At 44.7% G+C, this 143,677-nt stretch overlaps 2 protein-coding genes across 2 annotated transcripts in view; both read left to right on the forward strand.

Moving 5' to 3' along the window:
* The first annotated feature begins 13,466 nt into the window (after nt 1–13,466).
* On the forward strand, nt 13,467–82,619 carry ERCC6 (ERCC excision repair 6, chromatin remodeling factor). The gene is made up of 20 exons (XM_008696172.2): nt 13,467–14,471; nt 16,341–16,461; nt 18,367–18,478; nt 22,289–23,006; nt 37,577–37,702; nt 42,516–42,674; nt 49,505–49,640; nt 59,633–59,803; nt 60,260–60,436; nt 65,396–65,512; nt 69,143–69,238; nt 71,430–71,645; nt 72,084–72,194; nt 72,604–72,723; nt 73,149–73,243; nt 74,545–74,690; nt 74,777–75,478; nt 77,198–77,402; nt 77,990–78,068; nt 79,206–82,619. Exons 1-20 carry the CDS (start codon nt 14,050–14,052, stop codon nt 79,623–79,625), a joined length of 4,449 nt encoding a protein of 1,482 aa, XP_008694394.1. The 5' UTR covers nt 13,467–14,049; the 3' UTR covers nt 79,626–82,619.
* A 41,301-nt stretch (nt 82,620–123,920) lies between these two features.
* DRGX (dorsal root ganglia homeobox) overlaps nt 123,921–143,677 on the forward strand; it is a 29,059-nt gene continuing 9,302 nt past the window's right edge. Inside the window, exons 1-5 of the mRNA XM_040624624.1 lie at nt 123,921–123,954; nt 128,040–128,137; nt 129,041–129,142; nt 132,041–132,219; nt 132,304–132,416. Coding sequence (XP_040480558.1) covers nt 123,921–123,954; nt 128,040–128,137; nt 129,041–129,142; nt 132,041–132,219; nt 132,304–132,416 — 526 coding nt within the window. The remainder of the gene's footprint in view (nt 123,955–128,039; nt 128,138–129,040; nt 129,143–132,040; nt 132,220–132,303; nt 132,417–143,677) is intronic.

The following is a 143,677-nucleotide window of genomic DNA, read 5'->3' on the forward strand; positions in this document are numbered from 1 at the left end:
GCACACCTTTGCTTTGATGAAATTTTTGCTTTCATTTCTAATCATTTGTGTAAAAAGCTCTGGTTTGGGTTTGTTCAGACCATTTGGGCAGGGAATTGATCTCCAAACCATTTCCAAATTGCTTTCACTTTGGAATCTTGCTGAGCCTGGCATTTTCTCCCCTGGACCAAAGGCCTCAATGCCTCTATCAGTCAGAAAACAACACACACCACACTGGGTGTGATTCCCAACTCCCATCCCCAATAAGGATTTAAAATTTTTAAATTAAAGCTGTGATCCCAAGGCATTAATTGTGTGAAAGGGTTTTGCCTTCTTTTCTTGAATATTGTTTTGTTAAGTTGGGATTTATCCTGGGATCTTTGCCGATTTCTGTATCTTTGTTCCCCGATCCCCACCTGTATTGGTTCTGTACTGACTCAGGCTAGAACAGCCAGCTACAAACAAAACACCACATTTCTTGAGTGGGAAATGTGAGGCAGTAACTTTATGAAAAATATTACCCCTGCACTTCCCAGTAGTTATTCTGGTGTGATAGGAGGGAGATAACCAGGAGGTGGAGGGAAATGTATAGAAAGGAAATAGCCAAACATGGGAGGGTCACCTCCCACCTTCCCTGAGGGTGGTGGAGTCAGAAATGCCTCCTCTGGTCTGGAGCTCCGGAGGCTGCCACTCAGTATGCGGCAGGTGCCAAGGCTGGGAGACAGGCCTGTTCCCAGCCCACTCCTGGGGATCCCACTTCTGGTGATCTGAAGGGAGCCTGGGAATCTGCCTTTAATGACCACATCCGTGATACCGATGCAGGGGTACCTCATGCCGCACGTTGAGAACCACTGCTTCAATCTCAGACAAGTGTGCTAGAGCCAGGAGGTAGAAGGAAACCCTGGCAGACCCCTTCAGGACCCTACGTGCCAGCCTCCCATCCATCTATCTCATAAACACCAAACAGAATCATGTCGGAGGCATTTTGTTCGGCAGGGAGGTTATGGAGGTACAATGGGTTTCTTCTATCCCTGCCTTCAGGGCCTTATAACACAGAGTGATCCGTGCTCACACTGATAAAGCATCATGCTGTATTTTTAAAGTATTATTTATGGAGCAAGGGAGAAGGTATTAATCAAATGAAAAAAAAAAAGTGCCATGCTCATCTGCTCTTTCTTAAAATCCAGTCTTTAAAGTAACTGAAGCGTCAGTGGCAGAGAGGAATGTGGTTTGGAGACTTTGGCAGGTCCCTGTAGGTGAATTGAAATGCAGGCCCTTGGGATTTGGGGGCAAAGCCCTGCCATCCTCCACAGATAACTACTCTCCTTTTGAGAAACAGCTCTTTGCCTGTTACTAGGTCGTAGTAGAGACAGAACACTTAACCACGGGCCACCAAGTTAGCATGCGATCTGAGCACCTAGTAAGAGCCAATTTCATTGCTCTTATGACCATTACCTCTCTTGAACTTCTCAGAAGCCCGAGACATTGCACCTGTGATATCCTTTTCCCACTGCCCCATTCCAGTGCATGGCAGGTGTAAGTTTTAAAAATTGTACTGCTTTGGGGGCGCCTGAGTGGCTCAGTTGGTTAAGCGGCTGCCTTTAGCTCAGGTCATGATCCCAGGGTCCTGGGATCAAGCCCCCCATCGGGCTCCTTGCTAAACGGGGAGGCTGCTTCTCCCTCTCCCTCTGCCTGTCGCTCCCCCTGCTTGTGCTCTCTCTCTCTTTCATAGCTCTCTCTCTCTCTCTGTCAAATAAATAAATAAAATCTTTTTTAAAAACTTGCACGGCTTTAGCATGCTAGAAGTTGTCTACTCCTCCTAACCCAGGTGTGGGGCCCTCCTTGTCAGGCTGTGGGTGATACAATCCTAAGATCCCATTTTAGAGTCTGCTTCCTTGAACCACTCCTGAATCTGACTGTTTTAGGTCATGATCCCTGAGGACCCACCTCTCAGGCAGAGGACATTTATTGGGAAGTGCTCTGGGTAACTCCACAGTGTGGAAGTGAGGGAAGTGGGACTGGGCAGGTGGAGGCAGTTAACTGGAAATGCAGTTGCAAGAAAGGCAGAACTAGGGGCGCCTAGGTGGCTCAGATTGTTAAGCGTCTGCCTTCGGCTCAGGTCATGATCTCCAGGTCCTGGGGTCGAGCCCTGCATCAGGTTCCCAGCTCAGCGGGGAGCCTGCTTCTCTCTCCCTCTGCTTCTCCCCCTGCTTGTGCTCTCTCTCTCTCTCTCAAATGAATAAATAAAATCTTTAAAAAAAGAAAGGCAGAATGAATTCCTTGAGAGTCCTGGGGCTGGGCTGGCCCTGTGTACTTGGAGCTGTGGCATGGAGGCTGCTCTCTGTGCCCCTATATGAACTGGTCATTAGACATTGGACAAAGTAGCTCCCATCCAATGAGCTAACAATTTTTGTGGGAGGACTCACAGACCCACCCTGTGGTTATTGCCCCAGCCCCCAAATGGATCATTGGGAGGCACATACTTGGTGGTTGATGAAATGCCCACGGTGGTCTCTTGGGCTGTGGGGTAAGAGCTACTGCAACCGGGGAGGCCAAGTAGGAGTTTCTGAAACTGTGGCCCCCCATCTCCAGGCAAGAGAGCGAATCACACGTAGTGTTGCATCCTGGGGGACAAGGCAAAAGGTAGTGGCCCCTGTGGCTCAAACTGGAGGGCTATCCCAACTCCAAGGCCTGTGTTGACGTTACACGGCGGTCCAGTTTTTCCCTCGGCTCAATCTTACTTCCCCGGCCCCATAAATCTCCCACACACAAATCTCTGCTTTAGCACCTATTTCTGGCGGGAGTCAACTTAGGATACCGAGAAGAGCAGTTTGTAAAATCGCATCCGTCTTAAAATCCTGTTCACACGAGGCAGTAGAGAGCCAACAGTCAAGAGTACAGCTTCGGGAGTCCAACTGCCCGAGTTCTAGTCCAGGCTTACAGCGGGGGGACCATGGGAAAACGATTCCGTTTCTCTGGGCCTCAGTGAATGTGCTGTAAAAGGGGGATGAGAACTGTACTTACCTCAGCAGGACATGTGAATACATAAGTACTCCTAAGTGCTGTGAGGATTAAATGTTAGCACGTGTAACCACTTTGCATGGTACTGACCCGTGGCGAGCCACCGATGAAAATTAGTTGTAATTATTGTGTCAAATGATTTGCCTCCAAAAGGCCTACATACCTGCAGGGTGTAAACCAAAGTTGACAATGGTCGTCTGGCAGGGTTGGGATTTCTGGGGTTTTCTTACTACTTTTTGATGGCGAATTTTCTGTAATAAGGCTGATTTTATATATATATATATATATATATATATATGCACTATATATACATAATATATAATGTTTATTATATATAGTATAAGTAATATATATATAAATGACTCTTATATATATATATATATATATATATATATATATAAACATTTTAAAGAGAACTGACCACGGTTCAGCTCTTGTCCCCTGTCAATGCAGTACACACTAAGCTGGCCCTCCCCCCTCCCCCACCACCACTTAGACCTTCCATCTTCCTGGCCTCTGGTCTCTGTCTGTACCTCTGTGCTGTCCGTCCTTTTCTTTCTCTGCCAGGCCTTGTCTTGAGCTCCTCATGGGTACTACTTCTCAGTTTCCTCTCCAAATCTCTCTCTCTGTTGCCCTCAGGAAAACAGTGCCTGTCTGCATTAATTTCCCATCGCTACACAACCAATTACTGAATTTCCAGCAGCTTCAACAACATCTGTCAGCACCCAGTTCTGTAGGTCAGAAGTCTGGCCCGGCACGACCAAGAGAGCACGACTCTGTGCAGAGAATGATGGGCTGAAATCAAGGTGTCAGCAGGACTGAGCTCTTGTCTGGAGGCGCTGGGCCAAACACCCACTTCCATGCACATTCTTATTGTTGGCAGAGTTCAGATCCTTGTGGTCGTAGGACCATAGTCCCTGTTTCCTTGCTGAAAGTCAGCTGGGGGTAGCTCCCAGCTCCGAGAGGTCACCTGCATTCCTTGCCACGTGGCCCCGTCCATCCTTAATAGAGCAGTGGCACGTTAGGAATCTCTGATTTCCCCTTCTGCCACCAGCCAAAGAAAATGCTCTGTCTTTTAAGGGTTCAGGTGATCATATCTGGCCTATATAGAAAATCTCCCTACCTTAATGTCAGCTGTGCCATGTAACATAACCTGCTCAGACGGGTAAAATCCAGCATACTCACAGCCCTGGGGACTATGCAGGATGTGTCCGGCAGTGTGTGTGGGGAATTATGGGGGCCATCTCAGAATCCTGCCTATCACATTGTCCCAGTGTCCAGGTCTGGACCCTTACCTTCATAACCTCAAACCCCTGGACATAATAGTGAGTGGAAAAATAAGGAAAACCAAGTAAGGAACACTCCTGGACTTCTTCAAGAGTCACAGGAACTGGAGTGGGTGTAGGGTGTGTGGGGAGAGAGCGGGGAAAGAACTGAGCATGGCAGCCCGCCAGATGGAGGGTTTAGACCTGGCACAACTTGTCCAGGCTGACGTGCTGCTCCAGGGGCTTGGAAATGGTTTCTGAAAGTCCCCTTTAACTTAAATCAGAGCTGACGAGGTGGTGAGGACAGGGAACAGAAGGAGCAGTGGGAGAGTTCGTTCTCCAAAACCCTTTCAACACTCTTGATATTCACATGTTGGCATGAGCAGTGGTTTTCAAAATCATCTGATCCAGCCCACCCATTTCTATAACAAATATTTCTTCACCCCCCCCACACAGTTATTAAAAAATCAGTATAATGCCCTAGCTGAATGAAATAAAAGGGAAGTGATTCGTAAAAAAATCATATTCATTTCAACATGTAAATACCCAGGCAGACCCAATCCTCCCTTTTATGCCCTACACATTGAGAATGTCAGAATTCCAGATCCCTGCCCAAGAAATGCCCCCTGCTCATCGTTGTGTCCCCTGCTCCCCTCCAAGAGAGCCAAGATATTGAGGAGTGCCCCGTGAAAGCATGCCAAGGATATGTAGAGAATGGGCATCCTGAGTGCTATTTCGTTCTTCCTTTTTTTTGAAAGGCCAGAACGCTGGAGCAGTTTCTGCAGAATTGGTTAATAAGACACACTAAAATGAGGATTCCACCAGTTCGCAAATTGCACCCGGGTGGAGGAGCTCTCTGTGGCCTCGTTTCTGCTGGCCCTACACTTCTGCTAAAACCTATCACTCGCGGTGTGACACTTTCATTATTTACTGCTCCGAGGCTCAGAGAGCAAAGCGGCCAGGCTGGTCTCCGCTCCCTCATTCATTAGTTTTAATTAAACCCTCCAATTTTATTTATGCTGCCACAAACTGATTAACAATTTGCCAGCAAAGAGCAGGAAGTCTTAAAAAGCATCTTGAGGAATCTGTAGGCCTCTAAACACAGACCTCACAGAAATGAGGTGGGTTGTGGGTAGGGGCTCTGCCAGGCGGGAGGAGGCACGTTTCTGAAGCTTCGCCACTTCGTACAACCTGAGAACAGCTGTTGGCTCTGAGATCTGCGGTCCCCAAGGGGCTGATGCACTTCGAGGGAGTGGCCGTGTCTCTATCTGCAGCACCTGACAGTCCTTGTGGCTCTGGGAGAGAGGACGAGGCTGGGATTGGCGTCCTGTGTCTCTGGAGGGAAAGGGTCAAGTCTGTGGGAACAGCGGAGATCTTGGGAAATGAACATTGACCCAGCCAATTACAAAGCTGTCTGGGTAGTGCTGTGCTGGAATTGAGGACAAAGAACAAGGAGAATTTCCTGCAGACTGAAGTCAGGTGTCAGGAAAGCTTTATAAAAGGGCTGAATTGAGCTAAACCATGGAGGACGGAGAATATCCATCACCATAGAGGAGAAGGACACGAGCTAAGATTCAGACGTTTATTCCTTTGCTTCCCAAGGATCAGGCACATGGCTAGCACCAAATATTAGGCAGAGAAAAATGAGTGAAAAAAGGTCACAGGCTGAATTGTGCAGTTTTAACCTAGCAATGTACAAATGTGATTTCCCCCCCGCTCTGATAAGCATTACTATTGACTTTGCTTTCTCGGGTTCTTTTTCCGTTCCTGAAACTGGGGAGAAACAAAAGTTGGTCTCTTGCCAGACAAGATCAGCCAGGTCACACCTAGCCAGTATTCTAACGTGGGGCTAAAACCTTTGTGTCCTTTCAGGTAAATATTCAGGTTCTTTGAGTGTTAGGATTCTCTGCCCAGGTCTTCAGAAGCAGTGGGCTGCTGGCAGAGAAAAGCACATGGCCTCCCTCCCTCCCACCCTCCAAGCCCCAGGTGTCTCTGCTCTTCGGGCAGTGCCCAGAAGGGTCCCACTTAAGGACCACCTGCTCTTGGTGTGAGGAGTGGCTCTATTTTTGCTCTCTCATTCCCGTATCTTCTTTGAATGTCAGCCATCTGTGCAGGCTTTGGAGTCCCTGTAGATGTGCTTGCTCTGTAGACAACAGTGCAGTGACCTGTGACCTGGCAGGTCCTCTCTGGTATGGTGACCCCTAAGAAGGGAGCCCCCTTGTTGTCTTCCACATCTCTGGCACTGAGCATTGTGACAACCTTGTGGGTCACCTTCCATATCCGTTAGCTTTTGCTACATAACACGGTACTTCAAAACACAGTGCTTAACACAGTCAATATTCATTGGTTCTCACAATTCTATGGGTGAGTGAGGAATTTCTCTGGTCTGGGCCAGCTCTGCTGATCCTTGAGGTCAGCTAAAGGTCTGGGTGTCAGGTGCGACTGAATGGCTGAGGGCGACCTCACTCACGCATCTCGAGTTCATTTAATGTCCCTTTGGCTTGTTTAAATGGTAGCTGTCACAAGAGTTCCAAGACAAGAATTCAAGCCCTAATGTACTACAACGTATTTAAAAATCGTTTTATTGAGATATCATCACATACCATAAAATTCACTTTTAAAGGTAAATAAGGTCTTAAGAGTGGGGTGGGTCTTAATCTGGTGGAACTGGTGTCCTTATAAGAAAAGGAAGAGACAAGAGCACCTGGATGGCTCAGTCAGTTAATCGTTTGCCTTTGGCTCAGGTCATGATCTCAGGGTTCTGGGATCGAGCCCCACATTGAGATCTCTGCTCAGTAGGGAGTCTGCTTGCCCCTCTTCCTCTGTCCCTTCCCCCCACCCCACCCATGCTCTGTCTCTCTCTCAAATAAATAAATAAATAAATCTTAAAAAAAAAGAAAAGGAAGAGACACCAGAATTGAATTGGACTTCCCAGCCTCTAGAACAGTGAGAAAATAAATATCTGTTGTTTAAGCCACCCAGGTATGGCAGCCTGAGAAAACTAAGACAGTTGGAAAGAGGTACACACAATAGACTTGCTGGCCAGTCCAAGCCGACTGCAGCACATCACAAATAGAGTAGTAAATAGTTCCTTAAATCTTGAGCACAGGCATGCAGAGAGTGCAGAAACATCAGATTGGGCAGGATAATAAAATGGCTTGGACAACATGTTAAATAGCTTGGATTTTTATCCTGCAGGGGTGGGTCTGAGGCAGAAGAGAGACATGATCAGAAGGGTCTGAAATCCCCATCCAATTGTATGGTTAGGGAGCAAGACTGGGCTAGGAGACTGGTTGCAACAGTTAAGAAAATTGAACAGAGTATCTCTGTCGAATAAATAAATAAAATCTTAAAAAAAAAAAGAAAATTGAACAGAGGGGATGGAGAAGATGCGATAAGTGTGAAATCTATGGGGGAGGCACAGTCAATGGAACTTGGGGGCTGAATGGATGTAGGGGGAAAGGAGAGAGGTTTTGGCTGACAGACACTTAAGATCGTAAATGAGTGTTAAAGTAAGTTACTAAAACCCGCACCACTTCTTGTATTCTATCTTAACCCATTCAGGCTGCTAACAAACCACCACAGACCTGGCAGCTTCGAAACAATAGAAATTTATTTCTCATAGCTCTGGAGGCTGGGAAGTCTGAAATCAAGATGCTGACAGATTCGGTGTCTGGTAAGAGCTGACTTCCTGGTTCATGGACAGCCATCTTTTTGCTGTGTCCTCGCATGGCAGAAGGGACGAAGGATCTCTCTGGGGCCTCTTTCATAAGGACACTAAATCCCATTCATAAGGGCATGAGTGAAAAGAAGGATCCTGAGTATTCAAGTGGGCACAGGAATCATCAAAATCTGAGTTGTTGCTGCTAATGTGACCTTACTACTACTCTCAGGCAACAGAAGTCAGGAGAAACTTGGCTTAGAGAAAGTACATAGATCCTTTAATTAACTAAATACAAATTCATCTAAAAAGCTTTACTGAATTAATAGTGACGGTTTCATTACACCTTTCCTAAATTAAAGGGACACTAAAAGGATAATTACAATTGTGTGGGGTAATGATGCATCTTTCCAGTTTGATCCTCCAAACCTACTCTCCAGCTCTCTCAACCCTGCCCTGTGCTTGAAGAGGCTGATCTATACAGAATGGCATCAACGGTCTCCATTGCCCTCTGGCCATCAGTAGGTTTTGATCAATGGGAGGCAGTGGTAGATGAAATAATGAAAGGGTAGTGAGTTCAGGGTATTTATTTCCCCAGTTCCCTCCCACTGAGTGACCATGGGTTGGTACATTTCAACTGGTCTTTTCAACTATTCTCTTCTGAACCTAGTCTTCCCATTACCTTTTCATGCCCAGGGATGGTGTATTCGTTTTTAATGCTGCCATAACATATTACTACAGACTGAGTGGCTTAAAAAGGAGAAATTTATTTTCTCACAGTGTGGAGGCTGTAAGTCTGAGATCAAGGGCTGGCAGGGGTGGTCTCTTCTGAGGCCTTTCTTCTTCAATTGTAGATGGCTGTTGTTTCCGTGTCTTCACATGGTCTTTCCTCGGTGCATGTCCATGCCCTAATCTCTTCTTCTTATAAGGACACCAGTTATATTGGATTAGAGCTTACCCCAATAACCTCATTTTAACTTAATAAAAGGTTTTTAGGGTCTTCAGAGATCCTGTCTTCAAATACAATCACATTTGAGTTACTGCGGGTTAGGATTTCATCCAATACAGTCACATTTGAGGTACTGGGTTTAAATTTGGAAGGATGCAATCCAGCTCATAATATATGGCAATAGCTCCTAAAGTCTTGCTAGCCCCAGGAGTACTGTGCCATCTGAGTTGTTTTCCTGATCCTTTCCACACCTTTGTAAAAGTTATTAATTCTCAACTACCTAGTTTGAGTTTACCATCTGCTTCCTGTCCAAATTCTGATTGATACATGGGGGCTCACCAAAATAGTGCACATTAAAAAGGGGACCTCATTCTCAAAATGGTCAGGAACCACTGTGTATTGGGGAGAAACAATTTTCATATTCAAGCATTGAAACTAATATCTTACCAACGCCTTTCTATTCTCAATTATTGTATTCAGGAGATCACTAGAATTCTTCATTCCTTTTTAAAAAAACAAGTTACATTTTTATGTGGGATGACTTGAGGCAAAGGCTGTGGATAAGACAGATATGGTAGTATTACTGAGTAGCTTCCCAGCCCCCTTTTCCTATGGTCCAACTTCAGGCTTCAAAGTGAGGAAGGCACTTCCTAGGACCAAATATCCTTTCCAGAAAAACAAACCAAAGCACCCCCCCTCCCTAAACCCCCCACAAAGATCCTTCCCTTAGTCACTGCTACTCCCAGAGGACTTTCTGGCGCTGGCCCCAGAAAATCCACCCTCTTCCAGTGCTGGAATCCCTGGGCTGAGAAGGTGCCTTGTTGATAAGGCTGACACCCATCCTGGGCTACTCCTTCCTCAAGTAAAGCTGTTTACTTCCCTTCATTCTGAACCTAGGTGTGGATATTTTGTTTCTTAAAAAGCTCCGAGCAAAAATTCTCATTTGGCTCAGAATCCTTCTTACCTCTTTGATATGAGGACAGATATTAAATAATTGACTCACTAATGCAATCGAGACATTCATGTAGGCCCACTACACACACATACCATTCCCGCCCAGATATGTGTGTAGGAGGCGGAGGGGCAACAGAGATAAATAAGGCCTCTCCCTATTCTTTGCGTGCTAACAGCCGTACCAGATGACCAAGAGGGAGCAACAACGTCTACCGCGCATGGCTACTGAAATGTGACATTAAAGCCGGCTCCCTTCCTCAAGCCTATTTTCTTTGGGGTTCACTGCACACGGGTACCTCTCTCCCCCTCTCTTTCTTCCTGGAAAATGTCTTTTAATCCTTTTGATCGCCTCACTAAAGAGGTATTTTTTGACCAGGACTGAAGCGCTGGACCCAAGGCACAGACATGGTCACCAGCCCATACAACATTCACACACAGGTCGCAGATAAAAAGGCGGGGCTACACGCCTCCCTCCAATCACGTGGCCGTACACTCTCGTCCAGGGCAGCCCGGCGCATGCGCTGTGGTCGTGTCACGCTTGGGGGCGGTGCTTACGGCGGACAAAAGACGCATGCGCCGCGGCCGGTCCTAGTCCGGCTTCCACGGCTGCTGGCGGAGGTGTCGTCTTCATTTCCGTTCGGGTGGCCGCGCGGCCCTGGGGTGAGTGTTCGGGCCGCCGGGCTGAACGTCGAGCAGGGCATGTTTGGGCCCCGCTCGGACTCCCAGGCGCCCATGGCCTCGCCTCGGGCATCTGGCCGCCTTGAGGGAGCCCATCCGCAGGGCCTACCGGGAGCTGGCCCTCCAATCGGGCGCGCGCCTTCCGTGCCGGCGCACCTGCGGCCGGAAGTGACGAAGCAGAGCGCTCTCACCTGGGGCGGCGGTCGGTCCCAGCCTCGGGCCGGCGGCAGGCTAGCGGGCCCGCCCGGAAACTTGAACTTCTGGGCTTTGTGTCGGCCCCGGCGCGCAGGATCAACGGGGCCCTTTTTGATTTCGATTAAAATATTGGAGTTGTTTGTTACTTGAAAGAGTGAATCGGGGTAAATACAAGTCAGGCGCTTTGGGCATTGATATTGTCAAGTGGGAGCGTGTGAAGGAGGATTGAGCCGTCCGTATACGAATGCTGTAACATTGATTTCCTACGTAGCATCCAACCTCACTGCTCTCACTCTGTTCCAAGCAAGCTGCCGTCATTTTTCACCCGTATGTCGCCCATCATTTCCTTGTTGTACTGTTTCCGCCAGTCCGTTATCCATACGGTAGCCCAGGTGGTCTCTTAGGAACTTGAAATAGGTCATGCCATCACCATCCTGTTTAAAACTCTTAAAAATCATTCCATTGCAATTGGAATAAAATCCAGGTTCATGTTTTCCCACGTTCTTTGTGACCTTGCCTACGCCTCCATCTTCACTTATGCCTCACTCCCTCCCCAGCTAGATGTGTTTACAACCAAATCTGCAAACCAGTATCCAGCTCCGCCCACAGAAGTCCCAGTGCTCAAGGGCAGGACAATGAAGATACTGTTTTTCCAGATGATTACTACTTGCAGAGTGTTAGGAGACAATTCTGTAAGAGTTATACAATGAATGGAGTCCTTATCAGCAACTTTAACTCAGTTATTCATGTAGGATAAAGTAAAAAATTATCACTGTGTTCCATCCTTCTTTCATTTTCCCAAGTGCACCAGCTCTTACCAGCCTTAGAAAATACACGTTTCTTTGCAAAATGTTCATTCCACTTTTGGCCTGATTAATCCTTTTCATCCTTCAGATACCGGCTCAAGTATCACTTGATCAGAGAGGTCTCCCTTCTCACACCTACCTCTGCACTGTCAAGTAGGTCCCTCTGTTACTTTGTCCTAAAGAATCCTGTATTTTTATAGCAGTTAGCATAATTACATTTGTGGGTATAATTTATATATGAACATACATATTTAAATGTGTAAATATGTATATGTGTATATAATTCTTAAAATGTATGTCTTCCCCAAGAGACTGTAAGCTCTATGGTGACAGAAACTAGCTAACCTAGTACACTGTCTGGTATAATTGACTATCAACATCAAGTATTTGTTGAGTGGATGATTTATTTCACTTCTGAAACTGTTTAGTGTCTGATGAGAACCTCCTGGTTTTCAGCTCTCATTCCCAGGGGACTTGCCCTTTGGACCACAGTCATTCTCCAAGTGGCTTCTTGATGTCTCCCTTTCTCCTTCCCTCCCTTCCTATCCCATTCCCATCTGGCTTGTTTTTTTAATCTCTCCAGCTTGGACCCCAAGTTCAGTTACTTGAACTACTCGTCTCAGCATCTGTATCCATGCCCTTTTGCCCTTCTGCTACTTCTACTCTGAAAACTCCCAACAGTGACATTTCCCCTGGGACTGCTGATTACTGAAGGAGGGAATTTTACAGCCTTGGGGATTGTTGGCAGTCTGTGGTTTTGGGGGGGCCTCCACACCTGTCACCAGTGTTTGTTCCCCATCAGCTTTTCCCTTCTATAGGACATTTATTCCAGATTCTGATTCTTCTCCAGTCCCTCCTTCTGCTTCCCATTTGCTTCCTTTCTGAGATTCTCATTTTTATGAGTGAATTCACCAGTGGCGTAGTTGTCCACATCAAACTTGTTATTTTAGACTCCTTTCAGAACGTTGCTTCCCTTCAGCATATATGGAGTATCTTCTGTGTATCAGGCCCGGGGCCAGGGGTTCAAATCTTAGCTTGTAAATGTTTCTTTAGCTCCAGACCCAATGCATTGTCCCTCCCTCTGTTTCCAGGTGGCCTCTTGTTGGTGCCTCTTCTACAGACCTGCCCTCCTGTGTTGTTACTGACATGTTTCTCTTCCCCTAGAGAATGAGCTACTCTGGAAGGGATAGCGCTAAGTTCCTGGCATCTTTGTATCCTCGTGCTTAGGCTGCCAGGATGGTTTTATTTAATGAGAAATCAGTGGGGCTTATTGGGAGAACATCTGGTATCTTTATATAAATAAAGTTTTGGTGGTGAAAGAAACCTTAGCTTATTCAGTTAAATGAAAACCAAGGCTGTCTCTTGGTTATTGCTTTCCTTTTTAATGTATTTATTTGAGTTGCACAGGCAATATAGTGAATACATTTTCACTCAAGGATCTCCTAAATATGTGGAGTGAAATGTGAAAGCTTCCTTTATTCCTCCCTATTCCTTCTGCTTCCTCCATCCCAACAGTTGCAGGTTTAGTGTTTATCTCCAGATCACATTGAATGCATTCCAAACATGCAGATGCAAACATCCATTTTTTTATCCAACATAAATGTGTTTATACTCCGTGATTTTTTTTCAGTTCACTAGACTTATATCAGTGTCACTGAAAATACTTAATGCCTATATTAAATTAGTGACATGCTACAGTGAATATCTTTGTATGTATGTGATTATTTCTGTGGAATAAATACCTGGTCACGTGCATTTTAAATCTTGATGGATATTGTTAAATTGACTTCCACAAAAGCTTCAGTAATTTATATTGCCACCAGCACTATGTGAGAGTGGATCTTCCTTGTCTGTACTGGGTATTACCAGGCCCAACCTGTTTTGCCAACCTGACTGGCAGAAATTGTATTGCACATTGAAATGGGGTTATTTTTGATAGTATTTAATCTTTCTCAGATTGAGATTTTGGTGGTGATATTATGTCTCGCTCAGAGTTTTTGTTTATTAGAGTAAATGTTCAACCTTAAAGTTTCTAGAGATTAGTTTCATAGAGAAGCTTGTTCCATACTTCGCTAAATTTGTATATCTCAGTTGATCATGCCACTATATTGTGAATCTTTTGTGCCACAATGCAGTGAAGATGCTAACTTGGAAAGTGGCAGTCAGATGACTTCAGTTGATTTGGAGAAGACTCTTAGGGTGTCAGTCAGGATTTTGGTTGCCAGTTTTCTTAGCTGGCTCTCCAAATGTCCTTTGTTGTTGATACTGTGGTTTTTTTTCTTCTTGTTTGTTGTTTTTTTGTTTTTTTTAGGTTAATTTTTCTTAATTATTATCAGAACTCAAGAAGATATATAGCTTGTACCCTTTTAAGAAAAGTAATACTTGGAAACTCAAATTTATCTAACTGGAGGATTATTACTTGATCTTTTGAGAAATCAATCTCCTTTAGTTATAAAAATTTTAAGAAACTATATAAATATCAATTCTTTATAACCAAAAGGCTTATTACATTTTTTTTTCCTTTCAGATAGTCAGTAGAGGATGCAAAATGCGAGAATCCCCCACTCAAGTCAAACTCAGGAGCAAGACTGTTTGCGAAGTCAGTATGTCAGTGATAAACAAGAAATGACAATCAAGCAAGAGAATGATGGCAACGTGGCGGTGGAGGAAAGTCTCCCCTCTTGTTCCTCTGCTAATGCACCATCCACTTCTGCCGAGGGGTGTTCATCAGAAGTTCCGAGGAGAGGGCCGGCCCTGCTGCACATCGACAGACATCAGATACAGACAGTGGAGCCGAGTGCGCAGGCCCTTGAACTTCAGGGGTTGGGTGTGGATGTGTATGACCAGGACGTGCTGGAACAGGGTGTGCTTCGGCAGGTGGACAGCGCCATTCATGAGGCCAGCCGTGCGGCCCAACTTGCCGATGCAGAGAAGGAGTATCGGTCAGTCCTGGATGACCTCACGTGAGTGTGGACCATCTTCTCTGATTGCAGAATTTGTGTTTACATGTGATGGAGAAATTCAGATAATAGCTGTGGTATTCCAGAAATTTAGGAGATTTATAGAACCTCTTATTTGGTGGATGGAGTCAATCAGGGCAGTCCTTGACCTTGTGTATGAACTCCAGCCCTTTCCCTCAGGAGCAGCATTGAACGAGATAGTCAGGGTCTCAGGCCAGCTCACAACAACCTGTTTATGCATAATGTCTTAGAGAGAAATACTGTTCTGAGTACCCCAGAACTCACAAGCATGTGCCCAAAATGGTTTTCCGGAGAAGTGTACCTAAGGTGATGTGTGCTACTTGAGATACCAGGAACACATCACCCCCCCCCCCCATTTTTCTCTTGTCTTATAGTTTCTTTCCAGTTTCCTGTGTCTAAACCAAGTGTCAGTCTTTTGGTAATTTTTCAGATTTGTATTTCTAGAAGTATTGTGAAACAACTCCTTGCTTTTCCTTTCTTCCTCCTACTTGTGACTCTATAGGAAAGATGAAGTTCCATGAAAACTTCATTTGTGTGTTAGAGGAGAAGCAGGCTCTGGACCTGGGCTAGAAGGGTGGGGCAGGTGAAGATTGAACTCCTTTCCTATAGCCAGTCTTCCCTGTCTTGACCAGTGTTCTAGGCTGTGTCAGGCAAGCACGAAAGAGTAAAGGAATGGGTGGAGGAATGGTGCAGTCTCAGATGGGGATGGCTAGGGGAGGGGAGAGAAGGGAAGAATGAGGAGTTATTGGCTACCCTCAGCCAGGGAGACTGTGGTACAGAATTCTGTTGGAACTAAAGGACTTGTTTTCTGCCAGCAGCTTCCTGGTGTGTTCTTTTGGCCTCTTGAGTAGCAGGTATTCTGGAATACTTGTAGTATTCCAGGTGTGAGGTGCTCGACTCCTGATAAGGAACACACTTTTGCATTTGACCTTGGAAATGTGCCTACTGCTTGCATAGGTGACATCAGAGTGCTGCAGAATTACCACGCAGATGAATACTAGCTCCATGGTGACACGTGGTTAGACTGCCAGTAACTTGAATTGATAATATCTTTTGTCCTGAAATCCGCAAAGGATACAAGTAGCAAATTATACAAGTGTCAAGATTGAATTTATGTTTTGAAAATTGGGGATTACCATTCTATGGTGTCTGTTTTAGGAACACTGTATTAGGGATTGTTTTTTGTTTTTTTTTTCCTTCACACTATAAAATATTACGCTACAGCAAATAAGTCTTCCAGTATTGTGAAAGAAAAATATTGTCACAGATATCTGACTTATATAAAAAAATGCGTGAGCATTTTTAGTACTTTTCCAAACTTTGGGTGTGACTTCGAAAATGGGTTTTAAAAAGCCATGTATAGGTGGTTGATAATGGGGGAGGTTGTGTGTGTTTGGGGAAGGGATATATGGGAGTCTCTATACCTTCCTCTCAATTTTGCCGTGAACCTAAAACTGCTCTAAAAAAATAAAATCTTTAAAAAAACCCCAAACCACGTATATGCATGTTTTTTTCATCTGAAAGGATAACTTATTGCACATTGTTTTAGCACAGTCTCTTGAATCGTGTAGACACTTAAAATGCTTGTAGAATGAATGAACTGCTTACAAATGGGAATGTGCTGATTTCAGTCAGCCAGATCAAAGAAAACCCTAGCAGTTTCTTTAAACTTCTAATAACCCTTCAAGTTCTTTATGTGGCCAACATGTACATGCATTCTGGTTTAGTTTCTTTCGTCTTTTAGTTAATAAGAAGTAAAAGGACATCTTTGTAGCATTTCTGTCTTCACATTACACTATAAAAAAAAAATGTTACCAGAGTGGAAAATAGACATTTTATTTTATTTTTCAGGTCATGTACAACATCCCTAAGGCAAATCAATAAAATTATTGAACAACTTAGCCCTCAAGCTGCCACCAACAGAGACATCAACAGGAAACTAGATTCTGTAAAACGACAGAAGTATAATAAGGTGATTCCAAATAACACATAAGTATTGCATTTTTGAAAAAGTCATTTCTGTTCATTTAATATTTGGGCAGTATTCTGAAAAGTAGTTAAGACGTGAAGGAAATAGCTATAATAGAAAATTTTGAGTTCCTTTTTTATGTTTAATATTTCAGCTGTTTCCCTTTCATATCTTCTGTTAAAGAATATCTTTTAAAATACACACATACATACACACATATTTGAGGAAAGGTTCCCTTGTTGGCTGTGCATGCTGCCTTATTGATGTTTATGATTATAGTCTCCCTTGCTGTGCCAGCTTAGGCTCCTGTTTGGCGTGCAGGCCTCTCATCAGTCTCCTTGTGTGTGTGAACTTTTTTTTTTTTGCTTGGCTCCTGCTTGTCCTGATTACGTACACTGTGTTTCCTGTTGCTGCAGCCATCACCCCTCACACACTCGTGCTCACTGTTCTTAGGTATTATGGTCTTCACCCAGACACACTGATGGGTGTGCACTTAGGTTTGTACAACTTCAGGGTAGGGAATATCTGTTACTTAGGACACTGTTTTTATGAGGTCTGAAACGTTTTTTAGAATTTATGCTTTATGAAAATATATCAGAGTAGATAGGAATGACTAGTTTTGATCATTTGATTTCTGCCATCCAAAATGACGAGCAGATATCGTTGTGCTGGCCCACGGCAGTGAGTGAAGTCCTCGCATCTCTTATTTAAGCTTTACTAGTGATGTCTATAGACTCAGTGCCTCCTTTTGCTTTCCACTCACCAGTCCGTTATTCTCACCATCCCATCTTCTGTCACCTCCCTCCAGAATAGCAGCCCAAAGGTTAGAGCTAGCAGTGGCTTCAGGGAGTCGGAGTCTCACCAAAGCAGAGAGGACATCTGCTTCTTGTGGGAACCTGCGAATGGACGTTCAGAGACCTCTGACCTCGGGCTTCTGGTGGGCTGAGGTTTCAAGGAGCAGTGAGGACCAGACTTTGGGCCATTTTAGATACGAGTCCAAGTCAATTGTATATTCCTATCTTTCTAAAATAGCCCTTTGATGGTTTGAGATAGACTGTTCAAAGAGAAAGGCTGTGTTTTGTTTGTTTGTTTTTAGAAAGGCTGTTTAAATGAGATTAAGTGAGAGAAAACTGAAAGAAAAGGCATTGCATGTATATGTATAAAAGTATAACATGGCATTTATATTCAGCGTTTCTCCTCATCCCACTCTCATATTTGATGTTTAAATATTCTCGACCTTGGAAAGAAGAACCAGGTATCACAGGCCTAGTTAATTGGAGAGGCCCTAGAAATGGCTGCATAGCTTAGCACTGGTGATGTAGAGGGAGAGAAGACAAAGAGGGGTCTGGGGTGGGTAGGGTAAAAGGGTATATCTAAATGTATATTCCTTTTAAAGTCTAGTGATTGGATAGAATACTATTACAAAAGACTGTAAAGGACAATCGTAAATATGGTACATTATCAAAGGAGGCTGACTTTTTCAAGTGTTCGAACATTTGTATTTGTTTCTTATCCTACAGCTTATTGACCCCATAGTCTGTCGGTTGCTAAGGTCGGAAACAAAAGTTTAATACTGTACGCAGTGTGCAATGGAGAAAACCAAGTAGAGCAGTTCCACTTCCTCAGTGGAGAGTCAGTACATGTGAACTTAAGTGCTCAGGCACGTAGAAAGCTGGGCCGCCCAGCCAGGGAGTGGGTGGGGACAGGGATGCCTGCCTGATGGAAATGCTTTTAGGCCTACATCCCGCTAGAGAGTGGCAGTTGCTCAAATAAGGTTCTCTATAATAATAGTAACATGGAATTCGTTCTGTTCTGCTTTTGACTAAAGCTTTTAAATTTATCTTTTGTATTTAACAATAAATCACTCACTTTGTTGCCATTTTCTGTATTCAATATTTACCATTCAAGGAACAACAGCTAAAGAAGATCACAGCAAAACAAAAACGTCTCCAGGCCGTCCTTGGAGGAGCGGAGGTACAAGTTGAACTAGATCATGCCAGTCTGGAGGAGGAGGATATAGGTGAGGGTACTGGGAACAGTGTCTTTTTTTCTTGAATTGGTGCCTAATGCCTGTAGTGGTGGAGGGTATCTCCGCAGTCCTGAAAAATCCGTGGCTTTGCCTTATGTTCAAACAGATTTAGGAAGATTTTATTTTCTACACTTGTAGAACCAAATCTTTTAAGTTATAAGGGGGTTTTTGGAGAATAAGTAAATAGTTTAACTCCATCTGCTAGAGGCTACTGGTGCACATTTGGTATTATGTTTAATAAATTAGGGAGCTTAGCATTCTTATGTGGTTAGTTTTGTAGAGACAACTAACATCTTGATCAAATTACTTTTTTTTTTTAAGATTTTATTTATTTGACAGAGAGAGGCAGCGAGAGAGGGAACACAAGCAGGGGGAGCGGGAGAGGGAGAAGCAGGCTTCCCACTGAGCAGGGAGCCCGATGTGGGGCTCGATCCCAGGACCTTGGGATCATGACCGGAGCCAAAGGCAGATGCTTAACGACTGAGCCTCCCAGGCGCCCCTCAAATTACATTTTTAAGTCTAGCATCATCAGTCAGCATTCACAGAATTGCTTTTACATATGTTTTCGGGACATATTTGGCAGGCTTTCCAAGCATTACATCTTTTGTTCAAGAAAAGCTGTCTTCATTCAGGTTATACTATGGCTCTGATTTTGTTTTTTGTTTTTTGTTTTTTTTTTTAATTTTGTTTTTATTACTGCCTAGGATGGGTGTCTTTTGGAAAACATTTTGAGAAAATGCATAAGCTCTGAAACGAAGTATCTTTGTAGTTTGGGTGTGTGTATGTGCAGATGTGTGTTTAGAAGTTATTGGTAGCTGTGCAGTCATTTAATACTTGAAATATAGATTAAGGCTTCTTAGCACGTAAGCTTTCCAAGCAAATATTTTCTACTAGCTCCTGAAGCTTATTCAGTAACACAGAATTATTATGAAGAATTAATTGAGGCAATAAAAAAAATATTAGAGAGATGCACTTTTAAATTTCAGTCTCTCAGAATTCGCTGGGCCTACGATCAAGGCTTTCTGCTGCTGAGGTGCCGTGTTTCTCGTTCCTGTCTGGCTGCCTAAAACCTGCTACTGCGCTTTACCTCCTCTTGCTTGTTTGGTAAAACTTTGCCCAGGATTAATAGTTACTTCCCCAAAATCAGAAGCCCCTTTTTGTCCTTGCCGTACTTGGCATGTCTGTAGCAGCTGATACTTCTGTACCTTCCAGGATCCCAGTCTCACCTGGTTTTCCTTTTGGCCCTCTGACCACTTCAGTGGGTTGTTTTGTTTGTTTGTTTTCTTTTTGGAGGGAGAAAGTCTGGGGTGGGAAGTATAGGGTGAGGATGGGGACATTAACAAGATGATTCTAAAATTGATATACAAATGTATTGGGCCAAGAAAAGTTAATCTTGAAGAACAAAATATCAAGACCCGTTATCAAGCTACAGTAATTAAGACAGTGAGGTATCGGCACAGGGAAAGACAGATAGACCAATGGGACAGAATATAGGGTCCAGCAAACAGACCCACCCATATGTGGTCACTTGGCTTATGACAGGTACGGCAGTGCAGTGCTGTGAAGAAGTACCATCTTTTGAGTAAGTGGTGCTGAGTTATTCAGTAAGTGGTGCTGGGTTGATTCACACGGAGGTAAAATGAATCTTGGCCTGTTACATCATGTACAAAAATAAATGACAGAGATTTTAAATATAAATGTGAGTGGTAAAACAAAGCTTTTAGAATATAGCATGGTAAAGTATTTTCATGATCTTGGGGCAAAGACTTAATGAGACACAAAAATGCTCACAGTAAAGGAAAAGGTTTGATAAGTGAGCTATATCACAACTAAACTTCTGTTCAAAATACAGCATTAAGAGAGTGGAAAGGCAGGCTAAAGAGTGGGAGAAGATATTTGCAACACATGTATTAATTGAAGGACAGGAATCCGGAGTGTATTAAAGAACTCTCGAGAAAGGGCTAAAGACTCGAACATTTTCTTCAAAAGAGGCTATTCAGAAGGTCAGTAAATCTATGAAGAGGTGCCCTAGTTCATTAGTTTGTAGGGAAATACCAATTACAACCACAAAGTGGTACCATTACACACATCCCAGAATAGCTAAAATGGCAAGAATGTAGACCAGTTGACACTCTGAAACACTGTTGGTGGAACTTAAAATTAATAGGACCATTTTTAAAAACTATTTGGAAGTGTCTGCTAAAGCTTAACATACCCGAAGAATTATGTATAAATGTATTACCGAAGGATGTGTACTGGAGTAGTCATAGCAGTATAATTCATAGTAACTAAAACCTGGAAGCTACCCAAATGTCCATGAACAGTGGAATGGAAAAATCATAGTGTAGCTATATGATAGAATACTAACAGCAATGAAAATTAACAACTGCAACTATATTCAACGATAAGGATGAATCTCAAGCATAATGTTGAGCAAAATAAGCTAAGTGTACAAACATTTCCATTTACATAAAGCTCAAAGCCAGAAACAGCTTGCTTATAGTGTTAACAGTGTGGGCAGTCATTATTTTGGGGTGGAGTAGAGACTGGAAGGTGCCATGAAGGGTGCATCTAGCGGTGCTAGTAATTTCTGTTTCTTGATCTGGATGTTGCTGTACAGGTATGTTTTTTTCTGAAAATTCACTGAGCTGTGCACTTAGTATTTGTACACTTTCTGATGCGTATTTTTCTTCACTGCAAGTTTAGTGAAAAACTGGCTGCGGTATTACTGGACTATAAGAAATGTAGATTTTAGAATATGGATTCCTTGTGTTCAGCCTTACTTACCTTGGTGTTTGGCTATGGGTAATGTTGCCAGAGATTAAGTTCAGAGATTTCTGGGTGACTTTATATTATTATGACCTACCTTCCAATATATGTCCTCTGTTCTGTCCCTTTGCACATCTAACACAGTGCTGTCCAGTAGACCTGTTTGCAGTGATGGAAATGCTGTCTGTTGTCCATTGTGGTAGACCTTAGCCCCATACAGCTCACTGAGCACTTGAAATATGGCAAGTGCATCTGAGGAACTGAATTTTCAGCTTAAATTTGGATAGCCACATGGTGACTGTTATATTGGGCAGTGCAGAGCAGACATTTATGTTTTACCTATTTAGGTACATGTTGATTCTTTATACATTTGCAGTTTTACTGTCTCTTGAATGTTAAGTCTGTGTGGATGCTGGTATTCAAAGTGACATAGAAACTTGGGAGATTGCTTCCTCGGGGGCTACTCTTTGATAAGGAAACAGACACATTTGTCTATATGTTACATGTGAGTAGGTGTTTCTTTGGCTGCACAGAGAGTATATTTATAATGCATTATTTTAGAAAAAGTTATTCAGAATTCACCTTCTGGAATAGAAGTATATTGAGTTTGGCATGATGAATGCTATAATAAATTTTATTCCCTTCTCTCTATATAATATGCTTTAATACATCCATGGTATATTTTAATTTTTAAAAAATTTTTATTATTTTTTTTTAGAGAGAGAGCCCATGTGAGTGGGGGGCGGAGCAGAGGGGGAGGGGGAGGAAGGGGGAGAGATTCTTAAGCAGACTCCGCACTGAGTGCGGAGCCCTCCATGGAGCTCAGTCTCACAACCCTGAGATTATTATGACCTGAGCCGAAACCAAGAATTGCAGGCCCAAGACTAAGCCACCCAGGTGCCCCCATCCGTGGTATGTTTTTAAAATGTGAGTTAATCGTGGGTGCTGTTCGTTGAAGAAGTGACTTTTTGTGTTGTACTCTTGGAAAGGTTTAAGCTAGTGCCCAGTGCATTATTGTCCTCCCTCTTTCAGAACCGGGGCCGTCCTGTCTCGGCAGCATGCTCATGCCTGTCCAGGAGACAGCTTGGGAAGAGCTCATCCGCACTGGCCAGATGACACCTTTTGGAACCCAGATCCCTCAGAAACAGGAGAAAAAGCCTAGAAAGCTAATGCTCAATGAAGCATCAGGCTTTGAAAAGTATTTGGCAGATCAAGCAAAATTGTCTTTTGAAAGGAAGAAGCAAGCTTGTAATAAAAGAGCAGCTAGAAAAACCACGGCCTCGGTCACTTCTGAACTGAGCGCAACACTCAATGAAAACAAACCAAATGAGCCAAGCAAAGTTCTCTCGAAAACAGATAAGCGCTTGAAAAAGCACCTCAAGAAGCTCCGGAAGAGGGCTCTTCATTTCCAGGGGAAGGTGGGCTTGCCAAAAGGAAAGAAATCTTTGGAGTCTGACACAAGGGCAAAGGCGGAGGGGAACTCTGAGGGTGACGAGTCCGAGTATTTGCCCACGGAGGAGGAGCTGGAGGAGGCAGAGGGGGCCGAACTGCCGGGAGAGGGCGCGGACTATGAACTGAAGCCTGGGCTCAAGCACCGGAAACGGCAGAAAAAAGTCATGGTGCAGGAGATCGAGGATGACTTTTTTCCGAGTTCTGGGGAAGAAGCAGAAGCCGCCTGTGGAGGAGGAGGTCGAAAAGTAGTGAGATGCCGAGATGATGGAGATGAAGATTATTATAAGCAGCGGTTAAGGTCAGTCTGCACTTTGTAAACAGGTTGCCCTGCTTGTTAAATAAGAGTTCTATTCAGCCTAGTGTATTAGGCCCCCATTTATCCAAGGGTTGGACTTCCTGCAGCCTTAGCCTCCTAGAACCAGCAGAGCCCCTGAGTCCCCAGTGGAACTAATTCCTAATGCTTCTAACTTCTCTATCTTCATTCAGATTTGGCGCAAGTCTCAGAAGAAAAGATTAGGGGAAGGGCCGGGGCAAGAGGCATGCCAGGGACCGAAGTGTGAGCCGTATGCCTTTACGCTCAGAGAGCTCACCTGTAGCCAGGGTCAGGAAGAGGAAAAGGCTGGCCTGTGTGGTGTATGCTGCATGGTTGGTTTTTTTCTATTGAAGCAGGAAAGTAATTGTCCAGGACTCTCCTCCAAAAAGCTGAAATTTTAAGCTTTATGTATGAAAGAATAAGCTTGTTTTTCTTAAATACCTCTTTCCTTGTCCTGAGAAAGTAGCCCCCTACAGAATTGCAAACTTCTGTCATGCTGCCAGAAAGACCTTTCACATGCAGAGCCCACCCTTCCTTTTCACTCTCATCTTTGATGCTGCACACTGACTTTGGCTTTTTTTTTTTTTTTAAAGGTCTATTTATTTATTTATTTGACAGAGAGAGAGACAGCCAGCGAGAGAGGGAACACAAGCAGGGGGAGTAGGAGACGAAGAAGCAGGCTCCCAGCGGGGCAGGGAGCCCGATGTGGTGGTGCTCGATCCCAGAACCCTGGGATCACGCCCTGAGCCGAAGGCAGATGCTTAATGACTGAGCCACCCAGGCGCCCCAGACTTTGCCTTTTCTTTCCATGACTTTCTCACTAGATTTTGCAAATAAGATGAAAGGGAAGGTGATCGTGTTCCTTCGGGAAGTCGGTTGCCACATATTTTTTGTGAGCCCTAAAAAACAGTCTGAACGCTGCAGGTACCCGGTGTGCCCACCGAGCACGACCCTGCCACATCTCCGGCCTCCCATGTGAGCTTATGCAGCACTAAGAAAGTCCAAGGGAAAGGGAATCTGTTTAACAGATTAGTTTTTAAGTATTTGTTCCCGGGATGGCTTTTTCCCAGTCCTCAACAGTTTTTTCTTGTTTTCTACGTAGGGAGACCTCATTTATTGTGTTTCTTTTAGCTTTCCACTGACCTTCGTGAATGCAGATTGTCCTGATATGTTTTCCTTCTGTTATTTAGAACTGATGACCCACATCCAGACTGTCACATACATTACCATACTTTAAAAGCAGATGTGGCATAGTTCTTTTCACACAGAGCTTGAGGACCTGTGACCTAAATCCAGTTCTTGAGAGCTGTTACACTCAGGCCGTGGTAGAGCTCATGTAGCATAGTGGAGGAGTGGCTTACATTTGTTACTTCTCATTGCAACTTTAACTTTATTTTGCACATTTAATATCTGTAGAGCTATTGGAGGGATATGGCTGGATACTGTTGAACCCTGAGCAGTGTCCATCTCTTTCTTAGCTAACTGTAGGGAATTAATAAAAATGTTAATCTCAACATATTGATTGTAAATGGAACAATATTTTCTTCTCATTCAATATTAAATTTATTTTAAATGTATTAGTATCTTGATCGGAAACAGTTTATTTTGATGGAGTTTTAAATATGGGTGTAGTTTAAATTCATGGCAACACGTTTTTCTTAATAATCTCAAGACTGTAGAACAGTTATTTCCAAAGCCATATCAAAGCTAGTTTTTGCTGAAGTTACATTAAAATCTCAAATGAATTTCAGAAATATCAATAACTCTAATTGCCACCAAAATACTATAGCTCTTAAAATTTTATGGCCACAGTTATTAAGGCTGTTAAACTGCAGATAGCACATTGAAATGTTTATATTACATCCCCCTTGGTATTCTTTGGTTTGGGGGATGGTAAAAGAAAAGGCTCGGGACTGAGAAGCATTATTAAGAACATTTTAGAACTGCCATTTGCTTTTTTTATTTTGTTACTTCTTGTTGCTGATATTTGTATACATATTGAAATTATAATCGTATTTCCTTGAGTGAACAACAAAAAAAACAACAACTTTAGGCTCCCTTATCTTAGCAGTGGTTTGATGACGGGTGATCAGAATAAAGCGCCGTAGAGTTTGCAACATAGAAAATGAGTTTTTCTTTATGGTTAGAGTTTAGGAATATGTACCTAGGCCGGGCGCCTTTTACTGAACTTGTACTGGATATAGCCTTGTTAATTGTAATGCTCATTTAGACTCGGAAGTGAAAGTGAGTCACTCCTAGAGATCTCAGCCCCTTTACTCTCTCAGCTGGAGCATCGGAGGTCTTTCCTTAGCTCTAGCTTAGTCCCAACTAGGTATCTTTGTTTTTAGCTGTTGCCAAGTGCTAATTTCCTATCAACCCTTTTCTATAGCTTCACCTTTTCTGGATAAGGATAATGGCACTTAGGATCCTACTTTCTCTGACTTAGCCCAAGACCTCAGATCAGTCTCGGAAGTGTTACCCATTTTTTAAACTGCCCATATATTTTTTTGCCTTTTTCACATTTGTATCCTGCTTCTGTCTCTGTACTAATTTGCATTTGGAGGCTATCTCCTCATTGATGTTCCCTGATTTTCATACCTTTGATAATGTCCCAGGATGGATGAGGCAGTTCTTAGAAGTACATATTCCGTCGGTTCTTACTCATGTCTTTAGTATGCAAATCCTAGAAAATATCCATTATTTTTTAATTTTCATTTTGTAGCAGCAGAGTTTCTATTAGGGTATTGCTGTTAGCTGTGAAGTTCAGCTTTTCTTAAAATACATTGCTGCTTTAGAAAGCTAGGGTCTGGGAGCTCCGGGAGCCAAATGAAGACTTAATAGGAATGATACACGTTCAGTGTTTGAGCAATAGGTGTCCCTGGTGAACACTTAGCTGTTCCTTATCTTATCCAGTCTGTACAGCCAGGAGAGGTCAGGGCGGCCTAGAAGATCAGACATTTCATATGTGCGCCTTTCCCCTCAAGGTGATCAAAGATCAGCAGTCCTTGTTACCTCAGTGTTTCTGGCTGATTTCCAGATGAGGTAAGAGGCAACTCCCATTGCTTCCACTTTGCTCTCGATGCATGGATGCTTGTGTGCACTCTAGGACCAGGACTAGGGTTTCTGGCAAGGAATTTGCAGTCTTTTAGGGGACATGGGCACCAATAGGCCCTAACCAGTGTGAAGGGAAGAACGAATCAGACCGATATTCAGGGAAGACTGTGGAGGAGATCCGTACCAGCATCGGGCCTTGTCTGTTGAGTAGTTCAGATATGTTGAAATAGACCTTAGGGTGCAGATTATTGAGGGAAAATACTTGCTTTGCTTTGGAGGCACATTATTTCTCATATGGATTGCCTTGGACAGTGGTGTGATGGACAAGTGGTCTGCAGAGATGCCTGGTTTCTAAGCCATCTGCTATAGGACAGGCAGGGCACAGGCCCTCGTCTTGCCGGACAACTCCCATCTTGGGCAGCAGCATTCTGTTCAGGGGGCACTGCATTAGTGATGTCTGCCATGGGCATGGGGGCCCCGGGGAAACAGCAGCTTCATGCCAGCTGTTTGCCAACCTTGATTTACAGCACAAACAAACAAAAAATGTCACCAGCTCTGGCCTCCTTCTCCGGCAGCGGTCAGCAGTGCTTGGGTCAGGCTTGGGCTGCAGGTCAGGTTACGTCCTGAGGAGGTTGCACTTCCAAATAAGTGTTGTCTCCTGCTGGCACAACTAGGGCTAGTGCTTAGACTTTGACTTAAACCCATACCCTGAAGCTCTTTTTTCTATTTCTGTTTGCCAGACATTATTGTTTAAGTTGCTAACCTGACAGGCTGTATTTCCTTGGCAGTGAGCATAGACTAAAGCAGACGTTCCCAGCCTCTGGTCTGGTACTGCAGGATCACCTGGGAGCCCTGCCGTTGGAGGTGCTGATTCAAGAAGTCTAGCGTGGGGCTACCAAGCAGTAATTTTTGAAAAGCTTTCTAGGTGGTTCTGATGCACTGTCAAGTTTGGGAACTACTTGGTGTGTATAAATAGGTTTTTATACACTGTTTTCCTTCTTGAGGTTGTGGCTTTTGGCAGATTCAGTTTGTATTTGTTTCTCTGAAATCCTCTTTATATATATCCTGCACAGTGTGTTTATGTAGGGAGGGCTTGAAGAGGAAATTTGAGGTTAGTTCATTCCGCTGATTGCTGTACATAATAGATCATCTGCTTCTTATCAGAGCATATGCTTTAGAATCACCTGGAAAGCATCTTGAGAACTCAGCCAGGAGTGTCTGAGGCAGCAGGTCAGGGGTGGGAGGAGCTGGGCACTGCGTGAGTGCTTTGACCGAGCTCCCGCTGATTCTGAGGCGAGGTTGGTGGCGTTCTTCATTATTACAGGCCCTTGCTGTGTTCCCACTTAGGAAGCCCTTGAGGCTGTTGGAAGGAACTGTGGGTAAGGATGTTGGGGTTTGAAAATGAAATGCTTTTTTTCTCTCCTCTAGCCCAGAGTCAGCTTGGTATTGCTGCCGCAGTAAATCTGCCCCGTCCCGCATTCCACTCCCACCTCAGTGAGTGAAGCCCAGTAGTGTCAGAGACAGACTCCTGAGTGGGTGGTGCCTGAGTCTCCTCAGATTATCAGGTACTTGAGGCCAAGCTGCTGAGATCACAGCCTGAAACCCATTTGAGTTGTTACCTGCGAATGGATTGAAGGCTTTCCACACTCCCCACCTTGCACTTTTGGTGATTCCTTGTTTTTTTTTTATAGTGAATTTATGATAACATTAAGATGAAAAAAAACTACCTCTGCCTCTGTTTTTCACGTTACTCGTCTACATCTCATTCCAGGCTTTGATCCTGTGCATACATATCTTTCAGTTATTAGAGTTATAGTAAGCTGTTCAAACGTTTGTTCATGCCCTATTAAAGTTGATCAACTTGCTTATAATCTCACCGTTAAGAGGTAGAGCTGGGATTTGAAGCCAGGACAGGGTTATGTAAATGTCATTTTCCTTTCATTTGTGGAGTTGGGTGGAATGGACTATATCTAGATGTGACCACAAGGTGGCGCCAAGAATCAGCATGTAGCTGCCTCCACCTCCCAGTGATGGAAACCAAACCAAAAACCTAATGGGGACTTGGGGAGATTATAGGGAGTCTAGAAGACTCGACAGGTATGGTGTGGATGGGGATAGATTTTTGCCTCATGTCTTGTATAACCTGCATCTGTAGTCACGAGGCCTATTGGTGTAACTGGTTTCTAGTCCATTTAATAAAATACCTTTAAACCTTAAAGATTTTTCTTTTCTGCCCCCCCCTTTTACTTTATTTTACATGACTAACTTTGAATGACTCCATTCATTATTTTAATCTTACACAGTGTCTTCACACTGCAAGGCTTAATCATCTGAGTAAACAGTATCTCCGTCGTCCTTCCTCCTGAGCCCTGGGGCTGCTGTGGCCAGGGGCGAGTTGGATCCTGGTTTGGAGGGCTTGACTGTATACATGAAGAGAAAAAGAGAAAGAGACTGAGAAGAGAAAGGCTGTCAGCATTTTCAGATGCTTAGAGGGGTCAAGCCAAGTAGGATAAATGTTGAAAAAAGTCTCTTGGGTTTGGAAATTTGGAGGGTTTGATGACCCGAGCAAGGGTGGCATGTGGGGGATGGAAAGAGGTTCTCCGAGAACAACTGTAGCTAGCAGCACTGAATGTGCACTACTTGGCAGTGCTTCATGTCAAGTGGACTCCTTGGTTTAATCCTCACAACCCCTGAGGAGACAGGAACCTGTCAGAAAGCTGACATAATTTGCCCGAGATAGCATACATGGAGAAGGCTGGGGAAGGGACCTGAAGGTGAATGGGGGCAGGTGGGAGTGATCTACCAGCTTGGTCAGTGCAGTGGACTGAGAAGAGCATTGCTTCAGCAGCAGGTTTCTGCCGTCACTTGATGGGGACCACCTCCACACTTTTTGTGGGTCCCATTCCTTGCCTGAAATGCTGCTGAAGACCATGCTTCCTAGAACCACTCTCCTAGCTGCCTGTCTCCGTCTTACTGTCCGCACAGAGCCTCTTTCTCTTGTTTCGCCCGGAGCCGGCTCCCTTTGCACTGGGATTGTCTCATTTATTCCTCAGTCGGGTCTTTGTTTGCCCTGGTCGGCCATTTAGCACATTTGGGAAGGTCGCACAGAGCAAAGGCCAAATTACATTGTAGAGCTTGTAACTTTTTTTGAAAAAACCATTTGCTCTCTAAATTTTGAATTTATTAGAAGTTTAATTTAGATTTGATCAAGAAACCTAAACCTAATTTGATGAAGAAACCTAATGCTTTGAACATTGTTCTTACCATCAGTGTCTGGGAGTTAATGTCTCAAGAAATAAACCTATGTGTCCCCCCCCACCCAGGAGTCTATATTTTAAAGAGAAGAAAAAGTTACTCCCTTAAAGAGTTTTCTTAGAATCTTGGCTTCTTTTAAATGACGAAGCTGAGACACAAATGAAGACTAATTCTGCTTCGTGCTCTGCACACACCTCTCATTCCCAGCTCCAGTGCATAATTGTCTGCATCAGTCTTAATTTACTCTGTGAGATCTGGACTCCTAACTGAGGGTATTTCATCTGCTCAGATGTGCCAATTAAGTCCACCCAGATAGACCATAAAAAGGCAGATAAGAAAAGTAAAACACTGAGTATCTCAATTTAGCAAATTAGACTAATCTGTAAGGGATTCTTAGCTGTCTGAAATAGAAGACCTATCGCACTACAGAAATGCAAACTATATTAAATACCCAGCTTGGTGCCTTGAATATATTTTTAAAAATCAAGTTGTACTCATTGTGCTTCTGTTGTAGAATTTCTTTCGTGGTTATTGCAATAAGTGGAGAATGAGCCTGAGATTGAAATTTCACCCTGTATTGAGAATGATTTAACTATGTGGTGTGTGACTTTTTCCTCACAGTGCGGATCCGAACTCTGGGCTTGGTGGACCTTGCAATGTGAAAATGAAGGCAGAGCAGTTAGGTCACTTTTGAATTTCAGGCAGCTGAATATAGGGCTTCCTTGGAGTTTGGGAGCAGGCATGTTCGTTTTATTACTATATGACCTGAAGCTACTAATAATTGACAATTTCTGTTGATCGGTATATTTTGTCTGTTTTGTGAGTTGGCATAGGCATTGGTTTGTCTGTTTATTAAATGTATCCTATGTGTTTGTTAAGCCCAGATTATTTGTAGTGAAAAGAATTGCTAAGGTGTTTTTACTGTTACTTGAAAAAGTTGGCAGCTGTACAGTGAAGAATGAGTTTTGACTCACTTTGTGCAGTATTGAGGTGGGGGAAGGAAATCTTTTGAGACAAATTTGAATCGAAGCTTTAGAATTTGGTTTGCTCTTATAAAATTGTTTTCATTTTTTAGTGATTAAAGAGGTGATTATTGACTCTTTGGCTTATACTATGAGAAAAGGGGGTTTTAGGTAGTTTGAAAGATATTTTTGAGAGACAAGATTATGTAACAGGAGTACAGACTCTGTGGGCTGATTATCTGGGTTTGAATCTTTATGTTAGTGATCTTGGGTATCTGCCTCATAGGGTTTCTAAGGATTAAATGAATTAATACAGGTAAATTACTTAAAACAGTGCCCAGGACACTGTGAACATCAGTAACTATTCTTGTTGTTATTACTTAGTATTTGTTTTCTGACTCTAAATTTAAAAAAACATATACCTAGTGTGGATGTTTGTATGTATAATTTCAAAATACAGCTGGTCTAGAGCTAGCAAATGTTACTCGAGGAGGTGATATGTGACATAGGGGTTAGAAATCACAGGCCACAGAACTCAATGCCAGAGTGTCACGTAGTAGCTGTGAGATCTGCCACATCTCTTCATCTGTAACATGGGGATCATAGGAGTACTTTCTTCAGGGGTGGTATGAGGATTACAAAAGATAATATATCTAAGCTATTAGGCATATGTCAGGCACTCAGTAAATATTAACTATTCCTGTTTGCATGCCCGCTAGGTTAAACATTTACTACAAAGATTTCATTGAGCCAGTAGGAGGGTCTGTGAGAATCATGAAGAGCCTATAAATATTGATCTATATGAAAAGGTGTCCTCTTTCCAAAGTAAAAGGCAGTTTTAAAGTTGGTATTGATATGCACAGCCAGATCATTATCTATTATAATACTTAGTTTTGTTGATGTCAGGCTTTTCTTACCTCTCATACATTTTTTTATTAATACGATAAGGTCCACCTAGTGATAAAATATCTGTACAAATAGGAGCACATTATCAGTAGTTGTTTGGGGAGAAATAAACATTATTTCTCCTTTGAATGCACTAGGGGGCACTAGACCTCTGCCCAGGGGGCATTCTTCAAGCTTCCATAGCCTGCTCGTGGGTTCTAAGTGTGTGTAGGTCAGGATTACACTTTGGTTCCTCACGGTTTTCTCTGTTCTCAGGTCAGTGTTCAAGATTATTCTGTAGTGTCTTGTAAGGCTTGATTTCCACATTCCTTGCTAACCTAGATGTGTAGGACATCATTCCCCAAGTGGACTGTGATAATCTTACTCTGGGCTGGTGGCATGGATGGACTAGCATGAAGGCCTTCTAGACTTGGGGGCTACGTCTAACTCCTTTCTGCGCAAGATTGCAGTAGGTGTTTTCACAGTTGTTATTTTTTATTCATATTTAACCTACAATTAACGAAAATGTCTCAATTTTACTTTTTTGTATAATTTCCTGCCAGTAATTAATTGTGAGATAGCATTTGACATGTATGCAGTATAAAAAAATAGTTTCCAAAGGGTGTAGTATATATATTATCATGTACTGCTGTGAGAACCCTTTATTTGGCTCCTTCGGTGGCCGAGGAGACAAATGCAGTGATGTTGGATGATGTTTCTAAAGTTCAGATCTCCCCTTGCTAGTTATAGACCTGAAATGTAGCTCTCTGCCCACATCTGGTTTGCACTTCTCGGTGGGATCTGAAATCTGTTTTTTTTACTGGGTTCTCCTCTAGTGGCTGCCACCGAAGTCTGAGGAGCTGTTGGAGTTAGAAAGTCTCCCCAGTGACTGACGTCCTTCGTTTTATTTGGTTGCAGCTGTGACTATTACATGTGTGGATTAAAGAAAAAGATGAAGCATCCAAAGCATTATTTCCTTTCTAGTAATGTCAGTGTAGTTTAGGGCTAGTTAAGCTTTTTTTTCCCATGTGTCAGAAGATGAATTCTTTCATTTAAAAAAGTTGAATATTTGCCCACCCTTTCCACCTGGTCCTAGGGAAGCGTGGACCCAAACTCAGGGCTCCTGATTCTTCCCAAGGACTGGTGTGTAGAAACCAGTTTTGTTGCAAAGTAAATCCACTGGAAAACCCATAAAACAGAACTCAGGACTTGAAAATTACTTACAAAATTTTTATTACTCAATATAATGAGCTTCATCTCCTGTCCTTTTTTTTTTCTCCTTATAAAAGTAAGAATTTCTCTGATTTCGTCCTTGCCATGCCTTGTTCTTTGTTGTGGACCTTAACCATGTTTGTCCAGTGGATGGATCTTGTAGTACCTTCACATCATACGTGTGGAAAGAGGAGGAATGCAGCAGGAGGTAGGCTGTAAATGAGATAGAACAGGACGGTTCTTGAACCCATTTTTCAATGACCTACTTTGACCATTCTCAAGCCACGCTTCTGTCCCTGGTGTCTTCCTTACCCCTAGCCTAAATCTAAACCTCATTCATTCATTCGTATAGCATTTACTGAGTATCTGTGTTAAGGTGGGCCATTGTCTGGTCTCTAGAGGTATGAAAATGGCTAAAACAGTCTCTGGCCTCAGGTGGCTCCCAGTCTAATGGTGGAGACAGATACGGTTTTCAAATGTTGCTGAACACTTGGTGAGTGTTCTAGTAAAAACACCAGGTGTGCCCATGGTGCCATGGGGTTGGGAAGGTAACTGGAGGACAGGACAACTCTGGTTCGTCAGAGAGGGCTTCCTCCTCCCGAGGCACTGCTTGAACAGAGCTCTGATAGGTCCATGGGGGTTGTTGATGTGTTTGCGGGAGGGAGGTTGGGACACTACAGGAATGCAAAATGGCACAGGAAGGAGGAAACCACAAGGTAGTGGCATAATGACAGCTAGCCGTGTTTGCCCACTTATATATTTTGAACATCCTTGGTGTTCTGGAAATTTTCCGTTGAAAGTAAACTAAGTTTAAATGGTGGCCGCTAGCTCTCAGGTGTATTCTTAGGATTCCATTGACAAGGTGCCTTAGCAACTGGAGGAGGTGGTGTTCCTCGTATAGTTCAACTGGTTATGCTGTGCATTGTTGCTAGCCACCCGGCCCTGGGTCCGAGTCGCTTCTGACAGATCGTTATTGTGGTCTCAGCCCCAGGCCCCACAGCCTGGGCCAGGTTCTCATTCTTGCACGAACGTAGCAAAGCCAGGGAGCAGTTTCTCTGCCTGCATCTGATTGGAATTGTAAGTTTATGTTTATTGCTGGGTTCTTTTCTAAGTGGCTGCCAGTGGAGTCGCTAGCAGGCTGACGATGGGAGGCGTGTGAAGAGTTAGAAACCCTGCCAGGGAACACTGGGCCCGCTTGCTTTTATGTGGCTGCAGCTGTGACTATGACATGTGCGGAGGTTTTTAAATGAGAGCATAGAAAATATGAGAAAGTTCTTTCTTTTCCAAAAATGTAAATATTGGACTATTTACTGCCCCCTTCCACTTTTAAAATCCATTATGTAGCTTCTTTTGTTGAAATAACAGAATTTAGACATTTTGGGACCATACATGATTTTTATGATTTTAAATCACTGGGGCCTGAATCTTCATCTCAACCCACCCCCAACCAATTTTAAGTCATTCTGTATCTGTTTTTTTCTTACTGCCATATAAAAAGCAGCCATACTTCATGACAGCTCCCTGTTTACACATCTATTACAGAATTTTAAAAGTGAGGTATTCCAGCAGGTACCTTCTAATGGGTAGGTGTGTTTACTCATGGTGATCACGTTATTCGTAATAATTTTCTGAGCATCTGTTTGATTCCCAAACATGGGTTTTGTTCAGACGTACGTGTTCAGGTAGTTCTGTGAAGCCCTTGTGGTGCCTCGCACTATCGCAGCAGATTGCCTTGTACTATATATTGCCTCCACTTCCTTCTCCGTATGTGAACAGAGTGGCAGTACCAGCCTGTGAGGATCACGTCTGAGTTGGTGTGAGGGTTTCGGTAGGCAGACGTGATTATGTAGAACAGTGTATTTATTTGTTGAGTACTTACATTCTAGGCTCATGCTAAGTGCTTTACATGTGACACCTCATTTAATCCTCCCTAAATCTAGGGAAGTACGTGCCATTGTTCTCTCCACCTCCCACTTGAGGAAAGGTAGGTGCTGTCAAGGCTGAGTGACTTGCTGAGGGTTAAAGAACTGATAAAAGCAGTCAGGATTTGATTCTAGACCGTCTGGGTGCAGACTTTTCGTGTTTTGGCCTGTGCTTGCTCCGTGCGTCAAACCCAGTTTATTCATAGCACAGAGATCCCTTTACACCTGCTGGCCAGACAGATTGCTCAGCCTGCCAGGCTGCAGGACAGGCAGGTTAAGCACACAAAAGAGAGCAACTTCAAGACCCTTAATGGCATCTAGGTTGGGAAAGACTTCTGTTTCTCTCAATTCAGGTGAATCTGGCCCTCCTCCACCTCCCTAGTCTGCCATGGCGTCCTTCTTGTCCGTCGGCACTTGGTGCTGCACTGCCTCAGTGGGCATTGGTTAGATGGTCGGAGGTCTGTTTTGGCTACAAGCCACATGGGGAATTACTGCTTTATATAACAGAAGGATGTCTTAGCCTGAGCCGCATATGCATGTGGTTTTATAACCCTGGTATTTTCTGTCTTTAATATGTGTATATGATTCTACTGGGGCGATTTGTCTTCACAATGGTACAAATGCTTGTAGGCAATAATGATTTTTCCCTACCACCTTTAGTCATCCTTTAGCCAAACTGTATAAACGTTCAGCTCGCTTCATCTTTATGAAGCGGAAGGCACTGGAATGCAATCATTTCTGTAGTGGCTTATGTGGTTTCCTAGGTGCTGTGTTCTGTGGTGACATGATGCCTGTACCTTTTAGGAGGGAGGAGAAGGAGGAAGCTGAAACCCTGTTGACTCAGAGTGATGCAGTGGGAAATTGAACGGCCACAAAGACTTGCTGGCTGAGTCTGAGGAAATAGCTATCATCTGTCAATGGAGTTTAGTATGTGATACTCTTTATGTAAAGTATTTAATGACTTTATGCCAAACTTCTAAAACCAGTATCTTCTGGTGTTTTTCTTTTTCTTCCTGTAAAATTATCTTTGCATAATTGCAAAATGGAGTGTTTTTAAGTGGATTGGTAGTTTTTGTGATGCTTCTGAGTTTTGTATTATTCATAAATTTGGTAAATACAAGTATCTTTTGTTTTGCAGATGTTTGGTTTTGAGTTCTGATAGTAAGGAATTTGGATACTGAGGAATATCTTGTTATGTGAAATTGCTTGCTCACTAAATTTCAGATAGTAGGTAGCGAGAATCCAGATATATATACCAGGAAAATGGATGTATGTCATTTGGTTTCTAAGTTTCAGTAGCGCGTCTACTTAGCTACCAGGAATTTTCAGCCTTGGCACTATTGACATTTGAGACCAGATAACATTTTGTTGTGGAGGCCTGGCTTGTACATTGTAGGGTGTTTATCAGCAGTGTCCCTGGCCTCCACCTGCTAGATGTTAGTAGTGTACCTCCCTCCCCACAGCAGTTGGAACAACTAAATATGTCTCTAGACATTGTCAAATTACCCTGGGGGGCAGGGAGGATGGCCAAATTGCCCCTGGTTGAGAACCACTGCTGTGCACCATTGCACTTAACTAAATTTGTTCGTAATATGAAACTCAGAAGAATAGCAAAGACGATTATAGGCACCGAGAGGTACTTCATTTCATCAATTGCACGGAGATAATTTTTAAGGAAGAAAAATAAAAGAGAGGAAGAGATTGCCTTTAGAAGTTAAGCACAAAAAGGTCATTAAATATTTTATATAAAAAGACTATCTCATGGTTATATGACAGCAGTTTTCTTAGGCTTGGCTATGTACTGCCTCTTAAATTTCCTGTTCTTCTCTGGAAATTACCAACAGTGCTTATTTATAGCTCCTCTTAGTACCCCGAGAAGCAGCTTCAGATCACCAGCTACTTCTTCCTTATTGATTGCAGTTATATCTCAGGTAGCCCTTCCTTTTGTTACTTTGAAGAGTGAACATTCTCAACAAGGCAAGACTTTGTATCAGAGGGCGTGCTTTAAGGTCCTCCAGCGGCTACCTCGATGGGGTTGCCTGTTGCTCTTGTATTTGGCCTCCTGTGCTGGTGTGGTAATTGATACTGGAAAACACCATTGGTTAAACTGAGCAGTGTATATGATATTATCCTTCCATTTTCTCATTTACTTTCCTCCACACATTCTCTTAATATTCTTACATAATCAGTGGCGGTTAAATATCTTATACATGTTGCTGTTCTCATTCCCTTCCTGTGAGCTTTTTACTTTGAAGGCATTTATCTGTATTGCTTTATTCCATTCCCACCATTTTGTGAAATTCACATTGTGAGATGCATGCATACTGAGAAAGAAAGGTCATCCTTTTATTTTGGAAGTAAATAGAATGTGAGGCTATTGAGTTGTGTGTGTGTGTGTGTGTGTGTGTGTGTGTGTATTTTTTAAACTCATGATACCGGTGTCCATTATATAGTTACTTGGATGCAGAATTAGTCTGGTTAAATGACTACACCTTCCCAACAACCTCAGTGTGTTGTTAAGACTTTCAAATCTTTAGACATTTCTTCTGGTATACATACATGGCATCACCCCTCTGAAATATAAACACTCATCTTATTTTATATCTGAAAAGCATCATATTACTAAATTTATAACTTAGATTTTATTTAATGAACACTTTTTTTCCTGAGTTAGATTTTATTTAGTGAACACCTTTTTTTCTAAGTTGTTTACTTATCAGTCCTTTGATATTGCTGATGGCCCTCCATTAAGTAAATAATATGTTAATCTGATATATAGCAATTTTGACCTAACCTTTGCTTTTTGTTCAAGATACTGTGTTGTTTTATGCTATGACCGTCATATCTTTAGCACAGAAATAGTAATGATAAATAAAATCTATTTTTTGTTATATTGCCATTTTGGAAATAGTTATATTGAAATTTTCACTGAGTCTTTTCTAGAATTAAGTTCATATATCTTAGGAAGTAGAAGAGAAATTTCCCCTTAGGGTATGCCAGAAGAGGCACAAGTAGTTTTGATAATGAAATGGGACCTTACAGAAATATTTCTAAAGTAGCTGTAATAATTCAAATAAGAATTGAATTGAAAAGGAAGGAAAAGAGAATTTTTTTTCTTTGAATATCAGTGTTTTGGGTAATGACGGTGGCAGAAAGCTAAAAGACCATTTTAATTTCCGTCTTTTTCCTGTGCATTATCTAGAACTGTGCTTTAATCTGTCTTGTAACCAAAATAATGAAAATATGATTTTTCTTTTCATGGTAGGAGATGGAATAAGCTGAGGCTGCAGGACAAAGAGAAGTGTCTGAAGCTCGAAGACAATTCTGAGGAGAGCGATGCGGAGTTTGATGATTTTAAAATGCCAAGTTTTCTGTTCAGAAAGCTTTTTAAGTATGTGCCGTGTGTTCTTTCCTTTATATCTGTCATCAAGCCATTGTGTACAAATTAATATTTTAGATATGATACAGTAGTTACCTGTGGGCCCTCAAGGTACTTGCAGCAATTTATTGCAAATACAGATATCGTCAAATGAAATTTTAGCCACGTGCTGCTCATTAAAAGTAGATGATAATAAATGGCCTAAAGTGCGCATGGGGCACGTTTGTAAGCTGGTGAATCTATGTGGACCTGTCTCAGCCAGCTAAAAGCAACACATTTAAAAGCCATCTACGTCGAATTATTTTTTTGTTCTTAGTAATTCTAAGGGACCAAACCTCTAATTTCTTAAGTCAGATGAATTAAGTAAGAAGAGTTGTATATTAAAATCAATATTGGGGTGGTTTTTTTTTTTTTAACTTCTGTGTAGAAATAAAAACTATTGAGAGTAGTTTGAGTGTTTTATATTGTACCTAAGGGTATAATACTTTTGAGCTGACCAAATGTGCATCTAAATATTTTATGTAGATGTTCTAATGTCAAAAGAGAAGATCTAGGCAAACACCTTTGGCATTAAGTTGCTATTTCAAACTGTGTTTCCTTTGTGAAGTGGCCGAGTGTTCCAGATAACCGGGAGCTGTGTAATAGATGCTGTAGCCTACATGGCCTGGGCCAGTCTCCCGTGATGAATGTAAATACGGAAGCGCATTTTCCGTCTCATCACTCCTGGGATTTACTTAACAAGATACTTTAGGAAGGCTTCTTCAGTGCATATAGGAAGTTAAACCATTATATAGTTACTTTCTGTTCAGTAGCATCATTTGGTAGTTGGGTGTGGGATAGAAACTTCTTTCTTTGAGACAATTATGCTTAATCTCCTTCTAGATTCAGTTGTCTGCCATGCCTTAAACTTGTGCAAGATGTCTATTTAAAAATAACATGCTTTTTATATTTCCTCTCAAAGGGCTTATATTATAGTTTTAATTTTTACCTCAATGAGGGGAGGGTGGGCAAAAGGCGTTGGGAACAGTTATTTTACCTCACTAAATATATAGGAAAGCTTAAATCCTAAAAATGTGAAGTGTGTTGGTTGGGTTGCCATAACTGGACAGAAGCCGACTTATGTAGAAATTCAAATCTGAATCGCTCTAATAATTTTTGCAGACAAATCATTTTGTAGCCCAGAGAGGTGGCTACTTTGTTTATTGCTTCTCCCAAACGAAAATTAACTGTGGAAGGGTATGTAAACAACATTTATTGACAACTCTTTTTATCTTCTCTAAAGCGATTGCTTATTAAGGAACAGTCCAGATAGTACCAGTGTTGTACTAGCAAAAGAAATACCCAAATTATAAATTTAAATTGATTTAACGAAGAAGGATACTTCTGCATGTGTAGTAAGTTGGTATATAGCCTCAAGAGTCAAGTTGAATGTGCACTTTTGTATAAGTGTGAGAATTTGTGCTAACGGAATTTCACAGTTACTAGAACCAGACTTTGCTTACTAAGGGTATATAGGTTTCAGTGTATTGACTTATTAACCCTGTAGTAGTTAATGTAAATACATGTCATGTTTGTTTGTTTTAATTTGTCTTAATTACACATTTCTGCAAAGTATTTTGTGTTCATTTCTAAAAAACATATTCTCAAAATAATTGTTATTAGACTTGTTCCTTTTCTTCTGCTGTATGAAAAAAATTAATAGGATTGATAAGTTTTCATTTTGCCTTTATGATTAAGTTTTAGCCAGGCCAGTTTAATTTTCAGCCGTAGATATATTTTTGCTGTATTTATTGCACTCTGTGGAATTAAATTAACAGGGTATAGTTGTACACAAGGGAGTCAGAAGCTACAGTTATCCATTTAAGCGCTATTTTCTCTAAGATCATGTTTAACTTTTAAATTTCTGTTTTGAAAGTTTGCCCAGCAAATGCATTCATCTGTATAATTTAGCAATCAAATGACAAACTTCAATCTTTTGATCTTACTTTTAGCCACACTAGCAAATGGAATCTTGGGTTAGTGTGACAATGCCAAGATATATACCAATTATTTGTGGTTATTTTGTGATACTTCATTCTCATGGGGAAAGCAGAGTATGGTCCTTTTTTTTTTTTTTTTTAACTATTGTACAATAGTTTGTAAAATATCTTTATAAGGAGTAATTTTTTATATGCCTTTCAAAGGTTCTGAAAGCTATTCTGTAACCTTTCATTTGAAGTATGTCATTGTTTATAGTGTTTATTAGGAAATTAAAGCAACAAAACCTAAGTCACTTAGTGGCACTACTGAAACCAGAACCCAGGCTCCCTAACTCCTCCTCATCCAGCGACACACACCTGCCAACCAATGTGCTGGTGCGGTCTTAGGGCCTTTGTAGAAAGAAAGAGCCACTCTGCCATCTTTGTACAATGTCTCAGTTGTTGGGGATTTCCATGTAGTGGTGTGACTTACAGGGCCACCTAGTAGATATTTTTCCTTAAACCATTTCTTTAGTGTTAATCATTTTATAAACACGAAATCGTATGCCCTTGGAGATTACATTTGTAAATGAGGAGAAATCACACTATTATTGCCTCTCCTGGGTCACATAGGATGCAGCTGTCTTAATGCCCTCCTAAACTCCCTTTGGGATACCGTGCAGGTTGCCATTCTTTATTCCTTTCATGGTTTCTGGAGTGCTCCTCTAGATTTTCCCCGCTTAAATTGATTGGCCCCAAACAAAAAGAGATGTTGGACCCGTGTTAGGAGAGGTGGTGTGGTGTAGTGGTGAAACACTAGAATGATCACTGGGAGATTTTCGTCCTTACTCAGCCTGGAGGAGCTGGTCCCATAGTTGTTCTCCACCTCGGTAAAAGGAGGTTGATTAACTAGTATTTAGTGCTTCTGATCATACATCAGGTTTTTTTGCACTATATCTTTATCCACAGCTGAGATTGGTTCATTGTTGTGGTTCACAGTCAGCTTTTAGCCTACATCAGGGGTTCTCATCCTCAGCACACCTGACGTTCTGGACAGAATAATTCTTTTGTTTAAGGACTCTTCTGTGCATTGTAGGATGTTGAACAGCATCTCTGGATTCTACCTACTAGATAACAATTGTACTTTACCAGTTTGAATGACCAAAAATGACTCCAGGGATTGCCAGATGTCCCCTAGGGTGCAAAATAATTCCCCATTGAGAACCGCTGGTCAAGATTATCTCCTAAGTGGAGTCACTTTGGAAGGAGAGGTTCTGGATTTCAGTTCTGGCTTGCTCGTTTTTTCCCTAGCAGTGTGACCTTTGGCAAGTTACTTAACCTCTGTGTGCTTTCACATCCTAACTATAAAATGGGTTGCTTTCTTTATGCAGGGTGGTTGTGAGGCTATATCCAAACCACGTGGCCTTCTGCCTCCCCGGCATTGGCTTCTTAAGGAGTTAGTAGCCATTATTCTCTGATTATGTACCATGTGTTAATAGAACTTGTTGTTCTTCAGTTTACTGATCTTTTATCCATACTAGACTTTACTGTGTTTTGATTTTTAATCTTCTTCCTCAGGGTGCATATTCAGTGTGTATAATAGCAAACTTAATAAGCAGCAACATTCTCATTCGAAGTTTTAGATAGATAGTAATAGCAACAGCTAGAGGTAAACTTTTGGAATTGATTCTGGGGGAAACTACTGGGGGAAGTTAATTATAACATATGATTAAGAGATGAAACTAGTTCAACAAGGAGTAGAGTTCACAGTGAGATTTTAGGTAGACATACCACACATATTGGAGTAGATATCAGGCCAGTAAACCAACAACAAAAATGCCTGTGTTTAAGATGGGAAGCTCATCAGCCTTGGTATTTTTTTTGGAAAAAAAAAATCTTTAGATTTCATGGTCTTTTAAATATTTTTTGCCTTAGATTTGTTTTTAAACTTGGCATATATTTTTCATATCATTCTATGATGTCTTTCTTCACTCTCAAAAATGCTTCTTGCGTTATCCCCTTTTTAGCTTCATTTTTAGATTATAGATTAAATATGCCATTGATGGAGAAAAGAAAATACCAACTTTGTTTTTATAGGAGAACATATTATTTTTCTTTGTCTTGTACTCCTTATTTAAAATTTTAATAGCTCTGATCTTTCTGTATCTATGATAAAGCCCCTGAATCAAGTTCTGCTTTAAAATATTAAAAAGACTTTTTGTATTGTTGAGTCTTTAAAGTGTTCTTTTTTTCATCTGCTAATAATATGAGAGAATCATCTGTCATGTACTAATTTTGTGAGCAGCCCTTTTATTCAGACTTGTTTATGGCCTTAAAATTCAATTAAATTTTTCCTATAAAAGATAATATAATTGTCAAGTGACTTTTCAAAAGTATGTGCTGTAAATTGTAGTGTTCTGTCTCTTGCTTTTTGATGCTGTTGAGATAGAAAAAGTAAATGTTAATGCCTCTTTTTCATAGAAAAAATATTGGAACTTTATATAAGTAAAAATATTTGAGATTTTTTTCTGGAAAGATACTGAATAAAAGATAATAAATTTGTGCTTGTTTACCAAGCTATTTCTAATGTTGAAAAAGAAATGAAATAGTCCCTAATTACCCCATCTATCAGTTTAATTAGAAATGTGTTAACATGTTCTATAAAGAAAAATTTGTGATTTTATGCCTAGGTAATCAAAAATGTATGACCTTATAAATATAATGCTCATGTAAAACACACATCCGGCATGTTTCTCTGACTGGTACTAGAACCTAGCCAAATGATTAATTCATGAGTACTTTCTGTTATGATCTGTATTATCCACCATTTGCCATTTTCTCTTTCTTGTTGGTGTTTGTTGTTGTAGGTACCAGCAGACAGGTGTTAGGTGGCTGTGGGAATTGCACTGCCAGCAGGCAGGAGGAATTCTGGGAGACGAAATGGGATTGGGCAAGACCATCCAGATAATTGCCTTCTTGGCAGGTCTGAGCTACAGCAAGATCAGGACTCGTGGTTCAAATTACAGGCAAGTGCTCCTCTGCAGACTGTCAGTCTGTGGAGCTCAATTAATATTTCATCAGATGTATTGCTGTGGAGGAGGGTCTTGTGAATTATTGATGACATTTCAATTACAATATTCCTTTAATTCTTTTAGTGGGGGACATCAAAGGAAAATTTTTACGAGACAATGGAGCTGTAGGGCAGGAGAAATTAAACATGTAACACTTTTAATGAATTCCAGGCATTGATGCTTCATTTTGCAGATGAGCCCCACTAGATATTTTGGGTCAATACAGTGTCTAAGGTTAGCTTCTACAAATGGATTGTTTACAAACTCAATTATGTTAATATCGATAGTTTACACAATATGGAATTTTAAATTGGGTATAATACCTTTAGTCCCATTTATTAAATTTTACATTAAAATATTTGTTCTGGCAGGAGACCAGGTGAGCATTACAGTAAGTACAAAGTCTATTCATGGGGAAAGTTGGAGCTTTGGAGAAGCCATTCTCCCGAATTTCTTTTATAATCAGTATGTGCGATAGCATTTGTAGATAGTAATAGTGGTTGGATTGGTTTTTTTTTACATGAAATTGTCTGCTCACTATGCTTTCTTCTCCCTCTCCCAATCTTCAAGAATTTTATATCGACTCTAAAGCCAAAGCCTAAATGATTGCCTAAAATGATGGAAAATTATGTTTGGATTGTGATCTTTATTCTCTTTAGGAATTTAAATGAACTATTAAAGCTGTGGTATTCAGAAAGAATCAACATTTAAATTGTGTTAGTTCAGTATGTTGGGACTGAAATATTTCTCTCGAAATACAGTGAGCATTTATTTCCATACTAAAGCTGTAAATTGGCTTTATGTAAATCAGTATTGGTAAAAATAATACGAGGTGAATTATGTAGGATAGTTCATCTCTAACCCAGATAATCTGAGAGCTCCTTGGATTCCAGTAGGTTTATCTAATGAGTAACAGCAAGATATTTACTAGACGGTTATGTTGTAGCAACCTCAGACACTCACTGAATAGGGTTTAGAGGCACCTTCAACACAGTTCCAATGTGCCTGAAGTCAGCAACTGCAGAGAGTGACTGTCCTGCGCTCGGGTTTGGCCCCAGAGAAACGTTTAGTATGGAGCCAAATGCAAACCATAAACTATTGAGTAAAGAACTTTTTTTTTTTTTTTAATCGTTAGTAGTGCTTTGTTTTTATTCCTTTTCCATTAATTTAACAGATCACACTTCTCATGAGAAGTATTCGTTTTAGGAATATTTTATATGATGTAGGAAAGGGAAAAAACATTTGGAGATTTTAAAATACTAAATACTTTGTTATTACAGGGAAGTTGTACTGAAGCAGAGGTTTTCCTTCAAATATTAGAGTTCTATTACATATTTTACTTGGAACCATGAAAACATTGCAGCCCAAGGGAAAAGTCAAAGTTGAAAATGAGCATTTAGTGTTTTCTTATCTATGAGTGTCATTAGTTTAGTGTTTTAGAAAGTGCTTTCTCTGTTCTAAATAAACTCTTTGATTGGCGTGGCTCTGCATCTCTACCTGGATGTTTTTTTGTTTGTTTTTTTCTTTTTGGATAACTGGAATGCCCCAGGCTGCCCCAGATGGTTTCTAGGACAGTCTTTCTTTCCTTAAATGATTTCTGGGATTTTCTTATTTCCCATCTCTTATCTTCCCTTCCCTTCCTATTGTCATGAAACTTGTGTGGAGTCTAATACTCTGGGCCTACGAAAACTCAAGTCCTCCCTGCAGTGTAGTTTTGATCTAAAAATTAAAACATGCTCTCCAGAGTGGTGGCAATCCTACTAGGAGTGAAGGCAGGGCTAATAATGAGCAGCAGCTGTAATCAATTAACTATCAATGCTCATATCCTCTTTTCCATAATGAAATAGTGTGGCATGTTGGATGATAGCCCAGATTGTCTTTATTAAAATAGTATTGGTGGAAGTGGCTTCCCAGAATGCAGTTATGTATCAGCCAAACAGCCGGGCTCTTTATGAATAGAGGTGTGTTGGGGAGCGTGGTCCCCTCGACTTCCATGTGCCAGAGCAAATTGTATCACATTTTTCTCACAATTTTATAACCTGTCCACCTCTGCAACTCGATGAACTTGGAGTTCTTCGCTGTGTTTATGTCCTAAAGAAAAATAGATGAATGGTTAGATGAAGTTCTCAGTGAGCTGACATGGTTCATTTTGGCTATTTACATTTTCTCTGAACCCCTGTGAACTGTGTAGATTTGGGGGCCCTAACTTGAGATGGTCTTCGTGTTGCAGTTTTATGGCCCATGGTCTTTGAAAGTTGTAAGTCTCTGGGATACCAAGAAGAAACTTCATGGTAAAGAAGTTTTTTTTGGTTTTGTTTTTTAATGTGTTTTGCATGTGTGTTTGTTTTTAAAAGAGGGAGAAGCTTATTACGTGCAGTTGTAAAAATCTGTACTGGTTTTTGTGCTCCCAGTTCATCATGTGCATACTACCTTCTTTTCCCTTGGCCATTCATATTATAACGATAGGTCCCCTGAATTTCATGATGAGGAAATAAATAATTTACCTTTCAAACTTCAGTTAATACTTTAAGGTCTTGGATATCATTTAGTAAATTCCTGGTTACAAATAAAATGGCCTGAAAAAGTTAATGAACTTTCAAAGGTAAATATTTTACTTTGTAATTCCTGGTAAGTTCTAGCCTGTGGATAGCAGGGTTTCCATCCTGTAGGTTGAAGTATTTGACCATTGGAGCTATTGGCTTGTCCTAAACTCATTAGATAATCAATGCTAATCAAAGATGAAAGGAATTTTAGCCAGTTTGGTAATTGATGCTAATTACTCTAGTACATTTAGCCATTTCTTACGCTCATCTCACTGGTTTTGAGGGTTGGAAAAGGGTGGTTCAGTTGATGTGACAGTTAATGGATTTGATTGCCCCTCCTGTGGTTCAGCAACAATCTAGGTCTGCTCCTAGATTTCCACTCAGTGTGAAAACCTCCATAGTCTTCTAATAGAGGGAGAATGGCAGAAATGAAAGGGCATCATAATGCCAGATATGTGTTCAGCTAGAATAAAATATTGGTCCTAAATGACACTGTGAGTCATCAGTGTAGCCGTTTGCAGAAAGCATGTGATAAAAAGAAATAAGTGCATGTAGCTGAATAAAGCATGTGTATGTATTTATGCTTATTTGAAAGTGACTTTGTTTGTAAATATTTTAAACAGGTTTTGATTGGTTGTTTCCTAATCCCTGCTAAGCGCATATTGATAATAACTCATGTTCCCCATGGAGGATATAAAGAAGCTGGTGCATTTAATCCATTTAGAAGGAAATATTGTCATGAAGGGGGCCAGAACAGAGTCATGCCATCCCCAGGGAGCTTGAGGGGGTGCCTGCCCTTAGTGAGGAGCAGAACCTGGCTTGGGTATTTGGGAAGTGTCAAAGTCTGTTGTAGCCTCTACTTCTTGAGCCCTTAATATGGAGCAGAGGGGCAGGGGGCAGTAGCTGTAGCTGAAGGATGAGAGGATTTAGAAGTGGATGGAGGCATTTTGTCACATTGGAATATAACTGAGCCTCATTTCAGTTACGGCTTGTTTCTGTAATAGAACTGCAGGTATTTTTGAGCTGTGCAGAAGATTACTTTTAATATTTCAAGCACTGTGTGATTTACTCTGAGTAACTTACAAAAAAATTAAGCTCAGAAATTATTTACTGAGCTGTAGCAAAAAAATAAAAATTACCCACGATTCCCTAACTCAGAAATAATCTCTTTTAACGTTTCAATGTATTTTCTACAACCTTTAAGAAAATGTTTTCATTTAATAAATCCAGTATTCATTAATTACATCCTGTGGTCTAGGCATTTGAAGAAGAGGCCATTCCTACCTTCAAGGGGCTTAGGAAGGATCTAACACACAATAAAAATATGAGTGATACCTGTTATGGTAGGGTTAGTATGGGGTCCTAACTAGTGTGGATATACCAAGGAAGAATCCTTAACCCATCCAAAGAGAAAAAGGAAGACTCTGTAAAAGAACCTCAGGGCTAAAACACAAGTAGATGGCAGCTAGGATAAGGGGAACGTCGAGAGATCAGAGGAATATGTGCTTTGTAGGAACTGAAGACAGTGCTGGCAGGTGGCGTGCTGAACCACAGAGGCAGATGTTGGGGTGGGAGCCGTGAGAGAGGTGGGGGTGAAGAGGTGAGCAGAGGTCAGTCCTTGTGGTCTCATAGGCCAGCTTAAGGTGTGTAGATTATTCAAGAGCAGTAGGCAAACATTAAAGCTTTTCAGACAAAGGGATGAGACATTCAGATTTTTGCTTTTTTGAAATGTCTGTGCTAAAGAGTGTAGTAACCTAGGTAAGAGGTGATAGTGGCCAGACCTGGAGTATCAACAGTGTAGAAGGAGAGACAGGTGCCTTTCTTGGAGATAGACATGACATGAACTCAGTGTACGTTGAGTAGGTAGAGAACAAGAGGGACAGATCAGTGATGAAACATGGATTTTGAATTTGGGCACCTGGATAGTGGATGACAGTTCTTTCCATTGGGTTTGGAAACATGGGAGGAGGGCGAGGTGGGGGAGGATTGTGTGTGGTGCTGTGGGGACATTTAACTGGAGAGCCAGCAATTAGACATCCAAGCATATGGTACTTTGGAGTTCAGGAAAGAGATCTGGGCTGGGGACCTAGATTTGGTGTCACCCGTGTAGAGGGAGTAATTGCAGCTATGGGAATTAATGAGGTAGCATGGGGAAGTATACGTAGTGTGCATTTAGCTTCAGATATTCAACATCCTTGTTGGGCAGAAAAAGGTGGGGGAGGGGGAGAGTGGCAGTGATTCTGCCCCAGAATGAGTGAAATGTAGGCCACGTGACCTCAGCGTCCTCAGTCAGTCTTGGCTCCCAGTTGTCTCCTGTAGCATGAGCTGAGCGTGAGTCTAGTGCTGAAGAGATTCCCATAGTCTGACTTTTGCTTAATTTTCATCTTATGTACCAACTGGCGCCCAGCTCCCAGCAGGACTGAGGATGAAGTGTGGCCACAGTAATGGGAGTATGGATTTCTAGGCACAGGCAAAGGGATTGGTCAGACATGAAGAGGGACACTTGTTCCAGTGTAATGGGGGGAAGGAGTGCAGGATGGTGCACATTCAGTTAGTTACCTGTGGTGTGCAACGTATCAGGATATTTTGGTTACAAGTAGGCAAAACCTTACATTGAGTCAGATGTTCACAGTATATGTGATACCCCTAGGAACCTACAGAGAAGGTGGGCAGTAGACACAGCATGATCCGCAGCTCAGTGATGTCATCAGGGTCCCAGGGACTTCAGTTTTCTCCTAAGGTCAGTTCTCCTTGTAGTCATCAGATCTCCTTGCACTGTAGCCCAACTGCCCAGCAGCCACTGGGCTGTGTTTCCTTGTTCACATGTGCTAGGAGAGACCGAGAGAGAAAAGTCTCCCCCAGCCTGGAATGGGAGTCCTTCCTTCCTTATGCTGAGTGAACCAGTCTTACCAGGCCCTGAGTCGAAGAGTGAGTGGCGCCGGGGAGGGGGCCGGGTACTGTGTGCTGACAGCTGTGGATGAACCCAGGTTTCTGCTTCTCCCACAGCCAGGCAGTGGTCAGATCCCCATCAAGTACAGTGTGGGAAGAAAGAGGGAACACCCGCACAAAATCGTGGTTCTATTGGGAAGGAGAGGGAGGGATGAATGTTGAGATAGTGCCCATCACAACCAATCTGCCAGTTCTCTATGTGAAAGTGAGTTGGAGTGATTCCATAAATAGTTTTGTTTTATAAAAGACTTCTTATGAGCATTTTTCCAGGTTTTTAAATATTCTTCAAAAGTGATTTTAATGGTTCTGTGATATTCGATCTTATTTAACAAGCCCTTATAATATTTGCTATATGGCACTGTTCTGAACACTTTACAGGTATTAACTGAATTAATCTTCATTTAACCCTATGTGATCAGTACTATTATTATTCCCATTTAAGATGTGAAACTGAGGTTCAGAGAGGTGAAGTAATGTGCCCAAGATCATGCAGTTAATGTGTGCAGAGCTGGATAGACCCAGGCAGCACTCCTAACGACTAGCTTGTGCTGAATTAAAGAAATGGAATGGTTTGTTCAGCACTTGTCTTTATGGACGTTTAGGTGGCACCCACTTTTTCCACGGTGTAGATAGTGCTACCGTGGATATCCCGGTACATGAGTGTGTGTTTGGGACTGCGGGGTCAGTGGGTGACTGCTAAGACTCTTGCTGTGTCGTGCTCCGCTGCTTTCCCCAAGAACAGTGCAGCTGCACGCTTGGTGTAGGCTTGCCAGATCACTGTGATGCCCCCACACACATGGAGAAGCGAGCAGCACAGTGTCATGAAAGCAGGCCGCGGTGGTCAGGAGACTGACCGTAGGAATTGCTGCGTCTGCTGGTAACCACGTCGCCTTGGGCATGCCAACCTTCGGATCCCCCGAGCACGGCAGCATTTCTGTCCTGCTTACTTCCCCACGGCTGGGAGGTTGAATGAGATCCTGTCGGTGAAAACTCCTACGATTCTCTGTTTGAAGAGATACATAACACCTTCCCTCACCTGGAATAGAAGAGGAAAGGAAAGTATTTTTGTTATGTAATTTTTGTTTCATTTTCTTTTACTTTACACTAGATCTCACTTACTGGGTGTTAACCTCAACAGCTTTTTCTTTAGAGAAAATATCAATAAATTTCCATAGCTAGGCTTTTCTTTTTCAAACTGTTAACCTATTTGTTTCCTTTTTTGTTTTTTGGCGGTTAATCGTCCATATGCTGTCATTCACGGTTGTGTTTTCTTCTTGAACGTTTTGGATGCAGGTTCAAGGGGTTGGGTCCGACTATAATTGTCTGTCCAACGACAGTGATGCATCAGTGGGTGAAGGAGTTTCACACGTGGTGGCCTCCGTTCAGAGTGGCAATTCTACATGAAACCGGCTCCTATACTCAAAAAAAGGTAACACTACAGTACTTCAGTACCTGTTGGTTTGCTTGGTTTTAAACTTCTCCATTTTACATATTTGTTTCACCTTTGATCCCTGTATTTTTTTTTTTATTAATGATTTTTTATTATGTTAGTTACCATACAGTACATCCCCGGTTTCCGATGTAAAGCTCGATGATTCATTAGTTGTGTATAACACCCAGTGCACCATGCAATATGTGCCCTCCTTACTACCCGTCACCGGTCTATCCCATTCCCCCACCCCCCCTCCCCTCTGAGGCCCTCAGTTTGTTTCTCATAGTCCATAGTCTCTCATGTTTCATTCCCCCTTCTGATTAGCCCCCCTTTCTTTATCCCTTTCTTCCCCTACTGATCTTCCTAGTTCTTAAGAAGTTCCATAGATGAGAGAAATCATATGATAGTTGTCTTTCTCTGCTTGACTGATCCCTGTATTTCTTAAATGTATGTTCCTGTGTTTCTTTTATGCATTAACTTACTGATTTAATTTAGAGCTCTGTTATTTTCACAGTAGTTGTGAATTTAGACGTTATCATTCTCACAGTTCATAGTGGCCTTGAGACGTGTTTGTTGTCCAGCAAAACACAACTGGGCCTGCTAGCGTGAGTTGGGCCATACATTGGGGGCTTACAGAACAGTTAACTAGTCGGATTTGGGCCATTAGCAGCTGTCCACAGTTTTAGGAAAGTGTAATGTAACTCCTCATCGGTAAATGCATCTAACATGCTCTTCAACATTTTTAATGAACAAAAGAACAACCTGCCATTTTGGGAATTTCCTGATTTGTTGCTTTTCCTATTGTTGTTTTTTAGTTAAATTGCTTTGTGTTCTCTGAATCCCTGGTCATCATGTAAGCATAACCATTGTATTTTGAAAGTTGGATTTCTTCACTTATTTGTAGTTTTAGTTACTTTATTAAAAAGGAGGTTGGTTTGTGCTCAAATGGGTAGCATAGAGAGGTTGTATTATGCTTTTTTAATTCTCAGCTCTGACCATCCAGACTGTAAGCTGTGTAAAGTGCCCTTAAGCGTTTGCTGAATAGCTGATAATTACATTTCTTCACCGTGGGTTTACAGGTTACTTTATTGACACGAAGTGGCAGTTTGTTATGAGTTCTTTCTTTCCCAAGTCTTTGGAGCTCTTGAGTGAGCTCTCCTGTGCCCCCACGCAGCGTGCCTGAAAGAGCTGCTGCATGTTTGCCTCACTGAGTTCGACACACGCGAGCCCCTGAACTCCATGGTTCTTGCAGTTTCGCCCAGTACCCCTTTCCTCCAAACTCGCATTTTGTTCAGGATCCTGAGTAGTGAATCATAGCATTCATAGAAGTGGATCAGGAGTATCTATAATCTGGTAGCTCAAGTTTGATGAAATAGAATCTTGCTTATACTAACTGCTGTTAAAACCAACTGACTTTGCCCTGAATTTTAAATGGTATATGGAAAACGAACTGAGTTAAAATAATTAATGAGGTAGGGTTAATGCTGTGATCAAAACAAAACAGTGATTTTTAACAGCATGATAACCATTTGGATTGTTTTTCTAGTAAGACTAAATTGTTGTAACTATCTTTTTGTCACCCTTGTAAAACATTTTTGATACCTTTTTCACTTCCATCGTCTGTTGACATTTTGTAATGTTCTGTATTGCAAAATCCAGCAGCATTCATTACTTGATGTTTCTCTTTAAAAGGCACGTTTTCCATATGTTCCTCTTTATCCTTTTATTTTCTTTTAGGCTACTGAAGGGCATCTATTCACTTTCACCTTTATCATAGCTTACCTGCATTTCCTCTTTTATTATAACCTGAAGAACTATCTTCATATAAATGAAATGTCTGCATTGGTGCCTTGCTTCCATATTTGGAGGGCAGAACTTGAGAGAGTAGATCATTCACTTTGCAGTGATTCCATCTTCTGAAGTGGTTTTGCACACACAAACACATGCATGCATGTGATTGTTCATAAATTTTTTTGGTGCTTTACAGTTTGCTAAGGACCTTAACTTGAAGTTTCTTATTTAACTTTTTTTTGAAGATTTTATTTACTTATTAGAGAGAGAGATAGGTAGTGACAGAGATAGTGAGAGAGCACAAGCGGGGAGGAGAGGGAGAAGCAGGCTCCCCGCTTAACAAGGAGCCTGATGCGGGGCTGATCCCAGGACCCTTGAATCGTGACTGGAGCCAAAGGCAGATGCTTAACTGCCTGCGCCACTCAGGTGCCCTCTTATTTAACTTTTGAGGAAAAGCAGTAGATGTATGTTTTTCCTCTGACCCTTAATTAACTCTACTGTTTCTTTTCCATTATAAAGTATCCCAGATCTCTAAAGATGTAAGTTGTTATACAAAAGACCAAAAAGGTGTTCGTTTGCATCTTACAGACCATACTCTTGACTTAGAAACAGAGTTTATTATTTATTATTGTTAATATCAGTTTATTATTTGTGATGAAGACACATTGAATATACTTTAAATCCTTTGCACAGACCTTGTTAGTAACACTTCCAAGATCAGAAATCCAGCTGCTAGGGGGCGCCTGGGTGGCTCAGTCGTTAAGCGTCTGCCTTCGGCTCAGGGCGTGATCCCGGCGTTCTGGGATCGAGCCCCACATCAGGCTTCTCCGCTGGGAGCCTGCTTCTTCCTCTCCCATTCCCCCTGCTTGTGTTCCCGCTCTCGCTGGCTGTCTCTATCTCTGTCAAATGAATAAATAAAATCTTAAAAAAAAAAAAAAAAAGAAATCCAGCTGCTAGATTCAAACACCAAAGTGACATTTGATACCTTTGCTCCTTCCTTTTTATATTTGTTCATGAAGATCTTTGTCACCACCCCATGCACACCTGTTGGCTTGCAGATAATGTGTTAGATTGCAGTTATTTAACTGTTTTTTAATCATATTTCAAATATTATGTCAGTGTTGGTCTGACCTCTAACCCAGCATCTAATGCCTGACTTCCTTTCTATTCTTATCAGCTAAGATTCTTTTTCTGCATGGGGGAGCTTTCTGTGCCCACGGGCCTGTCCAGATAATGGCACTCTGAGATAGGGACATTCCGTGCTGGAGAAAATACGAAAGAGAAGAGAATTTCTCTTTGGAAAATGTAAAAGTACTAATTCAGGAATTGTTCTGCTTATCACTCAAGTAGATTGTCTTTATTTTCCTAATGATTTGTTGTAGCAGATATGACATAAAATTTTGAAAATTAAAAATTAAAAATTTCATTTAGAGCACAGACATCAGATCAATTTCTGAATGGAATGCATCCATCATTCTTCTTCCTTACATTGCCTTTTAGCTTCCCACCTCTCTCACCATGTGACCCTGTATTATCTTTGTTAACACTCTCTTTGACTGACAGTGTAATTTAGAATTACCAAATGTAAACCCAGCAACCATGCAGAAGAATATGTGGCTAGTGTTTTCACCCAAACAATCAAATCAGATAAAGACATCTTCAGTCTTCTAGATCTTCTTTTAATGGTCAGTTGAAATCTCATTTCATAGGAATCTAAGATTTTCCTTTTCTCATTATGTTTTGTGATCCCTTTTTTTCTAACATAGAGAAACTTGATACATGAGTTGATTAACAGACATTTGTTGAGTAACTATAAACATGGCATTGCAGGTAGTTGAGGCTGTTAGGGCTCCGAAAAACGGATATGATGTTTTTAACTGACCTTGAAAAGCTAGCCATTTTCTTGGGGAGAGAAAATGTACTTATGCCATAACTCACCGTGGGTGGTGGCATCTTTAGCACTGTGTTATGAACTTTATTTAATTGTTAAGGACCCTTTTTTTCAATTTGTTGGAAGACGCTTAATGAGAAATTTCTTGCTTATATTCTGAAACAGTTGTCACTTTGTCTCTTCCACCTTTTCCTGCTGTCTCCTACAGATATGGTAATTCTGTGGAATATTTTTGATAAATCGAAGAGTTTTATCTCATTTTGACAAGCTCGTGGCACTTAGAGGCATAAGGGTAGGAAATGCAACAATTGCATAAAGGTTCCAAAGTGTAGTTTTTGTCATTACCAGACCAGGGTTTGAATCTTGGATTTGCCATTTTATAGCTTTCTGAACTTGGGCAAGTCACTTAGCTTCTGGGGGCCTAGTTTGATCTCCAACACAGTGAGTATTTTTTGGTAATTTCGTGAAGAGTTGTTGAGGTGATAGAGATGCACGAGCAGCTTAGTGTTGTCCTTGGTGTGTAACATTTACTCAGGGAATTCTTACTGTTAGAAACAAAGAATGTTGCAGACCCATTCTTCTTGGTAGTCAAAAGAAAAGATGCTCTGCTGTTTCTGACTGATTCAATATAAATAGTTGGCTAGATTGAAGGTTAACACTTGCTTTATCACACGTGTTCGTGGGCATTCACGTCTAGACCTTTTTTTCTCACATCCAGATGCATTCGGCCCCAAAAGGAAACAATGAAAGAGCGTGTTAAAATTCTTTTTGTGGAACACAAGTTGTGATTAAAGAACAAACCACGGGAAAACATGGCTGTTTGATGAAACTGCCATCACGTGTTCTTTAAAAAGGCCCGTTTTCTGGAACACTAGAGTCAAAGGACTTGGCTTTTTAAAGAGCTGGAAGGGAGTCAGGCAAAAACATAACAAATAAAAGTAGAAAAGGGCCACATGGTCCCTCAAGCATCCTAAATATTTCAGACCCATTCCAAGTACACAAATTATAACACAAAGTGATGTAATTCCTATTAACTTCAGAGACGGTGTATACACCTGATACAAGAAATGATAGATGCTATGCTTGTTCTGTGAGGTATATTGTAAAATTATGTTGCTGGAGCCCTTTTTTTCTTCATTGTCAGCACAAATCCTTGTTTATTAAAGATTTAGCTTGAAGGAAATTTTAATTAATTACAGGTGCAGTAAATCCTGCCTGGGAAGCTGCCGTGCTGTGTTTACCGTGAATGGCCTTCATGTGCCTGTGCTCCACTCCGCTCTCCCCGCTGCCTGACAGTGTGATTTATGGCTGTTGTTTTCTACCAGTCCACTGTTTGCCCTCTAGGAGGGATTGGTCTCCTGAGCCTCCATAATAACAGCAGCACTTTCACAGACATCTTTTAATGACAACAGCACTGCATTCAGTAAGTCAGGCTAATTGCAGATGTACCCTATTAATTGCAAAAACTAGGAGAGGTTACATATTTTACAAGCTTTTAATTTGAAACCGCCCGAGATGATTTGTCTTTAAGTGTTTGGATAGAGACGTCCATAATATTCAACAATTCGCCATTATTGAAACTCCAGACTAGGCCATTATAGAATTCTGAGATTGAATCAGGTGAAAACAAATAGTCTTAGATGGTGTTTTTACCTAGTGACTGTTAAGTGGAAGTTACATTTTCAATAGGGACATTAAAAAAAAAATTCTTATGCTTCCTACAAAAGTGTCTTTTTGATTCTTACTCATCATCATACATCTTTCTGAATATGTTAGAAATTGTTTATTTCTATGGCTTAACATTACGGAATTTTCCAAATAAACTTCAGTCCTCATTAAACATGCAAAAGAAGCTGAACATGGTGCCAGTGGTGTGTATTTGAGAGGCTTGGCATCTCATTTGTTCAGCTGTGGTGAAGTGACATCCAGAATCCAGCTCGGGGTGGCATTCCCTGGGGGGGTGGTTAAGGGAATGGCCATGGTGAGTCTTTGCATCCAGCAGTTATAAGAGTTCCAGGGTCCTGAGCAAGTGGACCCACAGTTGCAGGGCTTGGCTGCGACCCAGGGGACATTTTATAAACGTGGGTGGTAATTTGACATCTGTTGGTTTTGAAGCCCCAAACATTTGTAGTTGTTTTTATCCCCCTCTTGTCTCTCCGCAGCCACAGAGATCCAGGCCTGGAGGAGAGTTGGGCAGGGACATTCTCTGTTTGTGTGCTGCCTTCTTGGGGCCTAGCTGCTTCATGACTTCTAGCAGCCACTGCTCTCCTGGCGGGGGAGACGGGGGTAGGGTTGTAGCAGTGGCCTGTCCATAGTCTCAGTGGAAGGTTTAGATGCAGAGCAGCTATTAGCATCAGCTCCGGCTTCTGAAAGTCACAGGGCTGGAGGGAGGAGGCGTTCGAGCGGGAGCAGCGCCTCTTTGGACAGCCCGCTTTCCTTCATGGGCGCTGGTAGCTGTGGCGGCCCGTGGTGGTGGATTAGCAGTGCAGTCAGGCGAGTCCCGGGAGAAACCTGTCTGTGTGTTTGTAAGGCTGTGAATGCTGAGGTTTTTCCTGTGCATTCACCGAAGGTACGGAGTTGGGAAATGGTGAATCAGGTGTGGTCTTCAATGTAGGACTGTGTAGGCATTGAAAACCGTGACTAGGAGGATGGCAAAGTAGTAGTCACGATAATATAGCTCTCCCTGTTGAACGTTTAAAGTGTATCCAGTTAGCATCCTTGTTCTCTAAAGCGGTTTTACAAACTCGGGAGTTTTGAGTGTGTTATGAGATGAGAAAGTCATTTCTCCCTCGTTTTTCTCTTTCAAAATTTTTTGGCTCTTACTGCACCGTTTTATACTCTGTTAAGTTAAAAATACTCCAATCCTAGTTCATTAACATAATACTAAAATCATTTTTGAAGATGCTGAGTTTTATAAAATTTGTATAATTGTGATTACACGAATATTGCATTAGGTTTCCTGATATTTTGCTCTTCTTATATTCCTGTGATGAGTCTTATTAGGTTAATATACGGCTAGATATTATTTATAAGTAGTGAATTTCTAGTAGGGAGTATACGTGTAAGTGTGTTGTGTCTGTCAGTTTTGAAAACAGATTTTTGCTAGCCTTGTAGTAATGAATTAAAACGCGTCCTGTCTTTTTCTGCATTTTGGAATAGTTAAACAACAGGGTGGATTCCTACTTTGCTCGTGAAACCCTTTGGGTCTGATTGACTTTTGGTGTGAAGAGCATACCATCTTTTTCAAGTTCTTCAGTAATTGGTCTGATCGGTTTGTCTCATTTTTCTTGGGTCCATTTTGGGACTTCACTTTTTTTAACAGTTGTCCTCTGTCAAAGTGTTCAGGGTTTTGGCATGAGCTCACTAGTGGTAGTGGTGAGAAGACTCATTTGTGTACAAGTGTCTACATCTGGGTTGTGCTCTTTTGACACTCTCACGCTGTGCGTCTGACTCTGCTCCATGGGCTGACCTGACAGAGCTTTGTCTGTTTGTTTTTTTCAGTGAGCTGTTTTGTTTTATGCTTTTTCAGTTCTTCCAGTTTTGTTTTTTTATGGTCCACTAAGTTTTGTTTTTATCTTATTCTCTCATTTTCCCTTTTTAGCAGATTGCGTTGGCTGACTGCTCAGCTTGGCTTTAGCCTCAGTGGCGTGTAAAGAATGAGTATTCTTTGTGTGGTCAGAAACTCTGCTGATAGCTATTAGAAGGAGCTCACGGATGCTGGTGCTCAGATCATTTGTGCTTTAATATTTGACCTCTTGTTTTCTTTAATCTTACTTTCTCTCTTCGGGTCTGTCGGGTCCCCTGCAGGCTGTGGCTGTCCTGCTTCGTCAGTGCAGCTCTGGGGCTTTGCGCCCCGGTTTGCTGCGGGTCTTGCTGGTAGGTGAAGGTGCGTGGCTCCTCCTGTGCGCACTGTCTCCTTTAAAATATCAAATATCCCTCTTTGTTTCCTGTTAGTTTTTTTTGTCTGCTATTTGTATTTCTAGTCCTGCCCTGTTTCTGTTTGCATTTCTTGGGTAATTCCCTTATTTTCAGCTTTCAGTGCCAGTCTCGTGTGGGTCTAAGGGTTTGGCCGTGTGTACACACTGGAAAGGTCTTGCTGCTAATAACCCACTGTCATGACTCCTGGTACATTTAGTCTGAAACCAGCGATCGTATTTTCTGTTTTCTATTTTCCTGATTTTTTTTCCCTATTTTCTATTACTTTTTCCCCCTAGAGTTGTTTGATAATTCTATAGTCTATTTCTTTTCTTGTATTTATGTGGAAGTAACAGCTATGGATCAGTAGATGGGCTTGTTTTTTACGAATGTAATCCAGCCTGTTTTTTTTCACAATTAAGAAGCAGACAGTGTCTGTCACCTCTGCCCCTTTTATTTTTCCTGTTCTTAGTCTAGGTTTGGTTAAACTAAACAAGAATTATAGTGACACTTAAAAATATATCCCTTTTTATATTTTAGGTTTATTCGTGACAGTTTCATTAATATTTAAAACAATGTTTTAATATTTACTTACTGTTCTAATACAGATTTCCCTGCTATCCAGAAAGTAGAGCATTCCTATAGAACCTTTCATACACTGAAATGGCTTGAAGTGAAGAAGCACTTACCATCACTTTATATGGAGAAGTTCTTGAGCGTTACCAGACCCAAACAATAACCTCTCTTAGGCTTTTCTGATACCTTAGGATACATCTTGCTAACATGCACAAAATAAATTGAGATAATGCATAGATGCTTATAGATCAGTTCAAAGCTACCGCGCTTGCTGCCCAGATGCCGAGTGTAGTTCCCGGGGAAGGAGCTTGGTGGCGCCACTCTCGTGCTCGCCATGTGCGCTGCCTCTATAATGGCTCCCTGCGAGACAAAGACTGAACGCTGTTTTTGCTTTTCACCCTTTTTCCATAAAAGTGAAAATCCTCTTTGGCTTTCTTTTGGTTGGCAAAAACAGGTACTGATGTAGGGATTTTGTGAAAGTGAGGAAGCTAACTGAACTTTGGAAAAGCAGAGGATACCTGTAATTTTTTAAAGAACTGGTATACATACTACATGTAATTTTTCCTTAAATATTGTTTTCTTTTACAGTTAAGTATGAGGCAGCTTTGCCTAGTATTTAGTTAATACTAGCTTTGGAGTTGGCTGCCCGTCTACGTTCAAATCATGACTCCGCTACTTACCAGCTATGTGACCTGGTATATTATTACAGTTTCCTCCTCTGTAAACCAGGGGTTCATAATAGGACCTTCGTCCTTTTTCAGGGAGTTGCTGGGAGTGCTCTGTCTGTGATGAGCATTCTGGGTCAGGGAGCTCCGCTGTCTGCCTTCTGCAGAGTGCTGTGTGTTTTAGGCACACTTTCTTCTGCCCTTGGAAAGGGACTGTGTTCTTTCAGTGACCATACCTCTGCCTTGGCTGGAGATAGAGTGTACTATACCTGGCCTTTCTCTCACTGGTTTATTTTCTGGTTTTGCCTGTCTGGAGGTGGAATTTATTTTTTCTGTCAAGCATGACTGCTAGTTTGGATCAGTGCAGAATTCCAGGGTCAGAGCATTTCCCCTGGAATTTTGGAAAGATTGTCTCCTTGCTTTCTGACAGTTTAGTGTAACAGAAGAGATGCCCAGCTCAGGTGGAGTCTTTTTCCTCTGAAAGGAATCTTTTCTTCTGTTTTGTTCTGACTAGACGCTACAGCGGTTTCTCTTTACTTTTGGAATTCTAGTAGGTATATGCCTAGGTACAAGTCTCTTTCAGCGTTTCTGCCTGACACTCCATTCCATTTGCTCTATAGACTCCTGTTTCTCCTCAGAATTTTTTTTATATCTTTTAAAAAAAATCATTGCTTTAATATCCTTTTTTATTCTTTCGTCCTGCAATTCATGTTCTGCATCAGTAGAGCGCCTGGATTTGTCTCTCTTGTCTCCTTGGCTTTTCTCTCATTTTCTTTTTCTTGTTTTAAAATAATACCTCACTTCCCATCTATCTTGTTGTTTTAAGTTTAACAAGAATTGACACAAAGGATATTTTAGAAAAATAAATATTGGATAAGTGTTTACGTATTATAACTTTTTCTAGTCTTCTCTTGAGGGCCCTCTTCCTTACTAGATCTAGTAGTCAGTGTTAACCCGCTACAGATTAATGAAGCATAGACTGCCAGTCCTGATAATGTGTAATTGTAATCGTATATATTACGATTGTATACATATTTTTAAAGTGCGTTAGATTACATCGTGGAAAGGTTGCCATTTAAAGGATCATGCTCATTTAGTTTATTTAAATGAGCTTATTTAAAACTAGCTTTACCATTTTATCATCCTTTTAGGAGAAACTAATTCGAGATATTGCTCATTGTCATGGCATTTTGATCACTTCTTACTCCTACATTCGGCTGATGCAAGATGACATTAGCAGGCACGACTGGCACTACGTGATCTTGGATGAGGGACACAAAATTCGAAATCCGAACGCTGCTGTCACCCTTGCTTGCAAACAGGTATGACCTTTTATAACAAGGGAGATTTCCAGGTGGAAAATAGTATTTAATTGAGAATAAACTCTGCTTTTAGTAACACACTTACTGACTCTTGTGCCTCTGCATGAGGAATTTGAAATACACATTTTGCCTTAACGCAGAAAATTCTTTATTCTCACCCATAATCATGGTTTTAAAAGTTCTCATTGTTCACATTACTGTCTCTTATAGGGGTCAGTTGTTAGAATGTAACCAAATCCAACTCTCATCCCTGGTATTCAGCTTGAGCAATAAGAAGAATTCTTCCCTGTTTATTTTTTCTATATTTCATTAAAATGTCTACATTTTGGAGATGATTAAAACGATATGTAAAAGTGTTAAATAACCAGGATTGTGTGGGAATATTTTGGGGTAGGGATGGTGTTCATCTCTTAAAAAGTGAATTTAATAAAAAAAGTGTTTTCTTTCCCCAAATAGTTCCGCACCCCTCATCGCATCATCTTGTCTGGCTCGCCGATGCAAAATAACCTCCGGGAGCTGTGGTCGCTCTTTGACTTCATCTTCCCAGGGAAGTTGGGCACATTGCCCGTATTCATGGAGCAGTTCTCGGTCCCCATCACCATGGGGGGGTATTCAAATGCCTCCCCAGTGCAGGTAACGCATTAGGCAGGTAACACTTCTAGGCATTTTGATATTTAAACTGTTCCTACCTAATAACTATACTTTGTAGTCAAGTCATTCATAATATAAGAGAAATGGCCAAGCTTATGAGCTGGTATCTGCCAAAAATCACGAAACTATTTTTGCTTGACAGCTCGTATTTTTCCAGATGAGTTTTAAAAAAATCATATAACGTATTCAAAACTGGTCAGAAATTATGAAGCAAGAATGAAATCAGTTCTGGACACTATATAATTTAGTGTATCTTATAAGACAGAGTAAAAGCTTAGAAAAAGGGAAGCCTGGGAGGATTGAGTTGTTCAGAGAGGACTTAATGCAACACTTTTAAAATGTCCCTTAACCTGATCCTGGGAAAACAGACCAAGAAGAGTGGGGCATTCTAGATTAGGGCAGCGGTGTGAACACAGCTGTGCTGTGTGGCCACAGGCCACAGTGAGAGACATGGCTGATTGCACTGGAGATGCTTGTGGGGTAGCAGGGAAGGTGTGGATGCCAGAAATGGGGCCTTGAAAGGGAGGCAGAGGCTCTCAGGCAGCGAAGAGCCACCGAAGGTGTCTGAGCAGGAGGCTGAAAGAGGGCTGCTCTTGGAGGGTCACTCAGGCTGCAAGTGGTGATGGGATGAAGGCTGGCTTTGAGGGACCCCCAGGAATTGTTAGGGGTAAGGGTGATGACCTGGACCCAGACTTGGGTGGTCGTTCTGAGAAAGAAGGTGGAGAGCAAAAGTTCCAAGTGACATCTTTTTCCGTAGAACAAATAAGATGTGGGGGCTGCTAAGATAAAGGAAATGGGGTAGAGGTGGTGAGCTTGCTACAGCTGACGTCTGAGGTTTTAGACCTGGGTGACTGGCAGAAGTGGGGGGTTTGTTACAGGAACATTAGGAGGTTGCCCTGAGGGCAGTTTGTGGCATGTGGAAGTAGACCTCAGCCGTGGTGAGGGGGACAGCCTTCAGGCATGGCCTGCACCTGCCAGGCCATGACTGAGCCAAAAATAAAGCCATCCACCAGAAGAGACATTTTCATGTTTAAAAATACTTAGAGAAAGAATTTTAGACCTTTAAAATTAGGGGATTGTCAAAAATCGTTTTAATACCTTTTATATTTTGAGATGGAATGACTTATAACTAACTTTTATAAGAGCCCCTCTTCCTCCACGGAATCCCTGCTGTCCTTCATTTATACCATTCTTTCAGAAATTTTATTTTGAAATGATTTCAAACTTAACAGAAGATTGCAAGAATTATAAAAAGAACTCCTGTACTCTTTCACTAGATTCACCAGTTGTTAGCATTTGCTAACATTTTGCCACAGTTGCCTTATCTTTCCTTCCGTCCCTCCCTCCTCCTTACCTACACTTCTCTGTACACATGCACACAAATTTATACTGTTTGTTTTTCCTGAATCATCTGAGAGCAGGTTGTAGGCATTATGTCCCTTTCCTCCAAATCCTTCAGTGTGTATTTCCTGAGAACAAGGACATTCCACTACGTAACCACAGTAAGAAATCCAAATCAGGAGGGAATTTAACACCGATACAATCCTGAGGTCTGGTCTGTAGTCATTCACGTCTTGCCAGTTGTTCTAGTAGTTTCCCTGTCTCTTTAGTCCTCCTTTAATCTGCAACAATTCCTCTAGTTTTGTTTTGCCTTTCATGACTTTGATATCTTTCCAGACTATAGGCCTCGTATTTTTTAGAATGCACCTCACTTTGGGGTTGTCTTCCGTTCTCTGTGACTTGTCTTCCTCAGTGCTCTGGAGGCACATGCTGTCGGTCTATCCTTCGTGGGTGTGACAATTGGTGGTGTCTGATTACTTGGGTAAGACGGTATTTACCAGATTTCTAAACTTTTCAAATTAATCACTTCCTTTGGAATTAATAAACACTTGTAGGGAGAGATGTGGAAACCCTGTAAACATGGTCTCTTTCTTCCTTGACATCCTTGTGTTAGAAGTCTGTGTACTTACCTGTTTTCCCTTTGTAGGTTATAAGGTCCTTGGGAGCAGAGCTGTCTTTTGTTATTGTTTGTTTTGTTTTGTTTTTTTAAGATTTTATTTGTTTATTTGAGAGAGAGAGAGAGCATGAGCAGGGGGAGAAGCAGACTCCCACTGAGCAGACTCCCCCCTGAGCAGGGAGCCCAACGTGGGGCTCGATCTCAGGACCCTGAGATCATGACCTGAGCTGAAGGCAGGTGCTTAACTGGCTGAGCCACCCAGGTGCCCCAGAGCTGTTGTTTTACATTTGCTTTTTTGTTTAAGTCCATGGTTGCTGTGAGTTGCTGAATCCCAAGAAGATCATCTGTCAGCAGATATTTATTGTGTGAGGCTGGGACTAAAATGATGAGAGGTGGCTGGCAACCAGAACCTTCCCTTGAATAGTGTTCTCAGTCCAGTGGGATGGTCCTAGTACAGGGTAAGGAGGACCATGATCAGGGGAGATATCCAATATCACAGCTTGTGGGAGTTAAGAAAGGCTTCCTGGGGGACAGATGACTGTGCTAGGCTGAGGAAAGCAAGGGGGAAGAACATTAACTACCAAGAATATGGCTTCCTTCTTGGCTTTGCATGTTAAGCTTAGATTTTAGAACTGAAAAGAAAAAAAAAACCTAAAAAGAACCTCCTCAATTCTTGCTTAAGGTTATTGAGACTCAGTGGTTTGGTGACTGGCCTAGGGTCCCCTCAGCTTTGGAATAAGCAGAACTGGGGAGTAATTATCACTCTACCTTGTGAGGAATAGAAAGGAAACATGGGCTTGCTCAGCTAGGTCTCCATTTTCCATGGCACTGGGAAGCTGGGAGTGATAGTTAAGAAATACAGTTGGAGCCTTACCGTGTGTGTACTCAGAGAGACAGGGAGGCAGGTGGGAGGTAAATATAAAATCGGCTTTATTGCCTGAAGCACAGGATTGCCTAGAAAAGTTGGACTGAGAACATGGCTGGACATCAAGGCTAAAATTGGGTTTCTTAGTCTTCCTTGCTCGCCCATTCCCACCACATTCCAGAGTTTTAGTTCTTCCTCTGAGGAGAGTTGGGTGTGAAAAACAGACCTATTCCCAGGCACTGTGAGCTCTAACCCCTGTGAGTTCACCATAGTGGGCCAGGAACAGGGAGGGGTGGTGGAAGGAGAACTCTCCAAAGGGGTGGACAGGCAGGAGAGAGAGCGGGAATGAGCGGCCAGACCATTCACCAACCTAGCCCTGGTTTTCCCGCATCATCATCCAGCTCAGTCGTGCTTCTGGAGGAGAGAAATGTGAGTAGAGGTGGGGATGTGGAGATAGTTTCCTTAACATACTATATATATTTTTAGAAAGAATTGAAACAGTGTACTTGCTTCCGTGGTGGGACTGTAATGTCATGTTAAATTTTGAAATTTATCATTTCTGTATTACAGACCATAATATGTACATGCTCATCATCTTAAGGGTAATTTTTAATCAGTGTCTGAACGATACATTTATGAAGTTAGCTGTAACTAAAAGTTGTTAATTTTTTTTTTAAGATTTTATTTCTTTATTTGACAGAGAGACAGCCAGCGAGAGAGGGAACACAAGCAGGGGGAGTGGGAGAGGAAGAAGCAGGCTCATAGCAGAGGAGCCTGATGCGGACACGATCCCAGAACACCGGGATCACGCCCTGAGCCGAAGGCAGACGCTTAATGACTGAGCCACCCAGGCGCCCCTAAAAGTTGTTGATTAATTGAACTTGTTTGTTATTGTCTGCTATTCCAAGTAAATCCTGTTTTTTCTGCATATGTACTCATATATACACACGGTGAACACACATACACGCACATACGTGTATACATACTTGAGTGAGGTGTTCTTAGGGTCTTTTAAAATGTTTTTCACTATTTTTTTTTTTAAAGATTCTGTTTATTTGAGTGGGAGAAAGAGAGAAAGCATGAGTGGGGCAGGGAGGGACAAAGGGGTAGAGGGAGAAGTGGGCTCCCCACTGAGCAGGGAACCCAGTGCGGGGCTTGGGCCCAGGATCCTGAGATCATGACCTGAGCCAAAGGCAGACACTGAACTGACTGAGGCACCCAGGAACCCCATGTTAATTTTTTAACATGTATTTTTCTGTATGTGTTATGGTCAAGCTCTTTTTATTATTCATTTTGCAGCTAATTTTGTTAAACTTAGACTTTGGTTGGAATATTTCTTGTTTCATTAAATAGTAATTTACTAGGTTGTTAAACCTATTTAGATTTTTTTTAAATAAGTATCAATAATTTATTGAATTCTTTGTTTGCCTTTAAGTGAATTGCAGAGGGAGTGTTTCCTGAGCGGTGGGTCTTTGTTTTTCTACGTACAGTTAATACGCATCTCATGTGGCTATGCTCCATTACAGAACCATATGCTCCGTCTCAGGCTAGAGTGACCTTTCATTTCTGGGATCATAGGGCTTTTCTTGAACTTACTCTCCGAAGTCCCCAGTGGGCAGTAATCTCTGCTTATTATCTGGTTGCTCCCATGGCTGCAGCTTTCCCCCAGAGTTAGCTTTTGATCTTCAGTCTTGCAGAGCAGCAGTTCCTTCGTAGCTTTTGGAGAATACAAGATTATAAACAGATTCATTTGAAAGCCGTTTTTTCCGTAGAGGATAGTCGAGAACCGAAGAAATCTCTACTTTAGAGTCTAACAATATAATAATAATAATTAAAGCAAAGTATGGAGGAAGAGTAGGGGACAAAACTACCAGTTCTTTTGTTGTATATTTTGGTTAATAAGTTTTTTAACTGATGATATCTTCTGAAAGGTACCACTTCTGGAGTATATGGAACTTAATCCTACTTTTTCCAGACCATTTTCCAACCATTTCCAGCCAATTTTGTATAACCATGGGTTGTTAGAAAAAAATTTTTTTAACATTGGAATCGATTGAGAGGTAAAAACAAATGCATTTGTTAAATATAAGTAATTGTTTTCCCTTTTGTCTTATTAAAGGTAAAAACTGCTTATAAATGTGCATGTGTCTTACGAGATACCATAAATCCATACCTGCTGCGAAGAATGAAGTCAGATGTCAAAATGAGCCTTTCTTTGCCAGACAAAAATGAACAGGTCTGTAAATCCAGGAGTTACCAACCCATTCCTAATGCGTGGGTATACTTGTCTGTTTATTCTGCTTTTCACATGCAGAATTGGTGAGGCTAGGCCTGGTCACTGTGCTGCAGGGCAGCCAGTTTCTGTATACACCTGTATGTGACAGATGAGCCTGCCGTGGCATCTGCCCTCAGCCGGACTCTTCCTCAGTCCACAGGCTTTGATCTCTCTCATTTTAACACACAGATTCCTGCAACTGCACTTTTAAACCTCTCATTTTTCTCAAGCCCCCAGCTCATTCATGCCACAAATCAGAGGCTCCAGGCATGTTCCTGGGCGATAGCAATGAACAGAGCAACTGCTTGCTCTCCTGGAGCTCACCTTTATTCTTGAGGAAGGAAGACACTCATAGACACGTACGTCACCCAGCAGGCAGCAGTGATGTGGAGGAAACCCTGAGCAGGGTCAGGGGGATGGGGCGTGTAGGGCCTGGATATGGGGAAGTGGGCTTCTTAGGAGGGATGGTGAGAGGTCTCCTCTCTGATAAACAGACATTTGAACAGAGGCCGAGAGAAGGTAAATCATCGGGTTTTTGGAAGAAGAGTGTTCCAGGTTGATGGAAATGGAAGGGTGTTGGTACCTCCAAGGACCAGCAAGGAGGCAGTGTGGCCTGCGGGCAGGAAGAAGGATGAGAGCGCTTGGAGGGAGAAGTCAGTTAGCCAGCCAGGTCACCAGGGCCTGGTGGTCACGGTGAAGACTTCAGATTTTACTGTGAGTGAGGAGGCAGTTCACAAGGAGAGACTGAGCCCCAAGGAGTGACGTCATCTGACTTAGGTTGTTAAAGGGGCATCCTTTTAAAGCCCATACTAGTGTTTTGTTATCTCAACAGATGACTGCACGTTCTTTTCAACACCTAACAGTAAATACATTGTAGATTCTCAGTGTTGAAACTATAAAGCATCTTGGAGATCTGTCACCAAGGCTGCTTTCATCCCTGCCTCTTCCCTTCCCCAAACTCATTTCCAAAGTCAGCCCTTGATATTAGCATTCCCCTTACAGGTCTCCCTTTCCCACCGGTGTCTCAGGCCACAGTGCTCTGCACTGTGTCTAATTCCAAATCCATCAGTTGCTGTGCTATTTTATTTGTCCTTTTTCATGGTCTCGCTTCTTTGCTCCACATCCTCGTAAATTAGTGCAGCCAATGTCTAACTGGTCTCCCAGCCATTGGCACTCTCCATTCCAATCAGTATTGCACAGCGTTGCTGGCTTAGTTTTTCCAAGGTTCATCTTCTTGCTGACATACCTTCATGTCCCTCTTCCCATCAAGAATCCTGATTTAGCTTATTTGTACCAATTTATTTTCACTGTGGAATCCCAGAATGTCTCTTCTTTATAATCCATGTAGCAGCCCAGGCAAATGGCTTGGAAACAGTTGCTGTTTTCCAAACATGTGCCACTTGTCTTTCCATTTGCATGTGATGTTCCCTCTCCCTGAAGGTTTTTCCACCCCACGGTACCCACCTACCCACCCACCCCCCGGCAGACCCACACACGGAAGTTTTAAGATCCCACTAGGCTTTTGATTAGAACTCCTTGAGATTGGGACTTTGTCTTACCCACTTTAAAATGCCATGTAACACCTAAAACAGTGATTTGCAGACACTAAGCATCTGGTGAATAATTAGTTCAGTTAAACTTGTACTTAACAGAGGAAAGGATTTTCTCTGTTGCCATTGTATTTAAAATACTGAAATACAAATTAAAGAAATCAGGAATTAGAAATACTCAGGTTCATATTTTCAAAAGATCACTCGGGCCCATATGAAAGCATTGGAGGGGAAGGAAAATGGAGGCAAAGGCACGAGTTAGACGGTCCTTCCAGAGTCCACAGAGGGCAGGCTGGACCTGAGCCACAGAGGGTGTGAGGCTGGCAGGTGCTTCCCAGGTTCTGTATAGATGCTGGGATGGACCTACTGCCAGACCTTTCAAAAGGACAGAGCATGGAGATAGTTGTGAGTTTATTCAGGTCGTTTGGAGTGCCCATGGCACATCTGCCTCCCCAAAAGGCAGTTATAATTGGGTCTCGGGTTCTGAGGAGAGTTCTAGGCGGGGATGTAGTTGTGACCTCTGAGCAGGGAAGGTGTGAAAGTTATGAGCAGGGATGAGGTTGCCTGGGGTGCATACATAGAACGAAAAGAGAGAAGCTGCAGTGTTGTGGAGATGGTATCAGGAAGGGCTAGCTGGGAGGACAGGAGGCCTAGGCAGAAAGGCAGGAGGAATCATGAGGCCTAGGGACTTGGTGTGGTTGGCTGCTAGGAAGTCATTAGTGAGCTCGTCCCACAGCACTTTCTCAGTGGACTTGCCCTCCAGGCTTATGCTGGGATAGGAAGAGGCTGAAAGGTGAGGATGTGGGGATAGTGATACATAATCCTTATAAGGAGTTTTCCCCTTAAGTTTTTGGAGAGTCTAAGGTGGTGGAGCACTGTCCAGAGGAAAAGGAGACGGTTTTTAGATCTGGTAGGAAGGTCAGAGTGTTGCCCCAGTTCCCAAACAGGGAGCTAGCTGTTCCCCCGAAAATAAAACAAAGAGAGGTGGATAAAGTAGATAAATTATAGGGGGTGAAAATTAGGGAATCATGACTGATAGCTTCGGTTTCTGTTTTTGGTGTTTTGTCCTTTTTTTTTTTTTTTTTTTTTTTAAGATTTTTATTTATTTGAGACAGTAGACTCCCCACTGATCAGGGAGCCTGATACAGGGCTCGCTCCCAGGACCCTGGGATCATGACCTGAGCTGAAGGCAGGCATTTAACCTTCTGAGCCACTAGGTGTCCCATTTGATTTTTTTTAAGTAGATATTGAATCAAAGGTGAGTAAGTCGGTGGGTGGTTTGGGGAGAATGAGGAGTATAGGAAGAATGCCTAGAGAATTCCCTTGGAGACCAGGAGCAAGACACTGCCCAGATGGGTGAGGTTCTCCAGCAGTGCTCAGCACTTAACATAAAGGAGTAGAGAAGGCAGGTGGTTTGAGTCAGTCTTCATTTGGAAGTTTACAAGGCAGAGTAGTGGGTGGCAAAGGTGTAGCTGCAGGAAGATGTCTTGGGTGGATGACTAGCCAAGGAATAGAGTGGACATGAAGAAGGAGAGGAGGATTGAGAGGCAGACAGTCAAGGAACGTTCTGGCATGGAGTAACAGGCACAGTTGGGCTGGGAGGATGGACAGGTCTGGTAAACTTGTGGGCCTGTGCTTTGACCTCCAGGAAAAGGGGCAAGTCAAGGGAGGGTAGGGTCCCTGGTCAGGAGTGCTGAAGTGAAGTGTGGGTGAGGGGCACAGTGAGACAGTCTGAGCACTTGGAGGCTAGGATGGAGGAGGGCTTGCGCACCTGGTCCTGAGCTTTCTTGTGGGAAGGAAGCCGACCTTCAGGGACTGTTGGGTTAGTGGGTGGGAACCAGGAGGTGGATGGATGACAGAAGTGGAGGGGCTGATGAGAAGGGGTGACTGTGTCTTTGTTTAGCTCTGAGATGGGGCACCATTTTGGCTTTTTAAAATGAGAGGTACATTGTTAAAATTGTATACGTTGTGCTTTTTTGATTAGAAAACTTTGTTGATATTTTAATTATTTTATTGTATTTTACTTTTTTCTCCTCCATAGGTCTTATTTTGCCGTCTTACAGAGGAGCAACATAGAGTCTACCAAAATTTTATCGATTCCAAAGAAGTTTACAGAATTCTCAATGGAGATATGCAGGTCAGAAGTGAATTGTAGAGCAGGGAAGAGGGGGTGGAAAGGAAGCTGGTACTAGTCAGGTTTCACGGTTACCTCTTGGAAAAACTTGGGTGTGCACCGTCACTTAATTCAGAGCCCTTCCAGAAGTAAGAGAGCATGCAGTTACATTTGAGCATGCTTCCTTTTGTCTGTATTGCAGCATGGTTACCCCTGAACCCCACATCATGTGGTCTAGCAGAAGAGTAGTGCTAGACACAGGGTCTGTAGCAGTGAGTCCTGCAGGGATGTCTGGTCCTAGTCAGAACGCAGGGAAGTGGTCCCAGACTGCTGGGGTTAGCAGGGGCATGAAGGAAGAATTATTATTATAAATGTTTGTGTAAGTAATAACATTTCAGTTATTGGCAATACTCAGCAATAGATGTTGGTGAAGGTCTGTTCAGTAAGCACGTGTAGTGGGTTTTTAATCAGCATATACTTTGAAGCTCTACATGAACTATTCAATTTCTTTGTGCTTCAGGGTCCTAAAGTGTAAATTGTGTTTTATTTAGTAGACACATAAAACTTCCTTATTCTTGGGTCTGTCCTCATGGGAGGTATGACTGAGTAACAAGTACCTTCCTCTCCGAAGCACACTTCCCTGCTTAGACACAGAGGCTGATAAAGAGATGAGTGCGGGTGGCATGGCTGCCTGTGTCCCATCCTGTCTGCAGGCTTTTTCTTCCAGAGGAAGTCATTTCAGTTCTTTGGCCGCGGCTCACCGTTTCTCTTACTTCATCTATCATTGGCCTCTGTGAGAGGTTCTTAAATCATTCACATTTGTTCATCTCTCCTAAATCTGCCCTTATCTTCATGTGCTCCAAGTTATGAAGCCTGAGGTGGTCTAGATTAGCACTGACCTGTAGATACAGAATGTAAGCCGCGTGTGTGCTTTTAAATTGTCCTAACAGTCACATTAAAAAAGGTAAAGAGAAAAGCAGGTGAAGTCAATTTTGGTAATGAATTTTATTTAACCTGACCTAAAATGTCATTTTAATATGTAATCAAAAATTTTAAATTATTCGTGAGATATTTTACCTTTTTTTTTTTAAACTATGTCTCCAAAATTGGATATTTTACATTTGCAGAGCATTTCAGTTTAGATCAGCCTTCTGTGGCCTGTGGCCACTGTGTTGGAAGCACAGATCTAGAAGCAGACAGAGGAGTTACAGATGACTCTTTGGGGGAGTTCTGAAATATTCCTGATTTGTTCGGATTTTTTATTATTTGTTTAACTGTTGTTTGCTAGTTAGAACTACCGTACTCTTTGATTATTGGCTTAACTTATGGTTTATCTTTGTCTCCTTGAGCTTTTGTACTCATGAGCTTGATTTGAGTCACACTGGGAAAGCTGTGAAGGATGCCCTCCTGCTGGGGCCTGGAGGATAGGCACCCCTGTCTCCTGTGCCCTTCTGCTGCGTGAACCACCCCCATACCTCTCCCGTTTGTGTATTTCCCGTGCAGATGTGTTGTCTGATATCCTAGCGTACAAGCAGATGGAGCTTCAGCCTCTGACTCATATATTAAACTACAGAACCTTTAACAAGGGTACTTGGTGTAGTGTGGAATGCGTTTGCTAAGTCATCTGCCTGATTTCTCCAAATTCAGGTGGGAATGGCATTTTTTTCCCACAAAAAAGAGGAGTCATTTTTTAATATGCTGTGAATTACACACCTTTTTTTCTAGTGAGAGAAAATAAATCATCAATCAACTATGACCAGTGGATGTTCGGTCCAGTAGAATGTTTTTGTTTTTAGAGAACTTACCAAGAAAAGATGATGAATGAAGGTTGATTTCTTCTAGCTCCTCGTATGCTGTGAATAGGGAGGAAGCTAAGAAGCTGGTGAAGAATTACTTTTTTTTTTTTAAGATTTTTAAAAATATTAATTTATTTTAGAGAGAGAGAGAGCGGGCAGGTGGGGGGGGAGCAGAAGGAGAGGAACAAGCAGACTCTGTGCTGAGTGCAGAGCCCATTGTGGGGCTTGTTCCCATGACCCTGAGATCATGACGTGAGCCTAAATCAGGAGTGGATGCTCAACCGACTGAGCCACCCAGGTGCCCCAAGAATTACTTTTTAATCTGTGTTACATATCGAACAGCATCCTTCCCTTCCTTCCCAAGTGCATGTGATTTTACATGGTGTAATCCAAATGCACGTAATTCTCTTATACCGTAGATTTTCTCTGGACTTGTAGCCCTAAGAAAAATCTGCAACCACCCTGATCTCTTTTCTGGAGGCCCGAAGAATCCTAAAGATATTCCAGACGGTGAACTAGAAGAAGATCAGTTTGGATACTGGAAACGTTCTGGGAAAATGATAGTAGTTGAGTCCCTGTTGAAAATATGGCACAAGCAGGGTCAACGAGTACTGCTGTTTTCTCAGTCAAGACAAGTGAGTTTACGGACCTCATATAAGAAACAATTTGGTTAAAACTTACAACCAGTCATTAAGAAAATGGGGTATAATCTTAAAATAATGATTCTAAAAGCCAGTTCACCTGCTGATACTGAGGTGGCAGCCTATAAATCTCTTTGGGGTCTTGGATCTTTCTCTAGAGTTGGTGCCCAGAAGTTGGGTTTTTAAAAAGGTTTATCATGTGATTCTAGGGTGTGAGCAAGTTTGGGTCTGAACTCAGATGCCCTGTAAGAATTAACAGTAGGAAAATACCGAAAATACTCTCGTAGTAGTTATATTTATCTGCCTCAAAGCAAGAAGCCCCTTTTAATTTAAGCCTGTTGGGGAAGGTGTGATTGTTTAGACAAATGTGGACCTCACTGGAGGTGTGTATTTGATTTTTAAACTCTTATCCCCTACCCCCCTCCCAAACAGATGTTGGACATACTTGAAGTATTCCTTAGAGCTCAAAAGTATTCTTACCTCAAGATGGATGGTACCACTGCAATAGCTTCAAGACAGCCGCTGATTACAAGATACAACGAGGTAATGAGTGAATTTAACAGTAAAGCCAAGTAGTGCTGCTCTGTGCAGAGGAAGGAAGGAAGAACAGCCTCACCGCCTGAGCCCTGCTTACATGGGGGATGGGCAGTGGGTAGAGGGAGACTTTCCGCTTCTAACTCTGGGCATTCCTGTATTCTGTACATGTGTGTGCATATGTGTAAATGAAGAATGTGTGTTCCTTCTTGAAAAGCCAACTCTGAGAGATTGCCTGTATAATTGGTATTAAAAACAGGAGCTGTGAGATGGCATCTTGACTGATCAGCGGTCTCTAGGACGTCACCCATCCTTGGTATTGGGAAGAAGTTTCCATGTGTAGAATGTGTAAAGAGAGAGGTGAAGAGCTGTAGCTAGTCTTAAATGTACAGACTAAATGTTGTGCGTCTTCCTCTAGGACACATCCGTATTTGTGTTTCTTCTGACCACTCGGGTGGGTGGCATAGGAGTCAACCTGACAGGGGCAAACAGAGTCATCATCTATGATCCTGACTGGAACCCAAGCACAGACACGCAGGTAAAGGAGTGTGCAAGTGACATACAGTTGAATGGCTGGCCCTTGGGAGGGGTCTTTGCTGCCCCTGTCAGCTTCCTCATGGAGCTCCCATCTTGGTTGTTGCCTCGTTCTCGGCTTGGAGGAAGACACCGTCTAGCCTCACAGACAGGAAGAGTCGTCAGCAGTTTTATCTGTACCATTCATTGCTACATCTGGGGGACAGAGAGAGAGAGTGCAGTTACAAACACACGTTTTTCAGATAGAGGTGGCTCAGTCTATCTTTGTCACCTGCCTGTTTATCTTCCTTAATGGGCCTGAGGTGTATTTAGTGTCATTAGCCAGAATTTTGGCTTTGGCAGGGGGAGGAAGCAGCGGCTCTCTCTGTTTCTTTTAGTGAGCGCTTGTCATCGGGAAGGGCGCTTGTTGAAATGATCCCTCTGCCGTAGGCCCGGGAGCGCGCATGGAGGATAGGCCAGAAGAAGCAAGTGACGGTGTACCGGCTGCTGACTGCGGGCACCATTGAAGAAAAGATTTACCACCGGTCAGTACCGATGGCGGCCTGTGCGACCAGAGACTGCTGTCCCGGCAGCAGCGTGTGCAGGGTGTAGCGATAGAGAAGTGCGCCGCCGGGGTTGAGCTGGGAATTTCTTAAATGTATTGGTTTAAAGAAGTGTTTTTATCTTAGAGCAATAGTTCCTGTAACTTAAAGGATGTGTGTGTGTGTGGGGGGGGGGTTGTTGTTCCATTTTTGTATTCTTTTCTTTCTTATTAAAGTAAGCTTAGATGGCTTATTGGAATTTTTTAAAAAATGTCTGAACTTGACCAATTTTCCACCTTATTCAACATCAAGGACTGCTTATGTATAAACTTTATCTTAATTGTTATTTAAGAGGAGTGTATGTATCTACTATAGTGTACCACTTTTTTTTTCAGAAAAATTTTAAGAAGTGACAATGTTGAAATACATACTAGAATTTTCACACACCATGCAGCTGTGATCAGTGTGGGTAGCCTGGTGGTCTTTGGCTTAAAGGCCCCTGACGGAGAAGTTGACCAGGATACCTGTTTCTTTTTCCATCTGTGTACAACGAGTAGGAGTTAGGGTCCCTTTAACAGTGGAGTGGAGATACTGCCACCTTCTCCCCCTCCTCTGCCAAAGACTCTTGAACTGCACCCCAGCTTTTAAAGGGAGGCTCCCTGCTTTCCGTGCACTGGGCCACTCCCAGATAGATACGTGTTCTTCAAGGCCGTATTCTGAGAGGGCAGGAGACGAGCTGTGTCCTGCGAAGGAGAGCTTCCTCTTAGACATGCTTTAGCCTCGGGGCGGTGGGGGCGCCTGGGCAGGAGTGACGATGGTGTGGAGCTTCGGCATAGGGTGTGAAGCAGCAGGTGGAAGGTGGAGGAGATGGCTCCCAGGGAAAACTTCGCAAAGGCCATGTAAGAGAGTTTCCTGAATCCCATCACAGAAGCGTCCTGAGGAGGGCAGGGCAGGGGGCCCTTGGTCCAGAAGTCCCGGAAGCTGACTCCTTCCAGCTCAGAGAGACTGTGAGTCACGTGATTGTATGTAGAAAGGTGATCCCTGACGTGATGAACCTTGGAGATTGAAAAAAGCTCACTGGGTATAAATAATAAGATACTCTTTGTAATTTAAATTCTATCAAGCATGGGAGACCACCTGATATTTTATGTACTTTCTGAATTGTAATTTTCCAAGGCAAAAAGCTTGGGGTATGATGTAGACATTTGAGCTACGGTTATCGTATCTCTCATATTGTTTTATAACTAGGATTTTGAGGTACAGCTAAACATTATTTTATACCAGTTTAATTTTTATCTTTTTAGACAAATTTTCAAGCAGTTTCTGACAAACAGAGTGCTAAAAGATCCGAAGCAAAGGCGATTTTTCAAGTCCAACGATCTTTATGAGCTGTTCACTCTGACCAGTCCTGACGCATCCCAGAGCACTGAAACAAGTGCTATTTTTGCAGGTATTAACATAAAATAATTTCACTTAAAATAATAAAGTACAGAAGAATTATGTCATTTAACTTGAGCTTGTTTTTCCCCTTTGCAGGAACTGGCTCAGAAGTTCAGGCTCCCAAACTCCATTTAAAAAGAAAACTTCCGCCAGCCTGTGGAACAGACCATAATGTTCCAATATGCAAAAAGTTCCCTGATTCTAATGCAGCCACAAACGAGGCCACATCATCTGAAGAGAAGTCTGCAGCTACAGAAGCTGAAGTAAATGCAGTGACTTCTGATCCAGGCGATCCTTTGAAAGATGCCCCCCAAACACCTAGGAATCTACCTGGCAGTGACGGACCGGGAGAAGAGGCGAGCACGGTGTCTGGACTAGAAGAGTCGTCTGTGATTAGTAGATGTGGGGATTGTTCAGATTCTCTGAGAATCAGCAGAATGGATGGGCTGTCTAGTGAGGAAAGCGTCAATGAAAAGCAAGGTCTTTGCGACAGAAGAGAAAGCTGCCAGGCTCAAACAGAGCCTCTTTGGGAGAATAAGCAAACGGAAAGTAATTTTTCTAAGCGCAAGTCAAAAACGAAACATAGGGCGCCAGAAGAAGAGCCCCTAGAGCAGCATGGGAGGCCGACGAAGAAGCCGAAGAGCTCCAAACATCGCAGAGATGCCAAGTTTGAAGGCATTCGAATTCCACACCTCGTGAAGAAAAGGCGGTACCAGAAGCAGGACAGTGAAAATGAGAACGAGGCTGTCGAGCAGAGCAATGATGATTATGTCTTGGAAAAGCTTTTCAAAAAGTCAGGTAATCTTTTTGCTGAATTTGGCACAGGTGTGCTAGGAACAGAAGAGGAATAGTGGCAGCCTTGACTCACAGGGCAGAGTGGGCTCTCAACTGGAAGTGTCTTTACTTCTAAAATTCAGATTTGAAATATATGGACATTTTGAAAATCGCATTCACCTCTCTCTTCTGAAGACCTAGAGGAATTTGAAACTCTGGGAAGCACTAGTACTTGACTTGCAAGCATGCGCAGGAGGGGTGCAGTGCTTCAGTAGGTTTGTACTACCTGAACGGTGATCGGAAGTGTCTGTACGTACTGTATTTACCTGATTTCCAACCACAGGAGATTAAAGTAACAGCCATGGGGGCTCAGGCAGGGGCAGGCCAGGGCATGCACTCCGGAAGTAGGAGGGCTGATGGCTCACATCAAGGGAGAAAACTTAGGAAAACAGACTCAACAGTTGCTCAGAACCAGGGAGCACAGACAGTACTGCACGGCTTCGTCATCTGGGGGTGCTGTCTTGTTCAGGCCTTGGCGGTCACTGTGTTCACAGTGTGATGGCCCCGAGTTACCAGAGATCGCCGTGGTTCTCGGTGCGGGAAGGCCAGGTTTCTGTACGGCATTTCAGAAAGAAACATCTGGGCCTGACACTTTTTTGTAAGGTAGTTTATTGGTAACTTCCTATTTTTTTCTACAGTTCCTGGTCATTTTCCTAGGAAATGATCTCTTTTGTCTAGTTTTCAAGTTTTATTTGCACAGAAGCATTGAAAATATTCTTGTAATAATTTTGTAAAAATTTGTTTCTGTTTCAAGGTAATTTCTCCCTTGTCATTTCTAGTTTTGTATATTTCCTCTACCCCTTTTTTGGTCAGGTTAAGCTAGTGGTTTGTCTGTTTTGTGATTTAAAAAAAAAAAAAAACCAGCATTTTAATTTATTAATTAGATCTATGGTTGTTCTCTACCTCTTTTTTTTTCTTTTATCTTTATTACTTTCTTCCTTGTGCTTTTGTTTTTGTTGTTTTGTTTTGGTGAGGTTTTTTTTGGCTTAATTTTTTTAAAAAAATATTTATTTATGTGACAGACAGCCAGCGAGAGAGGGAACACAGCAGGGGAGTGGGAGAGGAAGAAGCAGGCTCCCAGCGGAGGAGCCCGATGTGGGACTCGATCCCGGAACGCCGGGATCACACCCTGAGCCGAAGGCAGACGCTTAACAGACTGCGCTACCCAGGCAGACTTAATTTTTATAAGACTCTTTGACTTGGAAATTTAATTCGTTTGTTTTTATTCTTTCATTTCTATTGATATATAAATATTTAAGGCTGTGAATTTTCCACCAATAACTGCATTAAATTCTGATAAGTAGCATTTTCATGATCATTACTTTTTAAAAATTCTGTAATTCTGGTTTATATTTTTATATTTTTCCCTTCAATAAAGAATTGATTAATAGACGGTGTTAAAATTTTCCAGATAGCAGGGATGTTGGAGTTGTGGTGACAAAGGCATTATGCTTCAATTATTATAAAACAGGGATAGTTAATGGTCCCTACCTTCTAGAGTAGTGATGAAGGTGAGTGGCAACGGCATTTGTCAAGTTCTTGGGTCATGATAGTCACCTTGGCAAATAGCTGAAAGCGTTCATTATTTTTTCTCTACCCACAACATACTAGACTATAGAGAAGAAAAAATGTGATTGTGTACAAACTGGAATAATATGTCACTGTTTCCTTTGCTCTTGCTAGTCGGTGTGCACAGTGTCATGAAACACGATGCCATCATGGATGGAGCCAATCCAGATTATGTGCTGGTAGAGGCAGAGGCCAACCGGGTCGCCCAGGATGCCCTGAAAGCACTGAGGCTCTCTCGTCAGCGGTGTCTGGGAGCAGCGTCTGGTGTTCCCACCTGGACAGGCCACTGGGGGATTTCTGGTGCACCAGCAGGAGTAAAGTAAGAGATGACTGCTCCGCCATGTGTGTGAGGCGGCCAGACCGTCTAGGCTGGGAATAAAGCCAGGGCAGGCGTGGTAGAAAATCTCTCAGGGAGGGATTGGGTCAGCCAGATTTGCAGGATTTGGGGAAAGACATATAATCTTATGTTCTTCCCTGCATAGTCCCCTGCTCTCCAAAGCTGAGCTGTCAGGGGAAGGAGACATGATCTGTTTTGTTAACATGATCTGTTAAGAGAGGACGTTAAAAATAAGAGATACAGAATAGCGATTACACTTTAATGACATGATCGGCCAGTGTTCAGCCGTCAGTAACTACCGTGCTATTTGGTATACCCGTTTAGAACAAGAATTTGAGGAAAGTTTCCATCGTATGTTGAACAAGATATCGAGTGGTTCTTACTTGAGATGCAGCAGTTATTTCCTAGGCGAGTAAAGCGAAAAATCAAAGGGGATGAGCTCATTGCTATGAGGAATAACCTTGCAGAAGAAAACTTTTCCTGGAAAAGATGAAGTTGTTGAAAGGGCATTTTCATCTCTAAGTCGCAAAGGAAACATTTTATCGACTGTGATTCTTTTCCTTGTTTAGGAGTAGATTTGGTCAGAAAAGGAATTCCAACTTCTCTGTGCAGCATGCGTCTTCAGCATCTTCAAAGGAGAAATGCCAGGTAATATGATAGCCTGGCTGCTTTTCATGTCTGAGACTTAGTGATTGAATTGCAATGAAAACTTAATCTGATTTCAGACGTGAGGAGAAACACCGGCGTCGTGACACTTAGTGTTTGTGTCGTGGACTCTGCTTCATGAAGCACCTTCATTTGAAGCTAAAAGGACCAGGCAACTTTGTAAAAGACAAAGTCTTTTAAACTCAAATCTATGGCAGAATCTCTGTTTGCCCTCAGAAAGTTAACACAGGGGATAGGTGATGTGTGAGTTGCTGCCCTTGCAACCTGCCCCATCTAGACGTGAAGTACCAGCTCCAGAGAGCACTGCCCTCTAAAATGAAGGTTGAGAAAACTGCCTCGACTGTTGTGTGTAATTTACTAGCTGCTGGAGCCTCGTGCCCACCTCTTCCTGTCCTGTAACCCCCCGGATGCCTTGAGTGCTTCACTGAGTAAAGACTAGACCAAACTCTATCATTCAGTGCTCTCTCTTTGGTCTTTACTGGTCAAAGGTTAGGTTGCTGATAAAAGTTGAAGACTCCCAAGTTCAGACTCCTATTTTAGATTAATATGAACACATTTGGAATAGAGAACTTTTCCTGACTTCCCATGTTATGCTCTTTTAGCAGTAGGAATGTGAAAAAGTGTTACATTTGTGTTGCTGTTTTAGGGCAACTCACACGAGACGTAAAGTGGAAAAGAGTCCAAAGATTTAAATGTGAAGAGAAGGAAGCGCAGCTCTGCGATCGTTCCTTTTCCCACGGTGCCTAGATCAGGGTGGATTTGGGGGGAAGAACAGCGAGAAACCTGCAGAGCCCACGCCTCCTGGAACCGGCTTTCCTGCCAAGAGGAGGCTCGTTGCCCCCACCCTCCCCTCCCTTCTCTCACCACACAGAATGGTGATGAAGTGAAGAGTGTAGTTTGGGGGATTTGGGTTTTTTCAGAAATGTTCTTTAATGGTGGGTGGATTTCAGTGCTTGACTTGCCCCCTGTCCCTTTTTGTTCGACACTATCTCGTTCTTCCCTGTCAGCCTCACTGCCTTGGTCTCAGGTGTTCGTTTATGGCTCCTCAGGGCCTTTGGGGATATAGTGGGAGCATGAACTAGAAGCTGGTGTTTCACTGCAGGGGTCTTCTTTCTTCAGGACAGTGTCACAAGAAAGGATGGAAAGGATAATGCTTCTGAGCACTTCAGTGGAAAAGTGGAAGATGCAGAGTCTTCACCGGGGGCCCTCTCTTCATCTTCACTGTTGGCTAAAATGAGAGCTAGGAACCACCTGATTCTGCCAGAGCGGCTGGAAAGTGAAATTGCGCACCAAGAGGCGTCTGCTCCGCTGTCCTCCACCACGGAACACGATGACCTGCTGGTGGAAATGAGAAACTTCGTGGCTTTTCAGGCCCGTGTGGACGGCCAGGCCAGCACTGGCGAGATACTGCAGGAGTTCGAATCCAAGTTATCAGCCTCCCAGTCTTGTGTCTTTCGAGAACTGTTGCGAAATCTTTGCACTTTTCATAGAACTTCTAGTGGTGAAGGAATTTGGAAACTTAAGCCAGAATACTGCTGATCAACATTACTTTTTAAACTTTCAATTTCCTGATGGAAATTTCTGATTATTAATCCTATGATTAATAATCATGTTCCTCAACAGAAGTTGGCTGCATTTGATGTTTACTTTGAATGATATCTACCTCATCATTTAAAACTTCAAGGAAGAAGAAATTCATCTGTAAAACTTAAAAGTTTTAAAAATACTTGGGTTGATTTTTTTATTTTGGCACTATGAATGATGTTACAAAATCAGGGACCTGACAGTTACTCCTTGGATCACATTTGTTCCTTTCCCCAAAAGATGCCGTCAGGGAGCACATTACTGCTCAGTTAGGTGTTTGTAGACTAGAAATCTCAAGAACTGTTTTTATTGGTGCTAAAAACATGTCTTATATTCAGTCAGACCTGTTCAATAAATTAGTTCACCAATATCTGATAACATATTTATTTTTGGTGCATAGCTTTTAAACGTTTAAATTTATCATATGACACCCATAAAAAAGGAGACTTACTGTCTTTTGAATATATTAATTGCCTTTAAACAGTCTTCCTTTTAAGGTACTGTAAATCAGCAGGTGTTTTCGTTAGTAAAGCATGAAATAGCTTGGTAATGAATGATGAGACCTGTACTTGCAGAAGGTTGTAGTGTTCTCAGCTTATATTGGCTTAACTTTAAGCAAAGGGCATCTTTTCCCCCCTATGGGGACTGTTGGTTTTAGGAAAATAAAATATATTATCTTAAAAAAACATGCAAATCTTAGAACCAAAAGTGAGTACAAATAAAACAATGAACACACATATGCACACACACATCGCCCCAGACCACAGCCTATCGATACGCCACGATTACCGCGTCGTGACCACCATTGCGGCCCGCTCTCTCTGCTTACGTGCTGGGAGATGACTTTGAGCATTTTTTACTTTTATTTATTATTTGCTTTTCTAAGGATGCAGATTACTCTGTATTGGGCATCATTGTTCTCCTTATGTATTATCTTCTGTCCAGTTGTTTTCACCTCTCTTTGTCCTTTGCATTCCCTGTGACTGTCCTGTTCTCGATACTCGGTGTTCAGCTGTTTTCTGGCTGTTGTTGATGTATTTATAGTTCTGGGATGGTGGTGTTTTGATCCTCAGTTTATTTTCTTAGCTTTGATTTTCTCGTTTCCCTCTCTTTGTTGTTTTATCATCTCAGCTCTGAAGTCTTGTTTTCTTAAATTCATTACATTGCTTACATTTCTTCTAGAGCTGTCGTAGTGCAGTTTGTTTCTTGTTTGCTCTCTGTGGCATGCTGCTTTTCCTCTCTGCTTCTGTATCATGCTTGTTTTCTTCCCATGCCGGTTCTTTACATCTCGCTTATGTTTCAAGTGAGCAGCTCTGCCCATATCTGTATGTTCTTCCCTGTGACCCAGAGAGAAGGGATTTGGGTTTGGGGGTTGGGAAGAGCCTCTGCTGGGCACCATGCAGCTCTGGTTGGAGGATTTGTGTTTTACCCCTCCGTTCGGAGATTTTGTTAAACAGCTCGGGCCAAAGAATCCCTCCCCGTAGGCAGGAAATGTCGTAGAGTCATGATTCCCACCAGGATTTTCTGCTCCTTTTTTTTTTGAATTCTGGCTTATTCATTTTATTCTGTTTTTAGAGTGATTTATATATTAGAGGAAGAAGATTTTCTTATTCTCTTCAGTCTGCTATCATTATCTAAAAGTCATAGAAGGGATTTTTAAACAGCTCAATAAATCCTAAACTTGAGGATTTGGCTCAGAAGGGAGTCAAAACTCATGACTGTTTTGTTTCTGGGAAGTTCTGCTTTTATTTTTATTTTTGTAATCATTAGCCTGTAAGAAAATTGCTTCCCCCTTATTCTCAGATTGAATGCAGTTCATTATCTCTTTCTTTCTGAAATCTGAACTCTACTGAGAGAAGTTTTGTTTGTTTTTTTTTAAAGATTTTATTTATTTATTTGAGAGAGAGAGCATGAGCAGGGGAGAGAGAGAAGCAGACTCCCCACTGAGCAAGGAGCCCCATGCAGGGCTCGATCCCAGGGTCCTGGGACCATGACCTGAGCCAAAGGCTGGCTGGTGCATAACCAACTGAGCCACCCACATACCCCAAGAGTGAGAGAAGTTGTAGCCTTCTCATCACGTAGAAAATGCCATCAAAGGTTATGCTGCAGTATAAGCAGGGTGGTCCTCACTCTTGTTTTTGTCTCAGCTCTGTCACCGGCATGCTGGGACCTTGGGCAGGTCACTGTCCTGCCTATGTCTCAGTGTGGACATCTATAAACATTGTCATCATGCCTCCCAGGTGGAGAGGCTTAGAGGAAGATACTCTAAGTGTAATGTTTTTAACAATAGAGAGTAACTTATTCATTTAGATAGAATCTACTTTTTGGAACTTTAAAAGCTTTGTACAATGTAGACCGATTTAACGTATTTAATATGTTATATTGGTATCAAGCTACAATAAAGTATTTTAAAATTTTGTGAAGTTTTAAAACTTCCTTAGTTCATACATGAATATACTATGACCGTTTAAAAAATTTCAGGCAATTATTGTCTCCTCACTGTTTTTGCTCCTATTCCAGAGATGAGGACTATAGTTAGTGTGTATTCACCCTTCCGGGCTGTTTTCCACGGATTTGCAAATACATGTGGCAGAGATTGCTACTCTCATGTGTGTTTCCCCCTTCTTCCTGTACTGACGAGTCTCTGGAGTTTTCCCCAGACGCCTGGCTTCTCCACTGAAGACTTGGCTTCCCCGCCTCCCTTATAGTTAATTGTGGCCTCATGACTGGGCAGTTTAATGCGAGTGGAACTTCCAGACTGGGCCCTTAAATAAGGGATTGGTGTATACTCCTCTTGTTGCCTGAGATTCCGGCGGTGGGGGGGGGGACCTTAAGCGGTGACATGGGAGCTGCAGAAGTTGTATGTTGAGGCTGGAGAAGCTGGCCTGCCAGCCTTGAACTGCTTTCCTTCTACCTGTTACTTAAGAGCAAAATAAATTCCTGACTTGCTTAAACCACTGTCTTTTGGAGTCTCCTTATTACAGAACTAGCTTTGTTTAATAGGCGTGATTTAACGTGGGTGGGATTATCTCATCCTTACTGTTTTGCAGCTAGCTTTTTTCATTTAATGTTACATGCCAGACATCTTTTCATCCCTGAAGTTATAGCTCGACCTTCCTGGAACTGCTAGATTAAAAATGACTTAGAGTTAAAAAAATTTTTTTTAATTTTAATTTAAATTCAACTTAATTAACATACACTGTATTATTAGTTTCAGAGGTAGAATTCAGTGATTCATCAGATGCATCCAACACCCAGCTTTGCTTGTTACTTCAAGTGTCCTTAATGCCCATCATCCAGTTACCCCATCCCCCCACGCCTCTCTTCTCCAGCAGCCCTTAGTTTGTTCCCTAGAGTTAAGAGTGTCTTACGGTTTGCCTCCCTCTCTGTTTTCGTCTTATTTTTCCTTCCCTTCCCCTATATTCATCTGTTTTGTTTCTTAAATTCCACATAATTGAAAAAAAAAGATTTTCAATTTTAATGGATGTAGTGAAACTGCTTTCTTCCATTTACACTGCAGAAGAGGACCCATTCTCCACAAACTCATCAAAATCAATCTCGGGAGGTTTTGGCTTTTGCTTTGTTTTTAACCAATCTTATGGTTGAAAATACCTTGTTTGAACTTCAGTTACCCTGATTATTTATACAATCAAACATTTCCATGTTTTTTGGCCATTTGTAGATCTTGAGTGTGCTCACATCACATTTGTCGAGTTTAACAATTGGTGATAAATCTTTTAGAGTCCCTCCCCCCGAACAAAAATGAAAAGGCAGTCGCCCGCAATTATTACTGAAGCTTTTCATTCTTTTCTCTGTTCATTTTTCTCTCCACCCATCTGAAATGCCGAGTTTATCATATGCTAAGTTGTCTCTTCCTGGACAGTGGGTCCAGCTGCCTATTCTACCAACCACACCCTTCACTGTTGACTTTGTGCTATGTTTTGCTATGACAGGCAAGTTCCTAGTCCTTCCGGCCTCTGCCCCCATTGTCTTGTGCATTTCCTGTTCCAGGTAAATCTTAGAATCCGTTTATTATGTCACTAAGATTGTGTTGCTCTTTTGATTGGGATTGCATTCGTTTATTCATTGATTCGAGGTAATAGACTTCTTCAAATTAATACAGTTTTTCCCATTAGGATCATGATAGGTCTCATTAAAGTATTTTATATTCTTGGATAAAATTTTAATAACTTTTTTCATAGAGGTCTCACCACATTTCATATTAGGCTTATTCCTAGGTATTTTATAGATTTTTAGTTTTGGTTGGGGATCTATCTTACATAAAAATGTGGAGAATTAGAACATCCATGTATCTACTTTGCATATGATGTCATCATACAGAAGTTTTAAATTTAAGTATAGTCAAATTCAGTCTCCTTTCCATGTTTTGTTTCCTTATTTAAGAGTCCTTTTCCTAATCTGAGGTCATGATTGCAGTCTCATAAATTTTCTTGTAAATTCCATATGGATAGTTTTCCTAACACCGCTAAAAAAAATAGCCCATCCTTTCCCTCTGATTTGTGAAGCTATCTCTATGATTATATCAAACTTTCATATAATTATGGAACCGTATCTGGGCTCTGTATTCTGTTAAATCGGTCCTCTTAGCTAACTTTACCAATAACCCACTGTTTTAATCATTGTAGCTTTATAATTGTTTATCACATGGAAGAATGAGTCCCCTCGTCTTCCAAAAATGCCTTAGCTCCTGGTTCCATGTAAATTTGGGGATCAGGTTGTCACATTTAGATTCTTGTTTTCAAAATTGTAATGATTTATACAGATTATTTGGGGAGGATCGTTTATGATCTTGAGTTTCTCTTCGTTGAATAGGGCATATCACTCCATTTTTAATACGAATTTATTACGAAGACATAAAATTCCACTATATCTTTCACTTACAATAAGGTCAGGCACATCTTACATTTATGCCTGATTATCTTATGGTTTTGGTTGCTGTAGTGTAAATGATGTTAAAAAGACATTTTCTAGTTCGTAAGAATACTGCTGATTTTACATATTGGTGTGTATCTAGCAACCTTGCTAAACTATTTTACTAATTTACAGCTTATTCTCATATAGTCTAGGTATTCTGGATATCATCTATAAATAATGTCAGGATTGTCTCTTCAATACTATTACCTCTTACTTTTTCTTACTTAAGTAATTCCTCTACCCCAATGTTAGCCAGGAAAGGTGAATAGTGTGGCCACCTGTGTCTTGTTCCTATTTCAGTGAGGAATATTTCCCATGTGTCAAGAATATTTGCGATGTTTCTGGTTGATCCTTTTTATTTTATTTCATTGAGATTTTATTTCTTTGAGAGCGCAAAAAGGGGAGAGGGAAAAGCAGGCTCCCTGCCAAACAGGGAGCCCGATGCAGGACCCTGGGATTATGACTTGAGCTGAAGGCAGAGGCTTAACCGCCTGAGCCACCCAGGCATCCAGGTTGATAACTTTTTAATGAGTTAAGAACTTCTATTCCTATTCCTAGCTTGCAAATTATTTTTATTAAGAATGAATGTTTAAATTTTCAGTTGCGTTTTCTGCATTTATTGAGATGATAATACTTTCTTTAATCTGCTAACATGCTGAATTGGATTAGTACAATAGATCTAGTTTTTGTTGAGTCAACTCATTCAGTCCTTCTTGGGATGTTCTCAATACTGGGTTGGAGGTGGGAGATCCCTACTGAGTTGTGATGTATTTTGCTTTTAATATATTGCTGGTTTCAGCTGGCTAATACCTTGATTTTAACCCTTTGGTTCATAAAGGAATTTATAGATTTTTTTTCTCTCAGTTTTTGATGTGCTCTCTATGTATGTACACTGTGTGTGTGTGGGGGGGTTATTCTACTCTTGGAAAATGAATTGGGACACCCCTCACTTTGTTCTAAGAAGAGCTCATACCACACGGGAATGATACATTTGATAGAACATTTGATAGAATGCTTGTAAAACTCTGGGTTTGGTACCTTTGGGTGAATGTCTCAGCTTGATCCTTAGGCTCATTAAATTGATTCTTAACAATTCTGTTAGTCTGTCTATGCCTTGCTGTGTTTCTTTTAATTTCACAGTAAATTTTTCATCTCTAAGATTTGTCATCGGTCCTTCTTTCCTAATAGTCGATTCCTTTGTCATGGATGTATTAGGCTCAAGTGTGTTCATGATCTTTCATATCTCCCTTCATTTCCTCTAGTCAGTTTATTTCCTTGAATCCCAGTGTTGCAGCTGGTGGTGTTGCTACTTCCCTTTTGGGGCGTTGGTTTTCCTCTCTGATGATTGGTCTTCGTTATGTTTGCATGGATATGTGTGATGCTCTTGTGTACCCTAACCTGTCTTGAGAAGGAGGGAGCTGGACTCTGCTGCTGGGGAGGAAGTTCCAAAGCTAGTCTCAGGTGCCTGTGGGCACCCCATTTCTCCTAGCTCTTTCCAGCAGAGGCCCTGGCAGAGCCCCTCTGTCCACGTGCCTGCCCACCTGGCCGCAGTGAGGGTGTGCAAAGGTGGGGGAGGGAGGGCCGACCTCCGCTGATCCTATGACAGTGACCTCCTGCTGCCTGTGGCCTCAACACCCAGCCACTCCCGCCTTGGCGCCCCACCTGCTCCAGTGGAGGCTGCCCTTCTCACCCCACGCTGTCCGCCCTTCAGGGATGCTTCCTAATGTCTGATTCACAGTGGCCCTCCTTTACTCATCTTCCAACACATGGAGATAGATAGATACATATATATGACTGTATATGACTGTTTTTATATGTGTATATATAGTTTGTCTGGAAGGGGTGTCAAGCATTTATGCTCAGTCTACCATTTGATTCCGTCTTCATATAATGACTCTGATTTAACATCTTTAACCTAAATGTATTAACAATTCATGAGAGTAATTTTAGAACATATTTTTTATCTGACTCTTAATTTACTGCCCAAGTGGGAAAGGTTCTTTCAGAAGTTGAATTTCACTTTCCCATTCAGTGTCCTCTGCTGTTAAATCTCTGGGAACTTCATTTATGCAGAGAGGGAAGGGAAGGTAACCTCCTGACGATCCAGTCACACCAAGGGGACATTTTATACCTCCACCGGCACAAGTGTCTGAAGTGAATGCAAACGAAGTAACTACAGGTGCAGATCGTCACTAACATTTTTAGTCTATTTGGATATGTTTTCATCCTCAAATGAACAGTTGCAGTGTAGTAGTGAAAAAACTTTTTTTTCTGGGGAATAAAAATTTCATTTTGCTGAGCAGGTAGCCGGAGAGTAAATGGAAAATATTTTTCACTAAATATAGAAATGAAATTTTGGAGGCGAAGAATCTAACAGGACCATAATCTCAGTCCATCTTAACAGAAGTTCTTCATAGTTCTGTGACCACCTGTCCCCTAGCAAGACCAGCCCAGCAAGAATGCTGGAAACCCTTTGCCCCAAACCTTACGTTTTGTGTATTTCCTCTTGTGTATTGTAGATTTCAGATTTGAAAAAAAGGCTGGAACCCAGCTTCAATTTAGATTGTTGCTTTGGATAGCCCTGAGTTTAAGACAAACGCATCTTTGCAATTGAGTACTGCATCTCATTAGTATTGGCGCTGTCGAAGTTGCTCCTTAGAACCCTCTGCTTCTTTGGAAACGGAGAAAGGGCAGCACTGTAGCTTGTACCTTGGTTTGAGAAACTGTGTATCTGAATAGTGGCCACCACCACTTACCGTTTTCTTTTGCACAATGAATTTGGTGCTCTCAACCTTGGGAACATCACACTAGGAAGTCTACAAACCTGCTTTCTCTTTGTTTTTCACGGCAATCAGGGTAGACCAACACAGAGACTCCCACCCGGCAGGCGGAGGGAGGAGGCCCGGAGAGGGGCGTGGTCCACATTCTCTGCTAAACCTCGACCACTGGTGAAGCAAACTGGGAAAACTAGGCGTTTAACTCTCCTGCCTGGGGGTGGGGAAGGAGGGGCTGGGGTGTGGGGGAAGTTGGATGCTTGCGACTGTGGCTATTCACTTCAGTTTTCCCAAGCCGGGAGGTGGATCCCTCCAGGGCAGGAGTCTTATTTGGATACAAACACCCTGAGGGGTGGGAGAAAATGGTCTTGAAAGGGGACCAAGGTGCCCCAGGTTTCCGTTGCTCCCAGGAGACTTTCCTGGCTTATCTCTCATAAGATGAAGTTTTACTTTCAATTTGAAGCACCAGCTCTCTCTCTCTCCACCTGTTCCTTCCTCATTCTCTCACATTCCCACCTCCTCTCCTTTTGGTTTTTAGTGGCTCATAACCAGTAATCAAAATAACCAAAGCTCCGGGGCGCCTGGGTGGCCCAGTCGTTGGGCGTCTGTCTTCGGCTCAGGGCGTGATCCCGATGTTCTGGGATGGAGCCCCACCTCAGGCTCCTCCGCTGGGATCCTGTTTCTTCCTCTCCCACTCCCCCTGCTTGTGTTCCCTCTCTCGCTGGCTGTCTCTGTCAAATAAATAAATAAATAATCTTAAAAAAAAAAAAAGAGCTCCATTTTTAAACCCACAAAATGGGGAAAACAGCTTTGTAAAGCCGCACTAGAGTTGGACAGGCTGCTGGTGCTGTGGGCAGAACTCAGCCCTGGGGCACCGGGGGTGGAAAATCCATGCCCTGGGTGACACCGGCAGCGCACCCTCTCCCCCACCCTGCAGGACAACACATTTTACTCTTCAGAAATCAGGATGCCAAATTGGACACTGTGTAAAATGAGTTTGTATCATGGTAAAGAGGCAAAGGAACAGGGAAAGATGTGAACAGCTGTTCTGCCTTTAAGAGGACAAAGTGGGTTTAAAATTCTTCATTAGTCTTACTTTTATAATAGTCACATTTTAGAATAATTTTAATTTGCATTTAAAACGAGGTGTCCTCCTCCATTTAATAACCACCATTTGGAATCTCAAACATTCTGAGATGTTAAGAGGGGAAGGTAATATTTTAATAGGGTTTCCAGCTGCTTCCAGTCCCTCCAGCCCTGTAACTCCCCACCTTCCTGCTCACCTTTTCTTCAGATATGCCAGCCCCCACCCTCAAGCTTCTCATTCCTGAGGATAAAGCTTCATTTGTATGGTGCTTTTCTCCCCTGCATTTCCCCTATTTCTAAGGTACTAGTTTTCAGTGAAGTACCTTTTCAGTTATGCTCTTTCATGAAGGCAGAATTAAATGATATTTTGCCCAGCTTTTGCAAATATGAAGATTATGCAAAATTCGTGTCAGATCTTTTTTCTTAAAGAAATAAATGTGACAAAATGAACCAACCATCTCAATTCCTTTTCACTTCCCTCCCTGAAGTAACTAGATACCTAATGTTGATATACGTTAATCTTCTAAAGTTGACGTATGTTATTCTAGGCATATTTTTATTCATTGACTATATACCTAGTCATACACTAAATAGAGTATTTTTTAGAAAAAAAATTAAACAGAATAGTGTCATTCTGTGCATATTTTTTGCAACTTACTTTTTCACATACCATGTGCTTTTGAGATTAGTTTGTGTTGGTAATGCCCTGCTCTTCGTTGTGCATTTTAACCGCTGTATAATATTCCACTGTGATCTAATTCCTTATGGATAAACATTTTTTGCTATTATTAGGAATAAAGGTGTGAACAGCTCTGCTCCAGATTCCTTGTGCACAAGTGCAAGGCTTCTCTATGACAGGCATCTGGCTGTGGGGTAGCATTTTCGGCTTGTCTTAGGAAGTAACAAAGAGCTCTCTACAATCATACTGATTTACTCTCCTGCCAACAGTTTATGGGAGCTACAGCCTTGCCAATACGAGTTAGATTTTGAGAACATTAATACATTCAAAAAAGTATTTATGTTTTTACTTTGATATTTGTTTTACTTTGGTAATGTTGTTAAACAACATTAAAAAATGTCTTAGTTTTTCTAGTAGAACTTCAATATGTCAAAAGCCGTATTGTCTAAATGTGATTCTTGAGCAAATACCAAGTAATTATTTTTTTTGAAGATTTTATTTATTTATTTGAGAGAGAGAGAGCACTAGAGGGGGGTGAGGAGTGGCAGAGAGAGAGGGAGAAGCAGACTCCCCACTGAGCAGGGAGCCCAATGCGGGGCTTGATTCTGGGACCCTGGGATCACATGACCTGGACTGAAGGCAGACAACTTAACTGACTGAGCCACACAGGTACCCCCCAAATAATTTTTTAAAATCAGAAATTGAGCTTTATGATGAACACATAGAAATGATTAATATTCTTTTTAAAGACTTTTTTCCTTTTAATCATACAGCAGGAAATATCTTCATTTCTTGGTTACAGGATGGTGATAAGTAGTATCTGTCGTCTTTCCTCCTCTTCCCTCCTCTTCCCTTCCCTCCTCTTCCCTTCCCTCCTCTTCCCTTCCCTTCCTCTCTCCTCTCCTCTCCTCTCCTCTCCTCTCCTCTCCTCTCCTCTCCTCTCCTCTCCTCTCCCCAAAAGAGATACTATTTTATTTGTTGTAGCAAATTCCTAAATGAAACTTAGGCAAATAATAACATATCCGGCCACCCGCAACCTCTTGCCTTGACCCGCATACTCAGGGTGTCTTTGTTGTGAGGCTCTTGATTCCGTGGCCTTGGGGTCAGTTTTGCTAGTCATCAGCAAACTCACTCGTATGACATCACTGCCAAATGCGAAAGCAGTTGACTTACTGTGAGTCGTTTTGTTGGAGGCTTGTGCCATGGTAAAAACCTTACGTTTGTGGGCACTCACCTATGTTCATTGAATTCATCTTGTTAAATGGCAATACATATTTAAAACGTATTTTAAATGGATAGGTAGTGAAATTGGATCTCATTGTTTTATTTTCATTTCTCTGATTCCTAGAAAAGTTGAACATCTTTTTATTTGCTCAAGAGAGGGTCGGTTCATCATGTTCCTTTTCTGTGAATAGCCTGTTTATATCATTTGTTTACCCTCCCCATGACCCTCCCCTCCTTTTTAAATGATTTTAGGACTTACACAGTCTAGATGCCAATCTTGTATCTGTACGTTGCAAAAGTTGCCTCTGAGTGGCTTGTGTTTTTACTTCGTATAACCTATCTCTTGTCAGAAAAGTTTTCAGCCCTCAGTCTCTTTATTTACGGTTTGAGCATATTGTGCTAGGTTTATGAAATCATTCCCTCTCCCCAATGCCATAAAGATCATCTGTATTTTCATTTAAAGTTTTATTCTTCGTAGTCATGTCTTCAGTCTGTGTGGGATTTGTTTTTGTGGATGGTGTGATCTAGGGATCTAATTCTAACCTTTTCCATAGAGACAGCTGATTGACCCAGCACTCTTTGTTTATTCTTGTCTGACTCATCATTTTAGTTCTGTCAGATTACGGGTTTTGCACATACACATGCCTACCCACACACAATGTATGTGTATGTGAGTTTATATATATGACATGTATTTATCATATTGTTTCAATTTCTGTAGCATTCTGGTAAAATTCGATATGTGAAGTAGAAAGTCTATCATCTCAGTCTTTAGAACAGGTGTGGCTTTTCTTTTTCCATGGGAATTTTAAGATAACTCTTCAGGTTCTAAGAAAAATCTTGTTTGGCTTTAAATTAGAATTGCATGGAATTTATAGATTATTTCAGTGAGAATGGCTATATTTACGACTTGAGTGGACTGTTCGAACATGGTATACTCTTCATTCATGTAGGTCTTTTATATCCTCCAGGAAATAGGATTTTTTTAATACTTTTATACCTCAACTTTATACTTTTTTAACTTATAAGCGTTATACTTCTAACAATAAAAGTTCATACACATCTTTTGTTAGATTTAGTCAAAGATACCTATAGATTTTGTTGCTATTGGAGTAATAGCTTTTAAAAACGTATGTTTTCTCATTGTCAGGTGATTGAATCCTCTAATGAGATCTCTTAGTTTTATCTGTAAGTTCTCTTGCTTTTTCCTTAGCAGAAAATTCTTATTCCTTGTTTTAAAGGTAATAATTTAAAAGTTTCACTATAATGTATGGTATTTGCTTTAGGTTCTGACAGCTGGCCTTTATCAGACCAAGGAACTTTCCTTCACTGATTTCACTAAGAATCATAATCACAAATGGATGTTAAATGTTTCCCAATGCTCTTTCTACATCTGTTGAGGTGATTATGATTTTATTTCTTCCTTTGATGTTTTCATGTGATGAAGCACGCTGCTCTGTTGTCCTTGTGTTCCTGCGATAAATCCTACTTTGCTACTATTTTTGAATGTACGGTTGGATTCCATTTGCCATATTTTATGTAGGGTAGTTGCATCTGTGTTCATACCTGAATCCGGAGTATGACTTTCCTTTTGTACACTCTTTTGTTTTTGTTTCTTTTTTTTAGATTTTACTTATTTATTTGACAGAGAGAGAGAGCGCGTGAGCACAAGCAGGGAGAGCAGCAGAGGGAGAGGGAGAAGCAGACTCCCCGCTGAGCAGGGAGCCTGCTGTGGGGCTTGATTTTAGGACCCTGAGATCATGACCTGAGCTGAAGGCAGATGCTTCACCGACTGAGCCGCCCAGGCGCCTCTTGCGTACTATTCTTTTTCTTTTCTTTTTTTTTTTTTAAAGATTTTATTTATTTATTCTACAGAGATAGAGACAGCCAGCGAGAGAGGGAACACAAGCAGGGGGAGTGGGAGAGGAAGAAGCAGGCTCATAGCGGAGGAGCCTGACGTGGGGCTCGATCCCGTAACACCGGGATCACGCCCTGAGCCGAAGGCAGACGCTTAATCGCTGTGCCACCCAGGCGCCCCTTGCGTACTATTCTTGTTTAGAACATAGGTCGAGTTAGGAGAGTTTTCCTGCTCTTCCAGCTCTTTGGAGAAATTTGCATAAGGTTGTCTGTTCCTAGAACTTTTGAAAGAACCCACCTGTTTTACTGTGTATGTGCATTTGTGGAGGAGTTTTAACTATTGATTCTACTTAAAGAAATAGATATGAATCTGTTCTGCATTGTCATTCCCTTTGTGCTACTTTTATTGTTATATTTCTGTAGAAAATGTTTCATTTTGTCCAGGTTTTCTAATTTATTAGCATAAACTTACTCATCTTATTTTCAAATGGTTGTTTCAATTTTAACTGTATCTATAATTTTGTTCCTTTACGTTTGTAAGATTGTTTTTGTGCTTTTTCCTTCTTTCATCTCACTATCATGCTGGAGATTTGTCTCTTTTATGAATCTCTTCAAAGAACCAGCTTTTAGGTTTTGTCATTCTCTCTATGATTTCTTTGATTACTATGTTATTAACTTTCTAATGGACCTCAGGTGCTCCGAATTGGGTAAGTGAGAATTCTTGGCTCAGGACGCTCATCATTATGCTGTCATGGCCTGTTTTATCGTGGTTATGTATGTCATAATAACCACGTGGGAGCCCGCTGCTCCCCATGAAGGACAACGCCAACAGTTCACATCTACCCATTTATTCGTCCTCCCTTCCCTCGGCTTTCTCCTCCAACTGACCACCACTAGTCTGGGTCTTGTGCTTCTCATTTTCTCCACTTCTGTATTTGTGGGTATTTCTAAAAGTACATTGTTAATTTTTAGGTGCTCTTCATGTAATAAAAAGGGCATTTTGTGGTACATGATATTCCAGAACTTGTGGGTTTTTTGTTTTTTTGGGTTTTTTTTAGAGAGAGTGTGTGGGCGAGTGGTGGGGGTGGGGGAAGGGGCAGAGGGAGAGGGAGAGAGATAATCTTAAGTAGGTTCCACGCTCAGTGTGGAGCCCAACACGGGCCTCGATCTCGGGTCATGAACCTGAGATCATGACCTGAGCAAAAATCAAGAGTTGGATGCTTAACCGACTGAGCCACCCAGGTGCCCCTGGGACTTGTTTTTTCAAGTCAATATCATGCTGTTCTGTCTCATCCATGTTGCTGCATGGAGCTGTACTTCTTCACTTTTCACTGTTGTATGATATGCCCTTTGGTGAATAGTCCATAAGTTGTCTATTCACTTATTGAAAGGCATTCAGTTATTTCCATGTTTTCATATCATAAACACAGTAGCTATCGACATTCTGATATATGCTCCCTGGTATTCCATGAGTAAGACCAACTCCGGGATGTATTTTACTGGACATAGCCAGGAATGCAATTAAACCAAATGTTCCAAAAATCACCCTTTCAAGCAAAGTATAAGAAATCCTGTTGATTCATATCCTTTTTAACAGCTGATGCTATTGACTTGTTAGTTTTTGTGGATCAAATGAGTATAAATCTCCCCCTAATCTTTTTTTTTAAATTTTATTAAATAGTCTCTACACCCCAAGTGGGGCTCAAACTCACAACCCTGAGATCAAGAGTCACATGCTATTTGGACTGAGCCAGCCAGGCACCGTTCTCCTCCTAATCTTAATTGGATTTTCCCTTGATCATTGATTCACAAATGATATTGAACATTTCTCAATAGGTGTTTTCTCCTTCGTTTCTATCTCCTGTTCATTTTTATTGGGTTGTTTGTCCTTCTCATTGATTGTAGGGGTTCTTCACATTGTTGATACCAATCGGGTGTAAGTTATACATGTTGCAAATATGCTCTCCCATCTATAACTTGTCCTTTTTCTTTCTTTAAGGTGTTTATTGAACATAAATCCTTAGTTTGATACAGTCAAATTTATCAAAATTTTAATGCCAGTGCTTGGTGTCTCCTGTTTAAAAAATTTTTTCCTACTGTAAATTCAGAAAGATGTTTACTTATATTTTCTACTACAAATTTCACATCACCATTTACGTACTCAATCCACCTGGAATTCATTTTCATACACAGTGTAAGGTAGAGAGGTTCAATTTCATTTATTTCCCTAAAGGAACATGTTTTTAAAAATCATTTTCTTCCCTCTATGGTTTTGGAGTTTTAGCCTGTTATTCTTTTAATAATATCCTGGGTTGGGCTCTTGTTTCATGATTCTTCACTCTTCCTTGTATTTTAATACCTGCATTGAAAGCTATAAATTTCCCTTGAAATACTTCTTTGGTGCATCCTATAGTTTCTAAGCTTATGTAGCCATCATTATTTGGTTATAATTTCTAATTTCCAATATGATTTCTTCTTCATCTCATAAGCTATTTCAGGTGTTGAATTTTTTTTTAAAGGTTTTATTTATTTACTTGAGAGAGAGAGAGCATGAGCAGGGGAAGGGGGAGAGGCAGGGAGAAGCAGGCTCTCCACTGAGCAGGGAGCCCAACATGAGGCTCGATCCCAGGACCCCGGGATCATGACCTGAGCCCAAGGCAGACGCTTAACCGACTGAGCCGCCCAGGCGCCCCAATCAAGTGTTGAATTTTCAAATACATTTGCAAGTTTGACTCTCTTTCTGTTATTGATCTCTAATGTTAGTTTACTGTGGTTGGAGAACATGGTCTCCATGGTATTGATTTTTTATATTCGTTGAGGTCAGTGTTGTTGTCCAGAAACTGGCCAGGTGATGCTGATTATTGGGTGTACTGTAAACATTTTTAGGTCAAACCTGTAAACTGTGTTGTTTAAATGTTCTGTGTCCTTACTGATCTATTTTTTCTCTACTTTATCCATCACTGAGTAGGGTTTAATAAAATTTTCTGTTATGATGTGGCTTTTTAAATTTTCTTTTTATAAGTCTACTGATTTTTGCTTTATCTGTTTTCTGTGTTAGAAACATACAAATTTGAATTTTTTAATATCTTTATGGTGAATTGTTCTCATTATCTCCATGTATGATCTTTTTGACTCTAATAATGCTTTTTGTCATAATGTCTGTTTTGTCCAATGTAAGTAGAGCTTCAATTGCTCTCTTGATTAATATTTGCCTACTTTATTTTCTCATCTTTTCACATTCATCTGTTTTTGTGTGTCATAGTGTTTACTGAATCTCTTATAAAATAGCCTATAGCTAGATTAAAAGAATCCTATCTGAGATTGTTGTATTTCAATGGGAAAATATAGTCAGTTTATAACTGAGATTACTAATAAATCTGTATTTACTTCTTTTTTTTTAGTATTTATTATCATCATGCTTAGTTTCAATCTTCATTTTTGTCCCCTGTCTTCTGTGAATTGTTTTTCACTTTCACTTTTTTTTTTTTTGCTATTATTCCCTATAACTTTTATTTACTTGGAAGTTAGACAGTTTATCCCTATTCTTTAAAAGTTGAATATGCATTTTTAAAAATCAACATTGTTATCCTTTTCTTGAAAAATTAAAGAACCACAGGACCCTTGCACTGTTACCGATTGTTCCCAGCAACTTGCATGCACATTGTCTTGCTTTTAGGTCTGTCTTGTTTCCAGGGATACCCGCTGATCTTAGTGTTGTTCTGTACAGTTTATGCTCCCTGAGATGGACCTAGCGTTCCCTCATTTCTGTGTCCATTATTGCTGGGAACACCTCTCTCCTTATTTTTAGGTCCAGTTTCTTTGCTTCGGAAGTACGTTCCTAAATAGTCCTCTCAGTGAGTGAGTGAGTGAGCGTCAATGACACACTCTACTTGAATGAAAATTACTCTGTTTCACCTCTGGGATGAGTCTTCGGCAGGGTATGGAATGCTCGGTTACCAGGTATGTGTTCTCAGTGTACTGAAGATGTCCTTCTCTTGTCTTCTGGCTTCTTCTTTGCTCTTTAGACACCTGCCATCGGTCAGACGGTCATTGCCTAGCAAGGTCATTGGTCTTTCCGCTCTCGTTGCTCTCTAGATTTTCTTTTTGTCTTTGCTTTTTAAATGATTTTAGTGGGGTAGAGCCATGGGTTCATATTTTATTTTTTCTGCTCAGGACTATTTCTGCTTCCTCAGTCTGAGGATTCATATTTTTTTAATAATTTATTAAAAATGACGAACCTCCCAAAGATGGCCTCTGCTCCCTCCTTCCTTCCTGAATGCCTGTGGGTGTGTGGCAGCTCATCCCCTCCTAGTCTCTGGTTCTCGAACTCCGCAGAGAGTTCCATCTGTTTCTCTCGCCGTGATGCATACTGGGTGATTCCCTCAGACTGTCCCCCAGCCCCTCACTCATTCTCCCCTCAGAGGCATCTAATCTGTTCTTTAAACTATTGGTTTTAATTTCAGTAACTTTAAATGGTTTGTTTTGTTTTTCTTAGCTAATCTTTTCAAAGTTCCTTGTTCTTACAGGATTCCTTTTTTTTGTTTTAAGAATTTTATTTATTTAATCTAGAGACAGACAGAGACAGCTACAAAGAGCACAAGTGGGGAGGAGAGACAGAAGAAGGCTCCCGGCTGAGCAGGGAACCCAACATGGGGCTCAATCGCAGGACCCTGGACCCAAAGGCAGATGCTTAACCAACTGAGCCCCCCAGGCTCCCCTCTTACAGGATTTCTAGTCTCTTTAATCATTTAAAATAGTCTTACCTTATAAACTTTTCTTTTCCTTATAAACTTTTTCATGTTTTACTCAAGTGTGGTGGGAGTAAGGGAGACTAATCCTCTTGTTTGACATTCCTGCTAATTCTTCCTCATCTTGTCTTATTCCCTGTATATTTTGGAATTTTTGAATTGGGACCTTCCACGTAGGAGGGGTTTCATTTATTTGCTTTGAATGTGGGACTCTTTGGGCTGGAAAATTATTCCTAAGGATTTCTTTTGCTTTTGTTTGCTCTAGGATGCCTGAGGTCTCACCCAATCATAACCAATTCTCAGGTTAGTTTTTACAGTTTAGGGATTTCCATACTTCCTGATCGTGTACACAGGGACTGCAAACCTATGTGTGATGTAAGCTTAGGTTTTCACTTTCCCTTGGGACAATCCTCCCTCTTCCCCGGCCTGTCCCCCACTTCAGAGCCCTGTGCACATATCAGCTACCCTGACCTCATTTATGCTGCTGGGCAGAATTTCCCTTGTTCCCCTTCCGCTGTAGCCCCCATGCCGCTGCAAATCCTAGCTTTGCCCCGTGGTCTCAGTTCCAGCGCTCTGGCTTGAGTGGGCACAATGAGTTTTCTCCTGTCTTTCTGTGGGATGTTAGAGCATAGGGGTAATGATCTCGAGTCAGCAATAGGAATGTTCCAAACACAGGTGTGAATCTTTTTTAATATTAAATCAATGGTGAAGTGAAATGTACAGAGTCTAATGAGGGGACAGTCCCACAGGGAGGTCACCAACAGAGCTGTGGGCACATGTCTTCATCCCAGGGTGTGTGGGTGGGATTGGGGGGAGAGCATCTATAGCTACCCTTTATGAGATAGAAGCACTGGGCAGACGTGGCTGTGGAACACCTGAGATGTGGCCAGTGTCCGCCGAGATGTGCTTCAAACTAAAAAGATTTCAAAGACTTAGTATGAAATGAATGTAAATATGAAAATAATGTAAAAATAATATAAAAATAATAAATATAAATAATATAATATTATATATAATAATATAAAAATAATGTAAAAGTAATATAAAATATTTCTGAACATTTTTTATAAAGATTGAGTGTTGCAATAATAATGTTTTAATCTATTAGTTTAAAGAAAACATCATCTAAGTGAGTGTATCTCCTTTTACTTTTTAAAAGTGAGGCTACCAGAAAACTTATAATTCAATCTGTGGTTCAGACTATACTTTCGAGAGCCTTCCTAGTCAGAGTGAAGTCCTTAGGCCAGCAGCGCTGGCATCACCTGGGAACGTGCGAGAAGGGCAGGACCTCAGGCCTCAGAACCTGCATTTTGACAAGATCTCTATGATTTGTGTGCATGTTAGAGATCGGTGGTCCTGAAACTTGGGTGGGCATCACTGTGTCCTGGAGGGCTCCTTAAATCAGGAGTGGTAGGCCCCACCCCAGAGTTCCAGATTCAGTAGATTGAGGGTGGGGCCTAGACTCTGCTTCTCTAACAAGGTTCTAGGTGGTGTGGACGCTTCTGAGGACCTCGCTTTGGGAGCCACCTACTCTCTCTACATTCTGGAAGATAACAACCAGATGCGTCCCTAAGACCTAAATTAGGGGTTAGAACAAAGTTCTGGGGATAAGCTATTTTGGAACTTATCTTCCAGGAGTGGGATATTGTCTTCTTTCTGTTCCTTCATACCAGACCCTCTGAGAGCCATCCCCAAATCCCTACTCTTTCAAATGGATTGAAGCAAAATATCCTTCGCAGGTGGATATGAAAATTGCAGGAATGTGAAAAATCTTTCCTTTGCTCAGAGATGGGAAAGAGCTTCCCAGCCACCAGTCACTATCTACCATTCACCTCCATTCACCACCCACCACCCACCTCCATTCACCACCCACCACCATCCACTTCCATTTACCTCCATTCACCATCTGTCGTCCACCTCTCCTCACCATTCTCCATTCATTATTGATGACCCTTCACTCTCTTGGTCCTCGCAGCCTGCATGTAGGTTTTCTTCTTAACAGAAGGGTGAAGAAGCTGAGGCTACAGGAGGTGAGTGACGCACCTAGTGTTGGGGCAGAGTGGGCATGTTTCTCTCCCTCTTTTTAAAGCCTCCTTTCAGCAACAGCATCAAACGTTAGTGAAGCAACTTCGCCCCATGCTGCCATTTCCTGTGCCTTGTTCCATGATGAGTGAGAAGTTGCTGTTCCAAAGTCAGAGCTGAATCCTGGCCGTACCACACACCCAGGCACTTGGGTCATCAAGTAATTTGAGATCTTAAAGATGCCTGAAAGTCAGCATTTTTGGCTTTCAAAGGTGGTTACTCATGCCCGGAGAAGTTAAGAAACATTCTTCAGAGCAATATAACAACTTAGAAAACGAACCAGAGACCTCTAGTTAGAAAGTGTGGTTGAGGTCATAGCTATCTCCCTTCCTTCCTGAACCGTGGTGTAGACCCACAAGGGCATGAGAGCAGAAGAGGAAAGAGTGGATGAGAATACCAACAATATTTTCAAAAGACAATGCGGATGAATGAAGAAGGGTAAGTAATCTAGCGGAATAAAGCTGAAGGGGAGGAAGACAATATGCTGAGGAAGACCAGAAAGCCTCAGAATTAGAAGCACTAAGGGCCCGCTGGAGGCTGAATGCAGCCGAATCTCCTCCAAGTCTGGAAATGCCAGATCCCTTCTGCTACCCAGGCAGTGCAGGAGTGTGGACCCTCTGCAGAAATGAACTGGAGGAGCTGTGGGCTTTGGGCACCAGGCCCAGCAGAGAGTAGGGGTACAGACACGCCGGCAAGATAGAAATCAAGTAGACATGGTGAGAGCCAAGCCACTCTCTCCATCCTGGGCCCAGATTTCCCAGTGGCCAGATTTCATCCCCAGTTAGAAAATTGGCAGATTCTTCTGGAAAAATGGAATGACCAAGAGAAAAGACTTCACTCTTCAGGTCCTTCAGGATGGAGGGGACTCCAAATAGTGGGCCCCCCCCAGGAAGTTCTTCAAGCAGCCAGCTCTGTTCTTGCACATGGGGCTTTCAATCCTGATGCCTCTTTATGCAATAAGAACAGGTAGGGAAGGATCCAACATTCGAGGACAATGTGTATACCTGTGTAGCCCCACCCCCATCAGGCACAGGGTACGTTTGGTCAATGACCAGCTTTGGAACAGCATTTGACTTATAAAACATACACATATATTGCTCTGTTAAAAAATAAAAGAAAGACAAAAGAGCCCCATTGCTCTGAGGAACTTTCTTCTTCTCCAGTCACACGTGGACTCCCTCAAGTGAGTGGCCCCAACACAGCTTCAGATCCATGTCCTCTACCCTTGGGGCTCCATCAAAGTGAGCTGAGTGTGCTTGGAGGATGGAGAAGGAAGGGGGGTCTGCAGTCCCACTACCTGTGGCACCCGGGCTGGTCTCACGACTTTGGCTGGGCTAGCGGTGAGGGTCGTAAGGGAAACCCAGGGCCCAGGGGCTTGTTGGTTTGGTTATATTCCCAAATGAGGGCTGACAGTGCATAGAGAAGCCAAGGGAGCCCCAGAAGACTGAACTTAAGATACACCAGTGGTTGTTTGGTTTTCTTATCAACAGGCTCTTTCCACCTGCAGTGAGTAGGGCCTGCACGGGGCTCTTGGGAAGAGCTAAGAGTTTCCCTTCCTCCAGAACTTGAGGTGAGGTAGTTGGGTAAGGGTAGGATGGAAAGGAAGGGTCCCAGGCTGACTTTCAGGATCCTCCTTGTGCAGCACACTAGGGCTGGGTGAGGGGATCTGTGAGGGTTTCCTTATAAAAGAGTGTGGTCTGGAAACAGCCATGAGAGGAGAAATTCCAGTAGAGCAATTTTCATAGGGTGAGCAGGGCCTTTGGGGGAGCCGCCCACCAGCGATAGGCTGGGAGACTGCTTGCTTCTCTGAGCTGGTCTCAGTTGAGCCTGAGAGAGCATGTCTGGAAAGGGACAACCAGCCTTGGCCTGTCCAAATACATTTCCCCGAGCTCTCAGGTTGCCCACAGCCCGTGGGCCCAGAGGCAGGTTGGGGACTGAGGTTTCTGGACCCAAGCCCATCTGAGGGAACGAATGCCCTCACTCTCAGGTTGACTGGGGAAGCTTCTGGGGAGATTGTAGGGGGCAAGAAGCCATGGAATGTCTCCTGGAGGAGACAGGGTGGGCATCCTCAGCAGCAGGAATCAAGGTGGCAAAGGGTGGGCACTCTGTATCTGGGGTGAATTTAGCAAATCTCCAAATTCACCTTTCCGTTCCTTCCTTATTCCCCCCTTTCCTCCTTCCTCTCATTTGGTCATGTATTGGGTGTCAACTGTATGTACCATTAATCCATTCTCTAAGGGCAAAGACTCTGTTCTCAGAGCCCCGTACCCTGGGGGAGATGGGCTCTCGATGAACTATCAAGAGGCAGGACGAACGAGTGCCCGGGTAAGAGTCTCAAGAGACAGGTGGGTGGATGGCACCAGGGAATCCAAGGGAGCTGGTGTCGAAGCTGGCATTGTACTCATGCATTCCACAGTCTTCTATCAGGCAGAGCCCCTGGAGAAGTTCCTGCCATCTGGGCTCTGAGCTATGCACAGGTGCTGCTGGGCAGCAAAGGGAAGGTATTGTAAGATGGGGGCAGGGAAGGCTGTGTGGGAACGTGAGTGCTGGTGGTGGGTTGGAAGTAATCGTAGAAGGCATGGAATGAGAAGAATGGACTGGACTGTATTCCATAGGTAATGAGGAGACATGTGCTCACTGGAGGAACTTTGGGAGTTATAAAGAAGAGCTAGCAACAATATCTGTAATCATACTTCTCATGGGCAACTCTTAACTTCTCGATGTATTCGCATCCAGTCTTTTTCTCTTGTGACTTTTATTTGATGGCAGATTATATTTTATAAATATATTTTTCATTTGATGTCTTCGCTAAATTATTTTCCCATGTTAAGAATTCTCTTGGTCACATAATGTTGTATCATGCGGGTGGGTCATAATTAACATCACTTCCCCATTTTCTCCTGTTACAAATAATACTGATGGACATTTCCAGGCACAAAAGTTTTTTCCTCCCCTCTCATTCTGGATTCGTTTCTTGGAAGGATTCCCAGGTCAGCGGCCCTTCAACTTCCCCAGAAAGGAGGCGCCCAGCTCCCTGGTGATCAGTGCTGTGGCATTTCTTGGCATCTGGGTCTTATTTCTTAATGGGGCCGAGGGCAGCTTTCCTCCTTCTCTTTTGGGAATGTGAGCTCCGCTCTTGGTGGGTTGCCATGTTCTCACGTGTAAGACCACGAGGTCCTGAGATCCACCCCAGAGTTGGAGCGAGGAAGCCTCCTTTCAGCCTGGGACATGCCTCTGACACCGGCTGGTGTTTGCTGTCCCCTGGATGGGAAGGGGCCAGGGCCTCCTCTCTTTGGGCTGGAGGGGCTTGGGGGCAAAGGAGGCAGCACTGTTGCGCGCCTGTGATGTGCCGGGCACTACTCCCACTCTTCTGTGCGCGCCGTCTTAGATGCGTCTCCCCCAGCCCTCTCCAAACTGAAGCCCAGGCTTCTCTGGCTGCAGTGCCCAGACGCTTGGGGGTCCCCGGATGCCGCACGTGGCTGCTGGGCTGCAGGGTGTCTGTCGGCCACACACTCTTTTTTTTTTTTGGAGGGGGCATCCAGACCCGAACCCGGGACCTCTTGATCTGCAGCCTCTTTTTACGCTTTCAAGGATCCCCGAAGCAGAGAATCCAGGTCAGTACACAAATACATTTATTTTAAAAATATTTCTATTTTTAACAAATTAACTGAGAAGTGATGAGAATGGCAGAAAACTCCCATGTACCTTTAACCCAGATTCACCAACTATTTACATTTTTGCCCCATCTGCTTATGTGCAATCTCTCTCCACACACACACACACACACGCACACACACACACACACACACATTTTTTGCTCCTGAGCATTTGAGAGTAAGTTGTAGACTCATGCCCCTTTACCCCTAAATATGCCCGTGTGTTTTTCCCAAGAAAAAGGAAAATCTCTCAGTTATCCGCAGTATACTTACCAAGGTCAAGAAGTTTCCTATAGATATACTACTGTCACCTGATACAAAGTCCATCTTTAAATCTTGTCAGCTGCCCACACTGCCCCCTGCAGCCCCCCCCCACCCGCGCACCTGTCCAGGACCACACACCGCCCTGGGTCCTCCAGACTTTAAATTTCCTTCAGCTGGGAAGTCCCATTTTTCCTCTGCCTTCCTGATGTCCCCAGCCCGTGCGCTGGAGGGCTTCTCTCTGCTGGAGCCTGTGGAGGGTTTCCGCGTGGTTAGGGGTAGGTGAAGCCCTTCAGCAGAGGTGTGTGGTGTCCCCTCAGGGCGTGGCACGGGAACACACCAGGAGCCTCTGGCCCCGTGTAGTGGTGCCGACCTCGACCGCCTTGGGACGGTGGCCTCCTCCACTCTGCATTGCTCTTTCTTGCCCCGTTTGGGCTCAGTAAGTAATTTGTGAAGAAATTCTTTGAGATTATGCAGCTGTTTCTCATCTAACTTTTGCCCCCTATTTTTAACCTTCATTGATACGTTTGCCTGAGTCCATGATTACTCTGACGGTTGCCAGAAGATGTTCTAACTGTGCCCTTCCCTCTACGTTTATTATTGGCATTTACTGGAAAGAAGAGCTGTCACTGCTTACGTATTTATTTGCAGCAGGACGGACTCCTAGAATTGTGTTTTGTTCAGTAGATTGTAATCCATTAGTATCCTCATTTAGTTTGATGCTCGGATATTCCCAGTCTTGGCCAGGGGCTGCTTTAAGTGAGCTCCTGTGGCCTTTTGACATGTTCCCATCATTTCTGGCCCATTCTTTACCTTCTGGCACAGCGAGATGGTTCAGGCTCATAGTGTACTTTCCCTGCCCGAGCTGGAATCAGCCATTTCTCTGAGGACTGCTGCTCCCCTCTCTTTCTCTCTCTTTCCTCCCTCCCTCCTTCCCTCCCTCCCTCCCTCCCTTCCTTCCTTCCTTCCTTCCTTCCTTCCTTCCTTCCTTCCTTCCTTTCTTTTTTAGAGAGACAGAGTGAGAGAGAACATGAGCATGAGTAGGGCTGATGCAAGGTTCGATCTCACGACCCTGAGATCATGACCTGAGTCTAAATCAAGAGTCGGACGCTTAACTACCCGAGCCACTGAGGCACCCCCCCCTTTTTTAAACTTTTTATTCTGAAATAACTTCAAACTTACATAGTGTTTGCAGTCTGGCTCCAGTCTCAGTGGGGAATGCTATGTAGAAAGCAAGCACTATATGTACTCAGGGCTGTCGGAGCATTGCTTTTATTCTGTATTAAGTCTGTCCTCATGAACAGAAAGATAATGGGTTTGTGATAGTGCTTTCAAGTGTTCATTTAAAATAGATTTTGGGTTACCAATATGAGGCAATTTATAGGAAAAAAAAGGAAGTCGATAGTAAGCCCTGGATTTGTTGTATCACTTTGTAAAGGTGGGATGGGAGTCAGGGAAGTTAGGAAAGCCCCAGACCATGTTGTTGTGGACTTGGTTTTGAACACCAAGGGGCACTTTGGAGTATACCCCCAGGACACTGAATACTGCGAATGCCCCGCTCATGGGAAGTTGGCTTAGACTAAGAAAAACAGCTCAATCATACCAAGTCATATGAGTCAGTGCTCTCAGCAGACCTTTAACGCTTACACCATTCTTATAGGTATTGTACAGATGGAGAAACTGAGGCACAAAAGGCTACTCAGTGAGGCAGGGCTCCTTGGTGCTGCAGTAATTCAAGGCTATAATGGTGACTGGGGATGCTGATCTCTGCTTTCCTAATTTGGGGTGTCAGATGTGGGACTGCATGAAATTTAAGGTCTCTTCCATTGCTCATATTCAAAGATAAAGTGTTTATTGGGCTTGTCTTTCCATTAAAAACACACACTGGCTTGGCTTGGGTCTGTTTAAGCAGAAAACCATGACTTGCCCTCTCGGTTTGTCTTAAAGGGAATCGGTACATATTAAGGACTTTTCACTTCAAGGACTTTTCACTTCTCTCTACATACCTTGTAAGTCTCAGATTCTTTATATATAAAATGGGGATAAATATAGTTCCTGCTTCTGAGGCTATTGGGAAGATTGGTTTCAGATAATGCACATAAAATATCAAGTGTCTGGCACACAGTAAGTTCCCAGTAAATGTTAATCATTTAAGAAAAATCATTAAAAAAAATCACTCTGCTAATAAAGGCCAGAATCAGAGTTTGGACCCCTGCAGTGTGGCTCAAGGACCATCCTGTTTAACCCTCACCGTTTGGCCCCTGGCACTTGGATGATGTCCCCTGGTGACTGCCTGGATCCAGAGGAAAGCCTCGGCCGGGAGCTCTCTGGTCCTGGCCACAAAGAATGTAAGCAAGCCGTGGTGCAGCGAAGGCAAGATTGACCAGGAGGGACAGGAAAGGGAATGGGAACTTTTGCAGGTTGTCTACACCAACAATAGGGGCAAGAAGCCCCCTCGGTGAGGGGGACTGCCTGGCCCTGCCGGCCAGTGAGGACGGGCACCAGCTGGCAGGTGCTTACTCAGGCAGCTCAGCCTGGGTAAGCGAGAGCTCTGTCGACGGTGTCCCGTGGCCCCTCTGACAGGCAGGGGAGGCATCAGACGGGAAGGGGCTCTGGAGGGCTGGGAAGGAGGCCTGGCACCCGCAGCAGGCAGCCCCGTGACGCTGTCCGGCCGCAGTCCGTGGGCAGCACCGCGCATTTACAAGGCCCTTCAAGAGCCCCTCTCGGATCACACCAGCACGACAACTCCACCAAGAGCCCCTCTCGAATCACACCAGCACGACAACTCCTGCTGTGTGCCTGCTACACGTCTGAAGCGGAGGCACCAGGAGGCCGGCTGTGGGATGTAGTGGTTAAGAACATGGCTCTGAAGCTTCACCGTCTGGGTTCCAATTCTAGCTCCGCCATTTACCTCCTGAGGACGTGGTTAATCGACTCACCCGCTCGGACCTTCATTCCCTTTTGCATAAACTGGGGTCAGGTGGGGTCTTGTAGGGTTGAGTGAGTTATTTAATTAAGTTCACCCATCCCAAGTCAAACGACTTCCATGTTCTCGCAGGCCTATGAGGTAGGTGTATGCTATTATTGCTATTGTACAGTGGGGGAAACCGAGGCACAGGACACCAGTCAGCTAGTAAGAGCCAGAGCCAGAATTTGAACCCAGGCGGTGGGGCTGTAGGAAGATCTTATTTAACCCCTACTCATCTGGACCCCAGCATGTGGGTAAAACCCATGGATCATGTCTGACACTTGACCGTTGCTCACAGCCGCCCAGCACCTGCGAGGCAGTAAGAGTGCTTGGTCACCGGTACTTACTGCTCCCTGGAGAACAGAGGTGGAGGCTGAGGGGTGTGCATGGGGAGGGGAGGCTCAGGCCACCGCTAGGTGCACACGCCTCCAGCGCTCTGCAGCTGCCCTGCAGAAGCCACCTTCTCACGTCACCACTGGTCACCCTGTGGCTGTGGACTATGAGAGGCAGCTCAAAGGGCCTGTGGCCTGCCAGAAGCACCTCCTCCAGGTGGACTGCCAGGATATCAGCTAGTAGGGGCTGGGTCATCCTGCCCGCCAGCTACCGGGTCAACGACTGCAAGGCACAGTGTGTCTATCCACTGGGCCACAGGATCAATACTTCTCATCACACCTCCTTCCTGTCCTTCCCCTCCCACTATAAGGTGAACCCCGACATCTCCCGCCCTTCCTGGGTCTCCAATAAGCTCAATGCTGTCAGCTTCCTCTACATCAAGGAGCCAAAGACACAGTTGTGCTGTGGCAGTATGCAGACGTTAGTGGAGGGTTGTGGCTGCCAGTAAGGCAGGGGTGGGTGGCAGATCTTCCTGGGGCCTCCCCTTGGCACAAACTTGGCTCCATTGAGTAGGGGGAGCAGGAAGTGGGTATGGGAAAAAAATACCTACTTGGGAGCCCAGAGATCAGATCTGTCTGAGGACGTGCTGAACTCCCTTGGAGACAGGTGAGGCACAGACTGTCCCTAAGCCTTGGTTTATCCGTCTACAAAGTCAGCTGCATCTTGATTGACCTCACAAGACGAGCCAGGGACTTGGGAACGGTACTGGCTGGGGAGGAAAGGGTGGCTTGTTCCATTCTGGGAGGGGCTGTTATTGCTTGTGTCATCTTCTCCTGCAGGGTCATTCACTGCTGGGTCCCTGTGGACCACACAGGCCGGGCACAGAGTCAGCCCTTGATAGTGTTGAATCAATAGTAAATGAACTGGAAGCTTCTGTTGTCACTCTTCTCACAAGGCCATGTCTGGAGGAAGCAGGAGGAAGAGTTTCATGTCTTCCCTGACTTCTTCCATCTCTCCCACTGCTTACGTCTTGAGTCTTAGTTTGGGGCCTTCCCCTCTCCCAGCTGGATGGGGGGTGGTGGGGGCAGTAAGCCTTAGAAGGCGGCTCAGCAGTGGTGTTTATGAAGCTTAGGGAAGTGTGTTCCTGGCATAGCTGAGACCTTGCATAGCCAACGTGCCAGGGGCACCTGCCTCTCTGTGCAGCTGAGACAGCGGTAAAGCAGAAGGTGTCTCTGGTCCTCCCTCTTCTCCTTGACGCACTCACACAATCACCTGGGTCCCAGGCGAGATCACAAGAGGGCTCATGAAATCAGAACAACAACTTTGCCTTGCGAGTAAGCAAACCAGAAAGAAGAAACTCCCGCTGGCAAATCCTTTAGTATGTTGTCAAGGACAAGCCATTTATTTGAAAATTTAAGAATAGGTGTGAACTGAAAGCCCATCCATAGGGAACTAACTGGTGAATGGATGACCTTCCTTCCTTCCTTCCCTCCCCTCCCCTCCCCTCCCTCCCTCTCTCCTTCCCTTCCTTCCTTCCTTCCTTCCTTCCTTCCTTCCTTCCTTCCTTCCATCATCCATCCATCCATCCATCCATCCATCCGTCCATCCATTCTTCTAAGGTATGGCGAAGACATTGGAGATGAAGTTCATAACAAGATGTTCACAACATCATTGGATGAAAAAAATGGGTTACAAAGCTGCTTACAAAAATTGGTTACAAAATGTGTTAGTGAGATCTCGTGCACTTTTGGTTTCTTCTCACTTATGTTTTCTACATTTTCTACAATGAAGATCTTAGAGAGAGAAAAAACAACTATTTTAAAAACAAAGCAGATGTGCTCTCTGATTTGGGCAGCATGGAACACTGACCAGGGGAGATGCGTGTCTTGGCAGAGGGAAGCAGGGGCATCTCTAGGCCTTGCCTACGAGCCTGTCGTGGGCTCCTGCCTGGTACAAATGAGGTTCTGGGGACCTCTGAGGCCTCTCACAACTTGGGGTTCCCAGATCAACTTAAGATTCCATTCAAGGATTATTTCTCGATGTCCTGCAGACTTAAAGATGAAGGTTGTTGGCTTCCAGTCCTTTGCACACTGAGAATGTGGTCAAAGTCCTATGTTTGAACCCGGCTCTGCCCCTGGCCAGCTGGCTGTGTAAGAAAGTCCTGCAAGTGTTCTGAATGGCAGACTCCTTATCCGTAAAGAGTGAGAAATGCCACATCTCTCAGAGTTAGTGCAGGAGTAAACGCACAGTAAGAAAATACAAAGTAAAGAGACACTGTAGTGAGGGAGATGGAATAAACATTATTCACATGAAAGGTGGCAGAGAAGATGGTGCCGGGCCAGGCTAGGAGCATCTGGGAGCAGATTGCATGGAACCCTCTCCTGCGGGACAAGCCCGGCACAGAGCTGGGGTCTGGGACACGTCTGCTGCTTAATGAAGACGTGGGGGAGATGATGGGCTGGAGATGAGAAAGAGATGGCACCTACGTGTGCCTGGTGGAAGGGAGGCATGTCAGCAGAGGGGCCATTAAGGCTGGTCCTCCTGGCACTCCGTGAATACGTGCTGGATGAATGCACCGATGGACGAGCAGGCTGCGTCCGCAACCAGGTTTCTCAGTTTCAGTCCTGTTGACCTTTGGGGCCAGATGGATGATTCTTGGTTGCGTGTGGGGGAGTCCTCTGCAATCGCAGGAACTTAAACAGTATCTTTGGCTTCTCCCACTAGATGCCAGTAGCAACCTGTCACCCCAACAGGTTGTGACAACCAGAAACATCTCCAGACGTTTCCACATGGCCCCTGGGGGTAAAGTTGCCCCAGTTGAAAACTACAGGTCTGGAGGGATGAATAGGAGCTCTCCAAGGTGAAAGGGGAGTGGGTGCTGTGGAAAAAGTGCTCAGTCTTCCTCCGACCCCCCTGGGCTTGGTCCCTCCCCACTCTCCCAGTCACCTCCCCACCCCCACCCCACGCAGTCCTGACAGGGCACAGCTCCCGAGCTGCAGAGCCAGTGTTCCAGCTCTGGCTCCTTTCCTGCCAGTCCATCGTGACGGGGTTGGCGGCCACCGGCAGTGCCTCCCCCGGCCCAGCTCAGTCTGTACACAGTCCTCTGCTTTTACCGTCCCGGCCCACCTTCCGTGAGTCTGGGGCCAATCCCCCGTGTCCCTGAGCCCTACCCCAGACAGAAGCTTCATGATCCTGCAGTGAAAGCCCAGCTAGCTGCTCAGAAGGGGGTCTTTGGGCGCAGGGGCCGTCTGCGGGACACAGCAGGCATGGACCCCTTGGCGGGCCTGCAGAGCCGGCTGCTACTTCACCACACGGTGCCCAGCCGGCACGACACGTCTGGGCATGTCTGGCCCCTCTGGCCTGGTCCAGATTATTGATTGGTTCGATGGCAGCGGGCACAATACCCACTGTCTTCAAATAATCCCCCGGCCGTAGTTAGGAGCCAAACAAGCCCCCCACTTGCCTCTGTGCCCTTTCAAGATTCTGTGCGCTCAGGACCAGCGGGGGGCTGCCCCCGGGAAGCCCCCCTGTGCGAGGGGACCGGGTGTGGCCCTGTGGAGCCCAGTGTCAACGGAGTCCTCGGCTGTTTCCACAGTTCCCCCACCTCCTCTGCCGCTGACGCCCCCAGATCTCACCCTCACACACTGCCTTGTGGATGCCAAGACCGAAAGGGGGCCCCTCTCTTCCATTTGCTGATGGGCTGCACGGTGCGGAGAAATCTTTCCGTGAGCACGCACAGCGAGGACAAGCCATCATGCAGGGTGCTTCCAGGGCTCCTCGGTGTCCTTTTCCTGGATGTTTCCTTTCCCCTTAATACTCTCATGTGCGGTGTTTGGGATTGTCCTAGGAGTGGACACACCGCCCGCCACTGGCTCATGATAAACCAAGAAAAACGTTTGCAAAGTGGATGCCAAACAGAAGAGTAAAATCTTCATTGCATCTAGAGTTCTTACAAATCATTAATCTTCCAGTAGAAATGATGAACCTTCCAACAGAAAAACAGGCATGGAATGAGAAGACCCCCCCTAAAAAAACCCCAAAAGAAATACAATACAATATCAGTGAAACCATATAATAATTGTCTTTCTCTGCTTGACTTATTTCGCTTAGCATTATCTCCTCCAGTCCCATCCATGTTGCTGCAAATGTTGAGAAATCATTCTTTTTGATGGCTGAGTAATATTCCATTGTATATATGGACCACATCTTCTTAATCCAGTCATCTGTTGAAGGGCATCTCGGCTCCTTCCACAATTTAGCTACTGTGGACAGAGGAAGATTGGTAGGAGAAGGAAGGGAAGAAGGAAAGGGGGGTAAACAGAAGGGGGAATGAACCATGAGAGACTATGGACTCCGGGAAACAAAGGGGGGGGAATGGGATAGGCTGGTGATGGGTAGTAAGGAGGGCACGTATTGCATGGTGCACTGGGTGTTATATGCAAGTAATGAATCATGGAACTTTACATCAAAAACTAGGGATGTACTGTATGGTGACTAACATAACATAATAAAATTTAAAAAAATACATAAGAATAAACACAAATGTGAAAGAAAAAAGAAGAAAATGTGAAAAAAAATACAATAAAAGCAATATGGGTGTGGTAAACTGTTTAACCCCATAAAAATGATTAAGAGAGAGAGAGAGAGAGAGGGATGCCTGGGTGGCTCAGTCAGTCCAGCATCTGCCTTCAGATCAGGTCATGACCCCAGAGTCCTGGGATCGAGTCCCGCATCGGGTTCCCTGCTCAGCGGAGACCCTGCCTCTCCCTCTGCCTGCCGCTCCCCCCCGTTTGTACACCTTCTCTCTCTCTGTGGCAAATAAATAAATAACGTTTGTACACCTTCTCTCTCTCTGTGGCAAATAAATAAATAAATAAGATCTTAAAAAAGAGAGAGAGAACATAGAAAAAAGATGTCTTCTGTGTGTGGCTTGTCAGACTGTCAGAAATTGTTTTGGAAGTTGCCTGCTGCCTCCGTGAGTGCGGGGGAACACATCCAGGCACCCGGCCCTGGGGAACTCCCATTGTCCCCTTGGCCCCTGGGTTCCTGGTTGCTCTGCATGAGGCAGACCTCCTGCTGGGGTGGCGGGGCTCAGAGCCAAAGGCAAAGAGGGATGAATAAGTGATGGGTTTCTGGGCACAGGGAGGCAGCCGGGATTACAGTAAATGAGGTCTGAGCAGCAAGGCCCTCACTCACCGGCAGCTCTGCCCCGGCGCCTTCTCTAAATGATCTCCTTTTGTGCACCCTCGCCATGGTTTCATTATGGCCCATTAAACAGCAATAATTAAAACAAAATATATTGGATTTGTTTATCCTGGACTTCATAAGGATATGAGGTTTGCGATGGTGGCGGTGCAGAGCTCAGACTACAGGGCTTATAAGCAGCAGGATAATTAAGGAGAAGTTGTCTTTGCAACAAGGAGGTGCATTTCTCAGGGGCAACAGACTTCTGGTGGTGGAGAGTCCTGCCTGGGGGTGGCCAGGAGGGGACCGGGAGCTGCTGGAGGCTGGTCCAGCCCGCGGAATACCCGGGGTTTGTCCAGTCAGCAAAACGCTACGTGCCAGGGACTGTTCCAGAGACTGGATGCACCCATAAGCTTGCATGCTTGCAGGGAGACGACACTAAGCACATACCATTAAAACTTGTGAGAAGGTGTTGATGCTAAAAAAGGAAATTAAAGCAGGAGATGGCGGAGAGCTGGGGAGAGTGGGGCTCTGGTGGCCCTGGAATCCTCTTTTGAAGAGATGACTTTGAGTTGAGGATGGATGAAGTGCGGGCAGAGCCCGAAGCCTTCCCAGACAGAGAGAAGGGCAACGACAAGGGCGGGAAGACGGCTGGCCAGGCTGGGGCTGGGAGGTTTGGGCGGGGGTCTGGCTTTGCTGGTGGACTAGGAACCTGACTACGCAGTATTTCCTGCTGAAGAGGAAGGAAGGAGCTACCCCTCTTCAGTTTGGTGCCTCCTGGCGGCCACTGTTGGCTCTGGCTGATATGGGTGGGATGATTCTGGGCTGGGTGGCTCCGTGAGACTTCAGGACAGCGGCCATTTCAGAAGTCGCCCAGTGGCTTGGTAACTCTTTCTCAAGGAAAGCAGAAACCTGAGAAAATTGGGCTGGAAGCACTGGGGACGCAGAGACCCTCCCCATCCCCTTCCCTGCTTCTCAAGACGGGGCTGCCTGGCTCTCCTCCACCCTCCTTTCTTCCACTTCCTCAGTCTCCTTTTGGGGTACCAGAGGCTAATCTGAATTTAGATTTTCATGGAGTTTACTTGTGCTGACCCGTGACCCAGGAAGTATGGGTATAAGCAGAGAGCCCCATCTGCTGGTGGCAGCCCCCCTCTAAGACCCACCAGAGTTGTGCCGTGGGTTTAGGGGAGGTCCTCAGGACCACTGCTAGATGAACCTGTTTGGGGAGAAATCGGCCAGTGGCCTGGGGTCTTGATTCCCTTGGTATTTGACCTTGTAAATATCTCTCTCCCCAGCCCTGGGAAAGAAAGCTGTAACTTCCTGCTTGTTCCACGACCTGCTTCCCCAGCATTCCAGCCCACATCCCACCCTCCTTTTGTCTAGGGTTTCCTGATTGTGACGTCTGCCCCCAAATAGTTTCTTTACCTAAGAGCCCGTCCAAGGGATCAGCGGCTCCATCCAGACTTCCATCCCCTGGCCTGGGGCTTCTCACCAGGAGCACAGGATATTTCAGATTGCCCCTGAGACCCTGCCTGGCTCCAACTTTGCCACCTCGGACTAGAGGGGGCTGATGGATGCGATTTTCAGTTGGGAGCTATGCTCACCGATGTTTACCACCCATGCAGGCTGGTCCCCTTTTAAAGGATGGAGACCTGAAGTATTTACATATGACCTTTTGCAGAAATGGGAGGAAGTGTGAATGGCTCTTAGGAAACTTAAATATGCTTATTCTTTGAAATAGTTTGCCTACTAAAAATTTATCTTGAGAAAATAACAATGGGTGTGGATATCCTGCAATAGTCCCCAAAGTAAGATAGAGGCAGTAATTGGCAGTTGTCCCCCAATATCTATTCCCCATAATGATAGAACCTGCGATATTTATCTGGCACATGGATGTTAAGAAAAGAACTCTTTCTAAGCCTCCGATCAGCTGGGTGTGGCCACGGTTCTGGCCAATGGGGTGAGAGCAGAGGTAACAGGTGCAGCCTGCAGACCCTGGGCCTCCAGTGAAGGCTATGTTACCTGCTCTCTTTTTCTACCCTCCCTGGTGGCTGCAATGCCAATATGGAAAGGGGTCCTTCTGGGCCCTGCGGACAAGGGCCACACTGAAGCGATAGTGGAGAAAGCAGATCAATGGAAGTCTTGCTACCTCCTGGAGCAGAGCCACTGTACCAGACTGGCTGTCCACATGAAAGGGAAAGAAACTGTCTTGTTTCAGCCGCTATTTTGGGTCTCTATTACAACACCTGGGCATAGGTCCTAACTACATAGAGAGCCCCTAAGAATATTGTGAAACATTCAATGACATGGAAGGTATTTGCAATAGATTGCTAAGTGAATAAGAAACTAAAAAAACCATGTAATGGTATGATCCCGTTTTTTTTTCTTTAAAAAGTATGCATACAAGAAATTCATGTAAAATATCATAAGTTTTGGAATAACATGTTAATAATGGTTATCTTTAGGTTGTGAGATTATCAATGGTTTTAGTTTATTGTCCTATGTGCTATTTAAAAACATTTTAACATTTAATTTATTGATGGATTGATTTTTTCCTTTAGACAACATTTCTGAAGAGCACAATAAAAGACAAGTCAGCCATGGCCCACTATTTTAAAAAAATCTATCCAGGGGCTGTAAATTCAGATGCCTTCAGAGGTCAGACAGAAATCATCATTGCGTGAAGGGGTGAGATGCTGCAAAGGGGCAGGGTCTGGACCTTGGCCAGTTGGGTTCCATACAGTTTTCACATTTTAAATAATGTAAAATGGAATATAAAATAAAGTCAATACCAATTCTGGTCAAATACGAAAACTCTTACAGTGATAGTCAGGTGGCAAACTCTGCATCAGGTAAGACATGAGGGCTCCCCTCCCCTACCCCCGTTCTCCACCCCCATCCCCCCCACCTAACCGCTCTTCACAGTGGAGAGAGAAGGAGGTAGGTACCCCTTGGACAGGGCGGAGTTTAGCCTAGGCATTGCCAGGTGGCAGGACTTGGAGTGGGGGCAGGAGGGGGAGGGAGAGAATGGGAATACCAGAGAAAGGCAGGCATGCTGGGATCTTGACAGAAGGGTAGGGGGGGAAGGCTGTGACTCACTTCTCCGCCCACCCCCCTTTAGCTTTATGAAAGGGAGACCACGTGTGTATTTTACCACTTCATAAACGACTTCTTCTGGGATGGGAATCATTTCTCTTTTGCAGACGGGGACACTGGTGTTCAAAAAGGTCAGATGACTCGAGAGCTGGAAAGTAGCAACAGGGATTTTGGACGTGGAATGCCATATCCATTCTGCTACTTCAGGCTGAGGAGAGACAGAAGGTTCTAGAATGGCGTGTGAGTGAAGTTTGGCAACACAGCCTAAAGCAGTGTTCTCATAGGGTTGTAGCCTTTCCTGCAAGACTGGACAGCGCATCCACCTTGCTCTGCAAACTGTGAGCCACTTACGACCACCTCAGAGGTGACCGCTGTGACTGCTGAGAGGTCTGCAGCAGCATCTGGTAAGAGATATAAGAGAGAAGAGACGATTGATTGGCTCTTGATTCATGTACTTATTTATGCCCTGACTTGTCCCAGAGAGCATCGAAGGACATAAGACTGCACTGCAGGGAGAGGCATTGATCGCCAAGTGTCTGTTCATGTCTATGCCCTCTAGACTTGAGCTCACAGATCTTGCCTTATTCATCTGTGCCCCCAACAGATCTTTATTGCATGTCTGCTAGGTGCCAGGCACGGGGCTAAGTGCTTAGCATATCACGATGAGCCCACGCCGACCTGCTCTCTACCTTCATGGCATCTACTTTGGGAGACAAGATTAGCAAATACAAAACACAACAACAACACACACATATATTATATTAAAAGGTTTTAAGAACGGTGGAAGACAAGACATCTCTTTTCTCTTGCTGCTAGCATCAGGCTGGCACAAACATGGGTCTCAGCGAGCATCTGTTGAAGGAATGTTGAAGGAATGTGAGGGAGAACAGGACCTCCACCTTCCCAGCAAAGGTGAGCCTTTCCATTCTTGCCTCAGCTGCCCTTTGCAGCTGCCGGAGCTCACTCCTTCTGGTTTGGACTGCCTGGGCCAAGCTGGGGGGCTGTGGGAGCAGTCTTGGACAGCTGGGGTCCTCTCCAGGGTTGCAGCCTGTCTCTGGGGACCTGGTTTTGGCAAGCTCTGTTACAATGCTTCGGAGAGGCTTTCCTAGCACACTACTCTCCTAGGTCTCTGGGGTCTTGTTTGCAGGTGCATTCCTGGAAGACTTCTTGGCACAAAACGGGTGCTCCCTGGCAATTTGTGGAATGAGTGAAGAAATGAATGAATAGACAGGTAAACAGTGAAGGCTGCTAGCGTGTCTCAGTGCGTGGTGCTAAGCTTTGCCCCTTACCTGGCCTGCCTGTGGGGCACGGTGGGCTATGAGGCCCCGAGGCTGAGAGGTGGAGACTGCGGCACCAGCTTTGCTCAGACATCAGTCAATTTCATTCAATAAATATTTATGTTGGGATTTAAATATACTCTGAGAGTCTGCTGTTGGATGAAGCTGAGGCCGGCAAGAGAAAAGGGAGGCAGTGAGTGCCTTACTGGTGTGTGCAGAGAAGTGCACGGGTCTGCACACAGGTGGCCTGGCCGTGCTAGGCAAGTTGATGGCGAACCAAGTCATAAAGAGAGAACCAGATAGTACAAATGGAACAGTGGGGCGGGCAGGTTGGGGGGGCAGCGTCCTGGAGGCGTGGGTTCTGATTGTGGACAGGAGTGCGCTGGTCAAAGGGAAGAGGGAGGGTCTGATGAATCCAGGTTTGCAAAGGTTATCACAGAGAAGTGACAGTTAGGAAGTACCTACAGTGTATGTGGGTGGAAGGCCAAGAAGAAGCGACCTATGGCTGGGACAGATAACTGCAGGGTAGGCATTGCCCAGCCCACTTTGTAGACAAGGACAGGGGGTTTAGGAAGAAGCCAGATTTGACCCCCAGTCCACCTCATTGAAAACCCACACCCTTCCCACTGGAGATGTTTACATAATTCAAGTCTATTAGAAATTAGAAGGCTTTCGTTGTGTTTACTAATCATTCATGTAACAAACTTATTTCATTTCTTCAATAGTCATTTCAATTAAATTCTGCACATTTATTGAGCACTTAGCATGGGCAATTGGCTGTATATTTTGTTTCAAGAGAAGCCTGTCTTATTAAAGAGCGTGTAGGGACCAGCCCTGGGCGTGGGCTGGGAAGATTGGCCTCCAGTCATGGTTCTGTTGGTTCCACTCTTCACATGCCACAGCGCTGTTATTTCGTTCTTAGGGAGAATTGTTTTGCACCAAAGAGCTGACCTTGGAAGTTATTTTTCCTAGGTTTATTGGAGAGATAATGTAGACTTGGAGACTGAGATCTTTCTTCTATTTTTGGCTGGATCTTATTTGAGATTTCCTTGGATTGGTTTCATTTTCTTGTTTGCAATTCATTATTACATTTTTCATCATAGTCAGCTAGGCTTACCAACTAAATGTTTATTAAATGATTTTGCTCCAAGCCAGTGACTGTAGGAGACCCGTCAGAGTAGTGCTGGATGTTGGGATCTTAAAAATGGAAACTGTGGGTGCACCTGTAGGACATATCCCAGACTGATGTGAGGTCTAGTCCCCCAAGCTTCTCCCTGCAGCTGGAACTGGGAAGCAAGGGGCTGGAGGCTGATGCTGAGCCCTGTCAAGACTTCTGGGTTCCTGGAGGACAGAGGGGAGACTGTCTGTGAGCTCTGGGGAAGGAGGGTACTTCTCCATCTAAAGCTGTATGAGGATACGTGAGTGTGGGGGATCCCTCCGCCAGTTTGGGGTAGGCTGTAGTCTGAGAGCTGCCCTTCCAGAAAGCTCTCTAGGGCAGTGGAAAGAAGGCCCAGTGAATCCAGTGGCTTTTCCTGTGGTACCAGATAGTGCTAGATTCCTGTCTCCTGCTATCTAGTCTCCTTTCCTCGCCAGAATCTCTAGGGGTTGGCTCCCAAGGCCCAAAGCTCAGGTCTGTGTCCTCTGCGCCTAGCACAGAGTAAATGATCGATATAGGTTTGTTGAATTGGATTGAATTAAACTCTGGAACTCCAGAGGCTATGGACTTTGTCTCTTCTCCCATCCTAACACTTGACAAGAAGTCATTATCAGTCTGAAAATTATGATAGACTCATGCAGAATTTATGTGAGGGGTAGGAAAGTCGGATGGCTGCGGGAACCAGGTGGGTCACACAAATGGAAAAAGTGACCTGGAGGAAAGTAGTGTGGAATAGTGGGGCTTGTGGTTAAGCAGGGTTGACATGCTCAGGCTAAGGGCACTCCATCTGAATTTCTTAAAAAAATTCCTGTTGGCCAAATAAAATACCTTTGATCCAGTTCAAAGGCCCTTGGCTTCGATTTCCTAGTCAAATAGCCGTGTACTGAGTGCAAGTCAACAACCTTGACAATGAAGCATGAAGAAGGAAAAAATGTCAGGAAGCAAGCATGGCAGACTGGTAGATAGGTAGGATTAGGAGCTGCAGGGAAGCTCTCCCCAGGGTGGTTCTGCTTTGGCTCAAGGTGGGCTCATCCTGGAGACAGCCAGAAAAGTCACGTGCCATCTAGAAGTACTCAAAGCAGCACCGGACCGGGTAGCCCCTCTCCAGGCACGTGTCTCCTCGTGGGCTATTAGTAGTGGCAGGGCAGTAACAGTAATGACAGTAGAGCCATCACAGCTGGTATTGACTGACTGGTTGCTCTGTGCTGGGCATTGTTCTCAGCACTATCTTTTTTCCCCCTTTATTTAAAAAAAAATAGACTTTATTTTTTCAAACAGTTTTCAGTGCCCTGCAAAACTAGGCAGAAAGTATAAAGAGTTCCCATCTACTCCTTGCCCCTACGTGAACACAGCCTCCCTGTTGCCAACACTCCTCACCAGAGCTGGACGTTGATGCATCGTAATCGCCCAGAGCCCGTAGTTTGTATTAGGTTTCATTGTGGGTGTTGTCCATTCTATGGGTTTTGACAAAAGTATAATGGCATGTACCCACCGCTGTAGTATCACTCAGGATAGCTTCACTGCCCTGAACATTGTCTAGCACTGTTTTGAATCCCCTTACCAGCACTGGATGTAGGTGTTTTCAAACTCCTTTCTCAGAGGAAGTCAAGGCGTTCCTGAGAGAATGAGTGGCCTCCTCAAGTGCACCCTGTTTGGGAAGCTCGCATTTGCGGGCTCTGCAGGGGGTGGGCCTGCATCAGGTGAGATGCTTTGTTACCCTGGGAGGGTTAGGCTGCTTGGAGCTGAGCCGCAAAACTCCCTGGGAACCACATGGGAATACACTTGGTCCTGTGGCCAGCGCAGATGAAATTATTGGAAGTTGGCTTGCATTTGAGTAGCTGCTATTACTTTCGCATGACAGTAAAACTAATGAATGGTAAGAAATTTCCAAGATAATAAAATGCATATCTATCCCTTGTTGTATATATATTTTTCCTGTTCATAGTTCCCTGTTCATCTGGAATTTCAATTAGCTGCTGTTTTTTTTTTTTTTTCACAGAGCTTATCATGTTTAGCTCACTCAAGTGTTCTTGGCAATTTCCAAAACTACAGAATGACAATAGATTAGCTGACAAGTAGAGAATATGTGGGTCCATACTGAGCGTGCATATGCTTCACCTTCTGCCTTGGGAGAGCGGTGTGACCACTGGGGGTTACACCAGGGAGGTCTTAAACAATTTAATAACAAAACAACATTACAAATCACCCAGACCCTTCCAAAACACAAATTAGGAATTCATTGGGTTTTTCTTCCTCCCTGAAAATGGAAATATTGTTATGCTTTTAAACCATGTTTACTGAAATTGTTTCTGCTAAACAAAGTTTTAAAAGGAAGGTTGGGGAAAATCTCTTCTGAGCGCAACTGAGATATCAAATCCCACATCTGTTCATGTATCTGTGCTCAAAAGATGTTGACAGTGGTATCTTGAAAAGTTTCTCCAGTTTCCCCAGAACAGAGCAAACGGTAAGAAACGAAAACCATGTGTGATGGTTGAGGCATCAACCCGGAGTCTCGAATCTCTACATTTTCTAAGGATTTGGGATTCTTTTTAGGAATCAATTAAAAATAACTCATAATTCAACTGAAAGACAATTTAGGGCTTTCAGGGATAGATGCTCTAATTTCCAGGATTTTATTGCTGCTGTTGGTGTTTCTGAGATGACAGTTTTCCCTTCACAGAACAAGCTTAGAATTAGAAAAATCAAACACCCATTAGAGAAAGCAGATTTACTCTGCTATGAATTGATGTAGAGATGTAGAACTCCTGTCACCCAGGCAGGAGCCTAGCACACCCCCTGCAGACATTCTCAGGGGCCAGTGGGTCAGCAGCAGCCCCCTCGGCCTAAATGGGAGCTGTCTGCTTTAGGAGTGGAGGCTTGAATTTTCAGTGGTAAAGACACGCTGGGAAGGGGGGAAGCCACATCTGCACACACGTCTTAGGGAGTGTGTGACGCTCTCTTCCCACTTTGTTCTATTTTTTAAAAAGTGAACAACCTTGAAAGTTGAACAATCCACCCTATTCTGGCTTCTCTGTGCTCTGCTGGACAGGCGGTAAAGGAGCAGGTCTGTTTAGTAACCAGAAAATGACTCAGAAGGAAGGGAGACTCTGCGGCTGCTGTGAATTAAATAGGGAGAAGAAGGAGCGTTGAGGACCAACCACAGAATTGTCTCCTTCCAGAGGCTGGAAGCAGCCCAGGTGGGGGTGGGGAGGGCCAGCGGTGTAAGAATCTGTTGAAATATGACCCGTGGTTTTAACTTTAAATAAGCATTTCCGTCCTAATAGAAGCCCCCTCTAATGTCTCCTGCAGCTTTGATTTTGGAACACGTCACATTCCTCATTAAAGCAATCACTGTTAAAACATAAAGCAACACAGGATTTATTTCTTCATTAAACTGATGATCCGTATATGAAGCCAATTAACATTATGAGTCTGGTGAACATCAAGTGTAAAGAGGTTAGAGAAAATTAAAAGCAGTCACCTTGGTCTTTAGATAAAGAAAGTACACTTTTAGGTTGTAAATTATCAGAGTGTCCAAGCGGGACAGATCCGGGAATTTGGTTAATTGAAAAATACATTTTACCGCACAAGAATTAAGGAAAAATAACCTTTTCGTTTCCAACGCCCTTTTTGGTGGGGGAGGGGGGCCGCAGCGAGCACATATTAGTCACCTTTGGAGGCCGAGTGTCAGAGACAATCGGAAGAAAAAACGGGGCTCGCGTCATCAAAGTTTGCAGTAGGCTTTGGTTTCCACGTTGCTTGGCTGTTTGTTTATTCGCTGTTTTGCCAACAGAAAGGAGCGGGTCTCGAGGCTCAGGGAGAGGGACGTTGGGCGAGGCGAGGCGGAGGGTCCCCAGCTGACTACGAGTCCCGCGCGAGGTGGATGTTTTCCGGGAGCCTGGCTAGTTGTCCCTCCAGGGAGACGGCCAGGCTCGCGGCGGGGACGCTGGGAAGGCTAGGGTCAGGCGGCGACCTGCGGCGGGCCGCTGGCAGGCTGGAGCCGCGGGGCAGGAGCAGCGCGTGGGGCTGCCGCGCCGAGAGTTCGGTCCCTTCTCTGAGCGCTGAGCGCGCGCTCCAAGTTAACTTCCGCAGGTTTGAATCGGGAGAGGATGGTGGTCAGTCCCCCAAAGCCTGGGTTCCGGCAGGGCGGGTCCCATTGCTGCGCAGCACAGAGCCCCAGAAGGGCCTTCGGGACCGGTCTCTTTTCCCTCCGCAGCCCTGGAGGGTCCGATGCCGCTGTCCAGGGTTCTGACTGTCCAAGAGGCGCGGGGAGTGCGGGGCCCACAGACACAGGATGAGCCTGTCAAGTTCCCGGGACATCTCTGGGCCTTGATGGGAATCTGCTTCGGCGGAAACGAGGGATGGAGAGCTGAGAGTGGGGCTTGGACTTCGTTGGCTTTTGGGGCCAATGCGGCACCGAGCGCCTGGTGCCGCTGGTTCCCGTACAGATACTCGGGTGCGACTGGAGCATCTTGGCCAAGCCCTCCGGGATATCTTCCTCAATTCTCTTGACAGGCACCCCGCTCTTGAACGCACAGGGTGCGCAGGCCGGGAGCTGCCGCCTAGGATAGATGGGAACCCGAGGGGGCTTTTGGCAGACCCGGGCACGCAAGGGTAGCCTCAGGCTCTTTGAAATGACTCCAGAGGGCAGGGGTCCTCTGAGCGACACAGGGAGGGACACAGATAGGGCGCCGAGCCTCTTGGCCTGGATTGACACAGGGTGAGCTCTTGGGGCTCCAGCCCTCTCTGGATGAAGTGGAAACGGCGCTCTCTGCTGCCCGGACAGCCCCTCCTGCTACGGCACTCGCCTCCCAGGCCTGCAGGCGTGCTCCCCGCCTCCGGTCGCCTGGACTGGCGAAGTCGGTGACCCTGGCGGAGCTGGTGCCGCGGACTCTCTCCGCTCTGAACTGAGCCAGAGTTTTAAGCGGTTTCTTCCGCGTGGCACGGCGGACTCCGTGAGCCGGGAGGGCTGAGCCCAGAAGGGGCAGCGGAAGTGCCCTGGGCCCTAACTTGCCTCCGCTGGAGCGGTGCCGCGTCTTCCTCCCATTGGTTTTCGGATGGGGTGTCCATGGGCGGCCCAGGTCCCCGGGCACTCTGCCCTTCACCTCGACGAGGCTCGCCCGCGGCGGGTGTCCACGTGTGGGCCCGCCAGGCCTTTTGTTTCCAACACGCTGTGTCTTTAAGATCAAGGCTGGATCCCAGGCGGTGCAAGGACCCGACCCACCGCCTCGCCAGGGCTCCCGAACGCAGCACTAGAATGTTTATAAAATATTCAATTTATGCAGTCTGTCCAAGAAGCCATCGTCCCAAAATAAAATCAGCAGTCTAGACGGAACACAGACACCAGAACTTATCAACAGTTGTCTGACTTGCATCTTCTGATGCATCTTGAGTGGGTCATAATACCAACTTTATTTTCAGTGGTGCATAAATTAATTACACGCATTTAATAACCAAAATATCATTATATTCCCCCTTTAATATCATAAAGGCTTTCCGCCAGGGAAGCACTTAATAGTGCAGGGGGCCGTAACGGGCTATTATCCTGGTGTAATGCTATTACAGAACCAACTATGCGCCATTAGACTTGCTTTTTTTGCAGTTTATGTGATTTGATCCAATCCCGCGCCCCTGACTTGAAAATTTCAACCCGGTACTTTAGAGTTTAATTTTCACCCAGGCAGAGGGAAGGGCGGTCTCTCTCCGCTGAGTGTCTGCCTCGGATGCATTTTAAAAGTAATTGCGAAGGGTCCCACCGCATATCATTTGCATGGAGAAGCGAACATAAATTCAGGGACCCCTTGCTGAGAACAAAATCAAACTTTCCTTTTGTACAGTCGCTTGGAAAGGGAAGCCGTGTGCAAAGAGTCCCCCCAAAAACCCATCCGGCGGCTACAATTAGCTGCGCTTTGTCAATTCGCAGCCCGGGAGTCGCCAGGCCTCTGACAAGGGTGAGCCTAAATTCAAGCTTTCACGGAGAAAGAAGGTTTGAGTCAGATGGGTCGAGGGGTGGGTGTGGGTGGCGTGTTCAGAAAATACTGCCTTTTTTGGGGGTGGTGGTAGTTCTGGTTGTTTCTAACCTCTTTTAAGAGAAGAAAAAATTTCTGATGTTTGCTGAGAAATGATGGATTTTTTTTTACACCACGTGGGCCATTTGTAAGGCCCAATAGACCTATCCAAGTTACTCGCTGTAGACAGCGCTGGAAATAATCAGATTAAGGCCAATTATGCGTGAGATTATAAAGGCGAGTGCTGAGCGGCGGCGCGCGCTGTAGACAGACAGCAAGACATCTGGCCACTTCCCGAGTCACTTTCTGGTCCTGCGGGCGCCAGCCGCGCCGAGCCCCGCCCGCTTCCAGCCGAGCCCGGCGTGCGGACCGGAGGCGGTCACGCTCCGGCCTTCCTCGTCCGCAGCCCGCCGAGGTACGCGCGGCTCCCGACCCACTCACCCGGCCCCGCGCGCCCGGCCTTGGGGCTCGGCTGCCTTCCCGGCCCCGGCTGCCGCTCGCGCAGATGGCCTGGCGCTCTCGCTGGACCCGGCTGCGGTGGCTGGGGTGCCGGGCTTGCTGCGGGGACCCCAGAGAGCCGGGAGACAGATTGCCCGGGTTTGGTGTTGGGGCCGAGGTGGGGGCATCGCTGTCTGCGAGGTGGACCCGAACCGAAGACTGTCCCACGGGGACCGCGCTTGGGACGGCGCTGCCGTGTCGCCTCCAGTCCCCACAGTGGGCTGAGGGCATTGGTGGGCGGGGGCGGGGGTGGTGGCTTCCGGGAGGACGGCGCCCAGAGCGCACTAGGGCCAGTACGGGGCGCGGGCACAGGGAGACTTAGACTCTATCGCTGTTTGCTTTGCAGCCAGGCCAGAACTACGCGCGCCTTGTCTGTCCAGCGGTCACCCTCCCCAGGCCCCGCCGTCCAGCTGATCCGGCCGTCGGCGATGTTTTATTTCCACTGTCCGCCACAGCTGGAGGGTGAGTAAGCGCCGCGCCTGGGGCCGCTGCGAACCGCCCGGCGGTGGCCAGAAAGCTCCCGAGCGGCGTGGCGGGTGGTGGTTGGGTTCCCGGTCTGCGGGGGTTGCAGCCGCCGGGCGGTGGGTAACTGGTGCCCCTGGCCTCGTCCCTACATCCCACTCCAGCCTTCCGCCCTGTCGCCACCTGCCTCCCACCTCCCTCCCACCTCCCTCCCCGCCTGGGCCGGTTGGCCCCGGGCTATTCGCACAGCAGGGACCCGCTGGGTCCTCCCAGCACAGATGCTGGTGTCACGCCTCTAATCGGGTCTCCCCTGCCCTGGGGGCCGTATCAATCTTTCACGGTGTTTTGCAAACATCCTGAAAAACCAAGGTGAACTAGAGTTGGCGCTCATTATCCTGACACTGACCATGAGCCATGAACGACCCCTGGCTAAGCTACTCTCACTTGAAGCACGGGTCAGCTGTGCTCAGGGAAGCCGTTCTGGACCACAGTGGCCCTCTGGAACTAGGCGGCTCTGCCCACCACCCCGCCAAGTGCCCTGGTGTGGCTCCTCTTCTGTGACTCACTGGGTTTCTTGAGCCCACATGCCAACCCCTCCCCACTCCCAGGGGCAGCCCCCTGGCCAGGGTTTGAGATTTTGGGGGTCTCCATCCCTTAGAAGACATTTTGCCTCAGAGTCCCTCAGGTGGTCTCTGCACTGGATTGTTAGGTGGGAGTCGGTTTGTGAGAAGGGAAGAGCTTGGCCCTCTGGTGCTCCCACACAGGGCCTGGGGGGACCCCCTGGGTGGGCATTAGACAAATGCAAAGCCACACCTTCTGGACTTCCAACAGCACGGTCCTCAGAGCAACAGTCTGCCCCGGGCGATATTCGAACTTTTGTAACGGGGAGCAATACCAGGATTGGCTTTGGCAGCCTACTCCTTTGATTTATTCGTGGGGTGGGAGAATTTTGGAGGCCAGGAAATGGAGGGAAGCATGGGGGAGGGCAAAGGCGGTGAGGCACTGAGGGGCCTCAGACATCAGAGGACCTTGGACACCTTACCTCCAGTTACCTGGAGCAGTAGTGGAGTCTCCGCGGGCCAGCCTGCCCAGGGACTGCAGAAGTTTGTTGTCATCTTAACCATGCAAGCTTTTAAGAGTTCAGCAGAATTTTCTAAAGGAGGCTGAGGATCCATGTTGAAGCCGTGCTAGCTCAGTCAGCATTATAAATAAGAAGGGAAGACCAGGCACTTAGCTGCGTTTCACCTCCTTTAATCTCCAAGGACCCGTGCTGCCCTGTTTTATGAGGTGCACCCCCTGACACTGTACCCCAGGCCTGGAGGGAGACCCTTGGCATGTGTGGAGGACTCACCTTCTCACTTCTGAACCTGGGGTTTGGACTGATGGCTATGACACAGCCCGCTCTTCCGGTTAAAGAGGGGTGGTCCAAAATGTGGGTATTTGGCAGGTGGCGGGCTGCTTAGATAACCTGGGGGAACAGCCCTGGCTGCAGGGTGGGCTGCAGAAGTCACTTAGGGCGAGTCCTGGCCTCGCCTATCACGCCCCTAGTGCACCGAGCTGTTGGCTGCCCACCTTTCCTTGCCATGCCCCAGACACATCCCACCTCAACGCTGACTCTGAGCGCTATGACCAGAAGAAAAGGAGATGTGTCTTTAAGAACCTTTTTATCCCTCTGCAGATGTGTTTCTGAGCCAGTTTTGCAGAAAGTAGTTTTTTTTTTTTTTTTTGTCAGTTTAGTGTTGTTAGGGAGGAGGCGAGCTGCTGTGCATGGAGGGGCTGAGAACAGACCTTTGGAATATGACATCTCCCTCAGCCTAGGAGCTTTTTAATTTTTATTCTTTATTAATCTAGAGAGGCATAAAGAAGAAAGTAAAGCATGGCTCATCATCTCACTTCTCAGATAATTTTACTAATATTGAATTAAAAAGTGCTACATATACCTGCTTAGGAAATTCAAGTAGAACAGAAACCTACACATTGAAAAGTGAAATCCCTTCTTCTCCACCTCTTTTTCTAGAGGTACTCCCTATTGTTGGTGTCTTGTGATTCCTTCAAGAAAAACACACTTTTTCTTTCTATACGTTATGCCTTTTTTTATGCTGAGATCATACTGCCACATCCTTTGGGACTTTGCTTTTTTTACTTTGTAACATACATTTTGGGGATTGTTTCATGTCAGTACATACAGATCTACTGATTTCTTTTAAACAGCTGTGTAATATTCCATTATATGTTGTACTGGTGGGAACTTTTTTTTTCCCCTATTGCCATGTTGCCAGGAATGTTCTTCTTTTCCTATTTTGGCATGCTTTCCCTAATTCATAGATTAAATATGTGTATGTGCACTTAAATCTTTGATGAATCCTGTCAAATTACCCTCTAATAAGGCTGCACCAATTAATGCTCCTACAAATGGTTAATGAGCACACACATTTTATTACACTCTTAACCGTACTGGGTATCATTATGCACCTCATTACTTTTTCTGTCAAAATGTTGAAAATAGTAGTTCATTGTTCTGTTTTGTTTAGTTATTGGCAGGGTTTGACATTTTCATATTATCAACATTTCTACTTATTTTTAAGTAAAAAGCCTTTTCTCATGTTTTCCTCTTTTCGATTGGTTCTTATTAATTTGATGGACCGTCAGTCTTTTTTTAGGATTCAATCTGGCACACAACATCTCACTTACAGATATTACGTGCGCACGTTGTGGGAAAGTTTCGGACCAGCAGGTGTGTGTTAGAAGGTTGAAGCAGACGATGTTTGGCGCATCTCAGAGCCCGCAATCCATCCTCACCAATCAAAGAGAGACAATTTGGTTTCCTGCAAAATAATGGGAATAAGGCTGCTTTGAGGCTGTCCCTTTGAAGTTTACAATGAGCTGGAGAGAAATCTTGGTAACTAGGGTTTTGAGGAAGAGAGCAATTTGGATAAGAAGGCTTCAGGAGAGATTGAGGTATTGTGGCAAAGGACATGGCACTGGAGAGCTGGATAATAAGTAGGAGGGACCCCCGTTAGTAGACAGAATTTTAAAAAACCCAGAGGACCCTGCTTCTCTGGGACTGAGGTCTTTCTGAGGGAGGTTGCCTGTGTGGCTGGCCAGCTCCTAATGCCAAACATGTACGCTTTTGAGACCAGAGCCTGTGGCAGGTATGGCATTCACTGGCTAATGGGAACTTGCTCATTTGTTTTTCTAAGAAGCCGTTGTAGGCTGTCGGGTAAATGGCGCATATTCGGAAAATGATCTGAATGCACATTTGGGGCCAAACTCTGTTCTTTTTTAGAGGAGCTTTGGAGGCTGCTGGGGAGGGCGGTGGAAAGGACGCCTTTCTTTTCAGGGAAGTGAGAGCAATGGGTCCTTTATGAGCCTGGCCAGAGGGTGGGGTGCCCTTTGAGAGTGGCCCTGCCTAGGTCTGCTTGGAATTCAGCACACTAGCGATTGGTGCAGACCTCTTGTTAATTGACATCAATATAACAGATCCACTATGGTGCTGATGAGCTGTGACCAACAGTAATTAATATTCATTTATAAACTTCTTACCTCCTTGTGTCCTGAAGTTCTAGGAGAAATGTGCAGTGAAAGCTCTTGGCATTTTCTTTCCTCCCCCACCCCCAGCCATTCAGCCTTGTTGTTTATAGAAACAAGGGAAAGTAAACTCCCAGGTGAGCAAATGGAGCCGTGGAGGCTTCTATGAAAGAATCCGAGGGAGGGGCTGAGATCAAGGCACACTGGACGCAGGTGCAGCTGGAAACCAAAGGGCAGGTGGAGGTTCTGCCCCACGCCAGTGATTCTTCCTGGCACCGAGCCCAGAATTTCACAAGGAGCAGATTTGGCCTTCTTGGGGGAGAAGGTTGCCACCTGCCCTATGAAATAAGCATAGTTGGGCCTAAAGTCAAAGGTTACTGGGGAGAGAGAGCACAAGAGAGTGGAAGAGAAGGGGCCCCCGTGAGAGCTGCAGAGAAAGATGCTCTGGGACAGACAGGGCTGTGCCTGGAGGTGCGTCCGAACGAGCAGGTGTGTCCGGGGTTGGTGTGAGGACAGGGAGGCCCTCCGGTCTGGCTGACTCAGTTTGCTCCCAGCAGGCACCGCACCCTTCGGCAACCACTCTCCAGGAGATTTCGATGATGGGTTTCTGCGCAGAAAACAGCGCCGGAACCGGACGACGTTCACCCTTCAGCAGGTAAGGATGGCGTTCCCTTTCTGAGAGCTAGCTACTGCCTGCCTCCCCAAATATCAGAGTTTGAGCAGCAGTTCTTTGTGTTGTAAAATAAAGCCAACTATGGAACCTGGATCTTTCTGTTTTCTTGAACGCTCTCTGTGTCAAGAAATCTGGTTGGGGAGAGGGCAGATGGCTTGGACCTTCGGAGCCCAGACGGGAAGTGGAGGGGCAATAGTGTTTGCTCACATGTGCCTTAGGTTGGTAGTTGGGGGGAACATTTCCACATAAGCAGTATCATCTGAACCTTGAGGAATGCAGGTAGGACATTCTTATCCCCAGTAGATCGACGGGAAGACTGGGGCCCAAGAAACTGACTGATTTGTAGACGGTACAGCCGTCCGTAAATGGAAGGGCTACAAGTGGGACCCGAGTACTGTGTCTCCTGGACCAGGGCTCTTCCCCTTAGATCTGTGCAAACTGGTGCTGTCAGGACGGTGGCCCAAATCCCTCTCGGTAGTTTCCATGGGACCAGCACAGTGAGGGACTCTGCAAGTTGTGTTTGTTCTCCTGTGCCCTATGGGGAAAGCTGTGTGGATGGCTCTGATTCATAAGGCCACCCTTAGAGCCTTTGATTCCTATGAATCTATTTAAATGGAAAAGCATTTGTGCTTCTCTTCTTATTCTTATTTCTTGGGGGAGCCCCGATGTTGATGTCCTTATTGAGTCTTAGCTCCTAAGTCATCCGTGGTTAAAATTTTAATTCTGTGGGATCTTTTCAAAGAGCTCTCTTCTCCGTCTTCCTCCCCTATTTGATCTGTGAAACTACTTCCTCACCGCTCCGCTCCTCGCAAATCTGAAATATGCCTCTGCTTCCTCTCTCCTCGCCACAGCGTCTCACCAGTAAATATTTTTTCCTTTTACTAGCTGGAAGCTCTTGAGGCAGTTTTTGCCCAAACACACTACCCCGATGTCTTCACCAGAGAAGAGCTAGCCATGAAAATAAACCTCACAGAAGCCAGAGTGCAGGTAAACCTTCTTTTTAATTATTTAACTCTCTAATATTAAAACCGGCAAACTTTTTTTTTGACATCATGACTGCAGAGTGCACATTTGGCCAAAGAAAGCAAATGAAGACTATCTGTCATTTTCATGATGCACTTTAATAACATCAACATAATGTGGAATATTAGATTAGGTTGATTAATCGGTCATTCATAATTAACTAGTGATAATGTTCTACACTAATTTGTCCGCGTCTCTAAGGTACTAAATTACATCAATGCACATCCATTTCCTTGCTTTGGAAAAAAAAAAAAAGAGCTGAGATGCTATTCTCAAAGCAGCTCTGACCGCTCTGGGGTAAGGCCGGTCAATTGCAGAGAACTGTGTTTTCAGATGGGAACAGGGTAGGATCTGCTTTCCAGAAATTGCATCATTTCCAACTTTTCCCCTGAACGCGGACTCTTTCAGCGTCGTGGATCCGAAGACCACGTGCAATTTAAAAATCTTTAAAGGGCAGCAGCGAGAGGGCTGCCTCCGAGCTGAGCATGGCCCGTGGTGACTGTCTCTAAGCAGGATTTCTTTTTAGAAGCCACACGGTGATTACGTTTAAGTGCACAGACCCGTCGAGCCCAGCAGATGTGCCCGAGTGCGGGAGGAATGGATTCGCAGCGCCGCCTCTCCGGGAGAGCTATTCTTTGAGCACAATTATATATTCATTTTATTTATGGGGTTTCCTCCATGCTGTTTCTGTTCTTTTTAATGTAGGGGCTTGGGGTTAAGACTATGCAAAGATCTAATTGTAGGAAATATAATAGTTTGCTTTCGGTTCCCCTGGGTCATGTTAGTATCTCTTAAAAACCAATGGCTGAAGAGAGATAATGGAATTCTGAGCAGTAAATTGGGGGTTGTAAACAAATTATTTCCCCTATAATCAGATTATGTGATCCTGATTATTAAATCTGAACATGAATCATTGGTCATATGCGGGCAAATTAAACTGATTATTATTTGGAAATGAAAATCTCCTTTGGCCAGGATGTTGTCTATCCCTTCTTTTTTTAATGTCAGCTTGCCAATAGCTGCCTAAAGACTGAACTGCAAATTGAGATAAATGACACAATTATTGAGCATTCAGAAGTGGAAGATCATAACTTCTCCCTGAAAGGTGCAAGGGTGAGATAGGGGTGGTAACAATTAAGGCTGGGAATTGTTGTTCAGGCTGTTGTTGGCTATTATGCAAACAGACAATGGCTGTGAAGCGTTTGTTTAGTGAGCCTCCGAGTGGGGACGCGGGCTTCGGTGGCGGGAAGGGAGATGTGTTTACATTTATACCCCTTGCTCATTCAAATATGATTAATGTTCTATAAAGCAGGGTCTTAATCGAAGCTGATGTTGTCAAACAATAACTAAATAGGGAAATAAACGACTCCATCATGCTCTTTCCTCAGAAGCAGGCGAACTGTCAGTGCAAAGTCATTAAAATATGATAATGAAAAATAGCTCAATTAAATGTTGTTATAGCTGTGACCTTCATTCAATTAAGACACAAGAAAGTGTCTGCATTTTGCTTTGCATTTAACTGCCCTAAATTTAGAATATAGATAAAATCATTATTCAATGGTTGCTGATATGTGCAATTAAAAGCCAACGAGATTAAAAAAGAAAGAAACCCAGTTAAAGGAGAATGAAAATTCAGAAGTGGGGTGGGCTGGGGGGGCTCAGCCTGGGACCCAGGCTCTCTCCTGGGCCAGTGTGAGGCAGGAGGAGGAGAGGATGCCCCGGGGGAGTGGGAGGGAGGTCTAGCCAAGCCTTTTTTGAAAGCCAGGAATTATCTCCCAGGAGAGGAGGGAAGAGGTTCTGCTGGGTAAAGAGCAGCAGGGTTTCACTGACCTCTGGGAACACCTTGGGCCCCATCTGCCCGGCTGCCATGAGGCTGTCCTTCTGCGGATGCCGTCCTGATTGCCAAGGCTTGAAGAATTCCACACCTGTCTCTAAGAAGGCACTTAGGGCAGGTGAATCGTAAGCCTCCTCCTGACCAGGGATCAGGCTACCGAGTGACTGATTGTTGTGTGTCAGGCAACATGCTCCGTGTTTTTCGTGCATCTCTGTGCAAACAATGCTTGGGGGTGGCCACCATTATTACTAGCAAGGAGTTTGGATCTGGTCCCTAGCCAAGCCACTGGTGTTCAAATCGTGGGTCTGCCGCTTTCTACCTGAATGACCTTGGGCCGGTTAATTAAACTGTCTGTGCTTAGTTTTCTCATCTGTAAAACGGGGATGGACTTACCTGCCTCGTAGGGTCGGGGTGGATTCTAAACCAAACCAGGGCTGACTCCGGAGGCGTTGTGTCTCATGGGTGCACGGGGCTGTCATGTGTCCTGTGCTCAGGACCCGTCCTGAGCTCCATGATGTGTCAGAGACGATTTCACAGGTCTGAGGCCAGACACATTCCAGTGCTCAGGCAAACCTGCCGGAAGAGGGAATGAGTATTTTTGAGGAGGACACCCCAGGGCAGTGTTTTACAAACTGCTGTGATGGTGATGCCCCCTCCCGCTCCCCCAACCATAGGAAATACGTTTCACATCAAATAAATGCACTTGCAATACATCCAGAATGTCCACAGCACTCGAGCCCTTCCTGTGGTGATGCGTTTGGATACTTTCTATGATTTAACATTCATTAAAAAAATGCCTGTCATGCCTTCTACACTGATCTTCTGACCCATCTTTGGGTCTGAAGCTGCAGTCAGAGGGCACTGCTTTGGGAGATCTTTTGGAGAGAGGAGGCTGGGCCCCCACACAGTGCTGCAAGGTGAGCCGTGAGCCCTGGGGTGGGACCCAGGCGTGTGGGTTTGGGTACTGGTTCACTCCTCCTGTCTGATTTTCTGCCTCCATGGGGTGTGCATTTCCACTGCGGACTCAGGTTTGGTTCCAGAACCGAAGGGCCAAATGGAGGAAAACGGAGAGAGGGGCTTCGGACCAAGAGCCCGGAGCCAAGGAGCCCATGGCAGAAGTGACGCCTCCACCCGTGAGAAATATCAATTCCCCGCCCCCGGGGGACCAGGCCCGGAGCAAGAAGGAGGCCCTGGAAGCCCAGCAGAGGTGAGGCTGGCGGGCCCCTGGGGTCTGGAGGCTTGGCAGGTACAGAGGGTTGGGAACTCAGTGTGATTTTCTTTTCTCTAGCAGCCTGGGGAGAACTGTGGGTCCCACAGGACCTTTCTTCCCCTCTTGCTTGCCGGGGACCCTCCTGAACACGGCCACCTACGCCCAGGCCCTGTCGCACGTTGCCTCCCTGAAAGGTACGTTTTGTCTCTGCTGGCTGGTGGGGTGGGGCTGGGGTATTGCTGGCATGGCGCTGTCCCCAAGGGGTTGCAGAGATGGTCTGGCCGTCCTGGTTTTTCAGTTCCGCCCACCCTGTATCTTGGGCTGGTGCGGCTCCTTCTCTCCTTCTGTCAGTCACAGCCAGGGTCGTGAACAGCATCTGTTCCCCCACATGCTGTCTTGTTTGACTTCCACGTGGCCTGAGATTGTAGGCATCACCGCACCGGCTGGGGGCTTGTCTGAGAGGCGGTTGTGTCACAAGGGACGGATCTGTGTTCACAGGTGGCTTCTTCTTCTTCTTGGTAACAGTTTTGGGTTTTAACCTGCATCTCGTGGGTGAGGCCTTGATGGGCAGTTGTCCCAGCTTACGAGGACCGTCCCCATACGTGCAGCGTGCCTGCCCGCCTCCCTGGGGACTCCTGACGTCAGAGGTCTGAAGGGCTTAGCATTGGAGATTTTCTAGGGTTTGCTCTCTTCTTAACAGTTCTTGTTGTCTGAAGGATGCAAACCATTAGGGATGTTTGGTCAGGCCCAGAGAGAGGAGCTCCTTGGGGACTTCTGGGGCATCCCCGATGGATGAATGTGCCCATCCACTGTCTCGCCACTCCTGGCCCCAAACGTACTCCTCGTGTGATGAGGCCGGGAGGCCGTGTGGGCCGGGAGCCGGGCTGGCTTCCACACGGGGTCTGGGGTGGGGACGGTCAGTGCTGCTCTTGGGACTCGTCGGTCCCAGGGGGTCTCGGAGGGGGAGGTACAGGGTAGGCTGTAGGCTTTTTCCAGATAATATAGGCAGTAGGAGGGCCCCTCCTAGACTGTCCCCTGCGTGTTCTGCATTAGGATCTGGGGTCCCCTGCCCTCGAGGGGTCCCCCTCCAGCTGGTAAGTCAGACACACACACACACACACACACACACACACACACAGTGGCAATCTGCTGTGCAAATGTGGTTTCTGGAGGCTGAGTGAGGGCATGAAGTAGCTTCCCTGGGGAGTCTCCAGAAGGGAGGGAAGGGCATTTTAGGCTCAGGGAACAGCACATGTGCAGAGCGTCAGGAGAAGGGAGAACCAGGTTTGTCTGGAGAATGGTTGGTATGGTAGGTGCCCACGGGAGCATGCCCAGGAGTAAGGTGGAGGTGCCCGGCAGGGGCCAACGCTTGAAGGCCCTGCAAGCCATGCTCCTGGGTTTGGATTTTCCTCTGTAGGAGGTGTGGCCCTGAGGCCCAGAGCCACTTCTAGGCCATCCAGGTGGCCGGGCAAATCCCCTCACTTAGACAGCTGGCTCACGTCTTTCCAGCTCTGGGCCCCATGCCCTTCCTCATGCTTCCTTCAGCTCCAGGGCCCGGGTGCTCCAGGGCCCACACAGACCCCCCACAGAGTAGCCTTGGAACATATTCACAGGACACAGTAGGCTGATAGGAAACTACAGAGGTGGAGTCCCAACTGGAAGGGGCTTCTGGAAGGAGATTACCAGTGGGACTGGGTATCGCTTAAGGAACTGGTGGGGGAGAGGAGCAATCCCGTGTCTGTCGGCCACATCCTCTCTGCTTTGCTGCGGCCAGCCAGGCTCCCGAGAGTAACCATCTCTTCTATAAATGTTCTTTGCTTGCCCCACTCCAGCCTCACGAGTTGGAGGTGATTCCCACGTCTCTGCTGCGGCAGCCTGTGGCCGGGCTCTCTGGCTAGCCAAGCTGGGGCCCTGGAGGAGGCCTGCAGTGGCTCGAGGAAGGCCGAGAGGGTCAGGTGGCTGAGCAGCGAGGGCACGGTGTCTGCAGCTGGTGGGCCCAGGGCAGTGGTGAGAGGGAGACAGACAGAGGCTTGTGTCTTCCGAGTTACAACCCAGGACAGAGGCAGGGGCTGGTGACAGGGGCTGGTGAAGGCAAATCTGTCACCCCTCTTCTCCCTTCATCGGGATGTGCTCCCCTCCAGCCCTTCCCTAGACTTTTCTGGCTGGACTCTGACCCTTGGCGCCTGTCCTATGTCTGCCTCATTAGAAGCAGACTTTCCTTTGATGCTGCCTTGGCCGAGGGGGCCGAGGGGTGGAGCTTGGGTGTGTAAGAGCCTGCAGTGGTGACAGGAATCAGTGTGCTCACCAAACTCCGTGTCTCTTTGTGTGTTGTAGTGGCACTTGCTGGGGCAGCCTGTGGGTCCCATGGGAAGGCCTTCCTGACTGCGGTCACGTGCTGGGGCAGGCGCCACGCTCAGATGTCAGGCAGTGAGCGAGGTGAATGTGTGTAGGCATTGTCTTCACTTGACCAAATACTCACTTTTCTTGAGGCACCTAGCCCTCTTGGTCACATGTCATTTTCATACTCTTGAGAAAGGCGCGGGGAAAAGTTCCATTGCTCCACGGCCAGGGGACGTATCTGAGGAGCCTGTTGAGGGGCTGGGCACAGGCGCGGCTGCAGTGGATTTGCCCACTTGGTGGCCAAGTGGGTACGCGGACACAGCATTGCCAGAACGATTGACATTTCTGGAGAAGTTGGACAGCTGGATTTTTATTTGAGATATTTCCTTCTTTTAAATGTGGTCTCCAAGTCTTTAGGCCAAACCCGCATGCAGTTGGTCAGAGCAGTCCGTGGCCTTCCATTGTGCTCTGAGATAACAGCTGGTATTGGTTGGGCGATCTTTGCCTTCTGAAAGTACCTGACCCCATGTGGTGGTACCTCTCTGGGAGCAAGATATTCTGAGCTGGAAGCCTCTGAGTCGGAACTGCCCGGCTCTAGTCCAGGTGGGCTCAGCTTTCCCCGGAGGTGTGCTTGGGGCGCTCGGCCTCCGCCTTAGGACCTGGGTAACAGGTGTGTGCCCACGAGTCAGTTCTAGATGCCCTGGGGTTCAACACCTGATTGTTTTGTGCGACACTGGTAAGTAGTTTGGGGACAGAACAGCTTTTCGTCTCGTGCAACCTTCTCTTCCCAGGCTTCCCCAGGCTCCAAAAATTAAGTGCATAGGCCCAAGAGAGGAGCAACCCCCATGCCAGGACTTCTGGGCAGTGACCTCGCCTCCCTTACCTTAGTGCACCCCCGCAGGTGACTGGGTAAGCAGTGCTGGCAGAGCTAGTGGCCTGAGCCTGGCCTCACCTAAGTGGGAGGAGCTTCATGCCTAGTGGTGCTCGAAGTCACCTGTCTGGGCTTCTAAGCCCATCCTTCTTGTCACAAATGAGAAACTGAAGCTCAGAGGAAGAGAAGTCACTTGCTCACGCATGACTTAGTCAGCTAGGTCTCCTCTTTGGGGTCTGGGCTGCCCTTCACAGGGTCCTGCTGTGCCCTTTCCTCCAGATACCATGTATTCATTCATTCCTCCGGATGGGCACCTGTTGGTAGGGCCTTGGACCCCTACTCTTCTTTTCCCCAGCAAATGAGGACAGCTGTGAGTCCACTGGGTGTGAGCCCTGGGGAGGGGTCTAGATTCACCCAAGACTATCAGAGACCAGGACCATTGTGAGGTGAACACCACAGTCCTTTCCAGCCCGGAGATCCCAACCCACTTCTCCAGGCCTGTGGCAGCTTGCAAATAACCCAGAAGAAAGAAATCGAACACAGTGTCACCTCCCCCAGACTCAAAGCAGCGCTCGTGCCTCCTTCCCTAGGCTCTGTGGTCCTAGGGGGATCGTACGGCCCTGGGCTGAAGACAGCAGGTATCCAGGGTAGGCCACTGAGGTTCTGGCCCAACCCTAGACAGCACCAGGGTGCCCCTCCCCCGAGACTCCAGACCTGCAGCTCCAGACCAGGGCCCGAGCATCTAAGCCAGAGCTGCTGTGTGCCGCCGCCGAAAGCGGGCCAGAGTGTGAAGACAAGGCAGGGCTCTCAGTGCTCCTGGGCAGGCTCAGTCCTCCCGGGAGGCATAGGGAGCACCTCAGCTACTGCTCCCAGAGCTAGCTGCCCGGAGAGCATTGTGTATGGTTACAAGGCCAAGGACTCTGAGCTGGGGGGCCCGGTCTTTTGGTTCCAGGCGTTGTTGTGACAGATGTGAAGTCCTTGCCTGGGAAATGTGAAGAGAGCCAGCAGGGGTGTTTGTGGGAAAGCTTGGGGTTTGCTGGGGTACAGTTTGCTTACGGTTCCTATAAGTAGCAGCCCTTGAGGGCTGTTTGTCCTTGAACGTAGTTTTATGGCTATTCCCCTGCCTGGAAATTTTTTGCCTTTGAGTGTGTTCTGAAAACAGGAGCACTCTTGGAAGACGGGCTGTCAGCTCCTTGAGCGGGCTACACTGGGGGAAGGGAAAGGGCACGCAGGGACCTTAGATGTAGAGGGAATGCGCTCCGGGGCCCCCCACAGTGTTGGGCTCCCAGAATACAGAGCCAAGCCCGGGCTCCAGCATGAATGGGGTGGACAGGCTGGGCCCTAGAAGCTCCGTGGCTGTGGCCAGTGGGTGTGGACTCTGCTTCTTTATCTTTGGATGATGGGGGGAAGTGGCACCTCGGTGGGGTGGGAGCAGGTCTCTCAGCCCCTATGCTGAGCTTGGGTATACAGACTGAGAAGTCAGAAGCAGAAGACTCTGGAATATGGTTTTCTCCAGAAATTAGAAGAAGTGATTTTCATTCCTTGGAGATACCTGTTGAAAGTGGGGGTCTGGGGTTTGGCAGCAGCTAGAGAGCTGGGGAAACCAAGATCAGACTGAAAATTACCCCAGTATTTGGACAATCCACACAGCTCGGAATTGCCAAAGCAGTGAAGCTTGACTTGGTGCTTCTGCCTCAGGCCAGGGAGCGAGTGCAGACCGTCTAGAGCTTTGACCTCTGCCACACTACATCATCCTGTGGTGGGGGATGGGCTCTGCTGCCAGCCAGGTCCTGGGGCCAGGTCCGGGTAGCTGAGACATAGCTCCAGGGACGGGGTCCTGGGGATGCCCATTCAGCAGGCTCAGTGTTGGGAGTGTGTGAGGCGCCGTGCATGTGGAGGGCTGTGTCTGGATAGGTCAGCAGGGCTACTCAGGCAGTAGGGAGCTGGGGAAGAGTGGGAGGTGGGGGTGGCACCCTTGAAGGGCTGGAGGTCACGGCCCCTCTGGGGTGGCGGGTCAAGCAGAGTGTCCATATGTGGAGATGAGGCCGACTAGCCTCCAGGTTGCCGGGCAGGCTCCCGAATGGGCATTGGGCTGTGCCCATCAGGGAATGGGGCAGCTGGCTACCTCCGGCCTGGAAACTGCCCGCTGGGGACAGAGAGACGTAATTGAAAACCAGGCACTTGTGAGGGTTTCCTCCTTTAATTATCCTTTAATTATCAAGCAGCCGACCAGCCCAGTGGCCTCAAGCAAGGGCTCTGGGGTGGCCTGCCTGGTGTTCTTCCATTCCCTAGCTGTGGACGTCGTGCGTACAGCCCTGGGGGTCTCTGTCTTTGCTCCTCATCTCTAAGACGGGGGTCTTGATCATAGTAAGCCTGAGGTCCTCGAACTGAATGAGAAGCGCAGGAGCTAGAACACCTGCGGCTCTTGGAACAGTGTGTGGCACCTGAGAGGTACTCCGTAAATACCGGCGTTATTAACCGGATCCCTCCGTTCTCGGCTCCAAGTCTCCGGGTCCCACTCACCTTTAAAGGAGCCAGAGACACTTCTGCGTCTTCCAAACATCTCCCATTTCTCTGACCTTTATTGTAGCTGTGACTTACCTTTCCCTTGCACCTTTTATCGTTCCAAATTTGGCCACGATGGGGGGTTCCTTCCTGTCCCTGGTAGGATTTCCTGGGCAGGACACCCATTCCTTCCCTGGGGCTTCACGGGGCAGTGATGCGTTCTGTACTTCGGGATGTTCAGAGAGGACCCATGGTGGCCAGGTTGCATGCAGCTAGTGTGTTTCCTTACCGAGTATTCCATGGACACTCTCGAATAAAAAGGCAGCAGGACCCTACCCCATGCAGGGAGGGTTTGCGTAACAGTAATGGGTGTCCAGAGAAAAAGCCTTTGCAACACAAAGAATTTTCCTGTGCTATCTTAATGGCCAGGCTTGTGTTCACAATTCATTAATGCAGAGGAGGTTATTAATGGCTGAGGGAGGCGCTTGGGTTTGTTCCGGGGAAGTGCTGGCCACAGGAGGAGCGTGATGGGGGCAGGAGAGCCACAGTCAGCGGAGGCCCCTCTCCCTTGTGCACTTAGCCCGGCTGCCTCTAACCTGTGACTGGGAGAGCTGGGTGTGAGGTGGAAACGAATTACAGCTGCCAGGGGAGAGCTTTCATAACTCAGTCTGTGCTCACGCTGGGGGATCTCGGTCACTCTCCTGCGCTGGGTGGGGACATCGGGCCAACTTTCCCAAAGTGGAGGGTGCAGGAGGGAGGGTAGGGCAAGGTGGGCCATAGGGGTGCCCAGTCCTTAGAGTCAGGCCTGGGCGGGGGCAACAGCAGCAGAGCAAAGGAATGAGGTCTGACTTCTTCTTACCCTCCCCTCCCCTCCTGGGGAGCTGAGGTGGCCCCAGCCATCCCACACCAGAGGGGCTGGAGGCAGACAAGCCTGCTCCCACCTCCCCGGCAGAGCTGCCGGGATCGGGCCTCGCAGGTTGTGAGGACTCAGGAGGTGTTATGTGCCAGTCTCTTGCTCCATGTTGGCATGCCGTAGGCGCTCAATAGCTGCTAGCAATTGGAATTGCAGTCCCGGTCCTGCACTCTGTGTGTGTGTGTGTGTGTGTGTGTGTGTGTGTGTGTGTGTGAGGACCAGCAGGAGGAGAGGGGCAGGGAGTCCAGTGCTGGGGCAGGGTCTGGCCACATCCTTCCAGAGAGCAAGGCCCTTCGTTAATCAAGAATGTGCCCTCCCTTCTTCGCACTGGCCTTGGCCTTGGGCTCAGGCCAAGATAAAGTGTCCAGACTCTGGGACTGAGAAGGCTTTATTGCCCAATAAACATCTGCCCACCAAGGCTAAACTCCGAGCTGGAGGTAGCCTCTTCCTTCTGCAACATCTTCCCTCTGTTCCTCTTTAATCACTTTTTCCTTTGTGTTGCTTGAAAAAAAAACACCATTAAAAATCACTGAAAATTATTTTATTTTATTTTATTTATTTTTTTAAAAAATATTTTATTTATTCATTTGACAGAGACAGCCAGCGAGAGAGGGAACACAAGCAGGGGGAATGGGAGAGGAAGAAGCAGGCTCCCAGCGGAGGAGCCTGATGTGGGACTCGATCCCAGAATGCTGGGATCACGCCCTGAGCTGAAGGCAGACATTTAACGACTGAGCCACCCAGGCGCCCCTGAAAATTATTTTATTATGAAATATAATATTCGTTAGAAAAATTCATAAAACATGCAGCTAGAGTTTAGTGACCCATTGTAAGCACCTATGTGATCACCCTCCGGGACTTCGCCTGCACCCCAGCAGCTCCCCAGTCCCGGGCCCCTTTGTCCTCCCCCTAAACTGGAGCACTATGCCGACTTTTGCCAACCACTAAGGAGGCATTCTGAAACACTGTTATGCAGGCTGGACTTTTTTGAACTTTACGTATAAATGCAGTCATACAGAACAGAGTCTTCGCGTCTGCGGCTTTGGCTCAGCGCTCTGTCTGGGATATCTGTTCATGTAATTAGGTTCCGTGGTGGATTCTGTAGGACGTGTGTAAGATCAGGCCATCTGCAGAGAAAGACAGCTGCTCTCTTCCTTTCAAATCCTTATGCTTTTTCTCTCTTCTTGTCTGTGCCAGCCAGGGCCGCTAGCACAGCACTGGGTAGAAGTAGTGACAACGGGCCTCCTTTCCTCATTCTGGTTCTTTTATAACAGCTTTCTTGAGATGTCATTCACACGCCGTACCGTGCATCCACAGACGTATACGGCTCAGTGAATTTCAGTGTACTCAGTGACTGGTGCAGCCATCACCAGGATCAACCTCCGAACGTTTTCATCACTTGTACCTACGCTCAGTCACTTCCCGCTGCTCCCCACACTCCCAGCCTCAGGGCACCACGGATCTTGTGGTCTCTAGTGGTCGTGAACGCGTTTGCTGTTTGCAACCGTGGACTTTGTATAGGAATGGGATCATACGATATGTGGGCTTCGAGACCGACCCTGGCCTATTCTTTTTTTTTTTTTTAAGATTTTATTTATTTATTTGACAGAGAGAGAGACAGCCAACGAGAGAGGGAACACAAGCAGGGGGAGTGGGAGAGGAAGAAGCAGGCTCCTAGCGGAGGAGCCTGATGTGGGGCTCGATCCCATAACGCCAGGATCACACCCTGAGGCAAAGGCAGACGCTTAACCGCTGTGCCACCCAGGCGCCCCAACCCTGGCCTATTCTTGATCTCAGGGTTTCACCGTCAAGTTTGTTGTTTTTCCGTTTTGTGTTGTTTTAGGTAGCCTTTATCAAGTAAAGAGAGTGTCTTCTTGCCTTGGTTTTCTAAGAGTTTTATTTTAATTATTATTTAAAAAATCATAAATGTGAATGAATGTTGAATTTCATTGAATAGTTTTTCTGCTGCTTGTTGAGGGGATCACGTGATTTTTCTTTCTCAGTGTATTAATACAGTAAGTTACGTTGATTGATTTTTTAATGTTAATCCAACTGTGCGTTCCTGGAATAAACCCAAATTAGATGCGATGTGTCATCCTTCTTGTACGGAGCTGGATTCGGTTTACTAGTTCTTTGTTCAGGGGTTTTGTATCTTTGATCACGGGGAGATTGGCTTGGGATTTTCTTAGAATTCCCATTCCAGGTGTTAGTATTGTTTCACTTTTCCCCAAAACCGAGTATAATAAAAGCAGCAGTAGAACTGCCCAGCTAATTTATTATCTCTCCTGATTCCGAGGCCTGGCTGGGCTCAGCCAGGCAGTTCTGTTGCTGCTTTGGTCTGGGCTCTGTCACGAGGTTGCGGTCACGTGGCCGCTGGGGCCGGTACCTGCAACATGGTAGCGCTTCCGTGTCTGGGGCTTTGGCGGCGATGCTGGGAGGCGGGGAGCTCTCTTTGTCTCACTTCCCGTGGTGAGCTTGGGGTGGGGTTGAATGTCGGTTGATTCCCAAGAGTGGAAAAGCAGAAGATGCCAGACTTTCCTAAGGCTTATGGCTACAGCAGGCACAGTGCTGTTTCTGATGCCTTCTGTCGATTTAAGCTGGTCACAGGGCCAACCCGGACTTGCATGGAGGGGCTGCACACAGGTGTGAAAGCTAGGAGGCTGGCTCACTGAAGGTCCTCTTTGGAGACTGACACAGGTATTGAGGTTACTCTGGCACCGTGATTTGAATTGGGGTTTGTTTTTGAACCTATCTTGCTTCCCAATCCCGACTACAAGCACTTTAAGGGTGCTGGCCATCTGACTCAGGTCCTTCCAAGCCACTCACCTCAGCCCCAAATACTGAGTCTGGTGCAGAGTAAATGGTAATGAGGTTTGGGTAAGGGAGGAAAAAGCAGGTGATGCTGCTGTGGGTGTGGGAGACTGGCCTCACTAGCCTGCAGGGCTGGCCCCCCTTTGGACCCCAGAAACAACTGGGCCCTCCTGTTGTTCATTCAGCACCCACTACGTGCCCAGCTTTGTCAGACTCTAAACCAGAGGCCAAACCTCTGGTGATGAATTAGACACATCCCGACCTTAAGGGATTCACAGGCCAAGGGTGGGCTTGGAGAGACAGTCAACAAAGAATTCTATCTCATGTGACACCGTCATGTGCTCTCGTAGAGGCCAACAAGGGCAGGCAAGGTGTGGGGGAAGCCCTGAGGAGGGAGGGCATTTTTCCCTGCAGGAATAAGGAAGCTTTTTCAGAGGTGATGTTTCAGTTGGGCTTGAAGGAAGCATAGGACTTGTCTGGAGGGTGAGGGGACCCCAGGCAAGAAAACAGCATGAGCAAAGGCACTGAGGCAGTGAGGCCTAGTGTGTTGAGGAAAGGGCAAAGCATGAGGTTGGTTGGGGCCATATTCCCAGGAGAGGATGGCATGGCCTCAAGTTGAGCCCAAGGGGCAGAAGGTAGTCACTTCTTATGGGAAAAGTGGTTGGGTCAACCGTAGCCTTCTCCATGGCTTGTTGATGTCAGGAAGACAGGGGTAGAGAATCCCAGTGCTTAAGATTTGTAAGATTTGTAAGATTTCATTTCATGTGAAATGAAAAAGAACTCATTTTCTTGATGAGTATGTTACCATTCCAGGATCTGGTGGGGAAACTGAGGCCCAGAGAGGGGATAGGACTTCCCAAGGTCACGTAGTACATCTGTCAGGAGTCGGACAAGCCAGGGACCCAGGTGTCCCATCGTCCAGCTCTCCACGCCCTGTATTGATTCTGTTCCTTTTACAGGCACCTGCTGTCATTCTCTGGCTTTAAAAACTGCAACTCACTTTCCAGAAGCCATTTCCTATGGGTGCTGATGGGTTTGCCCTTCCTGCTAATCAATGGGGCCCTGGAGTGTGGGGAGCTGAGCAGAAGTTTCTGGCTTGTGCCCAGAGGCAGTGGGAGAAGCAGCCTGCCCATCGAAGGAGGGAGGGCAGTGCTAACTGGCATCGGACTGCCCAGAACGCATGTCCCTGCTGCTCCCTGGGTTGTGCCAGGACCCTTGGATCTGGGTGTTGTCATTTTCTGTTTGCCCCTCCAGAGACATCCAAGCAGAAAGGGGACCCAGGCACTGGCCCTGAGACTGTCACAGCACGAGGAATGTTTGGCCGAGCTGCCTCCCATCAAGGAGCATTTGCTGAGCAAATGAACAGATGCCAAGACAGAGGGTGTAGGAGCGGTGGGTGGCGTTGACGGGGTGGGACTTGGCGTCAAATCTAGCAGAATAACCTGCCGAATTAACCTGGGGATTTTGACATGAATCAGATTGAGCAACTTTGCCATGAGCACTGTTTCTCTCCACGAGGTACCGGGGAAGTTTAGAACCTGGGAGATGGTAACTCTGAGGACCTTATAAAGTATGCCAGCTCAGTCAGGAAGCAGAGACTCCTCCTCCCTTTCTTCCTTCCCCAAATAGTCAGTGTTTGTTTTTTTACCGAAACGGGACATTTCAGGTCTGGCATCAGGAGTATAGGGGTGAGAGTGGGTGAAGGGCGCTTACGGCAAGTTTGGGACGTGAGCTGGGTACAAAATAAACACAACTCATGGTCAAAGGCAATATACACTGTAAAATGGAGGTGGGAGGAAGCACGTCAGGGGTTCTGAGGTAGGAGACATTTGGGTTCATGAATTTGACCTTGTGCACTTAATTATTGGTGATCGCACATAACCACGGCATCTAGAAATCTGTGCTTCAGTGCGGTAGGCATCTACCAACCCCACTCACATAGTCTTGTGAACGACGAGGGGCTGGTATTACAAATCACAAAATATATTATCTATCTATCTATCTATCTATCTATC

The sequence above is a fragment of the Ursus maritimus genome, unplaced genomic scaffold, assembly GCF_017311325.1.
Source record: "Ursus maritimus isolate PB19 unplaced genomic scaffold, ASM1731132v1 scaffold_7, whole genome shotgun sequence".
Classification (NCBI taxonomy): domain Eukaryota; kingdom Metazoa; phylum Chordata; class Mammalia; order Carnivora; family Ursidae; genus Ursus; species Ursus maritimus.

Coding starts and splice junctions, on each gene's coding strand:
- ERCC6 (XM_008696172.2), top strand. CDS start 14,050: ATGCAAAATGCGAGAATCCCCCACTCAAGTCAAACTCAGGAGCAAGAC. Junction 65,513..69,142: donor TGCCAGACAAAAATGAACAG/GTCTGTAAATCC, acceptor TCTCCTCCATAG/GTCTTATTTTGCCGTCTTAC. Junction 74,691..74,776: donor AACAAGTGCTATTTTTGCAG/GTATTAACATAA, acceptor TCCCCTTTGCAG/GAACTGGCTCAGAAGTTCAG.